Source organism: Hippopotamus amphibius, chromosome 8 (genome assembly GCF_030028045.1).
Source record: "Hippopotamus amphibius kiboko isolate mHipAmp2 chromosome 8, mHipAmp2.hap2, whole genome shotgun sequence".
Classification (NCBI taxonomy): Eukaryota; Metazoa; Chordata; class Mammalia; order Artiodactyla; family Hippopotamidae; genus Hippopotamus; species Hippopotamus amphibius.
The window spans coordinates 1,259,553-1,388,396 of NC_080193.1; the positions used below are offsets into that span (position 1 = coordinate 1,259,553).

Genomic DNA, 128,844 nt, shown 5'->3' on the forward strand with positions numbered 1-128,844 from the left:
CTGCTGGGTAAACAGCCAAAAGAAGTGAAAGCAGAAACTCAAACAGATACCTGCACACCCACATTCGCTGCACTATATATATATATATATGGGGTTTTTTTTCTTTTCTTTTCTTTTTAATTTTTGGGTGTGCCACAATTACGGGATCGAACCAGGGCCACGGCAGTGACGGCTCGGAGTCCTAACGACCGCACCACCAAAGAAGCCCCTCGCCGCAGCACTATTCACAATTGCCAAAGGGTGGAAAAACCCAAACGCCCATCTATGGATGGTAGATAAAATGTTCACACAAATGACAAGTATTTAGAGCATGAGAATATCTTTATGACTTCCAGGCAAGAACAGAATTTTTAGGACACAAGGCACAATTCTTAAATTGTGCACAGAAGTTCATAAACGAATTCACCCCTCAAAGACTAAAGAACACGTGCAATCAGTAAGAAAACAATTGTTTAAAGGGCAGAGCAAAACCGCACGTACGTGTGCACAGCAGAAACACACAATTTCACTACCAGAGAAAGTAAATAATAAAAGTCGAGAAGTATTTGCATCCGACGAAGCGAAACTCGAGGTCCATCTCCACTGAGCAGAACATTTGGCAGGAATGAAAAGACGATGCCCGCGGAGAGCGCCGTGGTGCGCGCGCACGCCCCACTCCGCCCGCGGCCCCGCACCCAGAGGCCCACCCGGGACGAGGGGCGCCGCGGGGACTGAGCACCCACCGCGCCGACGCGGGGCGCGGGCCTCTGCGGGGACCCGCCGGCGGGGAGAGCGGGTTTCCTAGCGATTCCGACCCCTCCCGGGCGGGCGGCGGGGCTGGAGGAACCGAGGGTCCGGCAGCCGCTGGGGACCCAGCTCGGCCCGGGGGAGCGCGGCGGCCGCTGGGCCCGAGGACACACCGCAGCCCCGCCCCGGTGCCTCCCCGCCTCCCGCCGCCGCCCCTGCCCCGTCCCCCCACCCCCCGCCGCCCCCGCCCCCACCCCCCCGCGTCTCCCCGCCCCCACCCCCCGGCGCGGCGCGCAGAAACCACGCGGGAGACAGGGGTGCGGGCGGCCGCGGCCGGCGTGATGCGCTAGGCGGGCAGCAGGCCGCGCGCGCGCAGCTGCAGCAGCGGGGCCAGCGTGTAGCGCAGGCGGCGGAGCGCGGCGCCCGAGCCGGGGCGCGCGAGCCCGCGCCGGAGGGCCGAGGGGTTCCGCAGCGCCAGGAAGAGCAGCGGCAGCGCCACGACGCCCAGCGGGAGCAGCAGCAGCAGCGTCCGCGGCGCGCCCAGCGCCCACAGCCTGCGGGCCGACCAGGCACCGGCAGCCGGGCGCTGGCGGGGCGCCCCGGGACCCCGGCCCCCGGCCCCGCGCCCGCCCCCGGCTCACCTGCGGCCGGCCGCTCCCGCGCCGCCCAACAGCCGCTGCTCCTGGCGGGGAGAGGGAGCGACCTACAGCCCCGCGCGCGGAGGGGCCGGGGCCCGGGGGTGCGCGCGCCTCCAATGCGGGCGGGGCCCTTGGGTGGGCGGCCCCGCGGGCGCGGGGTCCCCCCGGGGGCGGGTCCCCGGGGGAGGGGCTCCCCGGCTCTCGGCTCCAGCCCGCCCGCGCCCGCGCCCGCGCTCACACAGTCCGCCCTGGCCACCTCCTCCATGAGCGAGCCGGCGCGGTCCTGCCCCCGGCGAGGCTGTGAGTCGCACCTGCGGGGACAGCGCCTGGGCATGGTCCCTGCGTCCGGCCCCACAGTCGCCCCCACACCCGACAGCCCGAACCCCCTTACGGCTCCGGGCCGCCCCGCGAGGCGTCCAGCGCGGCCGCCGCCTCCATCACCTTCCCCTGCAGCTCCTGGAGCGGGTGGGAGTGAGGCCTCACCCCCGTGAAGACCGCGGGGGGCGGGGGCAGGCCCCGTAGCCCCGGGGCGGGGGCGCGCGGGGGCCCCCGGCGAGGCGGAGGCACCTGCAAGACTCCGCTCTGCTCCTGGAAGCTGGCCCAGGCCTCCTCCATCCGCCGTGCGCTCTGGCGAGAGAGCAGCTCCGATGGGGCGCGGGGGGGACCCTGGCCTCGCCCCCCGCCCTGGAGCCTGCCCCGGCCCCCCCCCCCAACCCCAAGCCCACCCTGCCCCCGAGAGCCGCCTGCGCCCGCACCTGCCGCAGGGCCTCCGCCTGCATGGCGTGCTGCGCCTCCACCAGCTCCACTTGTGTCTTCGCGAGGGTCCGGGGAAGGTCAGGGGCCGCGCACGCCCCGCCGCCCCGGACCCGCCCCGGACCCGCCCAGGAGCTCAGGACCCGCCCTGGAGCCCCCGCCGGCCCAGGGCCCCAAGGCCCCGCCCTCAGGTCGTTCAAGCTCCGCCCACGCCAGCGCGACGGCCGCCGGGGCCCCGCCCAGGCACCTGCAACGCCGCCAGCTGGGTCTCGAGTTGCTGCTCCGCGCGCTGCTGACTCAGGCGCTCTCCTCCGTAGTAGAAGAGCTGGGGGTGGGGCTCGTGAGAACGGGGGCGGGGCCTCTGGAGGCGGGGTCTATCCTGGGAGGCGGGAACTAGGGCTAGGGGAGGCGGGCGACGGAGGCCGCCTCCTGAAGGTACCTGGCTTGACAGCTCCTCCCACTGCTCCTGCAGCTGACGGTTCTGTCGCTCCTGGACAGGATCGAGGGGGCGGTCCGGGCCTCTCCGAGGTCCCCGCCCCCGCCGCAGGCCACGCCCCACTAAGAGATCCCGCCCCCTCCACGGGCCCCGCCAATCCAGAGATCCGCCCTGTCAAAGGCCCGCCCCGCTTCAGGCCCCGCCCGACCCAGAGTCCCGCCCCAGCCAGGGCTCCGCCCCACCAAAGGCCCCGCCCCACCAGGTCTCCGCCCCTCCCAAGGCCCCGCCCCAGCCAGGGCCCCGCCCCACCAGGTCCCGCCTGCGCTGCTCCGCCGCTGCCAGCAGCCCGCGCTCCCGGTCCGCGCGCTCCCGTGCCGCCTCGCGCGCCTCCCCGCGCAGGGCGCGCGCCGCCCGGCTCCGCCGCCGCTGCAGGCTGCAGAGGGGACGCTGAGGCCGCCGCCCGCCGGTCCGGCCCCGAGGCCCGCGGCGAGGGGAGGAGCCGCCCGCACCTGCGCTCGCGCTCGCTCAGGTCCCGCAGGCGCGCGCCGAGGCTCTCGCTCTCGGCCTCCAGCCCGCGCACCAGCTCCTCCAGCTCCTGCTTCCGCAGGCGCCCGTCGCGGTTGTCCTTCTGCAGCTGCAGCAGCAGCTCCCGCGCCTCGGCCATGGCTCGGCTCTGCCCGCCGCCGCCGGGCCCGCGTCACAATGGGCGGCGCGCGGGCCGGTTCGGAACCGCTGCGCACGGGCCGCCGTCGGACCGCGCAGGCCCGCGGGGCTCGCACCCGAAGCGCGAGGAGGCGAGGCCGGCGTGTTACGCGCGGCCCTGCGGACGGAGCAGCCTCCTGTGGGAGAGAGAGCAGGCTCCGTAAACGGGTTCCTGTCGTTGGACCCAGTGATCGCACTACTGGGAACGGATTCCAGGAAGAAAACAAATTCTTAAACCACAACGCGTTAAGCGGTTCGTTGAAGCGGTAGGCACAGTCATCACAAAGAGGCCACCACTGTAATTATGAAAATGATGTATTTTATGTGGCATGCATAGAGATATGATATCTAGTGGGGAAAAAAGAACATGATTTTACCGTGCATGCTAAAATAACTAAGACTGGAAGGTACACGGGTGAGATCTTTAAAGGAAACAGGAGAAAGACAAGCTGTTTCACTAGTGAAATTGCAGGTAAAGTTGTCCTTTTAAAGTCTACTTTTATTGGGCCAATTTCGATTATGAAGCTGGATGCAGAAGTCCTAAATGAGTTATCAGCTGACCAAATCCAAAGGGGTACATTAAAAAAGGTACATGAAACCAAGCAAACTTTAGTCCAGGGATTCGCAAGATCAGAAAATCAAGGTCATTCACCACTTGGACAAAAGAGGGAGAAGACCAGCTCCGGTAAAGCATTTCAGTAGGAGCAGAACTCGGGATAGAGTTCCACATCTGTGGACAACTTAAAGAGGGAGCGAAAGGAACTCTAGCCGGATGAAGGCTGCTTAGTAAACACAGTGGGGGGGCAGCATTAGCAGCCTTCCCTTCCAGGCTCTAAGGGACAAGAATGGCCCTCCTGCTCAGGTCTAGCAGTGCTGCAGGACCCGCAGTGAAGCAAGAAAAAGGAACAGGAGAGTCTGGGGAGCAAGCAGATGCAGGTGGCTGCCTGCCGTAAGCTGTCCCCGCCTGGGACCCTCCTGCACTGTCGGTGGGAATGTAAAAGTGCAGCCTCTGTGGAGAGCAGTGTGGACGTTCCTCAGAAAACCAGAGTCGCCGTGGGACCCAGCAACCCCACTCCTGGGCACATATCCCCACGGAACTCTAATTCGAAAAGACACCTGCACCCCAGTGTTCACAGCAGCACTGTTCACGACAGCCAGGACATGGAGTCAGCCTAAATGTCCACTGACAGAGGAGTGGATAAAGATGTGATGTGTCTGTCTGTCTGTCTGTGTATATACACATGTAGAGAATACAACTCAGCCATAAAAGAGAATGAAATAATGCCATTTGCAGCAACGTGGATGGACCTAGAGATGATCATACTATGTGAAATGTCAGAAAGAGAAAGACAAATACCATATAATATCACATATGTGGAATCTAAAATATGAAATGGAAATAGATTCACAGACATAGAGAATAGATTTGTGGTTGCCGAGGGCGGGGAGGAGGGAGGGATTGGGAGTTTGGGATTAGCAGATGCAAACTATTACATATAGGATGGATAAACAAGGTCCTACTGTACAGTGCATGGAACTAAATTCAATACCTGTGATGAACCACAATGGAAAAGAATATGAAAAAGAATGTCTATACGGAAAACTGAATCACTTGGCTCTAACAGCTCTGCACCTCAGCTTCTCCACCTGCAAGGTGGGGCTGTTACCAGACTCCCTCGTAGGGCTGGGGGTCCATGATTCACACGGCTGAAGCTCTGAGCCCCGCACGGACGCCAGCTCCAGTGCTGGACATCCAGCCTAGGATGGTGGCACCGAGCTCCTGAAAGTCTGGTCCAGACGGAAATGTGGACCCTGCGAAGCACCATCGCATAGATGCTTTTTGTACCGATCACACATGAAACACTGTGAATGTACTGGGCTCAAGACACATTAGAATCTGGCCCACTCATTTCTCTTTCTGGTTTCCTGTGGCTCCTGGGGCACGAGCTGCCGACCACTCCAGCCCTGTGGGTCAGCACTGCACCCCGGGGCCCTTCCACGACCCTGCAGCGTCCCCGCGACCCCACCGCACCTGCTCTGTAGGCGTCCTGATCCCAGTTTACATGGGGAAGCTCAGTGACAACAGCTGGCCAGGCGGTGGAGGCGTCCAGCGTCCAGCCCTCACGTCAGTGACACTGGCCGCCCCCTGGGTCGCTACTCTGCAGCCTCGGTGGGTGAGCTAAGGGCTGCTTTGACCCCTCCCCACCCCTGGTCTTTAGGAGGAAAATCTCTGCAGGGAAAGCCCAAGGCTGAGGAAGCCTCCGGAGAAACCCAAGCCACTTCCCTGGTGGTGGGGGCGACAGGAGCCATGGAAACAGACCCTCCCAGCCGTGGCGCCCCTGCCCTTTGCTCCGACCGGACCCGCAGAAGCACCTGCCTATCTTCCCACCCAGCTCGCTGGCCCCGCTCTGCCCCTCCCCCAGGACTCAGGTTCAAGGTCCTCTTCTCCAGGGCTCCCTCCCCACCCCGGGCCCCCACCCAGGGGCACAGCCCAGGTAGGGGGGCGGAGCAGGCCCCCAGCCCCGTCTTCAGGGCTGAATGCAATGGTTGCACACTCAGTGCACAGTTGGGTGAGGACATGTGCGTGGTACCAGGAGCTCGAGAAACGTCTATCCAATCAAAGAAAGAACAGTTATAGAATCCACGCCTGTTGTGCACAGCCCCTTGATTTGTATTTGAAACTTGTATTTTTTGCCCGATAAGAGAAAAAAGGGTAATTCCCTGGCGGTGCAGTGGTTAGGACTCCGCGCTTTCACTGCTGAGGGCGCGGGTTCTATCCCCGGTTGGGGAGCTGAGATCCTGCAAGCCTAGCAGCACGGCCAAAAGAAAAAGAAAAAAGGAAAGAGAAAAAAGATGTATGTAAACCACAAAGGATCAAATAATAGCACAACGGCACAGAGTCCCCCCCACGTGGGCCCACCTGCCATCCCCCACGCCAGCCACAGTGAAGCCACTGCAGCTCCGTGGCTTCAGCCACCTCAGACCACGTGCTCGGACGCCTCTGCACTTTGCACGTGCTGTTCCCCACCCACGGGGCAGCCCTGCCTGAGCGCCTGGTGTGTGACCAGCTCCTCGCAGCCCTTCACCAGCCTGTTTAATGGTTAGACGTTGAGTTACTGCAACTACGGGTCAGGTGACAAGCTGCCCCTCCTGCACCCCTGCCTCCTACCAAGGGCTGCAGGCCGGGCAGCAGTGGCCCCCCACGCCGCTCCTGAAGGCTGAAGGCTGCGAGCCCGTCCAGTGGGAAGGCGGTGTGGGAACAGGAAGCAGTGCTCTCAGGGCTCGTGCTGAAAGCCACGGGCATGAACGCTGCCCACGTCCTGAGGCACCTCAGGGCCCAGGGCTCACTGCCTGTAGCATCGCAAAGTGGGCGGGCTCTGGGGACCTCCCCAACTGCCCTCCTGGGGGCACACCTTAGTGAGGAACTCGTGACTCCAGCAGGTGCCCACTGAGGGCAGAGGCGGCCTGCACCACAAGGCAGAGGAGGGGGTGATGATGGTGCCAACAGGGACGGAGGGCCACATGGGACCCCCCGCGGCCACACATGGCAGGCCTGTGTGCCCCATGTGGGCTGAAGCGTGTCCCCCAGAATCCCTACTTTGAAAGCCTACTCCAGCACCCCAGAATGTGACTGTGTTTGGAGATGGGTCTTTAGGGTGGACCCGAACTCGGTCTGACCAGGGTCCCTGTAAGGGAAAATCTGGCCACAGACACACAGAGGGACGAACAGGCGGGGACACAGGGAGGTGAGGGCATCTCCGCACCGCGCAGAGGCCTCCGGGGAGACCCCCGGGCCAACATCTGGGCCTCCCATTTCCAGCCCCCGGAACCGTGGAGTCAATGCCACGCTCTGCCCCCAGCCTGGGTCCTTTGCTACGTGGGCCGGACCCCCACTTCCTGCCTTCCTCCCCCTGCGAGGGCCCGTGGGTGGCCCCAGAGGGCAGCACACGGGTGGGAGGGTCACCCGGCCCCTCAACAAGGGGTCAAGGCCAGCCTGTTGACTGGCATTTTTCAGCTGCGGTGTAACTGACACGTAACGTTAGTTTCAGGAGCTCACAGATGACCATGTTTATGGACACTGGGAAATGATCAGGGCCGTAAGTCCAGGCAACGTCCTAAACCACACAGTGACCAGGGGAAAATCTACTCTCCGCCACATTCCCAGGTGCCCCGCAAGGCAGGGGGGCCCTCGGGATCAGCGGGGACGACCCTGCGGTGGGGAGATCTTTAGTGCACGCCCGCCCCCAACTGCGGAGGAGCCGTCCAAAAGCTGCTTCTCCATTTGCTGAGCTCAGAAAAGGTCCTTCCAGAAGGTCTACGGAGACACTCAGCTCCAGGGCTGCCTCCTCCTGCGTGAAGGTGGGAGCAGCCCTGGGTTCACTCTCCCGGTCTCTCCTCTCTTCCCTCCCTTCTTCTCCTTGTTTGGACACCAGGGCGCCCAGAGCAGCTCTTCTCCTGCCTGGCTCCTCTTCTGGCTCAAACCTTCTCCACGGCACAGGATCGAGAAACACCCTGCCCTACTCAGATGTTTTCAGAAAGAGGCACATTTTAAACAAGACCTTTATGAAAGGAAACAGTGGTGCCTACCACGCAGCCGTCTCCAGCCACAGAACGACTCCCTCAGGCTGCGAAGGAGGAACCCCTCACCGGCCATCTCCTCCAGTGATGCTCGGGTTCTGGTGCTAAGAGGTGGGAGGCCTCACCTTGGCACCTCCGTCAAAAGCACCAGCTGCTCTGCGCACGGGGCAGCGGTGTCTCACTCCCTCCACCCCACCTGAAGGTGACTGTGATGAGACCCACACACCTTAGGGGCGGCTGCACAGGTTCCAAGCAGCTTTTCAGAGTCTCATTCTTAAAAGTAAACTGCCAGGGCTTCCTAGGTGGCGCAGTGGTTAAGAATCCGCCTGCCAATGCAGAGGTCACGGGTTCGATCCTAGCTCCAGGAAGATCCCACATGCCACGGAGCAACTAAAGCCCGTGTGCCAAAAAATTTAAAAAAAAAAATTAAAAAAAAAAAAAGTGAACTGCCAAGGCCGCCCGACATTTGTGGAAAGCCTTTAAAATGATAGGACTGGATAATAACAAACCAAAAGTGGATCTGAAAGGGAACTCCACACAATGCAAGGAAGAGAAGAAAGTATCAAGAAATGACAGTTTCCTTAGGAAGAGATTACATCCAGGAAAAAGAGAACAAAATGTAACAATCAAGGAACAAACAGTAGAAAGAACATTAAAAATAATTGCTTGGGACTTCCCAGGTGGTACAGTGGTTAAGAACCTGCCTGCCAATGCAGGTGGACGTGGGTTTGATCCCTCGTCCAGGAAGATCCCACATGCCGTGCAGAAACTAAGCCTGTGTGCCACAACTACTGAGCCTGCGCTCTAGAGCCCACGAGCCACAACTACTGAGCCCATATGCCACAAGTACTGAAGCTTGCACACCTAGAGCCCGTGCTCTGCAACAAGACCCCCCCTCACCACTAGAGAAAGCCTGCATGCAGCAACACCCCATGCAGCCAAAAAATGAATACAATTTTAAAAAAGGAAAGAAAAAAGATAATTGCTCATGCAACATTATAAATCAATTATACTTCAACTGAAAAAAAACAAACTGCTGAGATGCTTTTAAAAATCAGTAAGAGTTTACTGAAGGGAATGAATGTAGAGTAGAACAAACCCATCATCTGCCCAGTGAATGGAAAACCATCTCAATGGAGAGATGACCCCAAAAGCTTCCAGGGAGGAAATCAGGTCACACATGGGGGACTGGGCTTGGAAGGGAGAAGCCAATGGAGTAACCCCTTTGAAATTCAGCAGGAAAATGATACCCAATCCACAATTCTATACCCAGCCGAAATACCAATTCCACATCATTTAAAAGCATTTTCGACATTTTAAGTCTCAAAAAACCTACTTCCCATGTGTTCTTCCATCAGGATAGTACTGGAGCAAATATGCTACGGAAACAGGCATGTCACCCCAGAAAAGAACACACAGGAGCCAGAAAACAGGATGTCTGCTGCAGGACAAAGAGGCAGGACTCCAGCCCAACCTGTGCAGAACAGCAGGCTCCGGAATGTGTCTGATTCTGTGGAGAACTGTACCGGGAGGCATTTCACAGAGTCAGAGGGTGGGGAAAGAGGCTCAGATCAAACCGAGAAGCTGAAAAAACAGGATCATTATCAAATCTCAAGAAAAATAACGAGGTCCAATATCCGCGCTGGCCCAGCAATAAACAAACGGACACCGGGACAGCCAGTGCGGCTTGGCCGACCGCACACTGCACCAGGGTTTGTAAGTGAAGCCCTGTCTGGCTGCCTTTGCTCTGTGACTGCAGAGGTGAGTCACCACAGAGGCTGAATCGCCCACCACGTACTATCTGGCGACTTTACAGAAAAAGCTTGCCGAGCCCTAGATCACACAAAATGCCTGACAACTATCCGGGGGCAGGAAGGATGGGGGAGGGGCCGAGATGAACTGGACCGTCACCCACTGTGAGGCCAGACTCTGGCTGCCTGCACAATGTGGAGGTGGGCTTGGAAGGACGAGAAACCACCTTTTGTTTTAAGCCTTTTTAAGAGCCATTTGATTATTCAGACTATGTTTGAGTATTGCTTTGATATACCAAAAAAAAAAAAAAGAGAGAGAATTTTAAAACAATTGCACAGAACTTACTGAGATTTAGAGCAGGAGCACCCACGCTCCTCTAGGGGCTTGCCTGCTGCAGCCCTGCAGCCGCCTGGACACCTGCAGTGCGTGGAGTCCGAGGCTGAGCTGGCTGACCACCCTCCCAGGCCCAGCCCGCCCCTCCTCCTGGGTCTTCGCTCAGCCTGTGATCCCACCAGGGTTCAGGAGGGACAGTCCTCCAGGGAGTGGGGTCTCCTGTCCCGGCCCACGGAGACTAGGATTACCCCCGTTCCCTGCTCCCCCACCGCACCCCAAGACCAGGCAGCAGGAGGGAGCGGTGGGTAGGAAAGAGCACCCCCTGCCCTGGCCCGATCCTGCTGCTGCAATGCGTGGTCCCGGGCCCGGGGCCCGGGCCAGCCCTCCTCCTCTCACCCAGACCGCCAGGTCCATGCGCCACCCACACACGCCCTGCTCCCCAAACCGCCTCAGCCAGCTGGGGCCAGTGCTGCCCGAGAGGGTGCTGGCCCTACTGCCCAGCTCCGGACGCACACATGCCACCAACGGAGGGCCCGGGCTCCGCAGAAAGCCACCCCAGCTCCCGCCCTCCCAGGTCTTGGAAGCGCTGGACGGAGAAAGGAAAGCAGTGTGTCATTCAGCAAGAGAAGAGCCAGAGAACAGAGGCCTCACAGGAGTTTTTAATCAAGCTTTTAATGAAAAGATCATAAAATAACAGCTTCTCATCACTGTACATTAAGACTGCACGCTTCTGAATGGAGAGATTGGTGAACTGCTTTACTATGACACTGAGGGCTGCGTACCTGCAGCCCTGACCTGAATTTATCCAGACTCTCGAGGGACGTGAACTCAGTGGGATGACGGACGGCGGCGGTGGCCGGTACAGGAGTGCGATCGCGGGCCCCCCCCTTCCTGGGAAGGGCGCGTAGCAGGACGTGACCCCTCTTCCAGTTCCCGTTAAAGAAAACAGCTAAACCCCATCCCTCCCCCTCCCCCTCGAGGTATTTGTGAATGGGCCAGTGCCCAACCTGGGGTCCCCCGATGGGGGCGGGGGAAAGCAAGTGATGGGTGGGGGGCAGAGAGGCTCCCCTCAGCACCTGGCCCCACGGGGCCCCGCCAAGTGGAGGGGGGGGAGCCCTGGGGATCCTCCCTGCCCCGCGTGAGGTCTGTTATGCAGCATATTTGAGGTCAATAAATTACAGCAATAAATAGCAAGGTGAGGTAGGGGGGGCTCCCGGTAGAAAACTGACGCGGGCGGACAAGCCGGGGGTCCCGGGCAGCCTCAGTTCCCACAGCGCACACCCACCCCCGATCTGGAATGTCAGGCTGAGGCTCTGGCCAGGCCCCGCTCCGCTCCCCCTTTCTGGCTTGGGGTCGCGGGGCCAGTGACGCCCAGCCTGGCTCTGAGGAAGAGTGAGGGCCTTGGTCCCTGCAGGGCAGGGCAGGCCCGGGACCCCTGGTCTGTTCTGAGGCCTGGGGCCTCTGCTTTCGGCCCCCAAGCCGAGGGGACGGGGTGGATGTGGCCCTCTCTGCCCTGCGCCCCGCCCTCCCGGCTGCCCAGGCGTCACCCCCCGCTCAGGATGGCAGGGCGGGTGGCTGGGGCCCACCCACCCAGCCGGCGCGCCCTGATCGCACTCCTGCACGCGGCCAGCCCAGTGAATACTGACGGGCGGGGAGAAGGGCGGGGATGGCCCAGCGCCCGAGTGGCAACAAACGGTAAACCCCCCCCCCACCCCCGCCACCGGCTGCGCGAGGTTCTGAAAGTCCGACTGGGTCCAGACTGTTCGCTTCACAGGCTGAGGTGTATGGCTATGCTGCGAGTCTCTGAGATTCATATTTGCTTAAAGGTTCATCTTTTCTTCTTTACCGCTTTTGCAATCCTGGAGGAGCCCCGGCCGTGGGCACGGTCTGGCGGGCACGTGCGGTGGTGCAGCCCGGCCCGCCGCTCGCCCGCCCCAAGTCTGAGAAATAAATACATTCATCACTGCACGAACATATTGATACAAAAACAACACTGTTCAGAGTGTTTGCACCGTCTGTGTAGGTAAGGACCGGCCCAATGAGCCCCTCCCCCGGCCGGGGTGGAGGTGGGCGTCCCCACGGGGCGGGGACCCGCTGGCGTCGACGGAGCTGTGCAAAGGTCCTGGCTTTTTGGCTTGAAAGGGACCCTCACATCAACCCACCCGAGGGGCACGGGCAGAGCAGCGGGACGGGGGCGCACCTCCACCCCGGGGCCCGAGCCCAGACTCGGGTCCTGTGGCCAGAGCTGACGGCCACCCCTGCTGTGCCAGCTGGCCAGGGCCGCCACCGTCTGGCCAGGAGGCCTGGGGGTGGGTCCGCACGGGCCCAAGCTCTTTGGTGCCAGCTGGGCTGGGAGAGGCCCGGGCTGGGAGGAGGGCTCGGGGCCTCCACGCCCGCCCCGGCCCCACGGTGCCCCTCTGCCTGTGAGCCATTCCAGGGTCGACTCAGAAGGGGCTCCAGCAGAAGGTGGGGGTTCACTGGGGTGGCCTTACAGCTGCTGAGGTCTGAAACTGTAAAAGTTTATGTAAACAATGAGATAAATATATTAGTATCTTTTTTCTGAGCCCGTTGAGGTTCCATATGCATTCAAAATGTGCTTTGGTTTAAAAAATAGGTTTCGTGAATTTGGGTGTGAGCTTTTTTTTTTTTTCCTTTTTTTTTTTTGTCTTTTGTTTATCCTCTTTCCTACATGACATCTGCTATTTTCTGTTTCCTGTTTCTCCGAAACATTCAGGAATTAAGTGACTAAAGCAGAGAACTGTAAGCCGCCCTTGGCCTCCAAGGGCCTCATCTCCCGGTGAGGCTCTAACACACGCCCACGCACACACTCACGAGCACAGCACGCACTCCACGAGAAACCAAGGGAAAAGGAAAACAGAACCGAGTGTCGTGTTCACCCCGCCCGCCCCACAAACCCCTAAAGTCTTAAATAGGAAACTAGTGTTTGCTTTCTTGTTAAAATACAGAGAAGGCTCGATACAATACTCAGGTGGGTACAATACTACGTCGCACGAAGGTCGAGAGTGAAGGGCCCTGCGCCCCGTCCCTGAAGCTCTGCCGTGAACCACCTGCTTCCCTGGGGGCCACGCCCGGGGCCGTGTGTGCAGCTCCCGCTACAGACTTTTGTCGTGTGGCTTAAGTGCTGACAGGGTGGGGGTCGGAAGAGCAGAGGCGCTGGAGGCCCCGCCCGCCTTGCTGGAACACGAGCCCCCAGAGGGGAGAGGGGCGGCCAGGGGCTCCGCAGGGCCCCACGCGGCCCGCGCCTGCACTCCCAACACCCACAACTTGTGTCCCTGAACTCAGGCTCTGGTTTCAGCTGGAGGGTCTCTGGAGGGGTGGAGGGTGGGGATAGGGGATGACTCCGAAATTTTTTGGTCTGAACTTAAAGTAGAAAGAAAAAAGAAGAAATAAAAGCACGAAAAAAAACGAAGATAAAGCCGCTGGCCCAGCCCTGTGGCTGCAGTCGGCTGAAGACAGTGGGGCCAGAGTGGGACCGACCTCACGACCTTGGCCTGGCCTCGTGAGCGAGGTTCCAGGCCCGTCAAGGTGTCTAAGGCTGAGCCCACGGGAGGCAGCCAGCCTCTCCCCTGCATCACCCAGAGATGCCAAAGCAGGGCCAGTCCCCACCCTGCCGGGGGGCGGGGAGGTGATACACACATCCCTCCACATGGGTCAGGCGGGGGCCCTGCTCTCCCGAGCGCAACCTCTCGCAAGCCCAGGAGACGGGATGGGGGCGGCTCACTTCCGCCCCGTCCTGGCCTGGCCAGGAGCCGCCAGGACCTTGCCCCACGGCGTGGCTCCCGTCCCCTGGCACCTGGTCCCGTGCCGGGAGCTCCTGGGGACTGGGACACTCAGAACTCCACCGGGCCACATCACAGGCAGCACGGGCTCCCTGCCGCCCGGCAGCACGCTCAGAACACCCTCAGGGTGGCCGGCTGGCCACGTGCACACGGAGGAAGTGCAGGCGCCCCTTCGGAGAGGGGGCGCGGGCGGGGGGCGCAGGAGGGCGACAGAGGAAAACACACGTCTCATGGCCACAACTGCCATCACCAGCCAACGTCCTGTTCTCGCAAATTCAAGAGGTAGCAAAAGGTCAGAAGTCTCTCCACCTTGATGGGCAAGGAAGGAAGGAAACGCGACATGAGTCCACACACACCGCGCACACCACACACACAGAGAAAATGGAAACGCGTACCGCCACCTGGCACCGCGGCCAGCCTCCCCCCGCCCCCCAGCGACCCCAGACCTTCCAGTTCCAACATTCACATACACGTTACACGGGGTTTTCTCTTAGTAAAAAACAAGTACCTCTAAACAAAGAATATTCCTCGGAAACTATGGGAAAAGCACTCTCTCTCCTGAGGCAGCCGAGGCAGGGCTCGGGGCCCAGGGAAGCCTTTGGCCAAGAAGGGCTTCTGGGGCCTGGAGGGTGGGCACCCAGCCCACAGCCGGGAGGGGCGGCTGCCCCGGTACATTCAGTCTGCAGACCCAGGCTCAGCCCCGAGGGGCCGGAAGGAACATAAACTCTTGTTGGTTTTGGTTTAAAAAACAAAATTCAAAAAGAAAAAAGGAACAGATCAGTAGGAATAACAGCCACACAGGCCCAGAGGGCTCTTTAGTTGTGGAGAGGTAGGCGGCGGGGGCCCGACTGTCCCAGCGCCAGCGAGCGGTGACCCCTGGCTCGAGGAGGGAGGGCGCAGTCCCCTCCCTCCGGCACCGCTACCCACAGAGCCGGGCGGGCAGCCCAGGTCGTGGTCGGCCCGCTCACCCCCAGCTCGGAGGGGGGCCCCCACGGCCCCTGCCCTGACCCGGCCTGCGGAACCCCAGGGACCCGCTCCCGCAGACCCCGCCGCGGCCTCGCGGGGGACCCGGGCCGGACGGGCCCAGGGGGCGGACGGCGCAGCGGCCGCACGCGCGCAGGCCGGGCGCCAGCCGGCCGCCCCCCCTCCCCTGGGTACAGAGGGCGATTACAGCGGGGCGCCCGGCCGGCGAGGTCTTTGGCTTCAGGGGGGGGAGGTGTGCATGCGCAGGTGGCTGATGAGATTGCGCTGCTGCGTGAACTTGCCGCCGCACAGCTGGCACTCGTAGGGCTTCTCGCCCGAGTGCACGCGCATGTGCTCGGTGAGGCGGTACTGGCGCGTGAAGCGCATGCCGCACTCGTCGCAGGCGAAGGGCTTGAGGCCCAGGTGGCTGCGCATGTGGCGCGTCATGGTGCCGCGCTGCGTGAACATCTTGCCGCAGATGTTGCAGGGGAAGGGCCGGGTCAGCCAGTGCGTCTTCTCGTGCTGCCGCAGCGTGGCCGGGTCCTTGTAGGTCTTCTCGCAGACCGAGCACTTGAAGGGCCGGGGCTCGGCCGCGTAGGCCGCGCTGGGCGCCGACAGGTCCTCGGCCTCCTCCTCGGCGCCCCCGCTGCCCGTCTCGTAGGCGCCCTCCTCCTTGATGAAGAGCTCCTCCTCCGTGTGCGTCTCCACGTGCGCGTTGAGCTGCTCGGAGCTGGGGAAGCCCTTGGCGCAGGGGATGCACACGTACAGGTTGTCCCCGTAGGACACCGTCTCGTAGCCCTCCTGCCGGTACACATAGTGGGCGCCGGCGTGGCCGCTGCCGCCCTCGCTGCCGCTCTGCCCGCTGTCCTCGCTCCCGTCCTTGCCGTTCTCCTCCTCCTCCGGGCAGGGGTGCGGGGGCTCCCCGTAGGGCCCCCCCGCCGCCGCGCTGCCGGCCAGGATGCCATTGGGAACCCTGTCCCCGAGCCCTTCGGCCTCCTCCCCCGCCGGGCAGGGGCCCTTGGGCGCTGCCGCCCTCCGCTCAAAGGGGGAGGCGGCCAAGGGCTCCTTCTTGGCCCACTCCTTCTTGCGCGCCGCGTGCCGGAGGCTCTTCCGGGGGGGCTGCCCACCCGGCCCCTCCAGCAGGCCCAGGGCGTCGTCCTCGGCCGCCTCCAGATCCATGGGCTCACTGGGGGCGCCCCCCAGCTCGGCATAAGAGGCACTGTTGGCGACGGGAGGGGCAGAGGCCGAGAGGGGCGAGCCTTGCTGACTGTCGCTCAGCTGGGCCGGGTCGTCGGGGGTGAGGGGGGGCCCGGGGGTGGCAGGGGGCAGCGGGGGGCTCTTCTTGGACAAGTCCAGGCCCAGCTCCTGCTCACAGCCCCCGCCGCTCCCGTTGGTGCTGCAGCTGCCCAGGCCGGCCTCCCCGCCGGGGGGACAGACGGGCCGGCCCAGGCCGTGCGCACTCTCCGGGCCGGGGCCGCCCAGGAAGAGCTCGTCGTCAGAGCCTTTGGCCTGGGGCAGCTCCTGTGGGGGGTGGGCCCCCTTGCGCCCTTCCACGAGCCCCGGATACCGGGCCTGGATGACCGAGGCCGTGGACAGCCGCTGGCTGCGGGGGGGCCGCCCCAGGCCAGCCCCGCCCCGCCCGGAGCCGAAGGGCTTGCCAGCTCTCTTGAGTTTGCGCCGGCAAAGGGCTGCCAACTCGGGCAGCTGGAGGTAGCTGGCGGCGGTGAGGAGCGTGCTGAAGTTGGGCTCGGCCGGCTGGGCACTGGGCAGCAGCTTGCCCGTGTAGATGAAGTCTAGGATCTGCTGGAACACCGTGGAGCTGACCATGTCCGTGTCCAGGTTGATGAGGTTGTCGTGCAGGACCAGGGACTTGAAGTAGATGCTGCTGGCGGCCAGCACGTTCTTGTGGGCGCGGAAGATGGAGTTCTCCACCATGATGATGACATCACACAGGAAGCCCTTGGTCCGCTGCTGGTTCAGCTGCAGCAGGAGCTGCTTCGAGTGGCTGGGCAGCTCCATGTCGGGCCCCATGTCCCCGCGCCCTGCCCACACGCACCACCTGCAGGCAAGAACAGGCACGTGTGCGCATCAGCGTGGGACCCTCCTGGGGCCTGGCACCTGGGCCGCAACCTCACGCCACCCAGGCTGCTCGCAAAGGGGAGCGGCGTCAGCCCACGTGCAGACTTGAAAACGCAAAGGACCATGAAGGGCACATGGCGCCAGGCAGACAACCCGGGATTTGATCTTGGCTCCACAGCCCAAGGTACCATCTCCGCACTAAAGGAAGCCAACCACATGCCCGGCAGGGGGTCTTAAAGATGCTGGGTGAAAAAAAAAAAAAAAAAAGACGCTGGGTGGGCGGACGTCACACGTGGGCTTGCAGCTTCCCAGCTTCCAGGACAAGCCAGAAATCCAGATTTTCAGGTAAAATCAATCCACGTAAAATGAAAGTTCTTTTTCCTCAAATACCACATGGGCCAGACTGAACATGCAGCCTCGACCTCTGCTCTAGGCTGGGTCCCTCTCCATCAACCCTAGAGGCTTCCCAAACTCTGAGGTTTACCAGTGTCACATGACACTGCAGCCCAGCCGCCATCCCAACCCCACAAGGCCTTGCCCCCTGCAGGCAACGAGCACCCCCGCCCCTGGCCTGGGCCCCCGGGTGCCAAGAAGGAAAGGCAGCCTGGCCAAGCCCTGGCACCACTGGGCCCCAGGGCCTTTCTGGGCAGGGCAGGCAGTGCTGTCCGAGCCTGGGAAGCCCACCAGACGGGCACAGGTGCTAACTGACGTCCCTGAGGAATAAACATGCAGGGAACGCCTCTCGTGGCAGTGCGCACAGGGCTCTCTGGGAGCAGCGTGCCCCAACGACGCGCCCACCCCACTGGGCAGCAGGGCCGCAGCACAAGGCCGTGGCTCCCTACCCCTCCAGCCACTCGGGGGCTCGTGCCCGCCCATGGGTGCTCCGGGCCATAAGGCCGGCAAGGGGTCTCCGCATCCTTCCACTCAGGGCGCAGCCTCGGAGGAGAACGGACTGCTCTGAACTCCCCCCGCCTGGAATCCACTCCTTCCAGGGGCCCAACCCTGCCTCCCTCAGCGCAGAGCCTGGAGGGGTCGCGCCCACCTGCCTTCCTCCCCTCGGCCTTTACCTGCCCTTGTTTGGAAAGACAGAGGAAAACCCCCCTAAGATTCTGTGTACCCCAAGGAAGGCTTCGCGTGCCCAGTGACCATGCGGGCCAGCACTCAGGGCCTGACAGCAGGAGGCAGCAGGCACCTCAGGCCAGCTCAGCCTTGTCAGGCTGCTCAGAGGCTGAGCCCAGGTCCCGCGGGAAGCAGCCCTCCGCCACTCCCTGCCCCCGAGCCAGCCAGGCAGGGACAAAGAGCCCAAGGCGCGGCTCCACACTGAGCAGGATGCCTGGCGAGGGGACTGGCCGAGGGCAGGAGGTCCTGTCCTCCGAGAGCCCGTGAGCCCACAGCAGCCCTCCTCCCCATGCCCAGCCTCCCCTCCAGGCTGCCAGCACTGCCGCACACAAAGGACTGCAGGCTGCCCAGAGTCCCCAGGACCCAGGAGGAGCAGTCGGCCTCCCTCTGCTGCCTCCCCGCCCCCCCCCCGTTTCCCCTCCCCGACCTACCGGAGTGCCAGGGGCCCAGAAACCATGTGAGCAGCAGCCAGCGGGGGTGGCCTCCTCGAGCGCGTGGCCTCCCTGGGGGTGCATCAATGCCTGGTCACCTGGCAGGGGAAGAGGCGCACGGTCACCCACCCAGGCATCAGCACGGGGAGGGGGAAGGTGCCTGAGGGCCCCGGAGCCCTCGCTCCCAGGAAGGTCTGGGGGTCTCTCTGGCTGGGACGCCCAGACAGCTGGGCAAGATACAGGGGCCACGGTGCCCGCCACCAGGCAGGTCGGCTGCACCCTCCCACGACCCACCCCCACAGGGCATTTAGGGTACTCCAAGGGCCACCTAGGTCTGGGGGAGCTGGGGGCAGGCACACAGTTCCTGGAGGGCGGGCGGGCGTGGTGGCAGGAGGCCTGGGCAAGGCCCTTTCCAGGCTGGCCACATTTACATAACAAAAGGTCAAAATTGGAGGCACTGGTGCAACGGGGCTATTTATAAGAACCAGTCTCAACCGCTTCTGGCTCTGGCCCCTTCCCTTCCCTTCCCTGCGGGTCTGCTCTCGCCCCCTCCCTGCCCCCTCCCTGCCCGGAGCACCCAGCCCCCGCCCCCTGCCCAGCCCAGCCTGACCACATGGCCTTCACAGGCTCACCCTTTCAATACCAGCCCGCCAAGGCCGCTGGCAGCTGCCGCCAGATGCGGGTGGGCTCCCCCTGCCCCACCCCCCACCGAGCCTCGGGTCCTGCGGGAGGGGGTCCTGAGGCTCCGGCTCCCGGCCCCCCTCTCGGGCAGGCCTGGGCGCCCGTGGAATGGAGCCAGGGTTGGGGGAGGAGGCCTGCAGCAGCCCGGAGCCCCTCCCTGACTGCCCTTCCCCCGTCCCCAGGGCCAGGGAGGCTCCGCAGGTCCCTCAGGAATGTGACCAGACCCGGGGTGCAGGGCGGCCGGGGGAGGCCTGGCTCCAGCCTGCCAGCTGTCTCTCGCCAGGAGCACAGCTCCCACCGCGCAGGGGCTGCGGGGGGCAGGCCCGGCCGGCCCAGAGGAGGAGAACCAGCTCTGTAGGTCCAGCTGCCTGAGGGCAGCCACGTCTCCGAGGGCGGCGGCCCACTGGGCTCTGCTGCCAGGAGAGGCCAGAGACGGCACCAAGCCCAGCCTGGGAACGGGGGCGAAGACCATCGCGGCGGCAGTGAGAGCGCCCGCCCGGAGAGGCCACACCACACAGCCCCACAGACCCCAGGACAGCCAGCGCCCGACCCGGGCCCAACGCCCAGCCAGTGGCCTCCGCCTCGGCCCGGGCCAGAGCCCGCAACGGGGGCTTCCTCCCCCTCGGCGGACATCAGGCCACCCAGCCCGCGCACGGCAGCCTGGGCGCAGCTGCGCCTGACCAAGGGACCGCGCCGGAGCCCGACCCGCCCGCGGGGAGGCCCAGCAGGACGGAGCAGCGCAGACTTCGCCGTGCCCCCTCCACTGGGGGGTGGGGGGAACACACGTCCAGCAGGAAGCCGCCCCGCCTGCCCCCCGCCCCAGGCGCGGCCGACCGAAAGGCCGGGACCCCTAGAAAGCGTGGCTCCTTCCCTCCCGGAGGCGGCTCAACAGCAGGTGTGGGAGCAGCAGGCGCCCACCTGGAGGGCCCACGGCAGCGGGGCGAGGAAGCAGACATAGGGCCGCGGGGCTGGCTAGGCAAGCTGACAGCGCGTGGGCCTGGCGCCCAGCCCTGGCGGGAGCCCACCACGGACGGAATGCAGCCGCTGCCAGGCACCGGTCCCTGGCAGCGTGCCTGTCAGCCCTGAGGATCCCACGCCCAGCGCAGCCCTGCTGCCCACCCGGGCAGCGGTGCCAGGAAGCTGGGGCCTGGGGCAGCGGCCCAGGTCAATCAGGTGGGCGCGTGGGTGCCCACAGCTGGGCTGACCCTGACCCGGCAAGGAGGGGGGGAGGGGGCAGTTCTGCTCCCTTGTCAACAGAGGGCCCTGGGTCACCTTCCCAGGTCTCTGTCCACAGCACGGCCAGCACCCACCTCCCCAACAGGGCTGCTACACGGTGACCTGGCTGAGGTCTTATTTCCTCTCCTCCCCTCCAGGCTCTGGCCTTACAAAAGCCAGGGAGGAAGGCCTGCCTGGGCCCCGCCCCACACACACTGAGGGCAGGCCCAGGCCTCCGCAGCACGTGCTCAAGGAGCTGGGGACGCACGCAGGACAAGGCCCCGCCCGCCTCAGGCTCAGGGCTTGGGGGAGGCTTCTCCTCCTGACATGCACAGAGGGCATGAGGCCGTGAGAGGAGACCTCCGGATGAAAATGGCCCTTGTTTAAGCAGGAAGCCAAGGAAAATGGCTCCAACCCCAATCTCGACAGGAGCCGCCGCAACTCAGCCTGGGCACCTACCCAGCCTGGACCCTCAGGCTGCTCCGTCCTTCAGCCTCCAGGTGAAACCCCCTGGGGAACAGGCGGGCAGCTGCCTCCCAGGGAGGAGGACATTCCACGCCCAGCTCCAGCCCATGAGGGGGGCCGAGCTCAGGGAGTGGTTTCACCCTTGGGCAGTGCCCCCAAGAGGCTGTGGGTCCTTCTCCGCAATGTCCTACCTCCCCAGACAGGAAGAAGCCCCCACAGACACGCCGTGCACCCCAGCTGAAATGACCCTTCCCGCCCACACCCAGCCGGGATGCAGCGTCCTGGAGGGAAGCGTGAAGCTAGGGAAAGGGGGCCCCCCCACCCTTCATTTCGCAGGCCTGGCGGCCCAGGTCCCCGGGAACCCTCACTTCTCCTCCCGCCCCGGTGCACGCCTTCCGCAGGAGGCCCAGAGCTATGCTGGCTGCCTCCAGGAAAGCTCCCTCCCAGCCAAGCCCAGAACACTCCACGGGAGGCTGTTCTTGCCCCTCAACAACCTCCTGGCCAAGGAACGCGAGCCAGAAGCCACAGAGCAACACAGGGATCTTCCAGCTGAGTGTGGGGGCTGCCCAGCGCCCAGCCAGGGCTCCACTGCCAGCGGGAGGCCCCGAGGACACCAGGCACCACCACTCCCCCAGGGGCTTAAGCACATCTGTGTCACTGAGGACTCCAGACTCACGCTCCCCACTGCCCGCCAAGCCTGGGCCCAGCAGAGCCCCGCTGTGGCCACCCGGTGCTCCAGGCGTGGCCTCCACAGGTGCGGCACTGCCCCTCCCTGCAGGCCCGGCCCCTCCCAGGCTGCAGAAGCGCAGCTGGAGGGCAGTGCGAGGAGGCCTGGAAGGTCCCAGCACCCAAGATCCAGAAGAGCCTACGGCCCAGCCCCCAACCCACCCAGCAGCCCACAAGGCCGTCCATCCCGCCCCCAGCCCAGAGGCGTCCTCGCCCCTCGCCAGCCTGAGAGGGCATCCTGTCTGTGGGGAAGGCACAGGGCGCTCTCTCCACCTCCAGCGTCAGATAAGACCACAGGTTCTGGGGGGTTAAGCAACTTGCCCAAGGTCACAGGAGCAAACAGGCGTCGGGGGCCTGACTCCAGACTTTCCTACCCTGGGGACAGACACCTGCACCTCCTTCTCCCAGGGGCAGGGCGGGGAAGCCAGGAGGAGGGCAACGGCCTGCAGCGCCCCCTCCTCTCCTCCTCCCACAGCCCACCCGCCCCCCACAGCAGGCCTCCGGCGCCACACCGCCGGGGGTCAGGCCCGCTCTGGGCACCCAGGCTGTGCCCTCCGTGACCCCCCTGGCCTGCCCCTGCAGGCACGGGCTGGTGGTGGGTGGGACCTGCTGCTCTGGGCCAGCAGCCGGGTAATCTGGCCCAGACCTGGACGCCGGCCAGCGGTGCCTGGCTGGCCTCCCAGACCATCCTCCTGGAAAGCAGCGGGCTCCACGCGTGCCAGGCGCCCCGCCCTCCTTCACTCGAGACTTCTACGAAATGAACCCTCGGCGCCGTCCGCGTGCTGGTGATGGGGTGATGGGGCCCGAGCAGCGCGGGAGGTGCGGCCACCCACCCCAGCCCGACCTCCTCGCGTCTGCCCCCAAATGCCCGGAGCCCTACCTTCCACACGTGCACTCCCACCCGAGAGGCACCACGCGGGGAGGCCTGGCGGGGCCACGGCCACACACCCCACCCCCCACCCAGCCGACAACCCGCCCATCACTCCAACTCCCCGCACGGCCCGGGGACCTGCTGCTGGATTTCTCCTGCTGGCACAGCTGGCACAGCTGGCTGGCCCCAAGGAGGGTGCCGGGCGGGGTCGCCTCCTCACTGAGCCAGCGAGATGGGGGTGAAGTGGGAGAAGCAGGTGAGCGCTGCCCGGAGCACAATCACTAGCATGAGAATCTCCGGAGTCTGACACACACACTCCCCCACAGGCCTGAGCCCTCAGTAAGGCGCTCGTGGGCAGCAGGAGAGCTGGAGCCCAGAGGCGGGGGCCTGGGGGAGGCATCACCATCACACAAGGAGCGAGGGGACCCCCAGGAGCTCCTGCCGCCAGGGACCCTTGTCCTGCTGGGTGTCAGCACGGGCCAGGGACCCGCGGCAGCATCACCCAGGTTTCTGGGACGCAGACAGTCTGGCCTCACGCCAGACCCAAGAATCAGACGCGCGCTGGACTGCAGGTTACAAGCTCTCTACTCCCCAGCACGCCCGATGCTCGGCAGGCAGCAGGTGCTCGGGGACGGGGGTCAGGAGGAAGGAGGCGGCCCCAAAAGGGAAGACACGTGTCCCACATAAACAAGCCCTGGGAGCGACGCATAAAAATGGCGGCCCCAGGACACACACAAGCGAGGCAGCGCTCAGTCAGTTACCGCGGGTGTCCTGGAGGCAAGACACGGGCCGCAGGCAGCAGGCAGAGCGCAGGGATCCTGGGCCGCCTGCTGGAAGGGACGGTCCCCATCCCCCACCTGCAGCTGCCAGCCCGTGGCTCCTCCAGGACAGAGACTCTGACATCACACCTTCAACTCCCACCCTAGAAGCACACACTCTCTTACGCTAAGGACTCTTAAAGATTTAAAAAACAATATAAATAAAAACTCTACCAGCTTCTATCATCCCTTCATACCAGAAGACACTTCATGACTGAAAAGCAAGAACCACCACCTCAGGGTAGAGGAGTCCTTCCCCGAGAAAGGGCAGCTGACCGGCCCACCCACGCGGCCATCAGCGTGGCCGAGACCCCCGGCGGCTGGCACCCAGGCCCCGCGCCCTACCCAAGATGGCCTGACCCCGGCATCAGAGAAACAACACCCAAACCAGATATCAGACGGCAACGACGGGGCTCAACTAGCTGACCGAAGACTGAAAGAGGACGTCCCGGGCAGAACAGAGAACAGTCAGACTTTAAAGACCGAGCCGGAAGGCACGCAAGCCCTGGGCCCCGGAGCGCCCCCAGCCGCGGGCAGGCCCCAGCGCTCAGGCTGAGCCCCGCACGCGTGCCTTGCACGGGTCAGAAGAGCTGACTGCCAACGTGTCCCATGGCCTGGCTGTCTGCACGGGGAGTCTCCAGGAGCGGCTGAGCAAAGCATCAGGCCCCGAAAGGGGCGACACGGCAGCTCTGGTCACGGTGGCAACGGGCGGGTGAGGGGAGGGATCGGGGAGTGGACAGGACTCGGCGGACACATGAGGGGCTTCCATGCTGGGCTTGCCTCTCTCGGGCTGGACGCTGGATGCGTGTCTACCTGGAAGCGTCCGTGGCACTGTCACTCACAACTGGGCACGCTTCTTAGGTACGACGTCCTTGGCTCTGACAGGTGCACAGAAACCTTTCGGAGGGGCAGCAGGGCCTGTCCCAGGCCTGATGAGCAGGCTGACCAAACCCCCAACGAGTCACAACAACCCCCAGACAAGGCGGCACAGACAGGACGAGGGAGCCCTACAGCCCAGCCAGGACCCACAGGACGGCCACCAGGAAACCTCCTACGGACAGATCACCGTCTGTCACCCCACGGCAGCGGCAGCTGACGGCATCTTCACCATCCTAGCATCCAGCGGACACTTCCAAGGCCGAGGGAAGGCGCTCTTCAGAGCCTGACGGGCAGGCCCAGGGGAGGAGCGGACATCCCGAGTACAGCCGGCAAGGCAGCAACAGGGGCCACAGGCCTTCCAGCTGGACGAGGCCCTCGGGACCGGGGGTCAAAGCGGGCTGCCAAGCAAAAGGGTCCCTGTGTGGAGGACCAACCCCACCCCAGGGCCTCAGAACAAGGGCTCGAGGAGCTAAACCAAAGGTCAAGGATCAGGTTTAGTCCAAAATGGAGGGAAAAAAATCAAGCAGACACATCTTGGGCACCTGCCCGTTTTTAAAAAGCCATTTTTAAGGATAAAACTAGGAAACTGCTAGGCAAAACACTACAACCTGTAGCTCTGTGCCTGAAATGGCCTGCAGGATGCACTTACAGAGAAGAGATCTCACCTGTCCACCAGGTAACATGACAGGCCCGAAAGAGGACACGCTAAGCTCAGAAAGGGAGTCAGACAAAGGGGCCCCCAGGACTCGAAGGAAAAGTGCTCACAGAGCTTCTTCAAATGGTGTCTCGGGGGCGCTGGAAGGGCTATTTGGCATTAAGGAACTGGGTTTAGAGACTGAAAAAATAAACAGGCGCTTCTCTGCCTGAAGAAGCAGAGCTGGGGGAGGGGTGAAAGCTGGGCGACTGAGGCGGCAGCAAAAACAGAACTCCTGACACCGCCCCGTGATGACAAGTGGGGACAGGCCACCTCGAAGCAGGCCACGGGGGACCAGGTCGCAGGAACCACAGCGAGGCCCAGCGCGCGGGCGAGTCTCAAAAGCACAATCAGTGCCCAGATCCGTGTCCACAGGGCGAACCCACAGCCCGAGGGCGTGGATGACTGCAGGGAACTGCCACAGGCGCAGCGGGGAACCTGAGACTCGGGAGAGCGGTGACCGCAGCAGGGCGCCAGGGGCAGCCCCAGGTGTGTGCACACGCAACTCACACCTTGCGGTTCACGCTCCACAGAACCCACAACACAGCCTCAGGTCCACGAGCGGCCAGCACACCTGGTGTGGGAACCGCTCTCTAGGGAACATCCAAGTCCAGCACGCGCCCCACCCCCGCAGCCCTGAGCCATCAACCCCGCCCTATCTCCTCAAAGCCCATCCCATCAAGTCACTCCCCTGCTTCCTGCTCTCAGCGGACTCCCAGGGCCTGGATAAAGTCCACACCTGGGCCGGCCCATGGAGGGCTTCCAGAGGGCCAGGTGGCCCCTCCGCATGGCCCCCACGAGTCACACCTGAGTGCCCCTTCCTCCAGGAAGCCACCCTGCACTTCTCCCCCACCCAACATTAGGACTAGCTGCCCACCTGCCACCCAACAGGCTCCCGAGGTCAGGGACCCTGCGCCCCACTAGCCCCGCCGCCACAAAGCAGCCCCCACGCAGGTTCACTAGGGGAGCAAGCACCAGAGGGGAAGGCAGGGCTGAGGGGACTGGGCAGGGTGGCGGGGGGAGGCGATACAGGAGGAGGCCGCCCGCCAGCCCGCCCCACGGGGAAGCTGTGTCCACGTTCTTGAAAACTAGGAAGGGCCCCCAAAGAACTCTTAGGTGGCTTGCATGCTACTGTTCTATTTACTGTATCAGAAAAACTGATACCTTAAAAATATATCTAATTGACTTAAAATTACCAACAATAAACCCATTTTGTGTCAACATAAGTGAAATTTTTATGGGGGAAAAAACTCTTCCAAAAGAAAAGAAAATCAGCGAGAAGGGTGGCACCGTTTCACATTTTGGCAAAAGTCTGTAACGCCTGACTGAGCAGACATCTGCCCCGCGTTCAGCCTGAGAGGATGCAGGGCTCTGACTGAAGTCCGTGCAGAAACCCGACCTCACACAGACAGAAGGGAGGGTATTTCACCCTTCCCAGATAACAGTGGCTATTCTTCCCGGATATTACACTTCAACTCAACAAGTGGCAGTTTCTTAAAAGTTGCAATTGTAGAATCTGAAATCACGTCGGTGACGAACTCGTAGCTGGTTGCACAAAACTCTGGCAGCCCACCCTGCGCCCACACCCTCCCAGGGTTTCACCACATCGAGCACTGCTCATTCGGAAAATGTTAGTTCACGAGTCAATCAGATCTTCCCGATGCTGTCAGGCCTCACTATACAACCCCAACCCCTGAGTGTTTCCATCACCAGCGCCCGCATCAGAAGAGGCCCGAAGTCAGGCTCCGGTGAAGCGCACTGGTTCCCCAAACTCCCTGTCCTCCGCCGGCTCTACAGCTGGCCACGGACACTGTCAGCTGTGCTCCTTCAGGTGGCAAGACGCACTGTGCTCATCTGAGAAAAGGTCTGACCGATTCTCCAAGTCTGAACAATCACCTTGCCTGTCAGCCCCCCTCTCAAGTAAAACTAATGCTCTATGAGAAAAGGCAGCTTGCGGACACAGCGCCGCTCCTGGAACCATGTCCTGCTTCCCTCTGAGCCACGAGAGCACCCCACGTCCCCCCAGCCCGCCACAGAGAACACTGCACACATGGTCCCCAGGTCAAGACTCACCACGGGGTCGCCTGCACGACCCCCCGGCAGTGCGTGAGGGCCAGCGGGCCTGGCCTGAGCACACAGGGCCGCAGCCCGCAGGGTGCACTGCACGCAGGCCGCCCCCCGTGGCTTCCCACCGATGGTGCCAGCGTCACCGCGGGACAAAGGCCAGTAACGTCCCAGGGTTTTGAAAGGAGTCCTGGGGACGCCCAGGTCTGCAAACCACTCTGACAATGACTGATGGCCATTACCTCAAATATTTCTACCAATCCATGTTACAGGCAGGGAGAACGAGGCAGGGAGAGGACCACACGGAGGAAGGGGCTTAACACCAGAGTTCTCTTCCCCCCAAATCACAGTTATTCACCACATGCTGAAATCCCAGGCAAAGGGCCACACCTGAGAGAAATTTCAAAGAAATGAAAGGAAATGCCACTTCAGATAGCCTCCGAAAATACCGTCCGAGGCAGGGCCCGCAAAAGCCATCGCGGGGCCTCCAAGGCCTGCTGACTACAGAGCCGCAGTGCTGCGGGCAGGCGGGCACCTGCTGGCTGCGGACCCAGGTGCTCGCCGCGGAGGTGGGCAGAGCGGAGGCAGGGAGGGGTGCCGGGAAGCCGGCGTGTGCCGCCTGCCCACAGCGCCAGCTCAGCCCTGCTGCCCTTATCAGCCTCAACACGCGTGGAATGTGGGACTTTGGAAACCATCCCCTCCCTGCCAGCACCCCTCTGGGGCTCAGGTTCACCTACCACAGCCACGGGGCGACCCGAGCCCAGTGCCCAGCACCGCCCCCCACCCCCCACAGCCTCGTGGCAGCGGCGGGCAGGGAAAGGTACCTACCTGCTGGTGGTGGCCCAAGGCCCCTCCCCTCGCAGCCCAGCAGGATCGCCCAGACCCCTCCAGGGCCCCTCTGCCAGGAGACAACGCCACACGCCCACAAGGAGGCCCCCACCGGTGCCCCCCAAACTGACAGAACACTAAGAGGTGGACCCGAGCCTGGTTCTGAGCTCCGGGCCACCGAGCCCTGCCCCCGAGGCCCTCCTGGAGGCAGCAAGCACAGGCCCAAGCCACGAGGGGCAAAAGGGAAGCACCGTGACCAGAAGGGGTCCTCCCCAGCCGTGGTTCCCCTACTCCTAGACCTTTTTCCATGCGCCCCAGCAGTGGGACCCCAGACCAAGTGCGTAACCTGTCTGCGCCGCTCGCACAGCAGGGACCACAAAGGTGTGCCCCACCAGGCCCAGCGCAGGCTCGGCGCCCATGGCGGGGGGGGGGGGGGGGGGGGCAGCCTCACGCCGCTACCTCCCCAGCATCCACGGGAGCTCTGTGGGAACCATCCTCCTCCCAGTCTGCAAGCAGAGCTGCCAGAGCCCCTGCAGGCAAAAAACCATCAGCCTTTCCTACCAAAGGGAAGGGCCCTGGGGTCCCGGGGCGAAGGAGCCACACAGCTGAGGCAGGAATCCACCCCCAGCACCACTCACTCTCAAGGCAGAACCCACAGGTCCACCTACCAAGAGGTGCACAGGCCAAAAACAGTGGACAGAGGACACCCTGACTGCCCAGCCCAGACCACTCAGTCCTGCTCCTGCCTGGCCCCAGGCCAGGCTGCTCTTCTTGCTCCAAAGGACCAGGACCGCACCTCCCACCAGGACACCAGCCAGGCCCATTCCAGACCTCACCACGCCCAAGGGCCTTGCGCTCACCTCACCTCCTGCAGTAAGCTGCCCAGAGCAGGCGGGGGCTGTCTTGCGTCCTGGCTGCCCTCAGACGGGACTGAGCCCCAGGACAGCTCCCTGTCCCGTCCCAGCAGAGGAGGCTGCGCCGGGCTGGTCGACCTTGCCTGAAGCTCTGCCTCCAGTGCCCCTCCCGGCCCTCACCCCACCTCCTGGCCCTTGCTACTGCTTCCTCACACACCTTATCCAGGCAGTGACCTCGGGGACCCACCTCTCTCAGATACCTTGAGGTCAACGAGAAAAAGAAGGGGCAGGCCACAGGTCCCAGGGGTCCCCGGCTGCAGCCACAGTGGGCTGGTGAGGGAGCCACGAGGCACTGCACGGTCGCTGTGCTTGGGTACACAGAGGCCAGCCAGGGTCCAGGAAGGCAACCAAGAGACCAGGCAGGCAGTCTCTGAAGGTCAAGCAAGACCAAGAGTCCTGGGGTCAAGGGCAGCAGGTGGTTCCTGGGTGAATTTCTAGGAGACACCCTCCTAGCACACACCAGCCTAGGGTCCCCCCAGTGCCACCCAGGGAAGAGGGGCCATGACAAGGACGAGGCCCCTCTGCACCTGATGTTTCTCCAAGACTCTGGTACCTAACAGGGAAGCCGCCGGCTCGCTCTGGAAGCCTAACCCCGCTGGGCAGCCTGGGATCGCTGCCTACGCGCACCACTCCCTACATCGTATCGTGGATAAAGACGTATCCCCCGCTAAGCCAGCAGGCTGCACGCTGGATCTATCTCCGCAGCATCAGGAAGCATCAATGCCCGGCCCACCACAGCTGCAGGTGACCCTGCCGTGCAGGGCTGAGAACCAGGCGCCGTCAGGCACGCCTGCACCAGGCAGCGTGGGGAACACACACACTGGGGCTCACCACGGGGACCGTTCCTGTGTCCACCTGGGGCAGGCACCCAGGCCCCAGCCATCAACCCTCCCTCCCTTCTCATTCCCTCTGTGGACAAGAATTCACCAAGAGGATACGAACAGCCTTCAAAGCAGCACCGGCAAGGGAACTGCAAAGGCCACGGGACAGTCCTGCCCCTCAAAAGGCCTCCAGCCAGGCGGACGAAGAGGCCAAGGGGCTGCACACCCAGTGTGGGGGAGGGAGCAGCCCCTCCTCCCACCCACGTGTACGTGGGGGAACGAGAGAGCAGCCCCTCCCCACACTCGCCCAAGAAACAACCCCCCAGAGATGCTGCTGGGGAACATGCCCGAGGCCAAGGCAGCAGCCCTGACCACCAGGGGCCAGAGCCAGCGGCCCCTCCAGCTCCACAAGAGGCCAACTCCCCCCTGGAACTCCCCCCCCTCCCCCCCCCCCCCCCCCCCCCGCCCTAAACCAGCCAAGCCCGAGACTTGCCTTGCCTTAGGGGCCCTTGGAATTCCCACGGAATGGAAGGGGAGAGCCTTGGGCGCCCCAGGAGGCCAGCCCCTGCCCTGCCGTACCCCTCCCTCTTCACCCACACCCACGTGCTCAGAGGCGGTGGACCCCCGACAGGAAACAGGCACCCACCCTGCCACACGCGCAGCAGCAGGGGGCCCTCAGCAGAAGGCCACGCTCCCCTGCCCCTCTACCCACCCACGCGAGGCAGGCAGAGGAGGGGCTCTGGGCCAGGGAGTCTCAGGGTCCCTCCCCCCAGCCGTCTGGCCACACCCTCCCAGGCTGCGCTCCCTCAGCAAAGCCCCTGGCCCGGGCCCGCCCCTCCAGGACTGCGCCCGGGCCTGGAGTCGGCTCCGGGTGTTCCCTTCCCCATCGCGGGCTGGGGGCCCACTCGCAACCCCCAGCCCGCCCCCACCAGCTTTTCAGGCTCGGCCACTCCCAGCTCACACAGGCTGCGGGGCCCAGAGCCCTCCCCCAGCCCAGGTCCCTAACCCTTAGGGCGAGGCCCCTCCCAACAGGAAGCACCGCCCGCTGCCAGGCAGAGTCAAACCGGCCCAGCTGGCTGGAAGCCCCTAACCGGGAGCCAGGACGGGAGCTCCCACCTCTCCAGACAGAACACCAAAGGCACCTGCCCTCCAGCCCCCGGACATCGGGTAAACGCCAAGTCTGCGAGGCGCTGCACCCCGACTGAGCCCAGAAAACGCCACTGCTTCTACCTCCCGGCTGGAGGCTGACTACAGGGTGGCAAGTCTGAGCACCCGCACGACTTCGCCTGGCCACACGGGCTGGGCACTGCGTTTGTTCTCAAAAGATTCCACTGAGCAAATAAAATGCCTGTGACAGAGCCTCGCAGGTGCCTGGCAGCAGCGGGCGCTCCTGCGCCAGCGTCTCGTAGCCCAGCACCTGCAGGGCCACACTCCTGTCGCCGCTCTCCTGGCTGTCTCCCCCGCCACTGCATTCCCAAAACCGCACGCGTGCTCCCCACGGAAACCTCTCTCCTGCAGCCGGCCCGCCCTCCACCCTCCCACCCTGCAGGGGCCCGAGGCGCCCCCCCGCAGCACGGTGCGGCCCTATCCCCCCCGAGCATCTGTTTGCCAGTCTGTCTTCCCCAGGCCGAGTTCTGGAAGGCAGCGATTCGAGAATGTAAACTCTAGCTCTGTTCCCATTTTAGAAACGGGGACACTAAGGCTCGAAGAGTCAATCCCTGTCCAAGGCCACACGGAGAGTAAACAGGGCTAAGGCCAGTACCCCTCGGGCTGCCCCCAGGAGTCCCTTCCTCAGTCGGGCTCTGAAGGCCAGGACGGGTGGAATCAGACTTGCGGTTTCTTTTCTGCAGAAGCAGCCGGGAACAAGAGCCCCCACCCTCTAGGGCTCCGTCTGGGGGGGCACTGGCCCTCAGCCCCAGTGGGCAAGGTAGGCAGGCCGTGGGTGGGGCTGACTGCTAGAGGCCAACAGGCCAAGCAAAAAGGGCAGGGCGGCAGGTCCCCTGGGTAAACTGAACTTTATTCCTTCCTCACTCCTGGACCCTCCAGAACTGCCCTGCCAGCCCTTCCCCAGGGCAAGCTGCTGATTCAGAGGCACTGCCCCCACCCCCACCCCCAGAGGCGACCCTGGCAGACAATAAGGACTCCGGGAAGGCAACAGGCCTGTCAGCTCAATAATGCAAAACCCTGTTGCTCAGAGTCCACGACAGCTGACTTCGAGTGGATCGGAGGCTGTGCTTATTAACAAAATGAGAAATCTGATCTATGGAAAGAAAACACTATGTGAGGATTAATCCAGGAGTGCAGCTTGTGGAGAAGGCTGGGCCGCTGGCCAAGACCAGGCAGAGAGGACGGGAGGGTGCCTACCTGTCCCCCGTAGGTACCTCGCTGCAGGACAGGGCACATCACCTCCACCCCACCTGCACCGCCTCCTCTCCTTCCAGCAACGGCAGCAGTCATTTCGGTTCTGCTTTAATTAAAGGCCTGGCTCCCTCAGGCTGCTTCTTCCTCTACACAGAGCCAGCAACCAGAGGGAGAATTTTCTTTTCAGGAATCGCTTCTAAAAGCCAAGTGACGAATCTACAAGTCCCAACAACTGGCAGGCAAACACTGCAGGGAGCAATCCTGGGCACACACCAGCCCTCAAATCCAATGGCCACAGAGGAGCTGCACCACGGGCACTCAGCAACACCCCAAACCTCGCCCGCAGGGAGCCAGGCGCCAAAGGAAAGCAGACCAACCCGGGATTGCTGACCCCAGGCCCAGCAGGCAGGCGGGAAGTCCCTCCCAGCCTGCCCGGACGACTGCCTGCCCACGGGACCTAGATTCTCCTCATAAGCACGACCACACAGGACACCCTTCACTCGCAGGCAAGGCAACCTGCTCCAGGGCCAAAGGAGCCCGTTCAGCCCCCAACTATCAGCCTCCCACAGCCCCCCTGCCACCCTGGTGCTCAGAGCCCACTCCACCAGCAATCTCACCACACAGCTTTGTCTCTGGAGGCCAGCCTGAGGCCGGCCCATCTGCTTTTTTTTTTTTTTTTTTTTTTTTTTCCAGACCACTCCAGCAACCCTGCTCTGCTGAGCGTAAGCCCGCTCCTTGAGCCAGGGCTACAGACCGGTCACATGGCCTGGGCTCCTGAAAATGTCTGCTGAAAGGCCTGGGGAGTCCAGACACTGGCAGATGGGAACGGAGGGAAAGAAGTAAAGCCAGGAGCCAGGAAGCAATAAATGCTAGCTCTAGAGAGGTCCTGGCTTTGGGTGACCCAGCTCCATCCCTCCAGCCTGGGTCCCTGGAGAACACCCCCAAGTTCAGCCTAGAAGCTCTGGAGGCCCCGCCGCCGCTACCTGCCAGCTCCCTCCCCCCCCCCCACACACACACAAGAGGCACAGACATCCCCACATCAGTCAACAACCTACAGCCGCGGGATTCCTATGGGCAAGGCTCCGCCCCTCCCCCCACCACATGTCAGAGGGGTGGCCTCCCCGGGTTACACTCCTCCTGCAAGGGGGGGCGGGGGGGGGGGCCGGGAACCTAGTTTTCCAGATGCGCTTGGCAACTCCTACTAGAGAAGACGCCGGAGGTGGAGGCGACGGGAGAAACACGCGTACAGAACTTCAAAACCGTTCCGGCCCACCCGGATCCACACCGGGCTCCCTTCCCCAGGCAGTCCCACGCGGCTCTGGGTGGGGCCGCCGGGGGCGTTATCTGGCCGCATTCCCTCCCCTCCGCCAGCCCCCACCCCCCGGGGAGAGGCATCCCCGCCTCCCCCCCCACCCCAGCTAAGCCTGTGTGACTACGAACCACCCCGGCCGATACACGGAGAGTGACAAGCCGGGGCCCTCCGCCCCCTCCCCCTGCCAGCCGGCCCCCTCCCCCAAGCCCATCTCTCTTCCTGCCAGGCGGCCGCCTGCCGCAGGGCTCGGGGGGCAGGGCGGCGAGCCCACCCGCCGCAGGGCCCGGGCCCGGGGGAGCGGCCGCGCCGGCCCCGCCCGCCCCGCCGAGGGGGCGGCGGCCGTGGACGCGGCGCGCGCGCGCGCGCGGGGCCGCCCGCATCCCGGGCGCCCGCCTGTCAGGCAGCGCCGCTCCGCGCCCGCTCGGACCGGACCGCGGCTGAGGAGGCACAAAGAGCCGGCGCCCGCCGCCCGCCGCCCGCACAGCCGCGCGCGGGGGCTTTGTGCCGGGGCCCCGCCGCCCGCCGCCCGCCGGGCCACGCAGCGCGCCGGGCCGCCCGGGGGCCTCTCCCACGCGCCTCTCCCACGCGCGCCGCAGCCCCACGTCGCCGGGCGCGCGCCCGCCCACGCCCCTCTCCCGGGGACGCGCCCGCCGCCCCCGCCCGCCCGCCCGCGCCCGCGCCCCTCACCTCGTGTGCGTCGGCGGCGGCGCTCGCCCGCCGGCCGGCCGGCCCTCCTGCGGCCTCGTCCTCGGCGCCGCCCGCGCCCGCCCCGTCCGCCCGCCCGCCGCCGGCCCGGCTCGGCTCCCCGCCCCGCGCGCCCGAGCACCGCTCACAGCCGCCCGCCCGGCGCCATCTTGGAAGCTTGTGACGTCGGCGCCGCCCCGCTCACCCCTGACCCACATCTGAATGGGCGAGCGGCGGGGCGGGGCGGGGCCGAGGGCGGGGCCGGCGCGGGGAGGGGGCGGGGCCGGCGCGGGGCGGGGCCCGGGCGGCCGCGCCGCGGCGCCCTGGGGGAGGGGCGCGCGGGAGGAGCCGGGACCCCGACCCCGGCGCGCGGCGGCGCGACCCCGGGTGCGGGGGTGGGGCGGCGACCTCGGCCCCGGAACGGCCCGGACGCTCCCCCCGGGAGGGGGCTCGGCCCCCACACGCGGAGCCTGTCCCCCTTGAGCCTGACCCTGACCGCCGGCAGCCCAGCTCCGTGCCCCCTGCAGCCGCGAGCTGCAGACGGCGTGGTCCGGTCCGGTCCGGTCCGGTCCGGGGGCTGGGCGTCCGGGCCCGGGAAGGACTCCCCCCCCGGGCCGGCCCCGCGCCGCCCCGCCGGCCCTACCTGCTCCGAGGGCGCGGAGGGTGCCCCTCCCGAGCTCAGCCAGCCCCTTCCGGTGGCCGCAGCCCCTCGCAGGCCCCCGGGGTCAAGCGATGCGCCCAGGCCGGCCGGCCGGACGCAGGCTGTTCGGAGGCGCTGGAGCCCCGAGGGCCGCGACGCTGCTCCAGGGGTCACTTGATGGACCTCTCCCCACTTTGGACACCAAATAATAGGACGCGCCAGCTGAAGTCGGAGAGGGACCCAGATTTACCGGCCAAGACTGGAACCAAGACTGCCCGCCTTCGTCCAAACAAACGTGTTCCTTTAATGCAACCCTGGCAGGAGGGCTCTGAGACTTAACAGAATTCTAACTTAACCTGGAAGAGTAAATAGCCCCAAACAGCTATCATTTCCCGCCTTGGGAACAAAAAAAGGAACGAGGGTGGACTTGCCCTAACATATTAAATCAAACTGTGAAACTACTGCACTTCACAGAACTTCTACTGTTTCTGGGCAATCAGACCCAGAAACAGAAAGCCTGCAAACAGATCCCAGAAATGGTAAGAACATGATGAAAAAGGAAGTATCAAACATCAATGAAGAAGCAAAGAAACATCCCCAAAATAGAGCTAAGTGGAGGACTATTTGAAGACACTACTGAAAAGCTGTTAACGCCCTGCTAACCAAAGACACACAAATGAAAACTTGTTTGTTTGCTCCTTTAACAAATTAGAAATCCGTTTCAAACAATGACCTTCAAACACAGTCGGGGGTCTAGTGGGTAATCACTCTCCTGTACTTCTTCTTGGAAGCATACAAATTATTTGGCATGAATTTGGCAGTAACAGCCAAAAATAAAAATCTTTTAAAATGATCACACCCCCTTGGACCAGTAAGTCCTCTTCCGGGATTTTGTTGTAAGGAAATTACCCGCATTTGTAGACTGCATGCTTGGTCCTCAGTTTCTCTAACTAGACTGTAAGCGTGGATTTGGAACCCAGTGCCAGGAGCACACCTGAGACTTACAGGAACTCACTGGTCACTTGTTTCATTTGCATTTGAAAATCAGCATGTGGTGAGCAACACTTAGTATCTTGTAATAACCTATAATGGAAGAGAATGTAAGCAAAGAATATGTATAACTGAATCACTTTGCTGTACCCCGAAACTAACACATTATAAATCAATTATATTTCGAAAAAATATTTTTAAGTTAATGTATGATCATATGTTTAAAGTGTCATTTGTAGTAATGACAAAATCATACACAAAGTAAATGACAATAAGGAATTGGTTAAATCATCCACATGATGGAATGGTAAACAGGCAGTACAAATGGTACTTATAAATACCGTTTTACAATCTAGAAGCATGCAAATGATATGAAGCAAAAAAAAAAGAAAACAGCAAACTACAAAATTGTATGTACCTGATGCATGAAAAATATTGATCCATGGAAAAGCAAATGAAGAAAATACATCAAAATATTTACAGAGGTTCTTCCTAGGGTTTGGGATTATTTTTAATACACAGATATATTTTAGTGTGTGTTTTATTATAAAAGTAATATCTCTAATTGGAACAGTTCTAGCTATACTGAAATACATGTTTTAAAAGTTACTGATTCTCCTCCCCCCATCTGTGCTCTGAAGTAACTTTAACAGCTGTGCATCTACACGTGCTTCTCTGATGTCATGTGTCTCTTCACATGTTACCAAAAAAGATCTTACTTTTTTGAAACTATAAAACAATATATTATATAAACTGTAAGTCACTATAGAACCTACACTACATTTGCCCTTTGTCCCCTAAGACTCATCTCAGACATCTCTCTAGTGCATGTCCATGTTCATTCTTTAATAACTAACAAAGACTCCGGAGTATGGAGTTTCCAGAAACACTTCCCGTAAGCACAGCTATTCAGGTTATTTACAGTTTGGAACTTTTTTTTTTTTATTTTCTAAGTCCTTAGATATATATCTTTTCATACTCCTGCCTTTACTTGTGTAGAATAGTTTGTAGAGGTGGAACCTATGGGTTAAGTGATATGGGTGTTCTCAATTTGAATAGATCCTGCCAGGTATACTTACCCAAAATAGTGTAGCAATTCAGATCCTGCGGGTGAGATTTTATTTTTCCTGCTTCTTTAACGTTCCAAAACATTCCAAATTTTGCATACTTACTATATATTCTTTTTAAAGTCAGAGGGAAAAAAGTCTGGGGTGAGGGGAAGATTTCTAAATTGCAGTGAGTTAGACTCTCACCATCTCTGTCCTGGTTACTGGACAGCCTTGCATGGTGTCCCCACCTCCAGGGTCCACGCCCAAGCCCATTTCCTGCCAAGCACTTTATAAAATCCAAGCATGGTTACTCTCCTGCTTCTAGTGCAGTATTATTACATAGACACTTAAACTTAAAAACTTGGGGGGAAGTTTTGATATATTACGTGAAAATAGCAGATTTCAAAATTTTGTTTTCATTAAGAGCAACTCTGTAAAACTATATTTGGGTGGAAAGTAACGTGGAAATATAAAAACCACACAGTGGCAGTGATGGGAGAACCAGTGAGAATGAGGTGTGTTTTTTTTTTGTCACAATTCCCTCTGGATTCTGTGTGTCTAGTACAGGACCTAACCTTTCTGATCATCTTCCCCCATCAGTCATCTGCGAGTAATAGTGGCACCTGCCCCTGGGGCTCCTGGGAGGATTCAATGAGATGAGGCTGGGCAGGTAGAGTCGAGTCAGGCTCTGGCAAGTCCTGGGTAAGTAACTGCGATGCTATGACATGTAGGATGGCTCAAGCAAGGCAGGAGAGCTGATCTGCTACCTTTTTTTTTTTTTTGAATTGAAGTGTAGGTGATGTACAGTGTTATTTAGTTTCAGGTGTACAGCAAAGTGATTCAGTTTATATATATGTGTGTGTGTATGTTCTTTTTCAGATTCTTTTCCCACATAGGTTATTACAAAATATCGAGTATATTTCCCTCTGCTATACAGTAGGTCCTTGTTGTTTATCTATTTTCTATATAGTAGTGTGTATATGTTACTCCCGAATTCCTGATTTATCCCCCCTCATGTGCTACTTCTACCATCATCTCATCTCAGTAAAAACAGAAAAAGAAAAAAAGAAAACACAAGATATCCCAAAAGGGTACATTGCTGCTTCTTAACATGACAGCAAGATTTAACAAATAAAAAATACAGGATGCCCAATTAAAATTAGCATTTGAGATAAACGACTAATACTATTACAGTATAAGTACATCCCATATAGTATCACATCTCATCTTCCCCCCACCCCCCGTCCCCTCACCCTGCCCCAAACCACATCAGAAAACTCTTTTCCTTGTACATGCTGTGACGTCTCCTCCCACCTCTGGCATTGGCTCCTGCTGCCTGGGCCACCCTCTTCCTCCTCCCCACCTCTGCCTGGAGAACTCCTGCCCAGCTCGGACGTCACCTCCTTCAGGAGAGGCCTCCTCCCCGACCCCAAGCTGTTCACCCGGATCCTGTCCTGCTGCTGCTGGACAGGCGCCTTGAGGGCAGGAAGACGGCCTTGTTCCTTCTTATAGACACAGTACCCGGCTCATGCCTGATGTCAAACGGGTGCTCATTGAAAAGTCAAAGGAATGAATGAGTTTCCTCCCGACCCCCTTTCCCTCCTGCAGCAATGCAAACCCACCTGCTGCTTCCCAAGCCACGTGGGCTTCATTCCTTCCTTGTCACAAGGGTTGCATGGAGGGTGGTACGCACAGGGGACAGAGTGGCACTGCAGAAACTTGGCATTCAGGTCGCCCAGTGGGGAAGCAGAATTTCTCTTCCCAGAGCAGCAGCCCCACCTGAATTCGAGCTGCCGACATTGGTTCCTCACTCTAGGGGCAGGCAAAGCATTTCTCACACCTGCGCTTGCGACTCTTCATTACCACCTAGGAGAGGGGTGTGTCACTACCCCATTTTACAGGCGAGAAAACTGAGGCTCAAAGAGGTTAAAGTCGCCTGCCCAAGGTTACACCACAAGCTTGGCCCAGAGCCCCCGACAGGCAAGAGCTTGGTGCCGCCTCTTGAAACAGCGCAGCATCTGAACAAAGGTCCCCAACACACATGTCCTCTCCACGGAAGGCCCTGCCTTGTGGCGGCGCCCCTCCCTCACTAGCCCTCTCCCCTCACTTTGTTATGCCACAACCCCAGGCAGAGCCTGGACCCCTGAGCCCCAAAGAGCCCACAAGCCCCAACTAGCATTCAAGCCACAGTTGCTGACACTGAGGAGGAGGTGGGCACAGGCTGGTGAACAGCACGCAGGGGACCCGGCAGACCAAGGTCAAGGGGAGAGAGGTGAGAATACTCGTTGTGGGGGCTGGACTGGGCTGGGAGAGGTGTAAGCTGGTTATCGAGGTCCCGCCCAGGCTGGGGGGCGCCGAGCGGTGCCCTCTGCCTGGCATGCCACCCTCAGCATCATCTCCAGCGCCTCTCCAGGCCCAGCCGTTCTTCACGCTTTATCTTTCCTCCTGTCCGCCTCTCAGTCCCAGCACCATCTGAGACGGCCTTAGTGGCGCACGCGCCCCCTCGCACTCTCGGGAACTTGAGTCCCACGGGAACCAGGGTCACCCGCGGCTCACCGCAGCACCCGGTGCCAGGACTGTGATCAGTTAACGATTTGGCGCACGTGGGAATTCATAGGTGCGACCCAAAGGCCAAACTCTGGTGGGAGGCAGGGTGAGGCCAGGCTGGGGAGCAGCAGGTACAAACTCCTGAAGGGAGAGAAGGCTTTTTTTTTTTTGAGCAGGCTTTTTGAGATGCAGCCCGAGGAGGTTGGCAGGGCAGCTGCCAAGCACGGGGACCATGGGGCCTGATGAGAGTTGAGAGGTGGGGAACGTCGGTCCGTCTGGGCCAGCATCTGGGGTCTTGAACAAATTTGTGCAGGAGGCATGTGGAGGAGCCCAGGCCTCCCTGGGGCGGGGGAGGGGGGAGTGGACAGCCCCCAAGCCCAGCTGAAGGCGCAGCACTGTCCCTAGGCAGACAGGCCAGGAGGGGTGAAAGGTTTACGGTTAAGTTGGCAGAGAGAGTCTGCTAACTGGGAGAAGCAAGATCCAGGAGCGTGTAGAGGATGTAATCCCACTTCTGGGTTTTAGAATGTATACAAGTGTTTCCACTCCTACATACCGTTGTAAATTCCCAAAGAAAGCCAGGGCAGGAGACCCATGGGAGGAGCTGGTGTGGGGGAGGGGGAGGGAGGGAGTCTTCACGTCTAACTCAAGGTGCTCCTGTATTGCTGGAATCGTTACCTCACTTCTATCTATTATTTTTGTTATTTTTTAGAACACAGGGAATTCCCTGGTGGCCCAATGGTTAACACTCTGCGTTTCCATTGCAGGGGGCATGGATTGGATCCCTGGTTGGGGAGCTAAGATCCCACATGCCATGCGATGTGGCCAAACAACATTTTTAAAAAAGAAAGAAACATAATCAGGAAGTAAAGAAACAAAAATCTCAGTGAAGCCTCCCTTTCTTGGAAAGCTTTGCCTGCCCCCGACCTGCTTGCAGACTCCTCCAGGCCTGGGCCTCCGGCTCCTGATCACCCCCCCACACGTGTTCTTCGGTTTCCGGGTTGCCTCCACCATTAGACTGGCAGGGTCTGATGGGGGGGTCTGTCTGCAGGACGCCACGGCCCCTGCACCTGGCCCGGGTAAATAGACGGATGAAGGAGGGGGCCCAGTCGTCACTCTGTATCGGGGAGGGTGTCGACCAAGGCCGGCAGGTCTGTTTCTGGGGGAAGCCTGTGGAGAGGCAATCGGACCCGGATCCAAATCTTGGTGGTGCCTCTGACCAGCCAGCTGCCCGAGCACAGCCCTCCATCAGCTCGAGTCGTCCCGCCTGTGAGATGGAACAAGCCAGTGTCTATTCACTTGGCTTGGGTGAGCAGGCAGATACCCAGCGGAGCCTGCAGATGCGGAGTGGGCAGAGGTGGGCAGAAGGGGGAGGGGGCAGGAGTGGAGAAGGCAGGCCCCTGCTGAACCCCAGCTGAGCGGCAGGGTCCCGGGGGCCCTGCCCCGTCCCCAGAGGGAGGGGAGTGGGCCAAGGCTGCACTGGGTGGGGAGCGCTTGGAATTTCCAAATTCCAGCTTTGCAGTTTTCTTTGGGGACCCTCCTCCCTCACCAGGGCCTAGAGGGGCTTCCTGTGCGGTGGGGGAGGGGCCAGGTCCCCCGTGGCCTGGACCCCAGGAAGGCCCTGGGCTGGGGCAGCAGCCTCTGGTCACAGTCACAAGGGAGGCTGGGCCCAGCGGCCCTTATCTTGCCTGACCTTGTGGGGCTGACCACTCCCTCCTTCTGGAAAATGTGGCCCCCCGCCCTCTCGGAGGCCTCTTCCTCCTGAAATCCCGATGATCCTGGGGTGGGGCCTCAGCGCCCAATTCTACCCCTTGGCCCACCCCCCCGGGGTGCCTTCACGGGCCCCAGCCCGCGCCACCTGCCAGACACCTGCCCCTGGAGCCCCCGGGGCATCTCTGACTCAGCAGAGTCTGTGCCTGCCCCCCCGGCCCTCCCCGGAGTCCCGCACACCAAGGGCCCCGTTGCCCAGGCCCCACTGCTGGCCACTCCCAGGCACTCCCGCCCTCCCCCACCAGCTCTACCAATTTGAATTCCTGACCATCCTTCCCTCTGGCCTCCTCCCTAGACCCAGGCCCTGCCCCCAGGCTGGGGGAAGGAATCCTCCCGAGAGATAAGGGCAGGGGGCAAAGGGACACACCTGGGCCCGGCCCCCCCCACCCCCCCCCACCCCCCGCTGCTCTGCCACCAGCTTGCTGGATGACCTCCCCTCTCTGATCCCGCGTTTCTCCATCTGTAGAAAGGGGAAATAATGACACCCCCTGGATAGGGTGGCCTCGAGCATACGTGAGCTGAGGCACATGGTGAGGGCTCCAGAAAGGTCAGTTCTCATTGGGAAGTGCGGTCACCGGGAGCCCCAGGCCAACCCTTTCTGCAGGCGGCGTCGGGTTTGATGTCCGCTCCGCGCCAGGTCGCCAGGTCGGATGCCTGCATGGAGGGCGCGAGGAGGAGTAAGACCTGGTCCGATAGGGGAGGCGGCAGAGTTAATGAGTAATTCCAGGCCATGGGGACTGTGCCTGCGGGCTGTCCGTGCGCCTGGGAGGGGCAGCCGGATCTAATGGGGGCGGGTGGGATGGGGAGGCTGACCCAAGACACGGTGGAGGGCACATTTGAAGGACATCTGGAGTGAGCTGGCTGCAGGCGCCAGGCAGCTGGAACGCCCATTTTAGGAAAAAGGAAACTGAGCAGGAGGGTCCAGGGCTCCAGGTGGCACCCCCTGACCAAAGCACCCTGAACAAGAGATGGTGGCCCACAGGGTCCCTCAGGCTGAGGTCAGTGTCCTGGATGTCCTGAATGGCGGGCACAGCCCGTCGGGAGGTCAGTTACCAGTGGATCGAAAGGGAATTTCCCCGAGGGCCCAGAGCACAACGGGGCACAAAACCCGCAGCAGGCGTCAGGGGCCAGGGCTTCCGAGAGAAGGGGGGCCTCCAAGTTCGGGGCACCCCAGAACAGGCCCGTGGCAGACCCCACCAGCCGCCGGGACTGGGGCAGGCCGGCTGGCCCTGCGGGACTGGCTGGGGTGTCCCTGGTGTCACCACGGCCCCGGGAACCCTCTGTGCCCAGGGTCTGGAGCCAGCCTTGCCTGGCGGTGTGCTTGGTTTCACAAGACCTGAGCTGGCCCAGCGGGTTCTGCCTTAGGTGGAACCCCTGACCTCTGCCCGCCCCAACCCTGCCTCAAAACCCGACCTCCAGAGGGTGAGGCAGGGAGACGGGGTGTGACCAAAAGGTGGGATGAGTGTCACGTGGGCCTCGGAGGTGTCTGTGAGCTTTCGATGTTGTGCCCTCCGTGCTGTGTTGCGCTCATGAAGGCAGATGACACAGAAGGGCTCTGAGACTGTCCAGTTAACATGATGTTTTGAAGATGTGCACTGGCGGAGGGTGGGGGGGGGGAGGTCCCCGAGAGGCAGAGAAGGACGGATGGGCTGCTCCCAGGGGCCCCAGCAGGACAGGGGGCCCCCCGGCAGGTGCGCCTCGGGCAGGGCTGGAGGAGCCCCGCGAGCATCTTCAGGCTGGTTCGTGGGCGCAGCTCTCGCCTCCTCGTTGGTGAAGGGGTGACCCAGGCCAATGCTGTGGGGAGCGAGAGCGGGACACAAGGTCCCGGACAAGAGATGACCGGGGGGAGGGCTGGCGAGGTGCTGAGCCCTGGCCAGAGGCCCCCAGGCAGAAGTAGCTGGCGCCAGGACAGGTCAGTGACCCTCGCTCCAGAACTCTCCGGCCACTGCACATTTGCCTGCTCCATAGCTCCCTCTGCCCTCTGGCCAGCTGGGCTTCCATCGCCCATCCCCTCCTGGGCAGGCCCGGACAGGCTTTGGGCCTCCAGGTCGTCTGGTCAGCCGGGGAAGGGCCCGGGCCCGGCATCCGCTCCTCTCCAGGTGCTCCCCTTGCTGCATCTGCGTGCCTCTCCCTGCCCCTGCTCAAACCCTTCAGGTCCTCAGCACCCCAGGGAGAAAAGAGCTGGGCCCAGGACCATCTGCCCTGCCACCGGCCCCCCCCCGCCCCCACCCCCTGTGCCCTCATCAGCTTTCTTGGTCTTCCTTTGGGTGCTGGCTCTGGGCCACGTGCTCTGTACGTATGACCTGCTCAAACCAACCCTCCTGCCCCAGCCCTGCTGCAGATGAGGGAACTGAGGCTCCGGGAGGCCTCCCCGCTGCCCGCTGGTAGGCTAGGGCTCGGACGCAGGTGGCTGCGCGGTGGCCCTGCCTGCTCCAGCCTGCCAGGCCCTGCGTGTCTCGTTCACTGACTCTTCCTGTGGCCTCGGGGACTGGCCAGTCGCCCCAAGGATGGAGGAAGGATGGCCCCTGTGGGTGCATGCGGACGCGCCAGGGTGCTCTGGGAGAGGGCAGGCAGAGAACAGGGCTGGGCGGGGCCTGAGCCCCAGGCCTGCGGGGTCAGAGAGACTTTCCCTGCACACCCTGATGCAGGTGCGCAGTCCCCAGGGCGGAGCCCTCCGCATGTGCGGGCTGCCCCCTGGTGGTGGCGGAGGAAGCTCCCGGGGACCGACTTGGAAGCCCTTCCAGGAGGGGGGGGGGCGGCCCTCGCCAGCCCCTCCCCCCACCCCACCTGTGCCACTGCCCCCTGAGTTTCCCCAAATGTGCAGGATCACTCACATTCTCACGAGTCAGGGCCTCCGCTGTTCCCGCTGCCCAGGACACCCCCCTCCTCACCTCCCCAGCACCCACGATCAAAATGAGAGCCTTCCTCTGCTGCCCGGGGCCCATGCCTGAGTCTCTCCCAGGGGGTGGGGAGCCCCAGGACGTGATGTAAACCCCTGGAGCCCTGCGCAGGAGCCACACACAGAAGACTGTAAAAAAAAATGCTAGTTCCTGCCTTCAGCACACATTTACTGAGGCCCTACTATGTGCCAGGCAATGAACACACCAAAGAGGTCCCTGCCTCTGTGGGGCTTACATTCCAGAGGGGGCGGGGTGGCTGTAGGGCTGGAACACGGATGGTAGGAAAAACGTAGGTGAGGGACTTCCCTGGTGGAACAGTGCTTGAGAGCCCGCCTCCCAGTGCAGGGAACGTGGGTCCGGTCCAGGAAGATCCCACATGCCACAGAGCAACGAAGCCCGTGCGCCACAACTACTGAAGCCCGCACGCCTAGAGCCCGTGCTCCTCAACAAGAGAAGCCACCGCACTGAGAAGCCCGGGTACCACAACGAAGAGTAGCCCCGGCTCGCCACAACTAGAGAGAGCCCATGCACAGCAAAGAAGACCCAATGCAGCCAATAAAAACAAACAAAACAAAACACCGTAGGTGATATGCCAGGTGTGGGTAAAAGCAACAGAGAAAAACAGAGCAGGGTGGGGGTGGAGGGAGGCGTGGCGGGGCCAGCTCCTGGCCATGGCCAATGGTCGGAGGAGGAGGTTAAGTAAAAGCTGACGGGACAGTGAGGCTGGCATAACTCTCCTTAGGTTACGTTTGTGGCTCCCACAGGATGCCGGCTACTGTACTTCATCTGGGAAGTGCTGCATGAAGGTGCTCTTGTCTTGCTGAATTGCCGTTGCTCTGCCAGTATGTGGGGACCTTACTTGTGCCCCCCCTCAGATTGCGGGGAGCCCACGGAGCCCCCACCCCCGACCGGAGCCCGGGCACCAGGAGGGGCTGGGCAGTCCTCTCTTGCAAAAGCAGCATTCTTGTTCCTCGTGGGCCTCCAGTCTCATCCTGGGTAGTGAGCTCGCAAAGATCTGATGATGTGCAAGATTGTAAAAGCTGAGAGATGCTTGCACACCCGTGTTCACTGCAGCATGGCTCACCAGGGCCCGGAAAAGTGGAGGCAACCCCAATGGATGGATGAATGGAAAAAGAAAATGTGGCCCATCCGTACGATGGAATATGATTCAGCCTTAAAAAGGAATGAAACTGGGCTTCCCTGGTGGTGCAGTGGTTAAGAATCCACCTGCCAATCTAGGGGACGTGGGTTTGATCCCTGGTGCAGGAAGATCCCACATGCTGTGGAGCAACTAAGCCTGTGTGCCACAACTACTGAGCCTGTGCTTTAGAGCCCATTAGCCACAGCTACTGAGCCCGTGTGCTGCAACTACTGAAGACCACACGCCTAGAGCCCGTGCTCTGCAACAAGAGAAGCCACAGCAATGAGGAGCCTGCACACCACCACGAAGTAGCGCCCACTCACCACAACTAGAGAAACCCCGTGTGCAGCAATGAAGACCCAAGACAGAGAATAATTAATTAATTAAAAAAAAACAAAGGAACTAAACCGTGACACCTGCTACAACGTGGATGAAACTCGAGGACGTTATGCTTAGTGAAATAAGCCAGACACCAAAATACAAATATACTGTACAAATCTACTTACACGACGTCCCCAGAGCAGTCACATTGGCACAGGCAGAAGGGAGATTAGAGGTTGAGGGAGGGGGTGGGGAGCTGTTGTGTAACGGGTGTAGAGTTTCAGTTTTGCAAGATGAAAAGACATTCTGGAGGTGGGTTGCACAACACCGTGAGCGTCCTTAGCCCTACGGAACTGTACACTTAACAATGGTTGAGATGGCAAATTTGATGGTATGTATATTTTATCCCAATTAAAAAAAAAAATTGTGAGCTGGCCTGGGTTTCCCCCAGCGCAGCCAAGGAGCCTGTGTGCCCGCCTCCTCACTGCAGAGCCGGGCGGCTGTATGGGAGAGGGGATGCTCGCGGCCCTCGGTGGACAGTTTCCTCCCAGGCCGAGGCCTGAAGCTTCTGCTCACACGTGGGGAGGGTGTGCACCCACCACACGGCCCCCACGCTGGCTCCTGTGTTCTCTGTCCCTTCCTGTTCCCACCTCAGCCCCTGGGGACAGCACGGTGGAGCCCAAGAGACCCCATTCCCCGACTCCCCAGAAAACCTGCCCGTGGCTCCAGTCCTTCCGGGTGGGATGCTTCCAGTCGGTCTCTCCTCCCCCGGGGAAGGTGATGACCTTCCTCTGACAGCAGTGGGGATGTGGGGAAAAGTGGGGCATCACACAGAAGCAGAGAAGAATAAAGACCACCTTTGGTCCCCACCCTCCAGGTGGGGAAGGTCCCTGGAGGACCACGGGAGGAAGCAGCTCTGCAGCCCTGTGACCTGAGACAAGGGGACCCTCTGAGTCTTGGAGGCTCTTCTGTAAACGGGGTGAATGTGGACACGTCCTCCCAGGGAGGCACCTCAGAAGTGAGAAGCGCTGGGGAAAGGTGCAGAGGGGGCCCCCCAGCTGGGAGGCACGGACCCCACCCTCCACAAAGGGCTGACCCAGGGAAACAGTCCACCTGCAGCGACACCCTTTGGGGCCCTGCTTCTCAGCCCTGGCCCTTCGCTGGACCCTCTGAGGCCCTGCCCGCTGATGCTCAGCTGAGCCCCCGCAAAGGGTACGCCCTGCCCCACCCCCGCCAGGGAAACACGTCTGCAGCCCTCACGGGCCCCTGGACAGACAGAGGGGGAGGAGAGGCGGGCTTGTTCCTTGGTTGTGCTGTCACTTTTAAAACATTATTTTTCTTTTCTCTATGAACATTTTAATGAGGAGTTGAACATAAGATAGGAAAATAACATTCTGATCTTTTTTTTTTTTTAAAGAGGCAGCCTTTTCTTGAGATGTTTATACAAGGCAACAGGTGAGTAAGGCTAAGCTCCTAAAGAACGTACTGGAGACAGAGCAGACAAAGGCACTTCTCCAAATACCTGCTGGGCACCAGCCTGCCAGCCTCTCGGGAGCTGCTTGTTCTGCTTGCTGCTGGAAGCAGCTCCGTTCAGACTTAGGCCCCACTGCCCTCGCGGCCAGGAGGCCTGGGACGGCCGAGGGTTCCGAGCAGCGGTGCGTGCAGCAGGCGCTGCCCGTGAAGCGAGGAGGGTCTGGTGGTGGTCCGCGTGTGGGGTGCGGGCGGCCAGAGGCCACCACCCCGGCGGGGAGGTGCGCTCACGCTCCCTGGAGGGACACGTGGTCCAGCAGGTGGGCGGGGACCAGGCCTCTGTGGCCCGCCGACTCCCCGTAGTAGAACCCCTTGTCATCCACAGGCCCATAGACGGTGACCACATCCCCCGCCCTCAGTGACAGCTTGCCCTTCGCCGGGGCCCCTGCCGGCCCGTCCCTGGGGTCATAGTCCAGGGCCGCCACCATGGTCTGTGGAGTCCACAGTGAGGGCCTGCTGGGGCTCCCCTGGGGCAGAGGGAAGGAGCCCTGGGGGCCGCTGAGCCCCCCGAAGTCATCGAGGTGGGCCGCAGAGGGCAAGGGCCCTTGCCCTGGCAGATGCCACCTCTCGCCAGTCCACTCCATGCCTGCGTCCACGTCAGCCACCAGGCGCCCAGGGATGCTGCCCACTTGCCCATGGTGGTCGCCACGATAGAAGCCTTGGGGGCCCTGGGAGCCCCACACACTCAGCAACTGCCCTTTCCGGAAGGCCAGCTCCTCCTCTGCAGCCTCGGGGGTGGCAGACATCCCCAGGGGGTCGTCGTCAGAGAGGGCCGCCAAGAGCTTGGCCGGAGGGCCCACCCTCACTGCCAGCGGTGGGGGGCCACCCCCCGACCTCCTGATGACCTTGCTGGATGGAGCGGGCCGTGGCGCCGAGCCAGGCTCTCGGAGCTGGCCCTCACTCGTGGCCCCCGGAGCCTGACCTCGCCCGCCCCGTCTCCTGGGCTTCTTCCTCTGCTCTCGCCCCTCTGTGCCCCACGGACCCAAGCGCCCTACCTTCTCCTGCAGAATGTCACAGAAGTCAGATACATAGCATTGGCGGCTGCTCAGCTGGGGAGGGGTGAACAACGGGACGTCTTGCGTTTGTCTGAGGGCCTTGTCAAGGGCAGCCTTCTCCTGCCACAGCTCCTTCCCAGGTCCACGCTCAGGGGACGGACGGATGACCCCTGCAGCAGGGCTTTGGCTGGTGCCCACGTGCTGGTAGTGGTTCTCTTCTCCTCCAGACTGGCCCTGGCGCAGAGGTGGCCCGTGGCTCCGGGGACACTTCTGAAAGAGCTGGTCCTTTCTGGAGAACCCCCAGGCCTCTGCGGGCCCCTGGACTTGGCTGCCTGACCGTGCATGTGGACGTTCTCCATCTGAACTGAGTTTGGGCACTGGGGACCGCCTCCTTGGGGATTCTTCGGGGACTGCTTCTAGAAACTTGGCCTGGGGCTCCCCGCAGCTTCCAGGGGCATGGGGGCTGGCCTTGGCCCTCAGGGGAGCCAGCGCCAGGCTCTGAGGGCAGATGGGGAAGGTCCCTCTGCTGGTGGATGGGTCCCTGCAGATGTGGCTAAAGGGAGACGTCTCTGGCAGCTGGAGACAGGTGACACAGTCATGAGGGATCTGAGCTGGCACGGAATCCAGGGACTCCCCGCAGAGTGACATGGTCCTCACCGAGATCTTCTGGCACATCGGGGGCAGCGGGAGCTGGGAAAATTCCAACAGGGTGCTCCCGGCAGTGGCATCCGCCACCTCTGCCACCTTGAGCCCATCGGCATACACAGCGTACCCAGTGACCTGGACTCCGTTGGAGGACCCAGCTGAGTCGATGGTGACAGGGAGCCAGCTGACAGCCAGGAGGCCTGGGGAGGTGTGGGGCTCCACCAGCACGTCCAGCGGAGGATCGGGTGGTCCCGCCAAGGGCGTGTCGAAGGTGATGGTGGAGGACATCGTTTCCCAGCGCACCTGCAGCAAGTCCCAGGGCAGGCGCACCTCCACCCGTGCCTGGTACCTTGTGTCAGGACGCAGGTGGCAGAAGGTGTAGCAGCTCACGCCTGCTGGGGTCAGGGCATGTTCCAGGTCATCCAGGTACACCACGTGGGGGTGGCTGCTGCCAACCCAGGTGATCTCGGCCGACGTGGCCGCAACGCTCTTCAGGCGAAGTTGTGTGGGGGCTGCACAAAGGACCCCGCTGGTTCCCAGAAGAGGTCTGGAGAAGCCCCGCTCGTCCATGCTCTGCTGAGAGCCCAGCCAGCCGGCGCCCGCCCTGGCGTCTGAGAGCTCTGTTACCACTCCTGTCTTGGAGCCCGCCCTCACCATTGGGTGTGGCCCCCTGTCCACTGCTCCCTGGGCTTCCCCAGGTACTAAGCAGTGACCAGTGTCCTCCTTGGAAGCTTTGCCCTGCCCAGCTGGGAGTCGAATGGGGCCAAGGTCAGGGGGTGCGTGGGGCAGGCAGCCCAGGACGTCGCTATCCGGAACCTGCTCCACCAGGTTGGACGGCACCAGCCCCTGCCGGCCATCCTCAAGCTCCCCTTCGTAGAAGCCGTCCTCATCCATGTCCCCAAAGACATACACGTAACCCCCAGCTGTGAGTGGCAGCTCCCTCTCTGCGTGCTCGTTGGGCCCCTCAAGTGGGTTGTAGCTATATCGAGCCAGGAAGATTTTGAGCTTGGGGGTGGCAGGGGCCTCTGAGGCCCCCACTTCCAGGGTCGAGGACACGCTATCGGGCTCCAGATCCTCCACCTTGCTGGCTGTGTCCACGTCCTGAACAGGGCAGGTGGGCACGGTTGCCCACATGGACTCCTCCTCAGAGGAGGAGTTCGACTGGGAGCTGGTTTCCTTGGCCTGGGGCCTGGAGTCCAGAGGTCGGCTGCTTGAGACACTGTCTGGCACTTGGGGGGCGCTGGCTGGCTCCCCGAGGGCAGCTGGATTCTCCAGCAGGGAGCCTTCCTTCCTCTCCTGTTTGTCTCTTCTGGGCTGAGACGATGCTTGGTCCTCGGGCCCTGGCTGCAACTTGGTTTTTCCACTACCTCTCACTTGGGACTCCCCGGCTGGCGGGGCCTCCCAGGGTTCCTGGGGAGGGTGGCCAGGCTGACACTGCAGGGCCCGCATCTCCTCCCGGGCCGCCTGGAGCTCACACAGGGCCTTCTGCAGGTCGTGCCGCAGCTGTTGCTGCCTGTCCTGCCCTCGCGCCGCCTGCTGCAGCAGCTGCCCCGCCAGCAAGCCGGCGGCGTCGCGCTCTTGGCACGCGCGGCCCAGCTGCCCGCGCACGTTGTCGTTCTCGGCCGCCACGTCCCGCGTCCAGTCGGCCTGGGCCTGAAGCCGCGCGTTCTCCTCGGCCAGCCAGGCGCCCCCGCGGAGCGCCGCCTGCAGCTGCGCCTCGGCCTGCTCGCCGCGCCGCCGCGCCGCCGCCGCCTGCGCGCCCAGCTCCTCGCCCTCTCGCCGCCGCGCGCTCAGCTCGCGCTCCAGCGCCCGCACCTGGCGCCGCGCCTCCCCGCAGGGCGCGCTCTGGCCGCCCGCCTCCGCGCGGGCGCCGCCGGTGGCCTGCTGCAGCGTCAGTTGCCTCTGCAGGCGCAGCACCTCGCGCTGGGACTCGCGCTGCATCCGGTCCAGGTCGCTGACGGTGAGCCACTGGGCGCAGGCGGCGCCCCCCCCAGGGAGCGGGGCGCTGCCAAGGCCCGAGGCGACGCGCGTCTGCAGCAGGTGGCACTCCTGCCGCAGCGCTTCGATCTGCTTGTCTTTGGCTAGCAGCGCGCTCGCCTGCTCGGACAAGTCCCGCATGCGCTGGCGGGCGAAGGCCTGGCACAGCTCCAGGCCCGCGCGGCTCTCGCCGGGCACCGGCGCGCTCACAGCCCGCAGGCTGGTCTCCTGCAGCTCGCGAGCCCGGTCCTCCAGGCGCTGCGCGAGGCCGGTCAGCTCCGCGTGCTTCCCCTTGAGCCGCTTCACCTTCTCGTTCGCCTCGTCGGCGAAGCCTGCGCGCCGCAGCCGCAGGTTCTCTTTGCGCAGGCCGGAGCAGCGGCGCGCAGGCACCTGCAGCGCCTCGGACAGCTCCGAGTTCTGCTTCAGCAGCTCGCGGTAGCCCGGGACCGGCTGCAGGGGGGTCAGGGCTTCGCAAGGCTGGCTACTGGACTCTTCCCCTGCTCGCAGGTCGCTAGTCTTCCTGCGCTCCGATGGCGGCGGCGGCGGCGGCGGCGGCGGGGGGCTCGCGGATCCCGGGAATCCCGGGATGGAGGCGTCCGTCGAGGAGGATTCGGGGGCCTTGGGGCGACTCGGGGTGCTGTCGAGCGATCGGGAACGCGCTGGTGCCAAGGAATGGAGGGAGCTGGCGCGCGTGGGGAGCAGGCTGTTCGGGGAGTTGGAGCACGCGACGGGCACCCGGTCGAGGGAGCGGGAGCGCGCGCGGGCGCCCGCGTTCGGGCTGTCGAGGGGTTCGAGTCGACGGGCGGACTTGGCAGAGGTCTCGGGGGGCGGCTCTTCCGAAGGATGCGCGGCCTGCGGGTCGAGGGCGCCTGACAAAGCGGGCTGCCAGCGGAAGTGCTCCAGGATGTACTTGAGGAAGAGCTGGCGCTCCACGTCGCGCGCCTCGTGCAGGTGGCGGATGCGCGAGGCCTGCTCGCCGTGCGTCTCCCAGCGGAGCTGCGCCAGCACTTCCTGCAGGCGACAGTGGCACTGCGCGGCGCCGTCCTCGCGCGCCCCTGAGCGGCCGCAGTAGCCGCGGTTCACCAGCTCCTCGGCCAGCTGGCGCTGCAGCTCCCGGGCCTGGCGCACCACGGCGTCGCGCTCGCGGTGCAGCAGCTGCTGCAGCTGCCGCATCTCGGCCTCCTTCCAGCGCAGCAGCTGCCGGATCTCGGCCTCGCGCTCCCGCAGCACCTCCTCCTGCAGCTGCCGCAGCTCGCGGCTGCGCTGCGCCTCCCACTTGGAGCGCAGGTGGTCAACCAGCTGCTGCCGCTCCCGCTCGGCCTCCTCCCGCAGCTGCCGCGCACGGGCCGCGAAGCGCCGCCGCTCCTCCCGCCCGCGCGCCCTCTCCGCCTCCAGCTCTGCCCGCAGTTTCTCCAGCTCCCGCCTCTGCTCCTCCAGCGCCGCCGCCGCCGCCGCGCCCGGGGTAGCCGGCTTCTTGGATGTCACGCGGCCGCCGCCCGAAGGGCTGGGCGAGTCCTTGGTCATGGTGGTCGCGGCCGGGCCGGACGCCTGACCTCGCCTGGCCCTGGCCGCCCCTCGCCAACGGCCGCCGCCCCGGCCACTGCCAACTGCCCCTCGCGCCCCTTCCGGCTCCCCTGAGGGTCTCCGCGCGACCCTTCCGCCTCTGGGCGCGTTCCCCCACCCCCTGCGGTGGAAGCACTAGCGCGCGCTCCTCTCTCGCTGCCTATTCGGCGCCGGGCTCTCGGCACCTGGGCTGGACACAGCCTATGTCCTTCCTGAGATGCCCACGGATCTCTCTGGCCCCAGGCCTCTCCCTGATCCTGTTACCGTGTCCCTCACAACCCACTCCAGCCCTCTTCCGCACTCTGGGCCAAGGAACCAGTGGGGAGCCTGAGCTGCTTTTCTGGGCCTGGAGAAGGGGGCTCAGTGTGTGGGTCAAGATGACAAATGGGGTGCGGGCAGACCCTGCCTGGCCCTGCCGTGGATTCAGGCGGTGTGGTGACTGGAATCACAAGAGGATATGCCCAAACTCTGGGGGGTGCCCTGGGCTCACCTAGGGGAGGGTGTGTCTGACTCCTGCACCCCCACTCTGCCTCCCCTTCCAAGGAGCCCTTCTGAGGACTTGCATGCATTACCTGTTTAAACCTCCCGTGCCCATTTTACAGAGAAGCCTTGAGCCCATGGCCTGGGCATGGTGTCAGCCGAGATAGGGGAAAAGGGCTCCTTTGAGGACCATAGCCCTGAAATGTGATTTCCTGGTTCGTTTTCACAATCACTCCGAAAGGATGCTCGGAGAGATGAGGGCCTCCCTCACATGGCCCCAAACTAGCAACATCAGGATTCAAGCCTGCAAAATTCTGCCTCCAGATTCCATTGGCACTCTGATGCCCTCTGGCCAACCTCAGGGTCACAGCTAGAAGGACCCCTCCCCAGTCTTTCTCTCAGCCGGGAGCCTCACATTTCACATCTGCAGAAGGAGAGTGAGTGTTCAAGTGGAACCAGCGGTGGGGGCGGCCAGTTGGAGAGGCAAGAAGGGAGGTGAAGGATGGGGCCACCTTGAGGGCCCAGCCTGCCCTTTGGTGTGGTCCAGGAGTGCCAGCGGGCTGCCTGCTTTCCCAAAAGTAAAGCCAAAGGCCCTCATCAGCCCTGCTGGGTTCCCACACCATCTCCCTGGACACAGAACTTTCCATGGCTCTCCAAGGGGCAGCATGTCAGATGGTTAGGGTTGGTGGTCACTTGGAGTCAAATAGTCCTTCAGCTTTTTGAGCCACTCCCATGTTCTCATCTGTAAAATGGGCTAATAATGCAGTTTCCTCCCTTGCTGTGTGACCTCCCAGAGTTCCCTGCTGCCTCTGAGCATTCATTTCCTCTGTAAGGTTTCAAGGAGGGGAGAGTACACATTATGCAGAGCAAGGCTCCCTGGCAGCTCACTGATTTTAATCCTAGTCCCTCTTTCACAGCCAGGGAAACTGAGGTCTACAAGGCAGGGATTTGGCTGAGGCTGGGCAGGGCCCCCATGGTGGAGGCAGCTCAGGTACTCCCTGAGCTCCCTGGGACTCCCTCCAGATGCCTCATGGCAGGTGGGAAGCCTCAGAGACCTGGACGTCCATACAGGGTCTGCCACTTTTTGGCTGAGGGACCATTGCTGGTGACTTCACCTCCCCCAGCCTCTACACAATGGGTGCCTCCCGGGATTGCAGGCACACCAGGACTCTGTTGGCCGAGGGCTGGGTGTATAGTAGGAGCTGCACCAAGGTCTGTGTACGTTCCTGTCTCCCCACCCAGGGCTTGGCCTGGACCTTCACAAGCTTCTTCCAGGAGTCTGAAGAATTCCCCTGACTCAGAGACCTCTGGGCCTTTGCGTGAGTTGTTCTTCCTGCTGTGATGCCAACCTAGCCCGACACAAAAATAACAGGTGCCGTGCTCCATGCTCATTCATGCTCACCAGACATTATTTTTTGTTTGTCTGGCTGCGCCGTGTGGCTTGTGGGATCTTATTTCCTGATGAGGGATTGAACGCAGGCCCTCAGCAGTGAGAGCATGGAGTCCTAACCACTGGCCCGCCAGGGAAGTCCCTGCCACACGTTATTTAAACCACCCATTTGACAGGGGAGAAGTGTCAAGCCCCAGTGGATTAAGGGTTCTGCTCCAGGTGAGAGGCTGGTTAGTGGGTCCCACACAACTCCTGGTTTCGTCTGCTCACTTACTACGAACCTTGTGTTATCCTTTGGCTTCTGCTTAATAATTCCTCCTCCAGGAAGCCTTCCCTGACTCTCCAGGCCGGGCTTGGGGGACCCAGGTCTCTGCAGTTCTGATCACATCACCTGGTGCTTCTCTTTTTGGAGCAGGGAATGTGTCTGATACACATGTGGGTCCTTGCCCAGAGCGGGCTCAGAGGAGGGGTAAGTGAAAGTCCCTCCCTAGAAGGGAGGGAGAGGGACTCCCGGCCAGACAGGCAGGGCACAAAGGGCACATCCTCACCTGGCCACCGGGCCTGTCCGCCTCCCCCATTCAGGGGCGAGCTGCAGCAAGGGTGTGGACCCCAGGCTCTGGGCTGCTCACTGGGGCCTCGGGCAGAGGTATCAGGCTGGACCGGGAGTGAGGCTCAGGTCTCAGCAGAGGTGTTGGTGGGATTGGAAGCTGTGGGACACACACACACACGTGCACACACACACGCACACACGGCGTCTCTTGGCGTGGCCCCCCGTGTGGTTGGGAGCTCAGGAGCCCTACTGAAACCTTGCTCTTCCCTGCCCTTCCTGCCCTGGTGCCACGTGGCTCCTGGGAGATGCGGCTGGACATCTGGTACCCGGCCACTTGCATCCAGTCTTTAATGCTGTGGTCCCATTAGCGGCCCCTCTGCTTCTCAGGGTATGGTGCCAGCCTGGCCCGAAGGCTGCTCTGACGGTGGCTCTACTGCTCTGATGGTGTCTGTTCAGCCACAAGCCACCCCCAGGATCCTCAGAGTGAATTCCCCTCCCCCTCACAGCTTCTCTTCTCTGACCGATCTTCCTGGGTTGCTCCTGGTGCAGGACAGACAGACGGCCCTCTCACTTACACCGTCCTTTCCCAGGTAGGCGGGCAGACAACCCTGACCCCATCTCGCACGTGGGAAAACTGAGGCTCAGAGAAGCACTTGCTGTGTTTATTCAGCACATGGCCCTGTGGGCTCCATCCTTCTTGCTATACTCATGTTTTCCTTTTTCTTTTTTTCCTTTTCTCTGTTTTTTGTTTTTGTTTGGATTTTTGTTTTCTTTTCTTTTGGAGGGGGGCTGCACTGTGAGATTGTGGGATCTCAGTTCCCTGACCAGGGATTGAACCCAGGCGCTCGGCAGTGAAAGCATGGAATCCTAACCACAAGGCCACCAGGGAACTCCCAATCCTCAAGTTTTTCAAACGGGGTTCCCTTGAGCCCTGATGTGCCACGGAAGATGCCATCGGGCAGTGGTGAGTGCTAAGAGCACAGGGAATTTTGGCTCCAGGTGTTCTCTGTGAGAGGAGAGGTGGATGGGGGAGGGGTAGGAGAGATACAGGACGGTCCAGGTGGTCGTGGAACCACGGGGACCCTTGGCACAGCTCTGTTTGACAGAGGCTGAGGTCCTGAGGCTCCACGGGAGTGGGTGGCAGCTGTGGCAAAGCTGGATGGTTGCCTCAGGGTGCTGGGCAGGGATCCACAGCCTGGACATCCGGCCACAGCCCCGAGCAGGGCCGACGACAGTCAGGACAGGAGGGCAGGCTGCCTCCAAGGAGGAGAACCCCCGCCTGAGTCCCCAGGAGCCCGACAGCGCCATCCAGCGGCTGCCTGCACTGGTACCACCCGGGCCCGTCAGGGATTCCAGAGTGCAGTCGAGTGGGTGAGCAAAGCCGGGCTGCCCTGGGGCCCTGCTCCTGCCATCCCACACTCGTCACGTCGCGCAGTGATTGTCCAGTGACCTGCCTGCCGCCCCACGGACTCTGAACTCGGGAGCCTGACTGCTTTCTCTGGGGCTCAGCTTTCTTGCCTAACATGTGAAAAGCCTGTGTTATATGGATAATCTTCCAACTGGGTTCCTGCGGGTCCCGGGGTTCCTGGAAAATACTGTAGGGGTGGGAAGGACATGCCAGAGCTGAAGGGGAGACACTGCCCTTACAGGACACAGCCTCTCATTTGTGTCATTTGTCAGATTCTAAGGAGGATTTTGGTTTAACAGTAGGTTTTTTTGGAGGTGTTTTTTTTTTTTCTTTTGATGTGGACCATTTTTTAAAATCTCTATTGAATTTGTTACAATATTGCTTCCGTTTTATGTTTTGGTTTCTTGGCCCCAAGGCATGTGGGATCTTAGCTCCCTGACCAGGGATTGAACCCACACCCCTTGCATTGGAAGGTGAAGTCTTAACTGCTGGACCACCAGGGAAGTCCCTAACTGCTGGACCACCAGGGAAGTCCCTCATGGTGGCTTTTGTCTGTTTGTTTTTATTAATTTATTTATATTTATTTACTTATTTATTTTTTGGCTGCATTGGATCGTCGTTGCTGTGTGCAGGTTTCCTCTAGTTGTGGAGAGTGGGAGCCACTCTTTGTCATGGTGTGTGGGCTCTCATTGCGGTGGCTTCTCTTCTAGAGCACGGGCTCTAGGTGCATGGGCTCTACGTGGCACGTGGGCTCAGTAGTTGCGGCGTACGGGCTTAGTTGCTCAGCGGCATGTGGTATCTTCCCAGACCAGGGCTTGAACCTGTGTCCCCTGCATTGGCAGGTGAATGCTCAACCACTGCGCCACCAGGGAAGCCCCCCAATGGTGTTTTGAAGAGGTGTGCTGGGACTTTCCTGGCGGTCCAGTGGTTAGACCTCAGCGATGCTTCCAGTGCAGGGGGCATGGGTTCCATCCCTGGTCAGGGAACTAAAATCACACAAGCTGCATGGCGTGGCCAAAAAAAAAAAAAAAGGTGTGCTGCTGGCAACAAGCTTGAGAACCTCTGGGCTAGACACCCTCCTGTCTATCACGGGCACGGACACCACTGCTCTGACACCCTGTGGTGCTACCGGTCCTGAGAGGGGACACGCGCCCCCCCATGCCTGGCTCCACCCCACACCCCCAACGCTGTGCTCCCGTCTGTGACCTCTGGGCCCTGTGGTCGTGGGTCTGGGGTCCTGGGATGCTGCTTCTCACCCCTCCTCTGCCACTCACGCCCTGCACTTCGAGGAGCGTGTGGCCCTGGGCTCCATCCTGAAAGTCCCCTCTGTGGCCACAGCAGCCCCAGCCTTCCAGCACACTTCTCTTATTTGTGGGTCAGCAGGGTGTTTTCTGTCTGTACTCTCAGGTCTCTTCAGCATCTGAAACAGCGCCTGGTACACGGTCCGAGCTCAGTGAACACGCGACTGAAGGAGAGGGAGGCAGGCCGCCCAGACGTGGCCTCTGTCCTCGCGGAGTTTACCGCCCGAGGGCAGACACAGGCATTAAACACAAACGTGGCAGAGGAACACAGTGAACGCACTTGGAGTGTGGGCCAGTGCTGGGGGCGGGGGGTGCTCACGGGGAGAAGGACCCCCCCCCCGGGCCGAGGCAGGAGAGTGAGGGCCGCCCAGCGCCGAGACTGGATAACAGGCAGAGAGACCCGCAGGGCCCTTGGCCCCTCGTGGTCTGTCGTGGGCCTCCTGTACCCGAGGAGGCACTGCGGCTCAAGGGGGGAGGGTCCCTCAGCCGCAGCCCACCCAGGGCTTCCTGCTCCGGAGCGCGTGGGAGGCCTGGCGCCCCGGGCGCCACCTCTTCCTGGATGGATGCGTTCTCCGCCTCCACTCCTGGGCCCTGCGGCCTGCTCTGGCTGGTCCACAGCCGTGCAGGTGGGCAGGGCAGCGTGGGCCAGCTTCCAGCTCTCTGGCTGGGCGCCGCCCCCCCACCCCCCAGCCTGCCGGGCTGGCCTCTGGCCCGGCAGCCCTGGCCCTGGGACCCACACGTGTACCCCTGCGAGTGGCCAGCCACCGCCACCCTCCACCCCCACCCCCACCCCGCACAGGACAGGCCTTGTCCCTGAGGACTCCCCACAGCCGGGGAGGCTGGCGCTATCCTTTCCAGGGGAGGAAACGGCCCGGGCCTGTGCAACCCCAGCCTGGGCTCTGAACTGGTGCCGACAGAGCCTGCCTGCGGGCTCCGGCCGCCCGGGGGCCATTGGAATCCCCCAGCTGCTGCCTCCCGAGGACCCCGTGGGGCTGCCGGCAGCATCCGGACTTGCAGCTGCTTGCCATTGCCAGGACAGACCCGTCCTCTGTCTTCCGCATCTGCATTCCCCTTCACTCTGGGCTATTCAAACCACCTTCCTTCTTCCGCAGCCTGAAGCCCGAGGCCTTGTCCGTCCCCCACTGACACCGGCGGCAAGACCTTTCGTCCAGTCACTTGGCCATTGCTCTTGGTCCGAGGACAGTCTTTCCTTCATCAAATGTTGGCTGAGCACCCAGTGTGGTCCGGGCAGAGAGTGAGGGGCAGGCACCGTGTTAATTTCTTCATTCATGAAGCACAGAGATCCTCCAATGAGGTCTGTAAAGGGAGACAGGAAGGAAGGATGGAAGGAGGGAGGGAGAGTGGGTGGGGGGAGAGCAGGGAAGGAGGACAAGAGGGAGCCCTTTGAGTTGGCTGAGTCTCCCAGACCTTGCCTTACCCCTCACCGTCCGGGAGCAGGCTGGACCTTCTGATAGCCTGGGTGCTGAGAGAAGCTTGACTGACCCTTTGAGGCTGTTTCCTCCTCTGTCAACGGGGCTGCAAGAGTTCTGAGCTTGGAGGGAGTTTGGGGGCGTCAGAGGAAGGCTTGTGCGTTTGCACCGGCGGGACCCAGCACACTGCAGGCTGTCCAGTTCCCCAAGCAGGGAGGTGCGTTGCGTGCTGAGACCCGAAGGCACTTGCAGAGGGACAAGGTGGTGTTAGGGGAGGGAAGGACAAAGGCATCTTGGGTAGGGAGGGCAGTGCAGCCAGTGGCCAGGGCACTGGCTGTGGGCAGAGAGAAATGCAGGATGAGAGGCTTTGGGCCAGCAGAAGGAGGTCAAGGCAGAGCCTCACTGCAGGGACCACACTAGGGTCTACCCCTGGAGCCCCCTTCCCTGCTGGGAGAGGCAGGGCAAGCTGCTTCTCTCAGAGCCTCAGCTTCCTCCCTGTGAGACAGAACATCTGAGCACACGGCTCTGTGGTGCCAATGAGCTCGCTGGCGGGTGTCCACGTCCAGCCCAGGGCCCAGCACCCCATCAGCCCCATGGAGTGTGAGTTCCATTGCCAAGCCCCTGCCTTGGCTGAGGCACTCTCTTCTCCCTGCAACACCTCCTCCCGTCCTGGGTGCCTCCCCTGTCCTCTGAAGGGGCCGTCTGAGCCTGTGTGCCTCACAGTGATGAGCCCCTGAAGGCTGGGGCTGGTATCTTCCTCCCTGAACCTGGAGGTGACCAGGGCCTGTGCTGATGGAAGAAGGAGCAGCAGGTGGCGAGTCTGAGCAAAAGGGCCTGGATCCCAGAAGGAGGAGGGAGAGGAGGAAGAGGTCACTCTTTTTTTTTTTTTTTCCCTGGCTTATGGGATCTTAGTTCCCCGACCAGGGATTGAACCCAGGTCCTTGGCAGTGAAAGCGCAGAGTCCTAACCACTGGACCGCCAGGGAATTCCTAGAAGAGGTCACTCTTGATGGGAGGCTCAGGGAGGTGGCACAGAAAGGTCAGGTCTGGATGAACAGGGTGGCTGAGTGGAGGGAGCTGGTGTGACCAGAAGCCAGGCCTACTATGGGGAGCGATGAAGGTTTAAGAGCAGGAGAAGGGCCCCCAAGTCCAGGTGGCTTTCGTACTAGACTGTGTGGTTGTCTAACTATGGCCCTCTGCTGCCCGGGGCCTCAGTCCCCCACTTGCAAAGGAGCCATCTTGCCGTGGGGGTGGGGATACAGGAGACGCCACCGCAAAGGGCAGGTCTTGGCACCCTTCCCAGTCCCATCGTCTATTCCCCGGTTGGCGTGGCGAGGTGAACGGTGTGTACTGTGCTTCCTCAGCTGGCCTGGAATTTCTTCAGGGCAGGGTCCTCTCCTCTCATTGGCAGTTCCCAATAGAACTGTAGTCTTTCATTCACTTGGGCCCATTCATTACTGGGTCCCGTGCACAGGAGGACCACGCAGTCAGTTCCTAGACCAGACTCGCAGCTCCACCGCGGCTCTAGGGAGGTAACTGATGGAGTCCCTCATACATATGCCAAAAGTTTTTTGTTGTTGTTGTTTGTTTTGTTTTTTGTTTCTGGCTGCACCACGCAGCATGTGGGATCTTAGTTCCCCGACCAGGGATTGAACCCAGGCCCCTGGCAGTGGAAGCCTGGGGGCTTAACCACTGGACCGCCAGGGAAGTCCCACATTTGCCAAATGTTTCGGAGCTCCCACGGCGGGCCAGCCCCTGGAAGAAGAGAAAGGGCAGACAGGGTCCTCGTTGCATGAGGCTTCTCATCTAGTTTCTCCCCCAGTCCCTCCCGGTGTGAAGCCTGGGGTCTCAGCACGCTGGGTGGGAGGCTGGCTCTGCTCCAAGATATCCATCTCCAGTGCCCCTTTCCTCTGTCTTCTCGTGGGAAACCGACTGCTTGAAGAATGGAGAAAACCTCCTTCACCAGGCCTGAATGACCTGAAGCTGCACCTCCGCTCTGCCTGCGCTGCCGCCGAGGTCCAAGCCACCATCACCTCTTTGCCTGGATGGCCACAACCGGCTCGCACGCAGCCCTGCACCCCTTCCTACCCGCTGCCCACCTCCTCCTCCATTCTCCAACCAGAGTCCTCTCCTTGCACCCACGCATCTGACCATGGGCTTGCCCTTGCGTCCTCGGGGCTGCGCCTTCCCGCCTTTCGGGTCCCAGCAGCGGCTGTGCAGTCAGCAGCCCCGCCTGGAAGAGACTCGGGCTCCTCTCCTCGCAGGCTGCTGGACCTCGGGCACAGCCCTGGCCTCCACGACGCTTCTGTTTCCCGCGGAATTGGGCTGTTCGTGGTGTAAGTGTGTGATTACTGTTTCCTCAGTGAGGCTCGCCGGTGCCCACCGCCCCCCCGCCTCCCCACGAAGGAGGTTCGCGCAGGCACTGCCCCATCACCTCGGCGCTCAGCAGCGCCTAAAATACTCCCGGGCGCTCACGCACCTCCGGCGGCCGGGCTCACTGCGCACCTACTGTGTGCCGGGCCCTGTCTGCAAGCGGCCGCCGCCCCGGGCGCCGCGCGCGCCCCGCGAGGGCAGGGCCCCCGCGCCCCCCCGGCCGCCGGGCCGCCAGCCCCGCGCACAGTAGGCGCCTCGCCGCCCGCGCCGCCCCTCCCCCTCCAGGAAGTGCGGGGGCTCCGGCGCCGGCCGCGCGATGCATTCTGGGCCGGCAGCAGCACCAGAGCCAAGATGGCGGCCAGCAGGAGGCTGATGAAGGTAAAGGCCGTTCTCCGGCGCCGGCGGCGGCGGGCGGGCGGCCGGGGGGCGGCGGTGGCCGGGGCCCGCGACCGCCCGGGCCCCTCGGGGCGCCGCCGCCGCCCCCCGCCCCGCGTGGCGCCGCCGCCCCGGGCCGCGCGCTGAGGGAGCTCACGGGGCCGCTAGGCCGCAGCCCGGGCGGGAGCGCCAGGCCGCGCCGCCCCCCCGGCCCCTCGCCGCCCGCCCGCCCGGCCCGGCCCGGCCCGCGGGCTCCCTCCGCGCGGCGGCGGCTCCGGGGCCGGGGCTGCGGCGGGGGCGGCGGGAGGCCCCCCGGGAGCGCCGAGCCCGCGCCCGGAGCCGCCCCGCCCTGGGCCGCGGAGCGCCGGGCCGGGAGCCGGCGGGCGGGCGGGACGGCCTGGCGCCCGGGCTGCGCGGCCGCCGCCGCTGCAGGGTCGCCCGGCGGCGGGGGGCGGGGGGCCGCGGCGCGCGCCTCCTGCTCCTCCGCGCGCTGGGCGCTGCCGGAGCGAAGCGCCGTTTTGGGGGGCGGCGGGGGTGGGGGGGAGTCAGAATCGGCCAGAGTTCATCAGCGCAAGTCGTGCTCGCCGTGCTCGCCGGCTCCCGGGTGAGGAAGCGCAGAGGCCGCCCGGGGCCTAGTCCTTTCCCCGGCGTTGCCGGCGGCCCCCGGAGCCGACCTCGCCCGGGTTTGCGGGGCGGCCGCGCTGCCGGGGGTGCTGCCGGGGGTGCTGCCGGGCTGCACCGGGCCGGAAGCCGAAAGGGCCCAGAAGCTGGCTTCCTGAGGGGAGGTGAAGGGCCGGGGTTCCTCCTGGGCAGAGCAGTGCTCCGGAGGGCCAGACGTTGAACTTGGAGTCTCAGCCTCTGGGCCCTCCCTCTCTGGGAACGTTTCCTTTCTTTTGTTCACGAAGGGCTAGAGACGACATTGAACTTCATAAAGACTGGATTGGAAGTGGGCACAAAAGAACAGTCAGCAGAGTTCAGACTTCTCTGTCAGTGACGCCACCGTCCACAGCGTCGTCCGGACGGGAGGACTGTTACTCGTTTCTTCCCCTGCTCTACTCTCCAAAGGCAGTCATCCTCGATGCTTTTCGGATTTTGGTTTCTTGAGTTCACGCAGCCTTCTCTAATGGTACTGAGGGTTCTTGAATCCATACCCTCACCTCTCAGGTGCCTTTCTGAGTCCTCTCCTCCTCTGACTCCCCTTCTTGGCCACTGCGGTTCTTTTTCTAAACAAACATTTAGTGCTTTAGCTTTCCTGTCCTAACCTCTGGGATGTTATTGTGCCGGAAGTGAATCCTGACTTCCTGGCACGCAGGACCCTTAGGCTGCTGGAAAGTAACCCGTTCAGCCACACCTCCTGCTCCTGGTGCCCACCGCGCACGCAGGTCGTCACCCTAGCTGCCTGCTTCCTTTGCTTTGGCTTTGTGTGTTTCTGTCCTGCACGGTCATGACGGTCCTGATCGTGCGTGAGCCTCCCTGTGAAGGAGACCCTGTTGTTCCCATTTTGTAGGTGAGAAGGTGGAATGCAGGGAGAATCACTGGCCGGCCCCAGTTTTCTAGCTAGGGAGAGAGTGAGCTGTGATCTGACTAGTCTGTCTGACCCCAAAGTCCCCTGCCCTTAGGTGTCCTTTGCACACGCTGTTTGCTCTCCCTGAGAAAGGCTGTCTTCCCCTCCTCGCCTTTCATCCCTTCCAGGGAAGTAAGTCCTGGGTTCCACTCCAAGGCCAGCTACTCTGAGGCCTCGCCTCCATCCCCCAAACAGAATGAGTTGTTTCCTGCTTTGTGTGACAATGGCACTTGTCACAATTAGATTTGTGTTAGACTTGTCTTTGCTACCGGGGTCTGAGTTCCTCAAGGGCAGATATCTTGACCTAATTCATCCTGGTATCCCTTAGTCTAGGCCAGTTGACCCAGTTTGGGGCTTCCAGGCTCCCAGGGGTCTGAGAGGGGAGTTACTGTGGTTTTTCAGTTATGTGTTTCAAAAAAATTAGAGCTTAGGAAAAAACATGTAACATTAATTGAGTACTTGTTAAGTGCTAGATCATTTACATACGTTTTTTCTTATCTTTTCAATAACTCTTAAAGTTAGTGTGTTGTCATCTATTTTACCAGTGAGAAGGTCATGAGGCTTAGCCGTCTGTCCTGGGGAGAGATGAGATGCTGTATCTCCGTGGCTCCAAATCCCAAGTTCCGAGCCCCTTGTCACCCGGCCTCCTTTCTTATCCCAAGCATGCACAGAAGAGGATGTTGGTTCCTGACTCTTGGATGGAGATTCTTTCAGTTCAGTAGGGGATGCTCGTTACAAGATGGAAATCGTTGGCTCTGAGAGTCGTTGTTTAGGCCTGGTTAGTTTAAAAAAAAACTTACTGAATCAGGTTAATCAATACATGGGGTGGGTAATAAAAAGGATTTTCAGTGGTGAAAGTAAACATGTTGAATTAGCAAATGGATTAAGTCTTAAAGAATTTCAGATTTCCTCAAAAACCATTTTCTGAGACATTGGAGTCAAAGATTTCTTTGTAACGATGGACTGTCTGCAGATAGTGTAAAAACATTATTAAAAGTAGAGTGATTTGCATAAATCAGGCTGAGAAGTTATTTTAGGCAAAATGAGTATGATAAAGTCTTTAAAAAGCAATTGCCAAAAGGATTAGGCTTTTTCAGAACACTTTTTAGGAATTACAATGTTAATAAAGCATTAAATACATTTCAATTTGTAAGCAGCTAATTCAGCATTGATGGCAACCACCAGATTGTAACCATTGCCTCTGTCAGGGGGGAAATAGCTACAAAAGTGAAACTTGTGGGTGTGGCTGAGGGAAATTGATTGCAGTCCCTTCATTTCTTTTTAGCCTCTCAGCTGCACACATCTCCCGGAAGGGCCCTCCAGCTAGGTATCTTCCCAGAAGGGCTTGTATCAGAGGGGAAATTTGTGGATTTAAAAGAGGGGTGACATTTTATTAGTTATTTTGGTGTAGCTGTTGAGATAAGGAATCGAGATTTGTAGCAACGTTTTAATGCTATTTAAATAGTGTTCACTCAGAACTCCATATTGGTGTACTTTCAGCCCATAATCACATGTGAATGAGTAGGAGGAGCTGCTAAATAACAGTTCATTCCGTGGAATTCATTGTACTAAGCAGTGACCTGGTTTGCTCTTGAGTGCAGGGGTAGTGCTCGCGGAGGCTGGGTAACAGCACAGGGAGCATTGAGTGTGTCCAGTGGGTGTGCTGTGCGTGAAGGGAGTTTCACAGATGGTGTCACGCCAGTGTCCGTGTTCTGAATCTGCTGGGTTTCGGGGACTCGAGGAGAGCACTGTATTTTTTACCCTAAATTCATGCATCCCAGTGAGTTGGGACTATCTTAGTGTCCCTTAAAGATATTCTTTGTAAATGTTTCTCTATTAAGAGATAATTGGGACAGGTCCCGGGAAAGAGTATGCTCATTATTGCAATGTTGGAGCCTTTTCTTGAGGTGTACACTAGAACAGAAACACTTGTCTCCGGGTACTTAGACCTTTTCGCATCTTGTTACAACTCTAAATTAAGAGGCTGTTGATTTAGCTTTTTATTATACCAGGTCACTTGAAAGTATTCTTACTCTTGGAAAGTGTCACTAAATGTTCAGGAGATACTTCTTGTTGCTTTGATGCAACAGTAAATTGGGGGGCTTCCTAGGTGGTGCAGTGGTTAAGAATCCACCTTCCAATGCAGGGGACACGGGTTCGATCCCTGCTTCAGGAAGATCTCACGTGCTGCAGAACAGCTAAGCCTGTGTGCTACAGCTATTGAGGCTGCGCTTTAGAGCCCGTGAGCCACAGCTATTGAGCCCATGTGCTGCAACGACTGAAGCCCACACACCTAGAGCCCATGCTCCGCAACAAGAGAAGCCACGGCAATGAGGAGCCCGCGCACCACAACAAAGAGTAGCCCCCACTCACTGCAACTAAAGAAAGCCCGCGCACAGCAAAAAAGACCCAATACAGCCAATTAAATAAATAAATTAAAAAACAAAAAACAAACCAGTAAATTGGGAAGTAAAGCTTAGCGAACCACAAAGCCGCCCCTCCTGGCCAGAACTCTGCATCATGGGCCCCCCGCTGAGAGTTTCCTTTGAATGGCATGTGGACCTGCAGGCCTCCAAGTCTGAGCCCCGCCTGTGCCCCCACGTGTCTTGGCTCCCTTAGTTAACGGGCCACTTGTCTCTTGCGTCGCCAGGGAAGAACCCGGGGAGCCTGCCTCGCCCCTTCCTCCCACATCAGACCCCTTGCCAGAGTCTGCTGAACTGGGCCTCCGTCCCCCCTCCCCCGCCTGTCTTTGTGCCCCTGCGCCGCCATGCCCTTGTGTGGGCTGCCCCGTTGGTGGTGACCCCTGCCCGGGGCCGCTCGGTGGCTTCTCTGTGCTCCTCCCGTCAGCTCCTCGCTGCCTGCCATCCCCGCGCAGCAGCGCATCGGGGAGGAGTGCTCCCACCCAGGCGCAGGAGCCCGGTTCAGCAGCGCGGGACTTGTCTCCCTCAGTGTGCGCTGTCCAGGGTTGGGCTTCCGGGGCCACCCTGGCTCGTCGCTCTTCACCGGGACCACTCCTTGTCCTCGAAGACTCAGCTGGGGGGGTCCTCCTCTGGACTGGAGGAAGGAGAACGGCCCAGCCTAGGACAGAGATCCCGGGCTGCCCATGTGTGCTGGATGCCTGCCAGCTGAGGAGTGGGGAGCAGAGAGGGGATCCCCTCTGGCAGGAGGAGGAGGCTAAACTTGGTGTGGGCCTTCGTTTGGAGCTGGGCTCTGGTAGCTGCCAGGCAGCCGATGAGGGTGAGGCGCTTTCGTCCTCCAGAACGTATGTGGGAACCCCTGGCCATGTGCTTCTGAGCTTGCTTGGTCCCCTTCTTGGATTGTGGGGAGGCCACCCCTGTAGCGCTTTCCAGAAGCACTGGACAGGCTCCAGGATGAGCCTGCCCGCCCTCCCTCACTCGGCTCCACACGGGTGGGTTTCAGGACAGGTGGCAGAGACACCCTGTGCCTTTCACTTGAGGATCCGATGGAGCCCCAGGTGTGGCGTCCAGAGGTGGCCGCTCGCTGGTGAGGGCTTTGCCTGTGCTGTGTCCTGTCCAGCCTCGTCCTGTCTGTTCTCGAGGGCCTGGATGAGCCTAACCCTTGCCCACTTAAAAGGGGGAGGGAAAGTTCTTTCGTTCAGGGCAGAGCTATTGAGAGGAGAATCCTGCAGGCAGTTAAGAGCTCAGGTTCTGGAGCTGAGTGAACCCCGGCGAGTTGCTTAACCTCTCTGTGCATTAGTGATGTCATCTGTGTGAAGACTGAGTTACTACATATCGAGCACTCAGAGGAGTGCTTGGTGTGTGCTGAGTGGGTGTCAGCACGGGAGCCAGGAGAGCAGCTTGGCGGGAGGGAGGGTTTGGAGGAAATGGTGCTGCCCCTGGGGGTCATGGGTTGGGGCAGGGAGGACAGGACGCCCCCTCCCCGCACACCCTCTTGCCTCTTGAAGTCACCTGTTCCTTAGGGTTAGTGAGCGGTTTTCTGAGACAGCTGTGAGAATGTGTCTTTATTTAAAGGTGTTTACTTTTTCCAGCAAAATTACACCCCTCTTGAGTTCAAAATCGGACTCTGAGAATCTCACCCGTGTGTTTTCTCTTCCTGCGCTGAGTGCGTGGGCCTGTGAGGCCGCTGAGCCAGAGAGGCTGCGCCCTTGGTCTCCTCCTCCAGCTCCCCCGGGCCCTGGCTTCAGTGTCTAGCATCCAGAGCTGCGGGGCCCCGACGGGGGACAGGTGACAGGCGGGAGGCCGAGGCCCAGTCACCACCCACAGGCAGGGCCAGCCAGGTGCTCCCTGCTCTCAGGGTTTCTCTCCTGCTTTTCACAAGGCTGCCTTGGGCTTTTAAAGAAGGGACGGGACAGGGAGTAGAGCTTAGGTGGTGGTGGGGTCTGTGCTCTTTTGAACAGTCGCGGGCCTGTGTTGGCTGCAGTTTTCCGTACTCCGTTATCTTGCCAGGTGTCATTTCTGCTTACTAGCAAGCTTGGTAGGGGGTGAAACGTGCCAGACAGCCCCGGGTTTGGCAGGCACCTGTGCAGCCAAAGCACGGACTGGTATCAGGTCCAGTGCTTCTGCCACTACTGCTCCGTGTCTGAGCCAGCTGGGCAGTGGCTGTAGCTCCAAAGTTGGGTGGCCCCTGAGCCCTTCCCGAGGTGGTTTGTAAATGTCCCCCCTTCCCCATGCCAGGTGTTGGGAAGGTCAGCACAGGGAAGCCACCTCACAGACGGATCTGCTGCGTGGTTCACACAACTGCCCCCGCCCCGGGCCCCCCCCCCCCCCCCCCCGCCCAGTCCCGGGGCGCTGAGCTCCAGAGCGTGGATGCAGGTGAGAGTGCCAGGGCCACCCCCGTTCAGGTGGAGGTGCACGCACATCCTGGAGCGAGGCCACTGTGTGGAGCAGGGCCGGAGTGTGCGGGCAGCACTGAGTGTCTCCTGCAGCCATGTCCTGGTGGCGTGACCGTGCGTGGGTGGCCCGCTGCTCAGAGCATCGCGCCGTGCTCGCGTTCTTGGGGACCTGCTTCAGATCTTGATCTCCACCGTGGGCTCGACCGTGTCCTCGCCCTGAGCCTCGCTGTCCTGAGTTCTCCAAAGGGACAGTGCAGCTTCCGCACGGAGTCAGGACCCTTGCTGAGTGTGGCCCTCGGGGCAGTAACTGAGTGTGACGTAGCCGGCCTGCCACTGGCTCGCTGGGGGGACCTGAGTGGCATTGCCACCAGTTGCTTTGTGCAGGCTTGGAAAGCGCCTTGCAAATTGTTAATGTCCCACTAGTGGTGTGGCTGGTGTCTGACAAGGTGCTGTACTTCCCCTCCAGAGCAGGGCTCATCCACCGCCTTTCGTTTTGCCTGGACAGGAGGAGCCCGGCGATGTTCCTGGCACAGCAGAAGCACTCGCCCGGCGACTCGCCGTGAAGGGAGCGCTCAGGCTCAGGTGCTGTGTGTTCATGCTTGTGTCGCCCTGAGTCTGGAAATGCTGTTCCCGGGCTGCCAGCCCCCTAGGATCCCGAGCAGGGGATGGGAGCCCCCGCCGCCGCGGCCGCAGCCCTGTGGCTGGACGTCCACGGAACAGCAGCTCCTCCGGCTCGGGCTCTCGCCCTGGCCCTGCCCTGTCCGAGGTCTGTCTGTGACTGGGCCGCTCTCAGCCGCTCTCAGCCGCTCTCAGCCTCTCTCCAGCCTTCCCTCCTGCCGGATAAAGCGGACGGGCCCGCCTGGCCCTCCCCAAGGGTGTCGTGAGGCTCTGGCTCCCGCTCCTCGAGTGGCAGTGTCGGGCGTGCGCCTCCTGCACGGAGGCCTGCGTCCTCCCTGGCATCCCTCCTTTTCTGCTCTTTGTTGGGATTCGGAAGGCGATGATGCCCTGTGCAGGGGAGTGAGAAGCACCGTGGGCAGACCCCCATCTTATGTTTCTTTGTCTTTGTCTTTTTAGTTGGGTCAGGTCGTTTTTGAAAGCTGCGCGCTAACAACTGTGAACGTCTTCCTTTCTCATTTAAGGCCCGTGCGCTCTGGTCATGGGCTGTCAGCACCAGTGCTGCGTCGTGTCTACGCCCTGTCACGCAGAGCAGAGTGTGTGTGTGGCGGTGCCCCGACGGTGCTAGATTTTAAGAGGCGTGGTGAGACACAGATGTGGCAGGGAATGAAACGAACCCTAGTTGAGTACCTCCTAGGGGTGACAGCTTCAGCACCGTCCAGTGTTTCTTGTCGTTCTCAGCAGGGGCCTGTGGGGTAAGTTTCCTACCGTCTTCAGATGAGACGAGACTCAGAGCTTCAGGTGGTGTGAAGGGCGGGGCCGGGGTCGAGCCAGGGCCTGTCTGACGCGGAGTCGTCTGCTCTTCCTGGCCCACAGATGACTTGTTGAAGCAACCACTTTCCAAGTCAAAACATTGTTTCTGTGTATTATACATAAAATACATGGAAGAGAATGGCTGGGGATTGGCGCATGGGAAGGTTCAGAGTAGAGAACAGCAGGATACGCAGTGTAAGTGGCCGGCGGCGCGCGGCCTTTAAGGAAGAGTTCAGAACGCTTTCCAGGTTTGGGCTGGCGCAGACTTGCTGCCGTCAGAGGGCCTCCTCACCCTGCTTCTGTGTGCCCGGCCCGGCTGAGGTCCTTTGCCCTGCTCGGAGCCTGTCTCCAGCTGTGGGGGTGACGCTGAGCTAGTCAGGGCCTCCGTCCCTTCTCGGCTGAAGGGCTGGGGGTGGTTCTCAAGCAGGGGTGCCCCTCACTGTCGTCTGGGGCCCCTGCCCGGGCGCCCGGTGCTCTCTGGAGGTTCTCGGGCTGCGCGTCCAGGGGAGGCGGTTGTTCCCCCTCTGCCGGGACCGTAGCCTGGCTGAGCCCCGCGAGTGAGCAGCCCCTGCAGCCCAGCTCGGTGCCGCCGCGTCCCGGAGCACCTGGGTTCCCTCCTTCCACAGCTCTGCCTGCGTCTCCCTCCTGCCCCCACCCCGCAGGTCCTGGAGCAGCGCCGCGCGCCTCGCCCAGCTTCAACAGCTGGGGAGCCCACCTTCAGCTTTACTTTCAGTGGCTCTTTAGGGGCGCAACGTGCTTTTTTCCATGTAGCAAATAGGAAGTTATAGCACGATATTAAATAGGCTTTTTAAACCTGTACCAGTGTCCCCTGCCCTGAGGCTTGCTGTCTGCAGCGTTGATTTGGCCTCTGAAGCAGCCGTGACTGACTTGCTTTTTCCCCCGTCCGTGTGTCTGGGTTTCGTTTTTCTTTTTCTGCTGTTGAGGTACGGTTGGTTTGCAGTGTTGTGTTAGTTTGTGTCAGGCGTACAGTGATGCACATATATACACGTATGTACGCGCACACACACACACGCAGATTCTCTTTCCGACTCTCTTCCCTTGTAGGTTTTTATCAGATATTGCATATAGTTCCCTGGGCTGTGCGGTGGGTCCTTGCTGGTTCTCTGTCTCACACACAGCATGTCTGGGTTTCTTAAAGAGGACCCTGGCTTCATGCTGATGAGGAACCACTGGCTCCTGAGGGGTTCCCAGGCCGTGTCACTTCCCCAGGGGATTGCCAGCCGTCGGGATCAGGGGCCCACGAAGACCTCCCAAGAAGCAAAGAAACAGACTTCGTTACACCCCTTCCTGGAGCCTGGATGTGTACGCTGCACTGCGAGAGGAGTGCTGGCCGTGTGTCACCGAGTCCTGCTCCCCGCCGCCTCGCAGGGGCCAGCGAGGCTCTGTCGGCGGCAGTCGCTCGTGCTGCACGCCACGCTTTGGCCTGGAGCATGGGCGACGGGCTGGGCGGCACACTGGGGGACAGGCCGGGGTCCCCCTCCGGGCTTTGAGGAGCGCAGCTCCTCTCTCCCTCCCAACTCTGCCTGCCTGGGCAGCGCGCTCCCCACCGGGCAGGGATGCTCGAGTGGCGGGTTCTGCTCCTCCTCTCCTCTTGGCCGGCCTGTCAGCATCCCGCTGTCCGCCCGGAGCAGCTGCCCCGACGGCCCCTTGCGGCGCTGACGCAGACCTCCGTGGGTGTGTCTTGTCAGCCCCCGTGGTTCTCCGCTGTGGTCTTGCCGCCTCCGTTCTGCAGCTGGGCCCCCGTCTCTCCCAGCACCTGTCAGACGTGGCCTGCTTGCCATCCTTCATCCTCAGTCGCGGCTGCGGTCGCGCGGGAGGGAGTGTCGGGCCTGTAGGTGAACCTGTCTCTTCTCTGAGTGCCTCGAGTCGGCCTCCAGCTTGCTCTGGGTGTGGAGGTGAGACTGGCACTTCGGGCTGAACAGTTCTTGTCTGAGGGACTGTCTTGTGCAGCTCAGGGCTTTCAGTGTCCCAGCCCCCAACAGTGTCCATGGTTCTCAGCAGCTGGGGCGTTGGCAGGCTGGGCGGGGCGGCGTCACAGGCCTGGCATCTAGGCGGCAGGGCTGGTGCAGGGTCCCGGGATGCTGGTGCCGCCCTGTTGAGAAACTCCCAGGGGCTGCCCGGCATTCCCTGGAGGTGCTGGGGCTGGCCGGCCCGCCGGCTGGTTTGTCGTGGTTTCTCTCGCTTCTGCCTCGTACCCACCTGTCGGCTAGAATCACGTGGAGGCACCTGTCTCGTCGTCTTTGCTGCGCGTAACTTGACCGCCAGGTGACCTGAGTTTATCTGGTAGCCATCCTCTGGGTTTCCTGAGCCTCCCAGCTCTGCTGTCACAGCATCGCCCATCTTCTCCTGCTGGGGGGTGGGGGGTGGGGAGTGCTGTCCTTCTTACACCCTGGGGCTCCCGTCTTTGTTCCTGTGTCTCGATACCGGCGCGTGATAGGTGCCCGCCCTGCACTCCTGCCCACGTGCCTAATTGTTCTCCCTGTTTCTTGAACAAGGTTCAGTTTTTCACTGCCATGTTACAGTGGCACATTTTTTAAATTTCCTGTGAAACTTACCTTGTTGTGTTTCTTACCTGTACCTTATGTTGTTAGTGTGTGGATTTCTGAAGTTGTAAAGTATATTTACAGGTTACTTTAAAGTTTATTTTGTCCTATGCATATTGAATCTATTCTGTCATTTCGTCTTTTTTTACTCACTTCTTTTTTTTTTTTTTTTTTTTGGCCGTGGTGTGCGGACATGGGATGCAGGATATTCCCAACCAGGGATCAGACCCGCTCTCCCTGCAGTGGAAGTGCAGAGTCTTAACCACTGGGCCACCAGGGAAGTCCCTGTTTCTTCTTTTTTGACTAATTTTACAATTCTGTCTGGAATTTTTTTCCATTTGTATTTGGTTTAAGCATTTTTTTAGCTTGGTAGAACAGCCCTCACGGGACGTGCTCTTCTGTTTCCAGCCGAGAACCTTACTCTGTGGTCTCCGAGGCCACAGCACGTAGAGAGCCCTGCTCATCACCGAGCCCCTTGCCTCCGCAGTCCCCTGAGAGCCACTCCATCACTGACCCACTCACTCAGCAGCTGTTTGCGTGTGGCTGGGCTTCCTGACCCCGGCCGTGCGCCTGCTCTTTTGGAGATTAGGTTCTGTTTGGGGGGTGGACCCGTGTGGGTGTGAGATGTGTTTCTCCCCCTTTTGGAGTCTGCCAGGCTTCGTGACCCCAGGCGAGCTTTCCCGTGGGTCCTGGGCATTGGCAGGAGGACCAGCTGGCAGCTGGCAGGTTGAGTGGTCTCTCAGGTTCCACGCGTCCCCTCCGGTGGGCTCAGGAAGAGGGATCAGGCCACCCCTTCCCCCACTGCTGGGGCCATGGCCACTAGCATCTTCCTCGTGGAAGCTGTGCATTGCTTAGAAATGGAACTCATCTTTTCACTGTGCCGCTTGTTAAAGAACCCCCGTTCCTCTCCACCCCACACCTGCTGGAGCAGAGTTTTTGGGCCTGGGGCCCAGGCTGACGGTTGTGGTGGGCAGCTAGGGCGGCCAGCAGCAGTGTGTCCCACCTGCCTCCCCTGCGTGGTCACTTGACACTGTCCTCATCCTGACCCAGGCCGGGCACACCGCGTGGCCTCCAGCTGAGAACCTGTAACACCTGCTCGGCGCCCCCTCTCTCAGGACTCTCCTCCTTCCTTACCTCGTGTCCCCCAGGGTGCCCAGGGCGCTGGCCGCGTGGCGGTAACGTGGGGTGCAGCGGCCGGGGGAGGGTGGCGCTGGTTCAGAGTCTCTGTGCCGTTGTGCCCCGCAGCACCAAACATGGGGCGGGGGGCTTCCCAGTTCTAGAGGGCTGAGTGGGCCGGACCAGCGAGGAGGAAGCCAGGGCCATGGGACACTGTCCTGCGGGCCCCATGGAGGAGGCAGGACTGGGTGGGGTGGTGCTGTGGCGTTGCAGAGACAGGCACCCGGGAGACGCGGAGGAGCTGTTGTGTCATGGACGAGAGCCGGATCGGGGCATGGCAGGGGCGCCGCGCTCCAGGCTCCAAGGATGGAGGCGCACTGGGGACGTGGGCGGGCGGGCAGGTGTGCAGTGGGCGGCTTGGGCTGTCTTGCATGTTGGACAGTCAGCCGAGTTGTCGGGGAAGTGGTGGGGAACGTCAGGCCAGTGCAGAGTTGACAAACAAGTGACAGGCAGCTGTAGGCTAGAGACAGACAGGGCCCTGACGTCGCCCGCGGGCTGTCCTTTCCGGATGCAGGGGCGCGTGTCTGGGAACAGCCTCTGTGTATCTGCACGGCGTTCTCTTCCTCGTCTGCAGCTCTGGGGCTCACTGCCCCTCTTCTGCAGCAGAGGAAACCAAGGCTAGTAGAGGTTTCCTTCCCGCCCCCCGAGCCCAGCCTGGGTCGTCGTGCCCCGGCTGCGGGCCCCACGGAGGGAGAGCCCTCCTGCAGCCGCAGTCCTGGCTCTGGGTGGAAACCCTGGGCTTGTGTGCTCCCCCAGCTCCGTTCGCCTTGCAGAGCTGTGAGGAGTCAGGTCTGCAGCACCTGGCCGGTACCCCTGCCGCGTGGGGACAGCCCACGGGGGAGGGGGTGTCCGCCGGGGCGGTGGGTTCACCGAGGCGGGGGCTCGTCTTGGTCTGGGATTCCGGTCGAGGGGCCCCCGTGGCTCCAGGCCTTCAGGCAGGCCGGGGCGGTCCCACCACACGGCACGGCGGCCTGGGTGCCGGCACTAGGCTTGCTCTGAGGGAGTCAGGAGGGATGTGGCGCGTGGTGCTTTCCCCTGTTTGACTCGCATTTATGCTTTGTCAATCAACAGGAGCTTGAAGAAATCCGCAAATGTGGGATGAAAAACTTCCGTAACATCCAGGTTGATGAAGCTAATTTATTGACTTGGCAAGGGCTTATTGTTCCTGTGAGTATTGAACACCTCCGCCTCCTCCCAGGGGACCCCTCCCGGCCCACGTGCGCAGCCGCGGCTCGCCCTGCTCCCAGGCAGCGCGGACGCGTGGCGGCCAGCAGGAGCCCGGGCAGCTGCCCCAGGGGCTCCCACCTGGGCTCTGGCCTCCTGCCGTCCTGGGGGTCCCGAGCCTTCCAGGCCTGCGGGTTCGGCCCGGGAAGGATGTGCGTCTGTGCTCCTGCTCTTGCCCGGCCGCCTCGGTCCAGGCCGGCCGCCTTCTTCCACCTCTCCTGCCAGGTGGCGGTGTTTCCATCCACGTCTTCTCTTTGCTTCCTGCCTGGGCTTGCATCTGTGCCTCTAATCCTCTGCACACCTGTGTCCCGGGCTTTATTCCTGGAACCCTCCGGTCTGTGCCTCCTGTTGGTCTCAAGTCCCTTTACCAGGTGGCCCCCCGGCGTCTCTCTGGGCCTCCTGTCCCCGGCTCTGCCCCCATACCCCGCTCCCTGTCACCCAGACTCCTTGGGGCACTCGAGCGCCTCTTCAGCCGACTTCCTGCGGCCTCCCTGCCCTCTGGGTTCAGGGTCTGCTCTTTCTGCAGCCCTTCACCTCCCCCTCCAGAGGCGTGGCCCGCGCTGACGCCGGCGGTGACCCCGGTTTCCCAGCCCTCCTGGGGCCGCTCCCCGGCAGCACCCGGCCGGCGTGCTCAGCCCCGGCCCCAGGGCCCTTGCTCCCGTCCTGCCGCCTCCTCTCAGCTCTTAGCCACGGCGCTCGTCCAGCCTCTCGCCCAGCCTCTCGCCTTTCTCTCGCTCCATTTTGTCTCTTGGGGACCCTGCTGCTTCCAGCGTCAGGTCACTGGGTTCTTGCTGGACGTGGAGTGGTGCGTCTCGGCCTCTGTTCCTGCCCGCTCACCAGAGGCAGCCTCACCTGGACGTCATGTGCCTTCCGTGTCCCCGGCGCGTGACCGGGATCCTCTGCACCAGTGCCCCCTTTCCTTCCTGTTCTTCCCACCCCCACCTCCTTCTTCCATCCCCCTTGCCCTGTGCCTGCCTCCCCCCCCCCCCCCACCCGCCGGTGCGTAAACTGTCTCCTTACGAGCAGGTGGGTGGCTTTGCCAGAGCCGAGCAGGGAGCACGCTAACCAGAGGTGCTTCCTTCTTGATGCTGGTTGTAGGTCGTGCTTTTTAAAAAGTTCCTGGAACTTGAACAGCAAATACTGGGTTTGTAGTGTTATAAACTTGGCCGTGTCCAGTCTGGTTCTGCCCCAGCCCTTGCCCACTCTGGGGACCTGTTAGGTGCAGAGTGGAAGGATGGCCAAAACCCTCTGACCCCAGGCTCTTTCCTAATTGAGGTTTTGTTTTCCACTGATAACATAGGTGAACTGTTAACACGTGGGTCTTTTGAAAACTGATAAGAAAGAATGGGGCAGTTTTCAGCGGTCAGGCTGGGCTGCCTACCGCGGGAGCTGGCGGCCGGCTCCCAGGGCTGGTGGAGCGGGCAGCGTTTCATTGAGCCCTGGGTGGAGATGGCTGGTAGACCTCAGGGGACGGGGCCGAGGCTCCAGGCAGCGTCCGGGCCAGAGCCCCGCCTTGCCCCTGGGGAAGCTGTGCCCAGAGGCGGCCGTGCCGGGACTGCCCGCACCCCGCTCACGCTGCCTGCTCCTCGCGCTTCCTCCTGCCGCCACAGCCCGGGCCCCTGCGTTGGCGTGAGGAGAGCTTCAAGGACTGCTCCGTCCAGGGTCCCCACTAGTACCCCACACCTGGGCCTCGGCTCTCCCTGCTCTGTAGGGGCTGGGTCAGCACGGGGTCTTCTCCCCACCTCGCTTGGGGTCCGTCCAGCTGGGGTGAAAGCGGGGCCAGGGGGAGGAAGACGTGGCCCCCGGGAAGTGGGCCCTTACGGCCGGGCGCTTGCGGGTCCTCGGGAAGCCACCTGGCAGGTCCTCCCTGGCTGCAGTTCCAAGAGAGGGCGGGCCCAGACCCCGGGGGGAGGGGCCACCTCCTCGCTGCCATTGCAGCTCGGGTTGGCTCGGGTTGATTCCTTTAAATACTTGTGTTTATATAAAGTGTTTTCATTTAAAATGCAGATGTAAAGTCTAAGGAAGAAAACACCCCATAATCCTATGATGAAGAAGTTCAGTTCAGTGAGTTTTTGGCACCTGCCCTTCAGGAACGGCACCTGGTGGTGAACCTTGTGGAGGCTTCTCACCCAGGGGGCGGCGTGTCCACCCCTAACCTGGTGCTCACGCCCCCTTTAATGGGCGCGTCGCTCGTGTCATAATGATGTCGTAGCTTCATTTTTTGGTCATTGCCTGGAAACTCTTCGTGAGCATAGTTTTAGTAACTGTCCAGGAGCCCTGTTGTGTAAGTTACAGGCGTGCACTGCAGTCATCCTTGCTTGTTTTAGATCCTGATCCTAAGCTACAGTGTCCTGTGTCCTGTGTTCCGTTAGGGTCAGCTGTATGACATGTGATGTCTGTGGACCCCCAGGCTGTGGGGTCCCGCTGCCTGAGGGGAGAGCCCCAGCCCTGTCCGACTGGCAGATGGTGATCTGGGCCAGCTACACAGTTAGTCCCAGCGTCCTCCCTGTAAAGGATCGCTCTCCTAGCTGCTGTAAAAGCTCAGCAAGCACGTGTGGTACGTGCTCAGTCTCCCTCGGGACTCTGGAACGCCGTTTGCCCATATGTAAAGCGGGTCCGTGAAACAACACGCGGAAAGAGATTCTTGTCAGTGTGGCAGGTGGAGACGTTCGCAGCTTGGTTTGTGTCTTTGTCCCGTTTGGACTGCTATATAACAAAATGCTAGACAGCTTAGCTTACAAGCAGCGGAAACTTAGTTCTCACAGTCATGGAGGCTGCAGGTCTGAGATCAGGTGCCTGTCGGGTGGGGCCCCTTCTCCCTAGCCACAGGCTGTTCCTCACATGTCAGAAGGGGCCCCAGTGCCATTCGCGAGGGCTCTGCCCTGGTGGTCTGATCCCCTCCCAGAGGCCCCACCTCCCCACACCATCACCTGGAGGGGTAGGTTTTTGACGTAGGAATCTGGGGGGATACAAACATTCAGACCACGTGATTTGCATGTAGAATTGTGCTATTGCAGATGAAGATTTCTTTCACTTACTTAATTGACTGTATCTTCACAGTCTGGTATGTAATAGGGTTTTAGTATGTTTCTCTTTGTTGAATTGTAGGAATTCTGTGTATTAATCCTGTGTGTCTGGGACAAATACTTTTCAGCTTAGTGTTTTCTTTTAAATTTTGTTTATTCAGAATTCCTAATTTTAAAGTTTCTCTTCTAAAAAATTTAAAAATTTCGCTTCATCAATTTTTTTATTGTGATAAAATATATATAACAAAATTTGCCATTTCAGTCCTTTTTAAGAGTTAAGTGTACAATTCAGTGACATTGAGTCAAAACTGCAAAAAAAAAAATTAGTCAAAATGTTTTCAAGCCATCATCACTCTATTTCCAAAACGTATCACTTAACACAGAAAGTCTGTAGCCATGAAGTAATAACTCTCCACTCTCCTGCCCCCCAACCCTTGGTACCCCCTAATCTACTCCTGAAGTCAGTGAACTTGCTTATTGTAGATATTTCATGTAAATGATTCATATAAAATTTGTCCTTTTTATCCGGCTTATTCCACTTAGCGTAATGTTTTCAAGGTTCACATACATTGTCCCATGTGTCATAACATCATTCTCATGGATGAACAATCTCCTGCTGTGTGTGCACGCCCCGCCCCGCCCTGCCCCGCCCCGCTTTTCTTTCTTTTTTTGGGCAGCGCCTTGTGGTCTGTATGATCTTAGTTTCCTGACCAGGGATCGAACCCGGGCCCCCTGCCTTGGGCGTGCACAGTCTTACCTACTGGACCGCCATCTGCTGACAGGCACTAGGGTCATTTACACCTTTGGCGGTTGTGGGTGACCCTGTGTGAGCGTTGCTGTGCAGGTATCAGCCTGAGTCCCCGTCTTCAGTTCTTCGGGGTATATTTGTAGAATTGGAATTGCCGGGTCGTATGATAACTCTGTGTTTATCTCTTTGAGGAACTGTCAGGCTGAGCTCCATGGTGGCTGTACCATCTTACATTCCCACCAACAGTGCACAAAGATTCTAGTGTTTCTACATCCTCACCAGCAATTATTTTCCTTTTTTTTTTTTTTGAAGTTATAACCATTCTAGTAGATGGTATCTCATGGTGGGTTTTTTTGTTTTTTAAATTAAATTAATTTTTTAAATTTATATTTTGCTGCCTTGGGTCTTCGTTGCTGTGAGCGGGTTTTCTCTAGTTGTGGGGAGCTAGGGCTACTCTTTGTTAAGGTGCGTGGGCTTCTCATTGTGGTGGCTTCTCTTTTTTTTTTTTTTTTAAATTTTATTTTTTAATTATTTTTTGGGGGTACACCAGGTTCAATCATCTGTTTTTATACACATATCCCCGTATTCCCTCCCTTCCTTGACTCCCCCCCCCCCCCCCCGCCCCAGTCCTCTAAGGCATCTTCCATCCTCGAGTTGAACTCCCTTTGTTATACAACAACTTCCCACTGACTATTTTACAGTTGGTAGTATATATATGCCTGTGCTACTCTCTCGCTTCGTCTCAGTTTCCCCTTCACCCCCCGCCCCCTCCCATACCCCGAGTTCTCCAGTCCATTCTCTGTAATGGTGGCTTTTCTTTTTGCGGAGCATGGGCCCTAGAGCCTGTGGGCTTCAGTAGTTGTGGCTTGAGGGCTCTAGAGCACAGGCTCAGTAGTTGTGGTGCACGGGCTTAGTAGCTCCACAGCATGTGGGATCTTCCCGGACCAGGGCTCGAACCCGTGTCCCCTGCATTGGCAGGCAGATTCTTAACCACTGCGCCACCAGGGAAGTCCTCTCACAGTGGTTTTGATTTGCATTTTCCTCATGATTAAGGTTGTTGAGCGTCATTTCATATTCTTATTGGCCATTTGTATGTCTTTGGAGAAATGTCCAAAGTTCTTTTGCCCTTTTTTTCTTCAAGACTTTTTTTTTTTTTTTTAAGAGCAGTTTTAGGTTTGCAACACAATTAAGAGGAGGGTACAGATACTTCAGGTATATACCTCCCCCCCAGTCTCCCCCATTATCAACATCCCCCTCCAGAGTGGGGGCGTTTGTCGTAACTGATGAACCTGCGTTTGCACACCATGATCACCTGCAGGGCACAGTTTACATCAGGAGTCACTCTTGGTGGTGTACGTTCTGTGAGTCTGAACAATGTATAATGACGTGTACCCACCATTAGGGTGCCCTGCAGAGCTGTTTCACTGCCTTAGATCCTCTGCTCAGCCTTTTCAGTCCTCCCCCCACCCCCACCCCGCCCGCAACTCCTGGCAACTACTGATTTTTTAAAAAAATTTGTTTTAACTGTCTTCATAGTTTGGACATTCAAGACTGTCGTATAGTTGGAATTATACAGCAGCTTTTCAGATTGGCTTCTTTCATTTAGTAATGTGCAATTAAGATTTCTCCATGTTTTGATAGCTCATTTCTTTTTAGCAACAAATAATATTCTACTGTCTCTGCACAGTTTACATATCATTCACCTCCTGAGGGACATTTTGATTGCTTCCAGACTTTGGCAATTCCGAATAAAGCTGCTCTGCACAGTTTGAGTTGGCATGTTTGTCTCTTTGTCTTTGAGTTGTAGGAGTTCTTTATATGTTCTACATACTAAACCCTTATCAGATATATAATTTGCAAATATTTTCTCCCATTCATTTGGTCGTCTTTTTACTCTCTTGATTGTGTCCTTTGATGCAAAAAGTTTTTAATATTCATGAAGTCCATTTTATCTACTTTTTATTTTTTTGCCTGTGCTTTTAGTGTCATATTTAAGAAACCATTGCCAAATCCAAGGTCATGCAGGTTTTGCCCTATGTTTTCTTCTGAGAATTTTTATAGTCTTAACACTTAAACTTAGGTCTTTGATCCATTTTGAGTTTTTTTAAAATGGTGTAGGGAAAAGGTCCAGCTTCATTCTTTTGCATGTGGGTGTCCAGTTTTCTCAGGACCATTTGTCAAAAAGACTGCTTTTTCCCATTGAATGATTTTGGCATCATCAAAAATTAATAGGGCTAGATAACTAAATAAGGACCTACTGTATAGCTCTACTCAGTACTCTGTAATGACCTATATGGGGAATGAATCTAAAAGAAAAGTTGATATATGTATGTGTATAACTGATTCACTTTGCTGTACAGCAGAAACTAACACAACGTTGTAAATCAACTGTACTCCAATAAAAGATTTTAAAAAAATAATACAACATATATGTGAGGATTTAATTCTGGACTCTCAATTCTGTTCTGTTGGTCTGAATGTCTATACTTATGCCAGTATCACACTGTTTTGATTACTGTAGCTTCATTGTAAGTTTTTAAAATCAAGAATTGTGAATTCTCCGACTTTGATCTTTTTCAAGATTGTTTTGACTGTTCAGGGCCCCTGTGTAATTGAGCAGGAACCTATGGGGCCGTCCCAGGACAGACCCCTCCCCCATATCCTCTGCTTTAGCTCCTTTCTGAAGTACCTAGGTAATTGTATTTGATGCACATTTCGTGAGTTGTTTTACAAATGCTAAAATCGCCATCAAATGGAAGCTGTTAACTACTTGGTGACCGTGAGCAGGTAGCCCCCAGACCTGCTGGCGCCTGAGAATTGATCACGTTAACCCTTGACACCACCTTGTTACCTCACCATCAACCACTCAGAGAATTGTGCACGAGCTGATCACATACCCTGGGACTTCCCTCCCTCTCCTGGCCTGAATCCCATTAAGGAGCTCGGGTGTTTTGAGCTCGAGCTGCCCTGGACTCCTTACTGCACTTCCCTCCACCACGACCTGGTGTCAGTAGATTGGCTTTACTGAGCGTGGGCAAACAGGCCCAAGTTTGGTTCAGTAACACTTTGAGATCTCATATGAATTTTAGGATAGGTTTTTCCATTTGAAAAAAAAAATTGAGGTTTTGATAGAGATTATATTGAATCTTTAGATCACTTTTGATAGTATTAATCATCTTTATGGTAGTAAGTCTTGCAGCCCATGAACCCAGGACATCTTTTCATTTATTTAGGTTTTCTATAACGTCTTCCAGCAATGATTTGTAATTTTCAGTGTACAGGTTTTATGCCTGTATATTTTTAAGCGCAGGATGAAAAACAAAACAAAACAAAATCATAGGCTGGGTCACTTAAAACAGCAGAATTCAATTTTCTCACAGTTCTGGAGGCCAGAAGTCCCAGATCAAGGTCTGGCAGGGTTGGTTTCTGGTGAGGACTCTTCCGTGGCTTCTTGTGTTCTCCTGGCCTTTTCTCAGTGCACAAGGGTGCTCTCTTCTTTTATTTTTGGGGGGCCATGTCACACAGCCTGCAGGATCTTAGTTCCCGGACCAGGGATTGAACCTGTGCCCTTGGCACTGAAACTGTGGATCGTAACCACTGGACCACCAGCCAAGTCCCGGGAGCTCCCGTCTTTAAGGATACGAATCCTGTCAGATCAGGACTGCACCCTATGACATCACTTAACCTTGATTACTTCTGGACTCTAGCCACACTGGGGGTTAGCGCTTCAATATAAGAATTTGGAGGGGACACAGACATTCAGTGTACAATGGCCACCTTGGTTAAATTCATTCCTAGATGTTTCATTCTTCTCAGTGTTACTGTAAATGGAATTGTTTCCTTAATTTCCTTTTTGGATTTGTTCTTCACTGTTAGTGTACAGAAATGCAACTGACATTGGCATGTTGATTTTGTGTCCAGGAAATTTGCTGAATTCATTTTTTTCTAACGGTTTGTGTATGTTTTCTACGTGTAAGATGAGGTCATCTCTGCACAGAGGTAGTTCTATTTCTCCCTTTCCAGTTTGGACGCCTGTTATTTCTGTTTCTTGCCTGATTGCCTTGGCTAGAACTGCCAAACACTGTACTGAAAAATAGTGGCAAAAGTGGGCATCCTTGGGAATTCCCTGGCATTCCAGTGGTTAGGACTCAGCAGTTTCACTGCCAGGGCCTGGGTTTGATCCCTGATTGGGGGGCTAAGATCCTGCAAGCTATGCAGCATGGTGAAAAAATAAAAAAAGTTGGCATCCTTGTCCTGTTACTAATTTTAGGAGAAAAGCTTTCAGACTTTCATCATTAAGTATGATGTTAGCTGTAGGTTTTTCATATGTGGCTTTTTTTCATGTTGAAATTTCTTTCTATTCCTAGTTTATTGAATGTTTTCATCATGAAAGTGTGTTAGATTTTGTCAAATGTTTTTCTGCATCAAGATGATCTTTTTTCCTCTTGGATTCCATTAACATGGTGTATTGATTGATTTTTGTGTGTTGAACTATCCTTGCATACCTGGGATAAATCCTACTTGGTCATGGGACGTCCCTGGTGGTCCAGTGGTTAAGAATCTGCCTTCCAATGCAGGGGGTGTGGGTTTGATCCCTGGTTGGGGAACTAAGATCCCACATGCGGCAGGGCAGCTAAGCCTGCAGGCTCTGGAGCCCTCGCGCCACAACGAGGGAAGCCTTCCTTTCAGCACCTTGACTGTGTCCTCCCACTGCCTTCTGGCCTCCATGGTTTCTGGTGAGAAATCAATTGTTTGCTGCTTTCAAGGTTCTTTGTCCTTTGATGATTTGACTATCTATCTTGGTGTCTCTTTGAGTTGATCCTGCTTGTAGTTCATTGAGCTTTCTTTCATGGAATTTGGAAAGTTTGGGGTCATTATTTCTTTAAATATTCTTTCTGCCCCTTTTCTCCTTCTTACCCTCCTGTGGCCCCACGGTGTGTGTGTGTTGGCGTGCTTGGTGGTGTCCCGTGTGTCCCTGGGCTCTGCCCACGTTCCTCAGTATTCTGCCCCGTAGACCGAATCACTTCAACGGCCCTGACTCCAGGTGTGTGGAGCCCTTCTTTTGCTTGCTGAAATCTACTCTTGGATTGCTCTAGTGAGTTTTTAATTTCAGTGATTGTACTGTTCTCCAGAATTTTTGTTGAGTTCCTTTTTATAATTTCTATCTCTTCATTGGTGTTCTCATTTTGTTCAGACATTATTTTCCTGGTTTTGTTTAGTTTTTTGCCCATGTGTTTTTTGTTTTCTGTTTTTTTACCTCTTTGAGCATTTTTTTTGTTTTTCGTCTGGCCGTGCAGCTTGTGGGATCTTAGTTCCCCAACCAGGGGTCGAACCCGGGCCCTCAGCAGTGAAAGCCCCGAGTCCCAACCACTGGACCGCCAGGGAATTCCCTCTTTGAGCATTTTTAAGACAGTTGATTTTAATTCTTTGTCTGGTAGGTCCAGTGTCTGGGCTTCCTCAGAGAGAGTTTTTGTCAGTTTGTTAAAACTAAATGGGCCATACTTCTCTGTTTCTTAGTATGCTCTGTGATTTTTGTTGTTGTTGTTGAAAATTGGACATTTGGGGACATCCCTGGTGGACCAGTAGTTAAGAATCCGCCTTCCAGTGCAGGGTATGCAGGTTCGATCCCTGATCAGAGAACTAAGGTACCACATGCTGCGGGGCAGCTGAGCCTGTGGGCTCTGGAGCCCTCATGCCACAACTAGAGAGAAGCCCGCGCGCCGCACCTAAGACCTGATGCACCCGACACAGCCAAACAAAGTAAATAAATATTAAAAAAAAAAAAGAAAGAAAATTGGACATTTGAATATTATGATGTGGGAATCAGACCCCCCCCCCCCCCGGCCCCCCGCCCGGGTTCGCTGGTTTTGATTGTTGAAGGCCTTGCGTGTGCTCCACTAGAGTTTTGACTGAAATTTCCTTGAATGCCAGGAGCTTAAAAAAAGAGTTGTGTCAGTCTTTGCAGGTTGGCCGTGTGCTGGATTCTTCCTGCACGTGTGTCCGGGCCAGCTACACTTGTGCCTCCTCCTTCACTTCCTGCTTTCCTCGAACCTGTGGTTAGCTGGTGGTGAAAGCCTCAGGTGCTCTCAGTTCTCTTCAGAGCGTGTGTCCTGTCCGAGGCATGTGTGTGACTTTCTCAGCTTCCCAGTGTGCCTGGGCTTCTGAATGCCCTGATTTCCCTGGGCTTCTCTCTGGCTTTTCCTCCTTGGCTTTATGCCATCTGTTGTGTCTCAACTGCCATCTTTGCTGTAGGCAACTGTGCGGTTTTCGTGGCCGTAGAGTCTTTCTTTTCTTTTCTTTTTTTAAAATATTTATTTATTTATTTGGCTGCACCCAGTCTTAGGCTGTGGCGTGCAGGATCTGGTTCCCTGGCCAGGGATCGAACCCGGGCCTCTGCACTGGGAGTCTTACCCACTGGACCACCAGGGAAGTCCCCCTACAGTCTCTCTGAGCAGATCCTGTGCTTTCCCACCCGCTGTGGGTTCTGAGCGAGGCAAAGCAGATGAGCACCTTGCGTCAGCCCTCCGGGTAGCCCTGGACAGGTTACAGCAGACAGACGGTGGTTTGTGAAGAAGGTCTGCTCTGCTCCTCTGGAACCGAGGCCCAGGGCCCCACATGGTGGTCAGAGGCGGCCATCGTTAGCCCATCTTCAAGACGTCTGGTCACCCAGCCGGGTGGGGCCGGGCTAAGGGCAGGTAAAATCAACACAGTGAGCGTATTTTAGATGCCTTTTTCTTGATTCTGCATTCATTTGGTTGCTGTAAACCTTTGGCTGTTTTCCAGAGTTCTGACAAAGTTGGTTCTGGCGGTTTCCGCAGTGTTTTTTTGTTTCTCTGGAGGAATGGGAGTTTGGAGCTGTCTGCTTTGCTGTTTTGCTGATGTCACTCGTAATTTTTTCTCTTTTCATCAGGAATGAGTGGATTTCATTGAAGGCCGTATTACTGTCAGTTAGGTTTTATGGTGTGGGGTTCAGAGTGGCCCGTTAGTTCAACCCTTCTTGCTTTCTGGAGTAACTCCTCCTTCATTACATGGACGGTATTAAATATTCTCGTGTATTAAATTCCCTAGTCTTTAGTGTGTTTGCATCTGTGGTCATATGTGAGCTTGGATTGTGATTTCTGTGTTTAGTGGATTTTGATAGATGGTTATACTGACTTCATGTATCAAGAAGTAGAAATTTCATTCTTTTTTTCTGTGTTCTGATTTGCTAATGTTTGCCTTCATGGTCATTTCTGCTTTTATGTTATGTCTTCAGTTTTGCTTGGTGTTTGTTTGCTCTTTGTTCTTTTCTAACGTCGTGATTCTAGTGCTTACTTCTTTGGCAGGGGGTGCTCATGCCTGCTTGAGTTCCTTTCTTACCCGTGTTATTGTCACCTTGAACTCATGGGGGTGCAGCTGCTGGCTTTACCCTTTATTGAGAAGGTAAGACGTGCACACACGACAGTGTGTCAGCAGCGGCAGTGTCTGTCTCTGTCTCTGCCTCTGTCCCTCGTGTGTGAAAGGAGCTGGTAACGGCCTGCCTCTCCTCGGCGTGTCGTCAGACTGCCTGGATTTCTCTGCCTTTGGGCTTCAGAAACACAAACCTGTGCGTCAGCTTTGTACCCCTGAGGCCTTGTCTCTCCAACGCTGTGTCAGTAATGGTTCTGAAGATGAAATGGAGCTTGCTGGAGAGGGCTCGTCCCGCCCTGGAGGTCACCCCGCGAGCCTGTTTGCAGAGGACACGGTCTCTGCCGTCACAGTGTCTCTGGCCTGCGCGCTGGCCCCAGGGCTCTCGCGCCCGGTTCTGCTGGGCCCTGGCAGTGTTTGGGGGACGGGCCTCAGGTGCGTCAGTGAGGTCCCACGGCAAAAGCTGGAACTGCCTTTGCCGCTGCGCGGGCCCTTCCGTCTCACGGGCCCCCGCTCCCCACCTGGGCTCGGGCACCAGCCTCTGTCGAGGGCCTTTGCTCCTCTGTCCTGGGGCTTCAGGTCCGCCTACTGACTGCGCTGGTCTGGACCTGGGCTGCTCAAAGCCAACTGATAAAGACCTGCTTGTTCACTTTTAGAGAGAGGCCTCTTCCGCTCATGAAGCCGTGTGAGTCCCTCCACCCGCCCGCCCTCCTGCCTCTGCGTCTCCCTGACACTCTCCGTCCCCTGGTCTCCTCACTGCCCCCGCCAGGCACCATCCACACCGCCTGCGAGTAAGGAGACCCCCACTTCACGTGGCTTTGAAAAGGGAAAGTTGCTGCCCCTGGCAGCGCCCGAGGCGGGGACACTGGGATGGCCATCCAGCGGCTTGGTGAGGAGAGCGCGGCCCTGTGCGGGCCCTGCGGCTTCCTGGAAGGAAGAGACCGTCACCTCTTTTCTCTCTCTCTCCTTGAACTTATTTTGAGATAACTGTAGATTTTCATGCAATTGTAGGAAGTGACACAGAGATTCCCCAGTAGCCGTCACCGGTTGTGTAACTGTAGCGCCGTGTCGTAACCAGGAAGCGGAGCCTGATCAGGCCACCAGCCCCATTCAGACTCCTCCAGGTGTGGGGGGTGTGTGTGTGTGTAGTTTGGTGTGACCAAGAACAAAGACACTCATCCCAGGAGCCCCCCACAGACCCCTCACCCCTCATTATCCGGAGCCAGGACATGCGGCTGCCCCCGGCCTGTCAGTGATGGACGGTGTCCTCCAGCAGGAGTATGCTGCAAGCCGCAGCCATGTTTTTAAATTTTACAGAACTCCCATTAAAAATGAAAATGAGGGAATTCCCTGACAGTCCAGTGGTTAGGACTCTGCGCTTTCAATGCCAAGGGCCTGAGGAGGGTGTGGGTTCAATCCCTGGTCAGGGAACTAAGATCCCAGAAGCCGTGCGGTGCGGCCAAAAAAATGAAAGAAAATGAAACAGGTGAAATTCACTTCGGTAAGTATTTCATCTAACACAATATATTTATTTTTCTACGTTATCAGTATAATTATTAATGAAATAGTTTACATTCTTTTTTTGCACAAAGTCTCTAAAATCCAGGTGGCATTTTATGCATATAGCACATCTCGATTTGGAAGAGTCCTGTTTCAAGTACAAAGTAGGCACCAGGGCAGGTGGCTGCCATGCTGGACAGGATGGGGTGGACCAGTCAGGATACCCCCGGTTCACAGTGAGGGAGCGGCGCGGATGGAGGCGGAACGGGGGTTATGCCAGGTTGGGGGGGCATTGGCCGGACAGGCCCCTGGGGTCTGCTGGGGCCCAGCCCCCCTCTCTTCGGGGCTCCTCACAGGGAAACGTAGAGCACTGCAGCCTGCATTTTGGTGTGTGCAGCTGGGTTATTTGTGTCGGCTTGTCTCCGTTTCTTGTTCGCTGGGTGCCAGCAGCCACCTTTGTCACTGCGACGCCTGCGGGCATGTCTCAACCTCTCCAGGAGGGACAGCCCTGTCCTCCGTCGAGAACCCTGTTCCTGACTTAGCTTTGATTTCCTTTTTAACAGTTTCACTGAGCTTCACAGACCACGCGTGTCCCCCGTTTAGTGTCCAGTTCGGTGGCTGTCCGTGTTCTCGCGGAGCTGCGCCTCCGTCGCCGCGGTTTTTCTCTCTCCCCAAAGCTCCTGTGGTTAGCGTCAGCCCCCGCCCCCGGGCCCAGGCAGCCTCCGGCCTGCTTTGTAGATGCAGCTGTCCTGGGTGTGTCGTGTAAACGGAATCGTACAATACGCGACCTCTTGTGTCTGGCGTCATTCTTACCATAATATTTTCAAGGTTTATCCATGTTGTAGCACTTATTTGTACTTCATTGCTTGTTATTGCCAAATAATATTCTGTTGTAATGGATATATCATAGTTTATGTATCCATCCACCATGAGAGCGATCTGGAAATGAATTCCTGCCTCCTAGATGGCTGTGTGGCTCTCCTGCCTCCCGCTTCATTGGCCGCCGTGCCCTGCAGTGGGCGCCTCGGGTGTTGTTTCTTTCTCTTCTGTAGAACGAGCTCCAGGCTGGTCTGGGTTCTGGGGTCCTTGTGTTGCAGGTACGTGAAACCGTTGTTGTGGGCGAGGACGCTCTTGGCCACGTTCAGAAGAATAACATGGCCACCGGTGTTGATGGTCTTAAAGCCGCGTGGAGGGTCTGGCAACTTAGCCGCCCACTCAGCAGATGCTTGAGGTTGCTTGTGAGGTTACCTTGGGCCCCGCTCTCAGGTGTCTCCCGGACTCAAGGAGAAGAAGCTTCTCCCGTCTTTGAAGACATGACCGGGAACCTTGTGGCTTCCCAGAGTGGGTGCTGCTGCCACCTCCCCGCAGCCCCCGCAGCCTTGCCGCCCTGCTCTCCTGCGGCAGCTGCCTGCGCTGGTCAGCCACGGGACGGCCGGGGGTGCTGGGTGCTTGCTTTTTAGTGAGGAAGCGCTTGGCCCCAGACACTCTTTTCACAAGTGCAGCACGTTCGCGCTCTGGTATGACTCTTCATACCTTTAAAAAAGAGAGATATTTACAAAAGACATTATTTGAGAAAGGGCTGTTAACCCCACGTATACAAAGAACTCTTAAAGCTGAATAATAAGAAAACAAAGAACCTGATTTTAACATGGGCTGAAACTCTGAGCAGACTTCTTACCAAAGAAGACATAGAGATAGCAAGTAAGCGTACGGAAAGGTAGCCAACACCATGAGATTTGCGCATTAAAACCGTGGGATACAACTACACGCCTGTCGGAGCAGTGGAAGTCCAGAACGCCGACACCACCAGATGCCGGGAGGTTGTGCGCAGCAGTGCTGCGGGGAGTGCAGAACGGTGCAGCCACTTTGGAAGACAGTTTGGTGATTTCCTACAAAACTAAGCATCTCTTACCTACGATCCGGGAGTCGTGGTCCTCAGTGTTTACCCAAAGGAGATGAAAACTCACATCCACATGGAAACCTGCACATGGATGTGTACAGCAGCTTTACTCGTAATTGCCAAAGGCAACCAAGCTGTCCTTCAGGAAGTGAATGGATAAACTGCACATCCAGACAGTGGAGTCATATTCAGCGCCAAAAACAAGTGATCAGGGGACTTCCCTGGCGGTGCAGTGGTTAAGAATCCGCCTGCCAATGCAGGGGACATGGGTTCCATTCCTGCTCCAGGAAGATCCCACACACCGGGGAGCAGCTAAGCCTGTGCACCACAACTACTGAACCCAAGCGCCACAGCTACTGGAGCCCGTGTGCTTAGAGCCCGTGTTCCTCAACCAGAGAGGCCACCACAGTGAGAAGCCCACACACCGCAACGAGGAGTAGCCCCCGCTCATCGCAACTAGAGAGAGCCCTTGTGCAGCAATGAAGACCCAACGCAGCCAATAAATAAATAAAATGAAAAATAATAAAAAACCAACAACAACAAGAAACAAGTGATCTGACAAGCCAGGGAGGAAGCGTAAACGCATGTGACTAAGTGAAGGAAGCCAGTCTGAAAAGGCTGCATACTGTAGGATTCCAACCATAGGGGATGATACCATGTGAAACCCACAGTGTCCAGCTCCCAGGGTGAGCCCTGCTGTGTGGACTGTGGAGGCGGAGTGTCCGTGTCAGTCCATCACCTGTAATGTGTGTATCGCTCTGGTGGGGGAGGCTGGGTGTGTGTGGAGGAATTCTGTACTTTCCTCTCGGTTTTGCTGTGAACCTAAAACTACTCAAATAAATAAATAAATAAGGTCTATTTAAAAAAAAAAAAGAGGGTAAAGAGGCCATATGGGACCCTCTCGCTGTTCAGCGGATGCCTTGCTCTAGAGCTGCTGCCTGATTGTCGCTCCCCTGGAGGTGATGCGCTTAGAAGCTCGTGAAACAAACTAATTTTCCCAGCAAACAGCATCCCTGTCTCAGCTGCAGGTTCACGCCACCGTGTTTTCTTTCCCTCCAGGACAACCCTCCCTATGACAAGGGGGCCTTCAGAATCGAAATCAACTTTCCCGCAGAGTACCCATTCAAACCACCGAAGATCACATTTAAAACGAAGATCTATCACCCGAACATTGACGAAAAGGGGCAGGTCTGTCTGCCGGTAATTAGTGCTGAAAACTGGAAGCCAGCAACCAAAACCGACCAAGGTAAGGCGTCTCCTCGTGTCTTCTGGGGACGCTGCTGTGGGGAGGTCCCTTTCGATGCACTGACCCCCATGTCGTCCCTCCCCCCCCCCCCCCCCCGCCCTGTGTCCCCGAAAGGCCGCTGCTGTCCCATGGGCATGGCGCGTCTCAGCTAAGCTTCAGCCCGCACAGGTATTCCTGTGTTCGGGCCCGGGGGGGACCCATGCAGACAGACCCACCCAGCTCAGCACTCGCTTTTCGTGCAGGGAGGGCTGTGGAGGGCTCCTGAGGCCTGGGCTGCCTGGAGGGCAGTTAGCACGTGGACTCAGACTGGAAGGGGAAGGGAGGGTGTTGAGGGCCTGCGGCTGAGAGCCGGAGCCCCGTGGTGGGCCGCAGGATGGCGGGGCTGGCTGGGGCGTTGCGGGAGGGCACCACCAGACTTGAGGGCAGTGTGTCCAGGTGAAAGCATGTGGTTGGCCTCAGCAGGCCTGGAACTCCCTGTGTGATCCTGGGCACCCTCATTTTTCCGGGAAGAATGCTTGATTCAGTATTGCGGTCACCCCTTCTTGTCCCCGGAACGTGACTAAACTGTTACAGACTGTGTCTAGTTTTTACTCTTAATTCTAGAACTTCCCTTTGCAATCCTAACCTCATATTTTTGGTGGCTTTCTTATAAGTAACTCCCTGAACCACTTACAGTCTTTTTAGATTAAGGAGAATGGATGAGGCTGGAATTTGAGAGGCTGCGGGTGTTTTTGTTTTTTTTCTGGTGACTGATATAAACAGTTATTTTCCAGTGGAACCCCTGGAAGATGGATTTAAAAGCCTTTCACAGGGGAAGACTGACTGGAACCTATCACCATGCAAGGGACCCACCCGCCAGGCCCCCACAGCTGAACAGCAGAAAGGAGCGGGGGCCGAGCATGGAGTCACAGTGGAGGGTCTCGTGGGGCTCGGTGCTGGGCGGTGCACGAGCCGATGTCTGTAAGAGGTTGACAGAGTTGTTCTTAAGGGCACAGGCCTGGTTTTTCTGTACACACTCTGAGCTCTGTGTAGGAGGCGGCCGGACCACCTCCCTCACCTGAGAACTGGGCGCGGGTACCTGAGCTTTTGCCCCCTTCATGGGGCAGGCTGTCCAAGAGGGCTGGGGCAGCACTGGTCCTGTTTTCAGCTTCAGGTCTCAGTGTGCAGCCAGCATGCTCTGCTTTCCCAGGTTGTGGGTGCTTTTTTTGACTAGTCAGATAACCTAAGAGAGGTTTTTCATTCTTTTGTATTGGTTGACTTAGGTTTTAAAGCTATTTAAAGCTATTTATTTACTGCGTTGGGTCTTTGTTCCTGCACGTGGGCTTTCTCTAGTTGTGGTGAGCAGGGGCTACTCTTCGTTGTGGTGCGGGGGCTCCTCATTGCCGTGGCTGCTCTTGTTGCAGAGCACAGGCTCTAGGCGTGTGGGCTTCAGTAGTTGCGGCACACGGGCTCAATAGTTGTGGCTCACAGGCTCTAAAGCGCAGGGTCAATAGTTGTGGCACATGGGCTTCGTTGCTCCGTGGCATGTGGGATCTTCCTGGGGCAGGGATGGAACCCATGTCCCCTGCATTGGCAGCCGGATTCTTTACCACTGCGCCACCTAGGAAGCCCCTAAAGCTAAAACTTTTATCTTCAACAGGGTGGTGTTCTGCCTGCAGCGATGGGCAGCATTGCTATTTTGTTGTGGGAGACAGGGTTTCTCTCTGGAAGATCATTGTGTAGATTTGTGCAGCATGGCCTTAAGCGCGTCCTCACACACTGCAGGAATGTTGTCCCTGGCACTTGACACCCTGTCCCCCATGTCTCTGTTACCTTCTACTGTATTACAAACCACCTCAAAACTTAGTGGCTTAAAGTAGCTACAGTTTGTTGTTTCTCGTTGTGTAGGTTGGCTGGGCTCTGCTGGGTGCTTCTGTAGCTGGTCATTCCCGGGTCACTCGTGGTCCACTGTGATTCAGCATTCACAGCACCTCTGTAGCAGATGTGGCTAACTCCTGCAGCAGCACACGGAGTGTCCAGAACAGGCGGACCTGTAGTCAGAAAGGAGGCTGCTGTTTGTCAGGGGCTGGGGGAGGGGACTAGGGAGCGATTACTAAGGGGAGTGGGTGTTCTCTGGGGGGTGATGAGAACGTTCTGGAGTTAAAGAGCGGTGGTGCCACACGATCTTGTGAATACACTAAAAACAACTGAATTGTAGGCTTCTCAGTTTATTTTTTAGTATGTGGATTATATCTCAGTTTTTAAAAAGAAAGAAGCATTAAAAATTGAGCAAAAATAGGAGAAAAGCTGAGAAACAAGGCAAACCTGTGTCATGCAGAAAGGTGGCAGGAGCCGGCCGTCGTAACAACCCCCAGAAGGGACGTGAGATGGAGCTCCCTCGGCAGCGTGTCTGGTCCGCTGCCCGTCTAGCAGCAGAGCAAGGGCCTCGTCTGCTGGTCCGTGAGACTCACCACATGAAACACAGTCAGTATGGAAGCCTGTGTGATACTGACCTCTCTACATAGCAAACAGCACAGCAACACAATTATATAAACAGAAAAGCCAGGTTCATCAATTGAGTGCTCAGTCCGCCCACACCCAGTGTTGTCCCGTAGCAAAGCACGTAGGTTACACTTAGGAAGACGCAAATACAGTAAACAGGAAGAGCTTGATACTCACTTTCTAGCACGATCCATGGAAGACACTGCATTGCACGCGGGAGGGCATGGGTCACGTTCTACTGCGTGAGAGCAGAGCACGCTGGCTGGGTCTCCATGAAAAGGGGAAGTGACAGACATGGTTTACATCCTCCATCACAAACTGTCAGAAAGAACAGAAACAAGGAGATCTTACAGGCTTTAGTAAGCGAAAGAGGTGAGTTTTGGTGCTGTTTTTAAGCCGCTGCATTTTGGAGGGGAAAGGTGCTTCAGAGTAGCGTGTGCGTCAGGGACGCGATGAAGCCAGCTTGGTCATTTGTGGGCGTGATGCGCGTGCCACGTGCGTGAACGTGACGGAGGGGCCGTGGTTGCGGCATGGAGCAAGCCAGCGCAGCTGGGCTTTCCTGCACTTTACCCCCCGAGCAGCAGAGACGGGGGAGGTGCTCATGAGGACTACTAAGCAGACCTTACTTAAAGCAAGTTCTCAGAAAAGGATTCGACAGACTGCAGACTTGTAAAGTGAATTATCTTTTGAAAAGCAGGTCTTAATGGTTAACAAACGGCTTGATGCCTCCTACGTTAAGTATTAAGATGGTCGTGGTGAGAAGCGGACGTGCCTGAGTCTCCATAGTGGAAGAAAACTTGGAAGCTCATCCGTGTCAACTCTGCTGTTTATGCTGTAAGGCACATGTGGCTCAGGTGTCCCCAAAGTCAAGAACAAGAAAGGAGAACGCAGCAGCCGCCTGGCTGAGCGTGGGCTGGGGTGTCTCGGAGACGCAGAGAAAGCGCCCCTCCGCAGCGTCTTGCTCCAGCGGCTGCTTCCTCCGGCCGGGGCAGGGGGCAGCCGCTGCGGGTGCCTGCCTTCGGTTCCTGGCGAGTGAGGGTGCTTTTCCGTGAGAGTTACTAACGGTTACTTTCCTTTAAACAATGTTTCTGTTGTGACTTAAAGAAATATATTTAGTAAATAATCCCTTAGGCTTCATGTGGATTTGTGGCAAACAGGAGAAATAGGAACAAATAGCTTTTTTAGCCCATTCCTTGTGGTGCTGGGGCGAAGAGCGTGGGTCCCAGTAAAGGTGTCTGGCATCAGCGGTCCCGAGGACGGAGGCCTTTTTGCTAGGATGGTGGAGGTGCCTGGTCCTGGTGGGGGTCGGGCTGTGTGAGGGGATGTGTTTGAGAAGCCTGGTGGCTGCGTGTGCCCCGCTTCTGAGGAGGCCTGGGCTCCTGGGCCTTCCTTACTTCCCCTCCTCCCCCCACTCCCTCCTTCCCCCGCGCCCCCTGCAGGGCTTGCTGTTCAGCACACCTGGGCCCCCCTGCCCTTTGGGGGAGCCTTGTGGAAGCCACCCCGAGCCACCCAGGTGACTTCTGCCTCTGCAGGGGACGGGGCAGTGCTGCTGAGGGCTGCTGCCTCCCTGGGGTGAGACAGGGCGGTCGAGGGACCCTTTCTTGGCTGTTGAGGAGCTGCTGGGGGTCTTCCAGGGTGGGCTCGTTATCCATTTACATGGTGCAGGTCTGTCTCTCACCCGGAACCGACTGTCGTGCTGGGCACACTGCCCAGTCCCTGCCCTGGAGAAGCGTCACCTGCGTGAGAGTGGGGGTGGGAGTGACTGGGGGCTGAGACCTCCCCCGTACGTCCGTACAGGAAGGCTTCCTGGAGGAGGAGGAGGCGGCGGCGGCGTCACCCTGTGGGGTTCGTTATCCCTGTAGCCCTGGCTGTGGATCCTCCGTCACTGTCTTCTCATCACAGGGGAGCGGTGGGCTGAGTGCGGCTGGTTAGAGCTTTGGATGACTGGGAGGCTGCTCTGTCTGAGAAGCACGTAGATGTTTACTTGGAGCTGCGTTTCTAGCCGCGCCCCTTCCAAGGGCCTTCTAACCAGCGGTGCCTTGTCCTTTTCTTGGCAGTCATCCAGTCCCTCATAGCACTGGTGAACGACCCCCAGCCCGAGCACCCGCTTCGGGCTGACCTAGCTGAAGAATACTCTAAGGACCGTAAAAAATTCTGTAAGAACGCTGAAGAGTTTACAAAGAAATATGGGGAAAAGCGACCTGTGGACTAAAATCTGCCGCGATCGATTCCAGCGAGTGTGAGCAGAGACCCCAGCAGTGTATTCAGACACCCTGCAAAGCAGGACTCTGTGGAAGATTGACCGTGCCACTGCCTGGCGTCTGCGTGGGGCAGTTACTAACTTTCTACAGTTTTCTTAATCAAAAGTGGTCTAGGTAACCTGTAAAGAAAGGATTAAAAATTTAAGATGTTCTAGTTCTGCTTTCTTTGTTTTAAAAATCACTGCTTCGATCTACTTTAAAAGAATGGTGTTTCCTTTCCTGTCCAAATTTATCCAGAATCTTCAATTTACATTTTAGCCCATAGGTTAAAATAAAAGGTTGTGGTTCCCCTCTCCCCCTGCCCTTGCAACTCCCACTTTCTTGGATTTAGTTTGTTTTTCATCACTCACGTCCCCAGACCCAGGCCCCGCCTCCCACCGGGAGGGGCAGTGCTGGCCTCTGAGGCGCGTGGCCTGGGGTGGGCGTCCATTAAGATTCTCTCGACTCTGATTTGTGACATCCTTTTAAAAAATTTTAAAAACCACCAACCACCTCCACTCCCACCCCAACCCCCAGCCGCACCCCAAGAAAAGCCGTGGAAAGGGAGGCCCAGCTCTTCTGTAACACTCTGGCTGATGTTACCCCAGTAACGCTGACCAGACAGGTGGATCCTGCTATCCACGTCGTGATCAACTCCAGCCGGGCCGGCCTGCTTCGGGAGACCCCCCCGGCACCCGGTCTGCGGCAGCCCCTGGAGGCCTGCCAGCCTGAGGACGGTGCGCCTGTGGGAGGACTTTCTCACCAGAGAGGCTTCAGAGGCTCCAGGTTGCCACTCCTCCCTGCAGCCGTTCTAGAAGATGTCCAGGTCCCTGCAGACAGTGCTCAAAAGCCAGAGTGTCTACTTGAAATTCCACGCTCACCTGTCACCGACGTGTCCACCCGACGTGGCTCGGAGCTCGCTCTCCGCGTCCTCAATGCAGCAGCCCCACTGCGGCCCTTCCTCAGCACGTTTGACCCTCCGGCAGACTCCGCTGTCACCGGCACCAGCCTGGGGTCGCCAGCACCCCACTGGCCCTTCCTCTGGAGCATCCGGGCGGCCCGGCCCAGGAACAGGACGGCCTCCCTCTCCCTCTGGACTCACGGCCTTTGCGGAGTCAGGCTCCACGTGAAGCTCACCCAGTAATATCCTTTACGTGTTTTATATTGTTTTGACTGCCTTTTTTTGTAGAAATAAAAATTGACCTTAGAATTTATCATCGGATGAACTTGTAAGGATTTGAATGTTAATGTCTTTTCAAAAGCAAGTGGGACTGTCCCTGAAATAGTAGAGTCCTTGTCACTGACACCCAGAGGAAGCCAGTGGTCCGAGCACTGGGTGTCACCACGTCCACTTCTGCCACTGGTGGCTTCCCTTCTGGGCGCTCTGGGGGCTAGATCCTGTGGAGAAGAGGACTTAAACTTGGCTTTCTGTTTTACTTTTAGTTCTGTAACTTGAGATCTTTCCGGGCTTGCAGACCTGAGGCGGCGCGGCTTTACCTGTGCAGAGGTGGGGCGGTGGTGGGTGAGGCCCGCGGCGGGTGGTGCACGCAGCTTCTCTAGGCCCGGGCATGCAGGAGGCAGGTTCTGGAGCCTCCCGTGCGCCTGGGCTGGCAAGGGCGCCGGCCAGCATGTCCACGTCTGTCTCTTCATCAGCAGAAAGGCGATGGTGGACTTTATTTCCCTCACACGCAGATTTGTAATAAAATGCCAAATTCTGTCAGAAGCTGCCCAGATAAGCCACCATTTGTTCTCATCGCTTCTCTGAATCCAGAAATATTGCCATTTATGGAAACTCTCCCACTGCTTCCTGTTTCCACCAGCGTAGCTCCGCCCACCTGCCCCCTCCCTCTCTGCCTGCCACCTGGAGGACATCCACCGTGGTCGAAGCCGGCGACCCCACTGGGACGCGCATCCTCTGGCCTTGCAGCCGGGGTTCCCCCATCAGCAGGGGCCTGGCCTCCGAGAGCAGGGAGGCGGGCGCTCCCCCAGCCACCGGGCAGGCGTGGAGCGTGCCAGCAGGCAGCCTTGCTGCGCCGGGGCCAGGCAGCCAGCGCCCTAGGGCAGGGGAGGGCTGTGAGCACCATACCTCCCAGGGGCCCCGGGGATGCCTCCCGCCCGGCCCCCCGCCCCTCCCCCCTTGGCGGGGACTAAGGCTTCCTGAGATGCTGCCATCCGCTCTGCTGCCCTTAATAAAAATGCTCTCGGACACTGTCTGGTCGTGTGGGTCTCTTCCTTCCTGGGGGTGGGCAGTGCCAGTGCCCTGGAGTCTTGGGCAGGTTCTGCTGGCTCCTTTCTCCCCACACCCGGCCTCCAGGAGAGGCCCGCAGACGTGTTGCAGCCACACGGAGGGGAGCAGAAAGGGCTGCAGAGACACCCTGGGTGGCTGGGGTGGGGCCCCAGGAGGGTGCTGTCGAAGGAGGTCAGGGAGCTGGGGAGGGTGTGCCGAGGGGGGAGCTGGGCCACTTCCTTGAAGGGTTCCAGCCCACACCCGCCTCTGGGTCTCAGCACCGGGCCGGCCAAGGCTCTGACACTTGTTTATTGTCAGCTGAGTCCCCTGCTTGGCGTCTGATACCGGCTGAGACCCCGACAGCTAGGTCTGCAGGTCCAAGAGGGGACTTCCCCGGGCATCATCTCAGCAGGAAGCCAGGAGGCTGGGGGCCTGCCTTGATCATCAGTGGGAACTCGCTCATCATGGCGCCGTCCCGACTCTCAGGACAGCCCCATGGGCGCCGCCACCCCGCTTTCCCAGAGGAGGAGGGTGCCTCTGCCGAGGGCCCCTGGCCTGTGCTTTTCCAGCCTGGCTGCTGTGCCCTCGCCTCCTGCCAACGGCTCCCTTTGAGTCCAGACACAGACACAGCCCTTCCCCAACGCCTGTGAGACCCTCTCAACTCCAACTCCATTCTCCCGCCTTCCTCACTCTGTTCATCTTTGAGTTCGAAATACACGTTGACTTCATGACTGCAGCCTGGCTTCTGGCGCCCTCCCCCCTGGGGCTCCCCTGGCCAGGGCCCTGGACACCCCGGTGCGAAGTCCACAAGGGCAGCCTCAGCCCCGCTCTCACCTCCTCCTTTGGCAGCATGTCGTGCCACACCCCGCAGGGACGCACCCGAGCCTCCGTCCTCTCGCTCGTCTGCACTGGCTCCTCCTCGCCTGCTTCCCTCGCACAGCACGAGCAGAGCTGACGGCTGGACCTCGCGCGGCACGGTGTGCTGGCAGCCTGGTCCCCCGGGGCGCTGTCCCCCGTGGTGACATTGGCCACCCGGCTTGGTTCCCCGTGCTCTGCTCTGCTGTGTTCCCACCTCCCTCTCCAGCCCGGTCACACGACTGTCCCCATGTGTGTACCAGACCACGAGCTCCTTACAGGCTGTGTCCCAGCTCCCTGCGCCTGAAGAGTGGTGGGTAACAGTAAACCCCTAGCCTGGGCCACCCCTGGCACAGCAGGTTTGACGTGAAAAATGTCCCATCTACCCAGTGGGACGCTGGTGAGCAGCCTGGAGACGGGCCCCTGCCTTCCTGTGCCCTTCCCTCCACCCTTCAGGGCGTGCGGCCTAGGGCTGGTCTGGGCCCTCATCTCTGCTCCTCCTCCTCTGGCTCCCTGGGTGACACTGGCCACTCCCAGTTTCCCCCAGCATCTGTGCAGACCCCCAAGTCTCTCCCGTCACCCACACCTCTCTCCTGGGCCCCAGAGCCACACAGCCAGCTGCCGCCTCAGAACAGCAGACCTGCCTCGAGGGAGGGGCTTCTGTGCTGGCCAGTTCCAGCCAGCAGTCTGCGCAAAAGCAGCCAGACCCCCGTGGGCCCAGACAACGCGGCCAAGGCCAGACCAGTTCATAGCCCTGGACGAAACGGGCAGGAAGGGCCTGCGACTGCAAGAGTCAAGGTCAAAGGAAGGGTAGGGGTAGAGGATGGAGCAGAAGGAGGGGGCTGAAACCACCAGTCAAGGGGATGGGGTCCTACCCTCACCCCTTCAGAAAGTACAGAGAGCTCTTTTGGCCCTGGTTCCATGCTTGGCACAGACAAAGGCCCAGTACACGTCGAGTAAATGAACAGGCAGCTTCACAGCTGTGCTCCGCTGTCCCCATCTCTAGGTCTGCAAAATGGGGACACCGGTGCGTGCACACAGGCACTGTGGCGTGCGATTCCATGAGGCAAGAAGGGCCACGTGAGGCTCCACCTGCTCCTGGCATTGCTGTGATCAGGCCACAGGAGCCCCGGTCACAGGGCACCCGCACATCACCAGGGATCCCGTGTACCCAGAAGACGTCCCTCCTGGAAAAGCGTGAACACACTCCTGCAAGCTTGCAGTACCTCTGCAGACCCATCCCCTAGGATGGCAAAGGGCTGCTTCCTGAGAACAGGTGATGTCTTTTGACGTCAGAATCAAGGGTATGATATGCCTCCCAAAAAGTAGCCTGGTGAGACATTCTTCTGACCCCCTCACCCCCCCCCACCCCCGCCCCCTGCCAAAGAAAAAAGAATGAAGAGAGCCCAAGCACAAGCAGTGCTGGTGGTGGAGGCGCTGCAGATGTTTTCTGGAACAGGGACCTCGGTGGGCCCCAAAGGAGTTTCATGTCCTTCTGGTGTCTGGGAAGGTTTCCCAGGCACAGTGTATGAACACCCAAGTTTACAGGACACATGTTACTTTATTAAAATACAGCCATCGCTGCCCCGTGTGCCCAAACAAGGAAGACGCTTACACGGTACTGACACACACCCCCTACCCCCAATGCTTGGCAGGCCCCAGGCCCAGAGGTCACGGCCGCCACCCGCAGCCAGAGGGCTTGCATAAGCTCTACCACCATTCTGGGCCATGAGGACCTGGGCACAAAGCTGGCAGCATCCAGCCCAGGAAGTCACAGCTTGCTCTGCAACCTGGTTCCCTTCCTGTGCGTCAAGGGGCGTTAATGCTTGGCTGTCTGCCTGGGTCACGGTGGGGAGGGCTCCAGAAAGGTTTCCAGAGCTGGTTCGCTGGGGGCCCCCTCTCCGGGCCTCTTGGAGTCTAGCTCGTGGAGGGCACAAAGCTGCACACCGTCCTGGGCCAGCTGAGCCCGCAGCGCCGGCGCCAGGAGGACGCGCAGCTCGTGCAGGCGCTCCCAGGAGCAGGAAAAGGCATCAGGGCCCTCACCGCAGCCCCCAGCCGGAGGCACACTAGGGTAGCCAGGGTGTGCCATCAGCTCGGCTGTCACCAGACGGCCCGTGGGTATACCCTCCAGGGCCCGAGCCAGCGCCCCTGACACACGATGCACAGACATGTGCCGGCCACAGGTGCTCAGGCCCACGAAGACATCGGTCCACCTGTAGATGCCAGGGCATCAGCGGCGGGACCGAGGGCCACGATGGGCAGGGGTAGGCCAGGGGAAGGACGGGTCTGGGGCGGGGAGAACACCGGTCGAGGATGAGAAACGCGCTGGGACCTGAGCCCGGCAGGGGGCCGGGGGCCTTACCGCAGGCCGTGGTGGGCGAAGGGGCCTATGGCGGCGTGGGCATCTTGCTCCACGGAGCAGGCGAAGGCGCGCGCTGGGGCCTCCAGCCACGTGCAGCCTGCCACCCCGCGCTCCAGGGGCAGCCTAGTGAAGCGCACCCCGCAGACCTGCAGCGCCTCCGCGAACACCCGGCACACTCCTGCGAAGGGGGCGGAGTCAGGCAGAGGCACGTTCCCCCCCCCGCCACACCCCCCCCCCCCCGGCCTGGGAGCACCAACTCACGCACCTGGAAGCACGTGCACGTGCTGGTGCCCGTCCACGTGAGTAGGCTCCCTGCCCAGTAATTCCCGGAACCGGCTCAGCTGGGCCTCCATCTCTTCTCGCACCTGGAGAAAGAAGGTGATGGCACCTTGCACGTCCGGGAGCAGCTACCCAGGAGGACCCCGTCCAGGTGGTCCCCTGTAATCAATCCTTCGTTTGAACCAGGGAGGCACCGAGCGCCCAATTCTGCCCCCAAAGATTTCACGGTACCCTCGGGGCGGAGTCTTGGGGGAGTCACCGCGAGCATCCTTCCTGAAGCCGCACCGCCGCACCTCCGCACCTGGGGCAAGACGACGTCTCCAGCCGCCACCGCCTCCCGGAAGCCCATCTTGCCGAGGAAGAAGCCTTCGGGGCCGAGCAGCGAGGAGGCGCCGCGCCGGGCGGGGCCCACGGGGCGGCCCTCGGATAGGTTGGCGTGGAGGCCCGTGGGGATTCGGTGCCTGCGGGCCGAGCGCGAGCTGGAGCACCGGCGGCGCGGGGCGGCGGCCCCCAGCCCCGCCCGGACCCTGCTGGGGGCCGCCGCTCACCTGCGGGCCAGCTCAGCCGCGCTCTCGGCGGCCGCGCCGTTGACCAGCAGGGACACGCTGGTCACAGCCCCCTCCAGGAAGGCTTCTACGATGCCCTCGTCGCGCCGCGGGCAGTAACCGAAGTCGTCAGCCGTGACCACCAGCCGCACCCGGGGCCTGGCCATGGCCCCTCCACGCGCGGCTCCGGGCCGATGCGCGCGGGCCGGCCGGTCCAGGCCCCGCCCCGCCCCAGACGCGGCCCGAGGCCCCGCCCCGACGCCCGCGCCCGGCGCGCCCGCGCTTGGCCTTTGTTCCCGCCACCTGCTGGTCTCAGGGGTCCCTGCAACCGCCAGCCACCCAAAGCGCCCCGCCCCAGCTGGGCCGCGCGGCCCGGCTTAGGGCATCGCGCAACTTGCAGTGGCTGCAGATATGAAAAACGGAAAAATCAAACCTGAAGAGAAAAGAAGATCTCTTACCCTCCCCCCAGGTCACCACCGTTCACTTTCCGGGTAGTGCCTCGCAGTCCTTTCTCTAAGCAAATAAACACACCCACGTTTTCTGCTCCTCCACCCCAAGCTTTCTTGTGTTGTTTCGGGAAGTCGATGACGACATCCGTGTTATCTCATTCTTGTAGTGTTTCGCTTTTTTTATAGTGACTATGAACCTTTTCATGTTTTTATTAGCTATTTGTATTTCTTCTATTTCAAATTGCCTGTTTGTGTTTTGCTGATTTTCTAAGATGAGGCTTTTTCTTGATTTATAAAAGCTCTGAGCAATAAGAACATGAGAGGAAACTTGGATACCGATGGCTCCGAGAAAGCATCCGTCCCAGCTTCCGTCTCTAGAGCTCTGTGCCAGGCTACAGCTTTTCCATTCATGGCCTCCTTCTTTCCTCTGTGATCCAGAAGAGCTTTCCTTACCGATGACTTTACAAATAGTCACCGTTGTTGACAGCCGGGGTTTTCAGCGTGATGTGGCTGTCTTGATTTTCCCAGTGGAAAGTGCAGTATTTGTGTCCAGCCTGTGAGGCTGGTCATGTCATTCCTGTTTTACAGATGAGGAAACTGAGGCTCAGAGGGGTAGTGTCTTGCCCTACCTGACTCTGTGGGGAGCAGTGGAGCTGGGACCGACCTGTGGAGCTCTGGCCTGCGTCTAGTCTGCTCTGGTCCTCTACGCCCTGCTTGCCCCCAGGTCAGGGGCAGAGAGGGCAGAGCCCAGCTGGAGAATAACAGATAATACCCACCTCGGGGGTGGGGGGGGGTTGTGAGAATTCGAGGCCTCAAAGAGCCCTTCACCAAGGTCTTGGCATAAGGACTATTGTGTTCAATAGTGATGATTCAACTGTGGGACCTCAACCAACCGGCATTCTCCATTGGGAAGCTGGTAAGGCCAGAAGCCTTGAGGGTCCGCGATTGGAAAGAGGAGATTCACATGTACTGAGCACCTACTGGTATTAGAAAGATCATAGATTAGGGGTGAGCTCTGCAGTTCCTCTCTCCCAGGAGCGCTGTCGGACAATCAACAACACGGTGTGGCAGAGCCTGGGATGGGGTGATACCCCAGAGGGGGATGGGCCCTCTGGGAAGGCTTCTCCGAGGAGGAGGTGGGGGTGGGGGTTGCATTAGATGGAGCCTCAGGGCAGAGAGGGAGAGGAGGGAGAAGAGGTAAAGATAAAGAGGGTCTTAGGGTGAGGGTGTGTTGTAGGAAGACTTGATGTACTCTCCAAAGCCATGTGGAAGGACGCTCAGCTCCACTTACAGAGAAGGAGCAGACGGTTAGAGAGGCTGGGTCCCAGCGGCAGGACAGCGCAGCGAGGAGCGGAAGCTAGTCTGTGGCTTAGAGCCGGGCCTCCTTCCACTGAGCAGGGTTGCCAGACGCTGGGGAGGCCACTCTGGGCGAGGAGAGGACCCTGGAAAGGCGCAGTCCGCGAGCAGGAGCCCAGGACAGCTCATGGACAAGACAGGAGCCGAGGAAGGTGCTCGTGTCGCCGGGGGAGGCCAGGGCTTGGTCCCTTAGGCTCCCCTCCGGGCCGGACCCCGCGGGTCAGCAGCTGCCGCAGCCTCAGCCTCGGGCTCCCTCGGCGGATGTGGGCGGGGCAAAGCCGGGGAGGTGGGGGAGGAGCCGCGCGGGCCCCGCCCCAACTATTGTGCCGCGGGAGCCGGCGAGCGAGCGGCGCGGCCCGGCGCGAGCCAATCAGGACGCGGCATGCAAACCAGCAGGCCCGGGGGAGGACGCGAGCGGCGCGGACGCGGGGCAGCGAGCGCGGATCGCACCGCAGCGCGCGCCGAGCGGGCGCGGACCTGGTGAGCGGGTCGCCGGGGCCGGGAGGACGGAGGGCGCACGCAGGGGCGCAGAGATGGGCGGAGACTGGATGCGCACGCCCTCGGGGGCCCCACCCCCGACGACTCTGGACGCGGGATGTGCTGAGGCGCCCAGGGGGTCCGAGCGGAGGACCGGCCGGACGTGTGAAGGACGTGGGGTGCGGGGAGCCAGGACCCGCGGCCCACGGACGGACGGAGACGCAGACCCACGGAGGGCTGGGGGGACCCTCACACCATCTCCCTGCCCTGCGCAGAGAGGAATCTGCGGCTGCATCGCGGAACCGACGAGAGAGGAGGAGGGCGGCGGGCCCGGCCACCTGCACCATGACCAGCTGCCGCCACCATTCCGGATACTTGGCGGACGACGAGGCCGGCCACAGCACCTACGTGGGCCGGGTAAGGTTACCCAGGAGGGCCCAACTCTGAGCCCGCAGCACGTCCCCCACCCGTGCCGGCGCCCCAGATCACAGCCGCCCTTCCTCATACCCTACTGATGACCTCTCTGGGCCTCTGTTGCCTTGACCCCTCCTCGAACTCCCTGCTGGACCCTAGTCTCCTGGGTCTTGGTCTTATTCCCTGTGTCCCTCTGACCTCCAGCGGCCTGGGAGGGTGGGGGGCGGGGCGTGGTGGACTAGGACCTCAGAGTGGGAGCATAGAGTCTGCTCAGGGCCTGCAGCTCCAAGGGCAGAAGCAACCCACAGGGCGCAGAGGGCTCGGGACCACAGGTGGTCTGTGCAGCCCAGCAGTGGGGATGGGGCTCAGAGGGGCTTTATGATTCAAAATCTGACCTGGGTGAGGGCAGAAGCGGACTTTCAGACCCCCCAGCCAGGTCTTATGTATGTGAAATGTACATGTCAGGGAAGCTTCAGGGCAACCCTGGACAGATCCCCACTTTGCAAGAGAGGAAACTGGGCCTCAAGAGGGACCTTCGTGCCCAGTCACATGACCTGAAGCTGGTAGGGCCAGGGTCCAAATCCCGGGCTGCCTGGCTCCAAAACCCAGTTCCTGGGACTTCCCTGGCAGTCCAGTGGTTAAGGCTCCGAGCTTCCACTGCAGGGGGCACGGGTTCGACCCCTGGTCAGGGAACTAAGATCCTGTATGCCCCGTGGCACGGCCAAAAACACAACACAACAAAACAAAACGGCCAGTTCCTTCCACGGCCCACTCCCCACCCAGTTTCTGGTGCCCTGGGAGGACCCCAGGGACCCTCCCCCACGTGGGGCATCCCTACCCGCTGTGACATGCCTGTCTGCTCAGGTGCAGCCACCTAAGAAGTCACTGTTCCCGGAAATGAAGCAAGCCTCCAAGTGGGGCCACACGCCACACCCCCCGTCGTCGCACGGCCCCTCAGGCAGTTCAGGGCTCCGCAGCCACCGCCGAAACCCCAAGGGCCCTCGACCCTTTAGGAGCTTCCTGGATTTCCTTGTCGAGCGTCAGGTGCTGGACAGCCTGCAGACAGTGGTGGAGGAGGCAACTGAACGCATGGCCACCGTGAAGACAGAGGCCGGGGTGCCGCTGGTGGAGGTGCAGGACCCGATGGAGGTGCCGAGGGGCGGGCGGCGGGCGCAGGCCAGGCCCAGCCTCAGGGCTGTGCACCGGCACCGCGCCCGGCCCAGCCTCTGCGTAGGGCGCCCCGACAATTACCCGTCCTGCTCCAGCTCCATGTCCGACTCACACAGCAGCTTCATGGCCGGCTGGTGGGGCTCCCACGGCCACGAGAGGGACCCGCGTGCCCGCGGCTTGGGCCCATTGCCACCCATGAAGGACAGACTCCTGCTGGAGAGGAGCCTCCAACGGCTGCTGCAGCTGGAGAACAGAGGGGTGAGGGCTGGGGCTGCGGCCCGGGTGGCGTGGGGGTGGACGCCAGCCCAGAGCCCAGGGCCAGGCCTGGCTTGGTGCCCCAGACGCCTCTGAGAGTCCCCCTCTCTCCGCAGAAAGGCCTGGGGCGGTCCTGCCGTGGGGACTCCCTGCCGTGGGACTCCCTGGGCAGCCAGACCAGCAGCCAGTGGGCCCTAGAGCAGCCCCTGTCCTGGTTCTCAGGCCTGCTGGGCTCGCGCTCGGGCATGGCCGAAGCATCGGAGCCGGGGCCCGCAGAGCGCGAGCTCGTCTTCCTCAAGCGAGAGCTGACCGAGGAGATGAAGTCCTTGCTGAGCCGGCCGGGGTCCTTTGACCCGCCCGGCTATTCTGCGCTCCGAGAGCCCCGTCGGACCCTGGATTTCCTGGCCGAGCACCACCTCTTCCCCGCCCTGCAGAGCGTGGTCAGCCAGGCCGTGCACAAGCTCTGTGGTGCGTGCCGCCGTGACGGCTGCCCTCTCTTCCCGACAGCATGGGAGCCCGCCCCAGAGTCCAGCTCCAAGCCGGCCACACCCACGGATGGGGGGGAGCCCTGTGACTCGCTGCCCACCACGCTCTCAGGCCCCAGGCTGGAGCACAGGAAGCGCAGCAAGCACAGGGGACGCGGCGAGGCCACGGAAGGCGGCTCCCCCGTGTCCAGCACCCACGTGGCCACCACGTTCCGGCTTGAGGTGACACCCACAGAGGAGCCCAAGGTCCCTTCACCCCACCCCAGGCAGCAGGGGCTCGACCAGGACCCCAAAGTACAGAGACCAGCCAAGCCCGCTTCCGGGCCCTCGAGCTCCAGCCAGAGGGCCCAGCCCTGGCGGGGCCTGCACCTCACCCTGCCCGCCCCCGGGATCTCGGTGGAAGTGCCCTCCCGCCTGACGCCCACCACCACCCCGGTCTCAGCTCCGCTGGCCTCCCCACGCCCGTCCTCCTCCCATCACCTCCCCGGGTTCTCACCCCGCACCTCCACGGGAAGGGGCTTCTCCCCATCTCCTGCTGCGCCGTATCCGGAGGTGCCCTCCTCAAGGTTGGGGTCAGGGGTCTCAGGGACGGGTTTGCAGTGGAGGGGCTCCTAGCGGCCACTGTCACTAGCCGGTGCCCAGGTCTAGGTCTCTTGCCCTGCCCTTGTGGAAACCAGCTGATTGGGGGGTGAGCAGATGAGGGGACTGGGAATCCCGGCCTAGCTGCTGCCCGTCTCGTCAAGGGTGAATAAAGTCTCTTTTTTATTCCGGGTATTTTTTTAACGTTTGCATGTGAATCTCAGAGGCCCTCCCACGTGAGGAGGGTCCTGTCCCTCATGGACGTGGCCTGAGCCCACAGGAGGGCCTTGTGTGTGAGGTGCAGCTCCCTCCGGTCAAACCGCGCTGGACAGGGCTCTCCAGTGTGTCTGCATCGCCGAAGGGGGGTTGCTCGGGAAGGCCGAGGAGAGGACTTGGTGGCTTCACCCTGACGGCTCCCTGACGCGGCCCCCAACCCTGCTTTCACCCATTGAGGCCCAGGCGTGCTTCCCTTCTCCGAACCCTGGCCTGAGCAGGGGTTGTGTAGGCTCCCTTTTGGCTGACACCATGACCGAGGTCACTGGCCTTGCCCTGGGCCCGGTGTAACCACGGTGTGGAAAGTGGGAGGTGGGCCGGCACGCAGGACCCCTGCTTAGCTCTCCAGCTGGCCAGCAGAGCAGATGTGGCAAGGCCACACCCCACGTGCACTGAGTGTGGCGCTGTGCTAGGGATGCGGAGGGTGCTGCGGCGGGGAGGGCACCCAGGGTGGCACGCAGGAATGGGTGACGTGTCTCCCTTTCCCTTCCGGCTGCGCAGAGCCCCAGTTACAAGTTCACCAAGAAGAAGACGCTGCCCTCCATCCTGTCCAAGTCCACCACCGTGTCCCACCTCTCCGACCCCTGGCACGAGGAGCTCGTTGACTACCTGAAGGACCGGGCCGTGTCCTTGCTCGTCTACAAGTACAGGTTTGAGAAGGGCCTCACCAGGCAGCTGGGCTTCATCTCCTTCCCCGTCGCCGAGGCGCTCATGGACCTCTCCCTGGGCTTCAAGACAGTGAAGGGCTCTCGCATCCTCCTGTCCTCCACCGTCGACTGGAGCTGCCTGCTGCGCAGGCTGGAGGAGGCCAAGGTCAGCCAGCGGTCACCCCGGCGGGTGTCCCGGCACACCTCCCAGCACAGCAGCCCCCGGCGCAGCATGGGGACCCCCACCACGCCGTCAGAGCTGGCTGCCGGGACCCACAGGGTCCGGGACAAGCTCACGGGGTCCCGCCGCAACATGAAGTCCCCGGGGCCCCGGCTGCTTTCCCCGCAGAAGCGCCTGGCAGCCTCAGAGCGGGGCTCCGCCAGGCCCCTGGAGCCCGAGCTGTTCCTGTCCCCCGCCAACACCGGTGTGGCCTCCCATCAGTCTGAGCAGACAGTGGACGTGCAGGGCCAGCAGAACATCAGGGAGGAGGAGGAGGACAAGGAGGCGGATGGAGAGGAGGAGGAGGAGGAGGACCAGGAAGAGGAGGAAGAGGACGACTTTGGAGACGAGGACGAAGCCCAGATCTCCCTGGAGCCTTGAGGGGAGGCGGCGGTCAGCTCCCCGGCAGCAGGCTCAGGTGTGGGCCACGGTGACCCCCCGTAAGGCACCTGAACCGCACTGAGCGCTCGATGCCCCGGCTCCTCCCGCCCCGGCGGCCGCCGTGCTCGCAGCCACCCAACCCTGAGCAGAGGTCAGGTCGGCTGGTGCCCACGCGGACCTGTGCTGAGCCTCTCGGAGGAACCAAGGGGAGAAATAAAGCTTGTGTTGCTGGGGCATGGTGTTCCTGTCGGGGATCCCAGCTGTCCTTCCGAGCGCCGGCCCCCAAGGAGCCTCTCCAGGGCGCCGGCCAGGCCTCCGTGGCAGCTGCTGGTCCCCTGAGCCCCGTGGCCCCCCAGGCTCCGCTGCTGGCTCTTCCCCACTCCAGTCTGCACCTTCCTGGCTCCTCAAGCCTCTTAGGACTCCTGGTCCCCACCCCCAGGGCCCCTGTGCATCACACTCTGGCTCCCGAGGGCCCCTCCTCTGCCAGGTGCTCCCACCCCTCCTGGTGCCCCCACCGCTGCCTGCCTTCCTAAGTGTCTTTCTTGGCTCACGCTTCTGAATCTGGAAGGTCACGTGGGGGCTGCTGGTCGGTCACGCTACGGATCGGCTGCTCCAGGCTGGCCGTGTGACTACCCCTCACACAGGGTAGTGAGCTCTCTCTCTCTCGAAGGGTCTGTGGGCTCAGCAGGTGCTGTGGTCCGAGGGTCTCATGTCCAAGGTTCGCCTGGAGCTTCTGGCCGTCCCATGCCCCCAGCTCGGCACCCTCCTCTGTTCCACCTTCCTCGGGCAGCCTGTTTGTTCCTGTTGAGACATCTTCAGCCAGGGAGCTGCCCCGCCCCCACCCCCACCCTGTCCCCGCGGCAGAGGGAACACCGGGAGATGCTCCACTCTGCCTTGCCACGCAGGCTGCCATTTCGGGGAGCCTGGTGGTCTCACGCCTCCCCCGGAGCCCGCCGGATGCGTGGAGGCCAGGCCTGCTTAGCCCGGCCTGCCCGTGCTTAGCGGCCCACGGGTGAGGACACAGCAACGGAGAGCTGCCTCTGCAGCCAGGCAGGGAGGACCCTGCGACGTGGGGAGGAGGACCTGCCCCTGCCAGTCAGAGAGGCCAGGGTCCTCAGCTGGGGGGTGAGGGGCCCATGTTTCCACAGAGCTCTTGTGACAAGGATCTTCCAGGGCACATGTTCGGTGCCAGCGCCCATGCCCCGAGGCCACCCCCTGCAGCCGCCACTGCCATGAGGGCCACAGCAGCCGCTTTTGTACTTTAGTGCCTTATCGCTTGGCCACAGTGGATTGGCCCTGCTGGTGCATCCAATAGCCACCGGCTTCCAGGTCCTGCTGCTCAGTCCTCAAGGGAGAAGAGCACTTGTCCCCACCCCAGCCTCAGAGGCACACGTCTAGGGACAGTCCCAGGGTGGCGCAGCCCCTTTGGGCACCACTGGCATATGACGCTGGAGACAGCTCCCCTTGGCTCCTGTTTCAGGCATCTGTTGCTGTGTAACTAACCATGACTTAAGTGGCTTCAAACAAAATCTCATTTGTAATGATTTGGGGCGGGGGGTTCCACAGGCTCAGCTGGCAGCGGTGTAGCCAGAGTGGCTGGGGTGGGGGTAGAACATTCCTCGTGGCCCCTCCCCCTCCATCTCTCTCCCCGTCGCCCCTGGCCATTCAGGGGTCTGTCTGGCCTGCACGTCCTTAGAGCATAAGCCAGGGGCTGGCTTTCTAGAGGGAGGAAGCAAGTGCTCTGGCAGCCTGCGCCCAGAAGTCCCCAAACAGCCCTTGTGCAGCATTCTCGTGGTCAAAGCCAATTGCAATGCCTGGGAGGGCAGGGTGGGGCGGGGGGGACTCCAGGACTTGGGAGAGGAGCAGCTTGCCCTCTCCAGGGTGGGAGGAATTGTTAGCGGATATATCTGGAGACCAGCTACCACCCCTCCACCCTGGTGGGTGGCTGCATCTTGAGCAGTGCCTGGAACCAAGTTGAGTCACTCATGTCCCCTCTTAAGAATCTGAACCTGGAGACAAGCTGTGGCCTACAGGTGGAGGGCTCACAGCACCTGTCCATGGGGTGAGCTGGGGACGTGGTATGCAGGGGGAGGCAGGAAAAAGGAACAGCTAGGAGAAGCCACGACGGTCTGGAGACTCAAGGGAGAGCCGTGTCGTCTTCCCCGACTCCAGCCCTGGGGGCCTGCTGCTCTTGGAACGCTTTCTCTGCCTGTCAGGGAGATTACGCACTGTGTCCTCACCGTTGTTTGGGCCACTGCAATGGGAGGCCATTGGCAGCTTTCAGCAGGCACCCAGCAGGATCCGATGCCATGCCTTTTAAGACAGAAGTCACTTTCCTGGGTGGAGAATGTCTTGGAGGGGCCCGAGTAGCAGCGTGGTAGATATCTGGAGGGGAGGTGGGGTGGCTTGGATTAGGGTGGTGACGGGGAACACAGGAGACATGCCTTCTGATCTGTTTTGGAGTCAGAGCCATCAAGATGTGTTGGGGGGTAGATGTGAGGAGTGTGGTAAAGAGAGGAACCAAAGAGGAATCCCAGGTTTGGGGCTTGACCAGCGTGTGAAGGGAGGTGCCATTCCTGGGAGACTTAGAAGCCTGGGGGAGGAGCAGTGTGAGCGAGACCGGGAGTCCCGCCTTGGGCATATTAATATTTGTTTATGAAGCATTTTAAAGATAACTTTAATTTTTATTTTTGGCTGCACTGGATCTTCGTTGCTGCACACAGGCTTTCTCTAGTTGCAGTGAGCAGTGGCTACTGTTTGTTGTGGTGCGCGGGCTTCTGTTGTTGCAGAGCAAGGGGTCTAGGGCAACAGGCTTCAGTAGTTGTGGCTTGTGGGCTCTAGAGCACAAGCTCAGTAGTTGTGGCGCATGGGCTTGGTTGCTCCACGGCATGTGGGATCTTCCTGGACCAGGGCTTGAACCCGTGTGCCCTGCATTGGCAGGCGGATTCTTAACCACTGCGCCACCAGGGAAGTCCTTGGGCATATTGTTGGAGATGCTTGTTGGTGTGTCCAAGAAGAGACATCCAGATTGTACTCTAGCCCAGCTGCTCTGGGTTGGAGGCCCCTCAAGGGCAGGGTCTATCAAATCCAGGGCAGACTGTAAGCATTTTAGACACCCTAAGCTCTGAAAAGATCCAGACACCTTGTCCCATATGGAATTCAAAGTAAAGACAATAATAAACATGAAAACCGGACTGCCCTGGTGGTCCGGTGGTTGGAACTCTGAGCTTCCACTGCCAGCAGCGCGAGTTCAATCCCTGGTGGGGGACTGAAGATCCCATAAGCCCCAGGGCGGGGCTGGGGGGAGGACATGAAAACCAAAAAATAACCTACTGCTACTCTGGATTTTCTGACTGCAAAATTCCGGATGATTTAGTTAAACATGAATTCTTCTTCTTGCTTTGCTGGTGCCCCAAGTGCACAGGCGGTCAGCCTATTGGGTAATGTAGCCCAGAGCTGGTTCCTGGGCTGGGCTGAACTGAAGGGCCTGGAGTGGTCAAGGTAGGAATGTTCCCTGAATGAATAAATAAATAGTGGTGTAAGTTTCCACCCTTGAAGACTGAGCCGACAGCCCTCTGAGAAGGCAGTGAGTCCCAAGCCTGGGACACACAGTCACCCAGGCTTGGTTCCCAGTCACTTGATGCCAGGGCTCCGGGTTCCCAAGATGGCTTGGGGGCTCTCTGGTGCCGCTACCCTCTACATCACAGCTCCCTGCTGCCCTCTGCTGCCCAGTGGCCTATGGACCATGAGATTCTGCCCTGGAAGGGGTCCGTGAGTGGCCCAGGGAATTCAGAAACCCCAGGGTCCAGGGACTGAAGTGACCCAATGTCAGAGAGGGGGTAATGACCGAGCGACTGGGGGATTAGTTAATCCCGGGGTCCAGGGACTGAAGGACCAGATGACGGAGTATCTGAGATGCGTCCACTTGTGACCACACAATCTAGTGGTCGAGCAACCTCAAGACCCTGCAGCTGCGAACCCAGGGTCCAAGGGAGAGACCACGATGGAGCGCACGGGGGTCTAGGATCAAGGGGCTGCGTGCACAGGCGAACCGAGTGCCGCGGGGCCTGGCGGGTGCTGGAGGGGCGCGCTCCGGTGCAGCCGCCCGCAGCCGGCTCCCGGGCCGCTAGGCGCAGCCCCCGGCCTCCCCTTGATGCTCATTGGTGAGTCCTCAGAAGCGTGGACCAACCAAAACCCTCCTCGTGTCTCCAGCCCCTCCCAGCCGCCGCTCTGGAAAGCTGGGGGCGGGGTCTCCTCCACGAGGATCCAATGGCAGTGCAGGCCGAGGGCCGTGCCGGCCGCCGATTGGCTACCGGGGCGGGCTCTGTCAGAGCCGGATTGGCCGGCGGTGGAGACGGAAGCGACCGGGAGTCGAGTTGCGGGAGCCCGGCCGCGGCGATGTGGAGCGCGGGCCGCGGCCGAGCTGCCGGTGCGGCGCTGCTGGGGCTGCTGCTGGCGCTCTCGGTGCCGGGCGGCTGTGCCGTCAGGACCGGCGAGGGGCTCGTGACCTGCGGGTCGGTGCTGAAGCTGTTCAACACTCAGCACGGGGTGCGGCTGCACTCGCACGACGTCAAATACGGATCCGGTGCGCTGGCCGGGGTTGGGGGTCTGACGGCGGGGTTGGCGCGGGGTTGTACGGGCCAGGGGGCTGAGGCTCATCAGGGACTGGACTAGCTGGGGGCCGAGGGGCACGGGCCGCCGGTTCGAGGGGGTCGTCGGGGTGCCGTTCGGAGCTGCTGGCCAAGGCACCAGGAGTGTGACCGGAGGCGGGCGGGGTCTGGGGAAGCTGCTGGGTCCCAGGGTTGAGGCTGTCCGGGGAAGTGGATGGTGTCCGGGCCGAGGGTCGGAGTTCCCGCGTTGACGGCGACCCCGGGGGTGGGGTGTCTCCCCCCCCCAGGCAGCGGCCAGCAGTCGGTGACCGGCGTGGAGGCGCCCGACGACGCCAACAGCTACTGGCGGATCCGCGGCGGCTCGGAGGGCGGGTGTCCGCGGGGGTCCCCGGTGCGCTGCGGGCAGGCGGTGCGGCTGACGCACGTGCTCACCGGCAAGAACCTGCACACGCACCACTTCCCGTCGCCTCTGTCCAACAACCAGGTGAGCCCCCGGCGCCTGAGCCCTGCTTCCTGTGTGAAACAGGAATTGCAAGTCAGAAGCGTTTGCTGAGCGCCCTCTCTGGAGACACAGGTGACGATGCCAGGGTCCTGCCCCCTGGAACCCGCAACCCAGCGGGGCGCAGACAGGAAGGGCCGTCTGGCTGGATAGCTCCCCTCCCGGGGGCGAGTTGGACACAGGACGGGGATCCGCATGGCCGTTGGGGTGGGGAATAGGAGGCCGGGGGAGGAGGAACTCAGGCAGGGCCTAGAAGGATGAGTAGGGTTCCTCCAGGCCACAGAGAGGAGAAAGACGGCTTTCCAGGCCTGGAGGTGAGCTTGTGTGTGCAGTTCATTGAAACTGGGTGGGAGGTGGGGCTGAAACAGAGGGTGCTTTGTGGGGCGCAGGGGGGGCAGTATCAGAAGTAAAGGATGAGATAGGAGGATGGACTCCATGCCAAGTCCACCCTTGACTGTCAGCCTGAGCGGTGGGCTTTTGCTGAGTGAGGGTCAGAGGGTTTAGGACAGGAGGAACCCGGAGGAGGAGGGAGAAGGAGGTCTTGGCTCTGTGGGGGCCAGTGGTCACCGCCGAGGCAGGTGAGGTGGGGTGTGCATGTGTTTGAAGAGCCTGTGTTGGGGGGGCCCTTCTGGGTGCTGGGGGTGGGGTGGTGAGGTCCCCGTTTACAGGGAAGGACCTGGGTGTGTGCAGCTGCCAGGCAGGTGCCCACGGGGGACTCAGTGTGCCCGTTGTCGTGACCACTGTCCTCCCACCCACCCCGCCCCCACAGGAGGTGAGCGCCTTTGGGGAGGACGGCGAGGGTGACGACCTGGACCTGTGGACGGTGCGCTGCTCGGGGCAGCACTGGCAGCGGGACGCCGCCGTGCGCTTCCAGCACGTGGGCACCTCCGTGTTCCTGTCGGTCACTGGCGAGCAGTACGGGAGCCCCATCCGGGGGCAGCTCGAGGTGCACGGCATGCCCAGCGCCAATATCCACAATAAGTGGAAGGCCATGGAAGGCATTTTCATCAAGCCCACCGTGGAGGCCTCTGCGGGCCACGATGAACTCTGAGTGCCGTGGACCCGCCGGCAGAGGGCAGCAGGGTGGGTTGTCTGCAGGGCCCTTCTTGGGGAGACTTTGGGTTTGTCGGGGTTCTCAAGTGCCTTTATGATTAAAGAATGCTGGTCTATGGTTGCATTTTGCTGTGAGCCTGGGGGTGACCAGGAGCTGCCGGCTGGCCTGGTGCAGCATCTCCTCCTCAGGGCAAAGCCTCTGTCTCCAGCACAGCTGGCAGCTGAGCCTGTCCAAATCTCTCTGATGCCCTTCTGTGCACTCCCGACACTGCCCAGGGCTATCACAGCCCCCTCTCCGCCCTCAGATGGTCCGACAGCCCCAGTGACCCCAGTTCCCCATCCCCTGAGCTTCTCCTTCCTGGTAAGGGATGGGGCCGCAGCAGAGTAGCAGGAGCCTCGCTCCCTACCAGCTGGGATGGGCACAGAGTCTCCAGCACCCCCATCCCTTGAGATGCACTCCCTCCTCCTGGCACGCCTCCCCTGGCAGTTGCGACAGTCTGGACACTTGCCTTTGACCAAGCACTGGGCCAGGACTCTGCCCATCTGCTGGAAATTCGCACGGCAGTATCCCTCTCTCTTGGTGCAGAGGGGACCCCAGCCAACCCAGACGTGCGGCATCTCAGGTCTCACGACAACTTCCCAAAGTCTAGAGGCCCTAACATACTTCAAACAGAGAACTGCCACCTGCACACATCTGAGAAGGCTTCCTGGAAGAAGAGGCACAATTTGAGCTGGCAAAGTCTTGCAACTTAAAGAAAGGAGCAATAAATAGGCGGATGAGGACGATAATGGCAGTTTTGCTGGTTCATGGGTGACCTCTAGAGGTTGTGGCGGAGATTACAGTCCGAGGGGCTTGGGAAGCTGCTAGGGGTAGAGGTGGCCACTTTCCTGCAGGAGAATAAAAGAGCCCAAGGAGAGGCTGGAGGTGGCCACTGGTTGGAAGGGCCTTGGAGGAGGGTGGGCAGAGTACCTTACTTCTGAGAAATCAATTGATCTTAGGGAGTGGGAGAAAAGTCTAGACAATTGTGAGACCTGAGGGGAGGAGGGTCAGGATTAGGCCTTTACTCCCCTGCCCCCCACCATGGGCTCCTGCTCTGAGCATCATCTACAGCCCCCACGTCTCTCCCATCACTCACCTGACCCGAGACAGGAGTGTAAGCAGGTGGTTGTGAGGTGATCCCAGAAAACACTGGGGCAGAGGAGTGCGGCTGAGAGGAGCAGGTGAAGGTTGCATCACAGAGCAAGTTACCCCTGCTGGTAGCTAGATCATCCGGCGGGGAGCGCTGGGCCCCCGTGTAGAAGACGCATCAAAGTCATCCCAACGCAGGGCAAGAAAGCCGGGGCTGCTTATCCAACCAGCATATCTTCTCCCGTTGGCTCTGGGCTGCTGGACAGGTGGGGGGGGGTCACTGCAGCACGTCCCGCTTGCCCAGTATCGTACCGCCAGAATGAAGCCCTCAGGCAGAGCCGCAGGTGCCAGCAGGGAGCATCCTCTTGTTTGAGGTGAGTGCCAAGGGGGTGTGGGCGGGGCGCCAGCAGTTTAATCGAAGGGGCACTGCGCTGGTCCATCCCTGGCCCCGCTGGGCTGTGAGAGCCCACTTCTGCGTCTGTTAGCTCCCTACCACCACACACACAAAAGTGAGGCGCGTTAATTAACAGCAGACTCCAACAGTGCACAGCGTGTGGGAATCCTGGGGAAATCAAGGCCAAAGCTGTGGGAGCAGGTGAGACGGCTGCAGGCAGAATGCAGGACAAGACCAAATATTAACACCGCAGCAGCGGCAGCCGAGCCCTCGTTTATTGAGAACTAAGTGCCCGGCACTGCGCCGATGTACACAGCATCTCCTTTGCTCCTCGCAACAACCCTAGGAAGCACAGCACATTCCATTACTGTCTTAATTTTGCAGAGGCGGCAACCGAGGTTGCTGAAGATTCAAACCCAGCTCTGCCTGCCTCCAAAGCATTTACTCTCAGCCACTGGACTGAGAGAATAAAAGAGGAGGGGGCCCAGATGCGCAGTAGCCTAAGCACCACCCCCTCCAACACACACCCTGCAGCTCTGTGAGGGCCGGGCGGGCCGTGCGCATCCTTCCGGGCCATCAGCGCCGGGGAAGCATTGAATGAACACTTATCCACACTCACGCAGGGACGCAAGCGACGCCCCCTTCCCCTTGCCTCCCACAGACCCACAAGGCTCCAGGGACTCCAAGAGCGGGTCCCGCAGCCAGGCCCATCCGGTGGCTTCAGACAAATCTCATTTGGGTCAAGTCGGGCGATGCGGTGGGGGTTGGATGGGCAGGGGGCTCCCCCAGCCGGGAAGCCCACCGCAGCCGAGCACGCCCTCCGGGAGGCACAGGGAGCAATTGCAGTTTGCAAAACGGCGCAGCCTGCGGCGCGGCCGCTGCACGCTCGACCCCGGGTCGGGACATTTTCCTCCGGTCGTGGCCCCCTCCCCAGCGGGCTTGGCTGCGCGGCCAGCGGCACCCCCCCCGCCCCGGGGCTTCCAAGCGCGCTCGCCCGCACGGCGAGACAACCCGCGGAGACGCGAGCTGCGAAAAGGCGGGCAAAGTTCCCTTTGATAAGTTATGAATGGGGAGACAGTGCTTGTGGCACTCATTGTGAAAACCGCGGAGCCGCAGCCCCGGCCCGCGCCCGGCCAATCCCGGCCCGCAGGCTATTTTGAAATCGCGCCGGCCTCAGCCAATGGGCGAGCGGGAGGCGAAGCCCCGGCCGGCGCCGGCCAATGAGCGCGGCGCTATGCTAAGGAGCCGGGGGCCGGGCCGCCGCCTGTCAGCGGGTTAAAGATGGAGCCGGCGGCGAGCGCGCGCCACGAGGTGCGGGGTGGTCCTGGGGGGCGGCGCTGGCGGGCGGCCGCCCGGACCTCCCCGCGCAGCCTCCCGAGGCCTGTCCCGGCCCGGGGCGGAAGGGGCCTCCCGCCGCGTGAGTAGCCGGGTCCGAGGTGGGGGCGCGGGCAGGGCGGCCCTCCCCGGCGGGCGGTGTGGAGGCGCGCAGCCCAGACCCCGGGCGCCCGCTCCGGGCAGCGGGCCCCAGAGGGGCGGGAAGCCCCCCGTTCCTCTCGTCCGCTCCGGGCCGCCGGGCGGGGCATCTCTGGGGACAGAATGCGGAGCCCAAGTTGGGGGCCAGGAGCCAGGGGCCAGGGATGGGGGCCCGAGCCGGCAGGGGCGCGCCGGCCCGGAGTGGGGCCACCCTTCTCCTCCCGGAGCCGCGGGCCGGGGAGGGGCGCAGGGGCGGCGGGCTATATCCCCCCCACCCGCCCCGGGCGCAGCGGGTTTCGGACCGCGGTGGAGCGCGGGCCCCTCTCCCTTTGTGTGTGCGCCCTCTCCCCGGTCCGCTCCCGCTCAGGTTCTGGAGCGGCCCTCAGTCTGGGGTCGCAACCCCACGGCAATCTGGAGGGTGCTGGGGAAGGTCCGACCCCCCTGGGGTCCTGAGGACGCCGAGGACAGGCAGCACCGCTGAAATCCCCTCCCCGTCCTGCTGTCTAGGGATGGGCCCCTAGCCCCACCCACCCACCCACGGTTGAGCTTCCCGCTCTGAGTGTATTGGGGGCGGTGGGGGTCCCCCGCTGCTGGCCGCAGGTGCTCTGACGAGGTTGCACTACTGTGCTTTGAGGAGCAGTGCAATGATATTGTCAAAGCATCTGGGACCAGCCTTGGGGACCCCTTCCCCCACAATGCCACTTCCCCTCCCCAGGCGGGGCCCCTGGACCTGCAGGCCCTCCCCTCCCCCCTGCCCAGCTCCAGCTCTCTTCTCCATGGAAACTTGAGATCCTGGCCGGGCCTGGGCCTCTGGGGTCAGAGGGCACCCTTTCCCCAGGCAGAGGCCCCGCCCCAGTGGGCCTGCCTTCCAGGTCTCAGATCCGCACTGACCACTGGGAGAGGCGCTGGCGGGCCTGCCTGACACTCTTTCCCTGTTGCACTACTGTAGGCCACTGGGAAGCAGTGCAATGATGAAAGGGCATCGGTCAGGCCCAGCCCCCCACCCGCAGCGCCTGGGGGGCGGGAGTCTTGCTGCCTCACTCCACTAGCCAGCAGTACGGTGTAGGTGCGGAGCTGGGCCCGACGCTCCGTCGGAGGATCAGGCGAGGGCAGTGCTGGGGGGTCCTCTCCCAATCTGCCCATCTGGGTCGTGCCTGGACAGGGGAAGGGACAGAGGCCCCCAACTCAGAAAAGCTGTGGTTTGAAGAGGATCTTTGCAGCCAGCTCCCAGGTAAGCCTGGGGGCTTGAGGTTTGGTCAGGACTCTGGGGAGAAAGAGGGCCACTGCTTTACACAGAGGGTCCGCCTGGGCCTGGCTTGACCAACCTGGACTACGTGGAGGTGCCCTGGGCCCAGCCCTCCTGGAAAGCCTGGGGAGGGCCAGGCTCTGGAGAGAATGTTCTCCTGGGTTCTCCACTCTCTGGGGTGGACAGTGGACTTGGGATATGAAGCCTGCAGTTAATGCCCTCCCGCCGTGCCCACTTGTTCTCTTACAGGGGTGTGTGCTGCCCTCGGCCTGCAGCAGGGACTGGGAAGCGCCCAGCACGCCCAGCCTCCCAGCTGGGATCGGGGGCGATTGGAGCCGAACTGCCAAGGAGCCTGGCCCCAGGTGTGCTTGCAGGGCCACCTCCAGCATCAGGACCAGACAGAAAAGATATTCTGTGTCCAGTGACAGCCACTCAAGCCTGTCTCTTTGAGAGGAGACCCAGGTCTCCAGATGAGCATTTGGGAGTACCTCTCACCGATGGCTGAGCACAGAGGGACTCTGGCTTCACCCCCACCCTGGGGTAGAAACCCTGGCATCCCGGGGAGGATGGGGGGAAATGACACATGCTTCTCTGTCCCGTAGGTGTGACCCTTTGGGGTTCCTCCATCCCAAGGTCACCTGACTCAGGCCCATGGCTGCAGGTGGCCACCCCTTGCTCCCGTGCAGATTCTCTACCTATTAGCCAAAGACCCTCATGCAGCTAGCTGTCTCCTGCCCTTGCTGAGAGAGGCCTGTGAACTCCGGACTCTGCTCAAATGCCCCCTCCTACGGGAAGCCTTCCCTGGGCTCCAAGGCATCCAATGTTCCTTCACCAGAGCCTGTTAGATCACATTTTTCTCCGTGGCTGAAGCCCTCTGTAGACGGGGAGCCCTTAAGGCAGGGAACATGTAGTCTTTTCTTTCTCGGCAGTGCCTGGCACAATACACTTAAAAAATCCAAATAAACATTGAAAGTGTGAAGTATTATAAGTGTAACATGATGGGGGTGTCAGTCAGGGCTCTGCCTGACCTCTCTGAGGATGCCTGTCCTGTTTTTAAAAAGGCACACACTATGTGTTTTAAAGCCAAGTCTGATCTTGTAAGTCACATGGGGGCAGGCGGCAGGATGGAGATTTGGATGCAGGTGTATCTGTTTGCCTGCACCCCTAGGCAAGGTGCACAGGCCAGACCTTCTCCCGCCTTGGTTGTGTCCACCTCTATCTTGTGATCTCAAAGCAAGAGGAAGTGAATGCCACCTCCTGTGCTGGGGAGAGCTGAGGGCTGGTGGTTTGGTGGGAGGAGGTGAAAAATCGCAGGGCTGATGGGAGGGGGTGAGGAGGAGACCAGAACAAAGCAGTTCAGGGTGCACCCCACCCCTGTCAGCAGCTGGGGTGGATGGTGGTGCCCGCCACTGACCAAGTAGGAGAGGGAAAAGAGAAACAGGTTTCGCGGTGGGAGGGAAGAAGCTGTGTGCCAATATGGATGTGCCGAGCGTGAGATGCCCAGGAAACGTCCCTGGGGGACACTTAGATGTAGCTCAAGGGACTTGGGTTTAGTTATGTCAACAGGTCTGGGTTGGGCCTAAGAAGTGGGTAAGGTGTCTAAGAAGTTATGGTTAAGAGAGGACGGGGGCTTCCCTGGTAGCACAGTGGTTGAGAGCCTGCCTGCCAATGCAGGGGAGAAGGGTTCAATCCCTGGTCTAGGAGGAACCCACGTGCTGCGGAGCAGCTGGGCCCGGGGGCCACAACTACTGAGCCTGAGCTCTGGAGCCCAGGAGCCACAACTAATGATGAGCCCACGCTCCGCAACTACTGGAGCCCAAGCTCCGCAGCAAGAGAGGCCACCACGATGAGAAGCTCACGCACGGCAGAGAAGAGTAGCCCTGGCTCTCCGCGCTACGGGGAGCCCGTGTGCAGCAAGGAAGACCCAACACAGCCAATAAATTAAAAAAAGAGAGAGATCGGACCCTCATGAGGGGAGGGGAGACGATAGAAGCTGGAGAGGAAGTCAGGAGAGAAGAGGTGAAAAGTCCGGGGCTAGAGGATTGGGGGGCAGAGAGAAGTCCCCGGGGCCTTGTCTATAGGCCGTGAGGGGGAGGGGAGCAGCTGGGATGCGCGGGCCTGGAGGCCGGCCGGGGGCGAGGGCCCTAAGCAAGTTGTGAGCGCTGGTGTGGCCACGGGCGCGACCCCGCGGGGCGGGCCTCGGCCTGCTTGCGGCGGCGTCCGCGCCGTCAAGGTGTGAGGGCGCATGCGCAGAGCGGCGGGCATTGTCACGTGCGGCCGTCCGGCGCGGATAGGCCCACGCGCTCCCGCGGCTCCCGGAGCCGTCCAGGCGGCGGCGCGGCGGCTGGGGGACAGCGGTGCGTCCCCAGGCCTGGCCCGACTGGGACCCAAGCCCAGGCCCTCGGGGGCCGCCCTCTCCTCTCCCTGGCCCAGGCGGGTGGGGTGGGCGCGCCCGGACCCCGGGGGCCCCGTCTGGATGGTGGCCCGAGCTCCGGCCCTCGGGGGTCTCCCTTCTCCCCGCCTGGGGCGGGTGGGGTGGGCGCGCCCGGACCCCGGGGTCCCCGCCCCGACGGCCGCTCCGCCCCCAGGCAGCCGAGCCGCCGAAGCCCTCGAGCATGGAGGTCCTGGACGAGTTCGACAGCGAGTTCCCCCAGAGCGTGACCTTCTGCCAGCCCATCTCCTTGGAGGAGTTCGAGAGGCAGGCAGCGACCTACACGGAGCGCGCGCTGCGCCGCCTCTTCCGCAGCCTCGACCGCAACCCGGCGCTGGCCGAGAGGGTGGTGCGCAAGGGCAAGCTGGCCGAGCGCGAGCGGCGCGGGCTCCTCTCCTTCCTCTGGGTGCGGGGAGCCGGCGTCGGGCCGCTGAGCTGCTGGGTGGGGTCTCCCCGAAGGCCGCGGCCGGGGGAGCGCCGCGGCCAGGCGGCTCACGCGTCCGGCTTCCTCCGCCCTGCCTCTCCCGTTGCCGTCGCAGGCCAAGGTCTCCAGTGCCGTCCAGGGGGAGCTGAACTGTTGCAACAGCATGGGCGCCCCGGAGATGCAGCAGCGCCTGGAGCAGCTGAAGAGGCGCATCCACCGCGTGCACCTCTACGCCCAGGGTGAGGCTGCCCCCGCGCTGGGCTCCAGCGGCCTGGCCGGCCTGATTCGCACCTCCCCGGTGGTCCGCAGAAGCCTTTCTGCCCTTGGTCTGTCGATCAGGACCCCGCGAGACCCGCGCGTTGTTTGGGTGGGAGGCAAATTCGTGTCCACGTTGGGACGCGCAAGAGTGAAATGAGAGGCGGCCGCATTAGTGGCCACACAGGAATGGGAAACGAGGATTCTGGCCCGGATGCCCTCACTTTTCCCTGATTCCATGGATAAAGAACTGTGTTGTCCTTTACGGTACCCAGTCGATGGGTTTGCATCTGTTGGCTGGGTCCGCGGGTGTGTTTGCTTTGTCCCTGCTGCCTGGATTTCTCCGACAGTTGTTCTAAAGCCTTGATGAGGTTTAGATTCGGTCCTTGGGTGTGTCCGGTGTTCAGGGCTGTACGGTGGTGGTGGGCTCCTTGGTCCCGCATCACATGGAGGGGGGGCCCCAGCAAGTCTAGGGAGCGGGGAGTGGCAGGCCATTTCATCCGGCAGCCGGACCACAGCATGTGTAGCAGTTACCGCAGCCTCCCGCCGCATCGATGTGGAGTTATTTATCCCTGTTTTACAGAAGAGGAAGTGGAGGCCCTGGGAGGTTGTGCCGTGTGTGTAGGCCACACAAGAGGGATGGAGCTGGATTGGGACTCAGGGCAGGGTTGCTCCAGGTGCAGCGGCTTATCCGCCAGCCAGCGCTCCCTGGCAGTGCTTATCTCGTTGCAGATGGGCTGTCGGGGGGCTGCAGGAGGAGCATGTTAACTCCTCCTTTGTTGGTGGGCTCTAGCCTTGAGCAATAGAAAGACCCAGACTCATCTCAACAGGGGGGCAGGAGGGGCGCAGGCCCCAGGTCCCTCCCCGAGTCTGCCTCCGCAAGACTTCTTCCCCGTGGGCCCTTTGCACACGCCCAGGATGCCCTGGCTCGCTGTCTGGGGCCTAGACTTCCTTCCGGGGTGCTGGCTGACTCGGTGGCTTTGTGCCATGCTTAGGAGGGTGGGTGGCAGGCCATCCTGCTCTGGTCAAGCCAGCCTTCCTTGGCAGTGACACTCTATCACTTCCTGTGAAATTTTGCCCTGGAAGGCGTGGCTCCTGCCTGTGCCCCGTGCAGTTCGAGTGTCCTGTTCCACTCGTGGTAGAGACAAAAGTATCCTTTCCCCGTGGGACGGTTGTGGGGACGGTGCGGTGGCGCGCGGTGGCGCCCGTCGCCCGTGGTGCCCTTTGTGGGCCCGCCGCCCCTCCTTGTTGGAGGGCCTGTGTTTGTCCCCCACCCCAACCTGTTGAGGCCTCGGGGCAGGCGCTCACTGACACCTTCTGTCCCAGATGCCAGGAAGAAGAGAAGGAAGCCAAAATCGAGAAAACCAGAACCCATCCTCTCGTGGGACCGGTCGCGCTCCCCGGGCCTGCCACCAACCCCGCTGCCACCGCCACCACCTGCCACCACCGTGGCCTCCATGGGGGCCCCATCACCCGCTGTCTACACTATGCCCAGGGTCTTTGGCCCCTTCCCTCCGCTGCCCAGCACGTCGGTCAGTGGCCCTGGGAGAAGCACCCCAGCGATTCCCGGGTCCATGGCAGTGGCTCCCAGAACGCCCTCTGCAGGCAACAGTAGATAAAGCAGTTGAAAGGGGGCTGCTCTGCTTGCAGAGTCAGGTTGGGGGAGGCACGGGGCTCCACCAGCCTGGCCTCAGTGTCCTTGGCCACATCCTGGGGCTCCCAGGGGAGGCCTGACGCCGCCTCTCCCCGTGGGTGTCATTCTCCAGGCCACCCTCTGAGTGTCTCTGCATGCCCTTCCTACTCGCCTGCCCCTCCTGACCTCCTCTGTGGGCTCCCAGACCCCATCCTGTGCCCTGTGCCCCTAACGCCAAGCTCCGGGTGGCACCGAGGACGAGCCTGACATGTTTGCTGATTGTCTGAAAGGCACAGCGTTCTCAGAGTTCTTGGAGAAGGTGTTTCTCTCCATGACAAGGAGGACGTGTCATAAAGTTTCCTTTGTTTCCTGCAGATGGAGAAATTGGGAGTTTCGAGGTCTGAAGTGAAATTAAACTGGACTGGCCTGTCATCGAACCCAAAGAGGTGGGAGGATTTATTCTGGGCTCGAGGCAAATGAGACGGAGGGTTTGGGGGAGCCTGCTGTGTGCCAGCTGGGCTGGGGTTCCCTCCCCTCCCGCAATCGAGTGGTCCTTCCCCTCCTGGTCTTGGGGAGGAGTCGGGGCTCAGAGGTCTGCCTGTGTACGGAGCCCCCCCCGGCCCCCGAAGCTGGGGAGGCGCCCCTGGAGGAGCCCAGAGCTGCGTGTGTCCTGCCCCACCCTGTCCTGCAGCCGCGTGGTCGACCTGACCCCCTTGGTCCTCAACCCTGGAGGCTTCCACTTCTCCTACTTGGCCGGGAGCAACACGCACAAGCTCCGCTGCCCTGGCTTCCCCTGGTAAGTGTGCCTCTGAGCCTTCTGGGGCTGAAAGGATGCTCAGTGTGAGGGTCCCTCCCACTTCCAGGAAGGACCCTGCTGTCATCAGGGGTGCTGGAAAGTCGCTTCCCCTTCCTGGTGTTTGTAATGGTGGGAAATGGGAAACACAGCCCCGAGGCCAGCAGAAAGGCAAAGATTCCATCAGCTGTGGGCACCCCCGTGATTTATCTACGTGTGTGTTTTGCAAAGCAGGGATTTACTGAATATGTTTTTTTTTCCTTTATCACCTGTTTTTGTCAGGTACTTCCCATGTCATTGAGTATTTAGATTGGCTGCTTCATTGCCTCAGATGACTTTTTTTTGAATAGTTTTACTGAGATTTTGAATAGTTTCACACGACATAGAACTCAACCATTTAAAATATACAATTCTTGGGAATTACCTGGTTGTCCAGTGGTTAGAGCTCCGCACTTCCACTGCAGGGGGCACAGGTTTGATCCCTGGTTGGGGGACTAAGATCCCAGAAGCCACATGGTGTGGCCAAAAAAAAAAACAAAAAACAAGTGTAAACACACACACACACACACACACACACACACAGTTCTGTGTTCTTTAGTGTGGCCACAGTTATGAAAGCATCACCACAGTCAATCTTTGCACACTTTCGTCACCCTGGAAACCCATATTCCCTTTTCCAGCACTTCCTGTCTCTACCTTCGCTTGTTGTGGACACGTGCTGTAAATGGAATCATAAGATACGTGGTCTTTTGTATCTGGCGGCTTTCACTTGTGTAATGTTTTTACGGTTCATCCATGTTGTCGCAGGAATCGTTCTTTTTAAAATTTTCCAGTAGATTTTACTTTTTAGAGTAGCTTAGGGTTTACAGTAAAAGTGAGCTGCAAGTACAGAGGGTTCCACATCCCTCTGCCCTCCCCCAGTGCACAGCCTTCCCACCGCCGATCGGCACCCTGAGAGAGCGGCGCCTTTGATACAAACTGTGAACGTCCATCGTTCACGTCAGGGGTCACTCCTGGTGCTGTACATCCTGTGGTTTTAGACACACGTGTAACGACACATGTCCACTATAGCGTCATACAGAATCTTCTCCCCGCCCTAAAAGTCCTCTGCGCTCTGCCTAGTCATCCCTTCCTCTCCCCCAGTCCTAGGCAACCACTGACCTAGTTTCTGTCACTATAGGTCTGCCAGTTCTGGACATTATATGTAAATGAAACCATACCATAAATTGGTCTTTTGTGACTGGCTTCTCTCAGCACAACATTGGCAAAGTTCACCCATGTTGTAGCACGTGTCAGTACTGCATTTCTTTTTTTTTTTTAATATTTATTTATTTGGCTGTGCTGGGTCTTTGTTGTGGCATGCGGAATCTCTGGTTGTGGCACAGGCTTCTTAGCTGCGGTGTGTGTGTGGGATCTCGTTCCCCGACTGGAGATCGAATCCAGGCCCCCTGCATTGGGAGCACGGAGTCTAACCCACTGGACCACCAGGGAAGTTGCTCTTCTTTTTTTTTTTTTCCAAATTTGTTTATTTATTGGCTACATTGGGTCTATGTTTTTAATTAATTTTATTGGCTGCGTTGGGTCTTCGTTGCTACACATGGGCTTTCTCTAGCTGTGGGGAGCCGGGGCTACACTACATTGTGGTGCATGGGCTCCTTATTGCCGTGGCTTCTCTTGTTGTGGAGCACAGGCTCTAGGCACATGGGCTTCAGTAGTTGTGGCATGAGGGTTCAGTAGTTGTGGCTTGCAGGCTCTAGAGTGCAGGTTCACTAGTTGTGTCACACGGACTTAGTTGCTCTGCAGCATGTGGAATCTTCCCAGACCAGGGCTCAAACTCGTGTTGCCTGCACTGACAGGTGATTTCTTAACCACTGCGCCACCAAAAAGTTCTTGCATTGGGTCTTCGTTGCTGCGTGTGGGCTTTCTCCAGCTGCAGCGAGCAGAGGCCACTCTTCATTGTGGTGTGCAGACCTCTCATTTCAGTGGCTTCTCTTGTTGTGGAGCATGGGCTCCAGGCATGTGGGCTTCAGTAGTTGTGGCTGGTGGGCTCAATAGTTGTGGCTCATGGGCTGTAAAGCACAGTCTCAATAGTTGTGGCTCACAGGCTGTAAAGCAGTCTCAGTAGTTGTGGCACATGGGCTCAATAGTTGTGGCTCACGGACTCTAGAGCGCAGGCTCAGTAGTTGTGGCACATGGGCTTAGTTGCTCTATAGCACGTGGGATCTTCCTGGGGCAGGGATTGAACCCGTGTCCCCTGCATTGGCAGGTGGATTCTTAACTTCCCTGTGCCACCAGGGAAGTCCCCCTTCTTTTTTTAATTTCTAAGAGTGAACTTTTTGTTTTTTGTTTTTTGGGGGTTTTTTGGCCATGCCATGTGGCTTGTGCGATCTCAGTTCCTTGACCAGAGATTGAACCCCGGCCGCAGCTGTGAAGCCTGGAATCCTAGCCACTAGGCCACTAGGGAACTCCCAAGACTTTAAAGTAGTTTTAGGTTCACAAAAAAAGTGAGAGGAAGGTAGATTTGTCACATATCCCCTGCTCACCTGCAGCCTTCCTCATTATCAACACCCCCAACTGAGTGGTGCATCTGTTATAACTGACAAACCTACACTGACATGTCATTTAGACCCAAAGTCTAGAGTTTCCGTGAGGGTTCACTCTTGGTGGTGGACATTCTGCGGGTTGACTTTCTTTTTATGGTTGACTAGTACTCCCTTGTATGGATATACCATATTTTTTTGGTCCATTCTTCCGTCGACGGACATTTGAGTTGTTTCCAGTTTTGGCTCCTGTGAGTAATGCTGTTGTGAACATTTGTGTGTACGATTTTGTGAAGACGCAGTTTTCAGTTTTAGGGGAGGCACTTTTCGCTAGGCCACGGGGCAACTGTGTATTTCATATTTGGCGGAAGTGCCAGAGACACAAGTCCCCCACCGGACATATGATTTGCAAACATTTCCTCCCACCCTGTGGATTGTCTTTCACTTTCTCCATCGTCTCCTTTATTTTTGTATATTTTTAAACTTTTTTGGCCGCACTGCGCGGCACGAGGGATCTTAGTTCCCCGACCAGGGATCAAACCCGCACCTCCTGCGTTGGAAGCACGGAGCCCCTCCTTGGTGGTCTCCTTGAAAGCACAAAAATTAAGGCGTAGTCCTATGAAAATCTGTCAGAACATGTCAGGAGCCGTGGAGGTTCTCACATTCTTCAGCCTAGTATTTTGCATCCTGGAACCTGGCCCCAAGGGAGGGTTGAGGTAAAGAAACAAGCGACTGTGTCTAAAAACGTTCACGGCAGCGTCAGTTAAAAACACAAGACTGGAAACAGCTCACGCGTGCGTTCACGTGAGTATGGAGTACTGTGCAGAAATCTATGACATGTGAGTGTGTAGACCCAGGAACTGTGTCTAAGAGGCTGTCACACGGGAAGGAGGTGGGGTGGAGGCGCAGGAAGGTGACAGAGCAGTGGTGGCTGGCGATGAGGCGACACAGCCAAGCTTTGCAGTAAAGCATTGAGCACCATCAGGGCCTCGAGAACAGCGGGGCCACAGTGGGGCAGGTCGCCACAGGGCGTTTCTCTGGAGGGATCTTCTAGTTCTCTCTAGGCACGGTTTAATACAATCATGGTTCAATCAGACAACGCCATGTTAAAATCTCGCCTCTGGCACTTAACATTAAGGCCCCGAGGAGCTGTGCACTTCTCGTCGGGCTGTTGAGTGCTAGCTTCCTTGGCTGCGTGACAGACGTCCAGCGAGTGTCGTGCCCTCGCTCAGCACGTGTCTGCGCCTGTGTTTGTGGTGGTAGTGGGGGAATAAGCGTGTTCTCTCCCACTTCCAGGAAGAAAACGGGGGAAGGTCAGCCTGCCCTTCTTGCACCTGATGCCTCTGGGGGATTTGTTTGTTTTTTGTTCTGGCTTGTGGGATCTTAGTTCCCCAATCAGGGATGGAACCTGGGCCCTCGGCAGTGAGAGTGTGGACTCCTAACCACGGGACCACCATCACATTCCCTGGCATCACTGTCTTTATGTGCTAAGTTGTCCCTGAATCTCAGATGAATTTCTAGAAGTGAAATTACAAGCGAAAGGGTAAGAACACTTTTGAAAAGCCCTACCTTTTCTAAGATTCTAAAGCAGGATCTATTTACTGTACACAGTTTGAAAACTACACAAAAAAGATACCCATCATTCTCACTCCCAAGGTTAGAAATAACCACTGTCAGCCGGTGTTCCTGTTTTGCAGGAGGTGTTTCCCTTGGACGCGCGGGTATGTGCACAGGTAGTAGTTTGTTACGTAATCAGGAGCTTCCTGTGGGCAGCTCTGCAGCCGGTTCTGCAACGTGTTGCTTCCGCTGTCGTTAAACATACCTAGAATTTCACAGGTAACCGAAGACGCAGAACACCCACCCCATCGTGCAGACGGAGCACCATTTACTCTTGCTTGTTGAAACATTTCATTCATGGGGACCATTTTTAGCCTCCTGTTAAGTACTGCTTTCTAAGTGAGCTGTGCTGTCTTGGTGCTATCACCAAAAACGGGTTATTTTAAACTGTTTTTTAAAAGTTTACAAAAGCACAACATACTCTGGAAAAAAGCTCACAATATAGACACGAATACGTACAATATAAAAGTCCTAATACATTGGCTAATTTTTAAATCAAGGCGGGATCATATTGCATGTACTTCTTAGCAATTTGTTTTTTCCATTACTGTACTATTGGGGTGTCTTTTCTTGCTGGGATGTACAGACCAACCTCATTCCTGAAACAGCTGCGGAACAGTCCACTGCATGGCCGTGCCATGGTTCCTTTAGCCGTGCCCTGATGGACATTGGCATGGTCTCCACGTTTACACAGTCCCAGACACTGCTGCAATGAACAGCCTTGAGCAAACATCCCCGGGAGAGATTTCCAGTGGCAGGAATGTTCTGAGGGCCGTCCCTCAGCCTGGGTTTTGCCTGGGTTCCTCTCACGGCCCTGGGTGCCCTGCCCCTCGGGGACCCGTGTCTTACGTGTCTCCCGCACAGGACCTCGGCCTGTGGTGGCTCTGCCAGCCCCGAGGAGGTGCCAGCCCTGTCTGTGAAGGCCTCCATCTTCACCCCACCTGTCCTGCTCAAGTTCCAGCCTGTGCCCAGACCCAAAGATGACTCAGAGAACGATCCTGGCAATGCAGAGTCCGTGCCCCACCAGAGGGACCCGTAACCTCTTATGTACAGACCACGGCCGGAGAATGAATAAAGTTCCCCTGGTGGTGCCTTCCTTGTGCCGCACTCCCCAGGGGCTGTGCAGCTCCAAGAGGTGGTCGGGTAGCACAAGCTGGAGGCTCTTCAGCCTGGGCCTGCACACAGTGGGCAGTCAGCTCAGCGGAGTCCCCGCGCGTGCACCTATCCTGGGAGCTTAGCCCAGTGCACTTTGAAAGCGCCACGCGTGCAGGGAGGGTGCTGCCTCTCCCTGCAGTGACTCTGTGGCCCCTTTCGGCCTCACTTGACCCCACTGAGTTGCAAGACTACCCCTGGCTCCCAAACACAAGCCTTATCTGGGTGCAGGTTTAGAAACAGGGACCTCTTCCCTCCTGGGAGAAAGATGCGCTGGTGTGTCAGTTTCCAGCTTGGCACGTCCCTAAAGA

The 128,844-nt window shown here is 59.7% G+C and overlaps 8 protein-coding genes across 9 annotated transcripts; 4 read left to right on the plus strand and 4 right to left on the minus strand.

The window, feature by feature from the left end:
• Positions 1-1,072: 1,072 nt before the first annotated feature.
• On the minus strand, positions 1,073-3,324 carry TMEM191C (transmembrane protein 191C). The gene is made up of 10 exons (XM_057746752.1): positions 3,063-3,324; positions 2,863-2,986; positions 2,557-2,607; positions 2,365-2,442; positions 2,120-2,176; positions 1,932-1,991; positions 1,756-1,820; positions 1,603-1,675; positions 1,368-1,408; positions 1,073-1,280 (listed from the first exon to the last, which is right to left on the minus strand). Exons 1-10 carry the CDS (start codon positions 3,215-3,217, stop codon positions 1,073-1,075), a joined length of 912 nt encoding a protein of 303 aa, XP_057602735.1. The 5' UTR covers positions 3,218-3,324.
• Positions 3,325-14,881: 11,557 nt separating this feature from the next.
• HIC2 (HIC ZBTB transcriptional repressor 2) lies at positions 14,882-33,749 on the minus strand. Its single transcript, XM_057747175.1, has 3 exons — positions 33,647-33,749; positions 18,311-18,408; positions 14,882-16,740 (listed from the first exon to the last, which is right to left on the minus strand). The coding sequence occupies exons 2-3, from the start codon at positions 18,334-18,336 to the stop codon at positions 14,922-14,924; spliced, it is 1,845 nt and encodes a 614-aa protein (XP_057603158.1). The 5' UTR covers positions 18,337-18,408; positions 33,647-33,749; the 3' UTR covers positions 14,882-14,921.
• A 12,845-nt stretch (positions 33,750-46,594) lies between these two features.
• Positions 46,595-51,669, minus strand: LOC130858832 (RIMS-binding protein 3A-like). The gene is given in 2 exon segments (XM_057745878.1): positions 46,595-46,698; positions 46,701-51,669. Coding segments are annotated over 2 exon segments (5,073 nt in total).
• A 9,255-nt stretch (positions 51,670-60,924) lies between these two features.
• On the plus strand, positions 60,925-94,843 carry UBE2L3 (ubiquitin conjugating enzyme E2 L3). 2 transcript variants are annotated; one of them, XM_057745880.1, is made up of 4 exons: positions 60,925-61,017; positions 73,631-73,726; positions 89,403-89,589; positions 94,128-94,843. In XM_057745880.1, exons 1-4 carry the CDS (start codon positions 60,991-60,993, stop codon positions 94,280-94,282), a joined length of 465 nt encoding a protein of 154 aa, XP_057601863.1. In that variant the 5' UTR covers positions 60,925-60,990; the 3' UTR covers positions 94,283-94,843. The 2 variants fall into 2 exon arrangements, with proteins under 2 accessions (XP_057601863.1, XP_057601864.1); XM_057745881.1 differs by lacking the exon at positions 73,631-73,726 and having other exon boundaries at positions 60,947-61,017; positions 94,128-94,485.
• Positions 94,844-98,940: 4,097 nt separating this feature from the next.
• YDJC (YdjC chitooligosaccharide deacetylase homolog) lies at positions 98,941-100,798 on the minus strand. The gene is made up of 5 exons (XM_057746106.1): positions 100,582-100,798; positions 100,335-100,494; positions 100,020-100,119; positions 99,755-99,932; positions 98,941-99,605 (listed from the first exon to the last, which is right to left on the minus strand). The coding sequence occupies exons 1-5, from the start codon at positions 100,743-100,745 to the stop codon at positions 99,236-99,238; spliced, it is 972 nt and encodes a 323-aa protein (XP_057602089.1). The 5' UTR covers positions 100,746-100,798; the 3' UTR covers positions 98,941-99,235.
• Positions 100,799-103,205: 2,407 nt separating this feature from the next.
• CCDC116 (coiled-coil domain containing 116) lies at positions 103,206-107,284 on the plus strand. The gene is made up of 4 exons (XM_057744841.1): positions 103,206-103,277; positions 104,139-104,702; positions 104,816-105,406; positions 106,538-107,284. The coding sequence occupies exons 1-4, from the start codon at positions 103,206-103,208 to the stop codon at positions 107,282-107,284; spliced, it is 1,974 nt and encodes a 657-aa protein (XP_057600824.1).
• Positions 107,285-111,619: 4,335 nt separating this feature from the next.
• SDF2L1 (stromal cell derived factor 2 like 1) lies at positions 111,620-113,570 on the plus strand. Its single transcript, XM_057745911.1, has 3 exons — positions 111,620-111,869; positions 112,182-112,378; positions 113,163-113,570. Exons 1-3 carry the CDS (start codon positions 111,683-111,685, stop codon positions 113,442-113,444), a joined length of 666 nt encoding a protein of 221 aa, XP_057601894.1. The 5' UTR covers positions 111,620-111,682; the 3' UTR covers positions 113,445-113,570.
• A 2,167-nt stretch (positions 113,571-115,737) lies between these two features.
• LOC130858436 (basic proline-rich protein-like) lies at positions 115,738-128,420 on the plus strand. Its single transcript, XM_057744843.1, has 7 exons — positions 115,738-116,005; positions 116,212-116,386; positions 120,281-120,491; positions 120,659-120,782; positions 122,125-122,330; positions 123,061-123,227; positions 128,246-128,420. Exons 1-7 carry the CDS (start codon positions 115,738-115,740, stop codon positions 128,418-128,420), a joined length of 1,326 nt encoding a protein of 441 aa, XP_057600826.1.
• Positions 128,421-128,844: the final 424 nt, after the last annotated feature.

Bases quoted from the DNA above. Each gene is read 5' to 3' on its own strand.
- TMEM191C (XM_057746752.1), bottom strand. From the start codon at position 3,217: ATGGCCGAGGCGCGGGAGCTGCTGCTGCAGCTGCAGAAGGACAACCGC. The intron at 2,987-3,062 runs GTGCGGGCGGCT...TCCCCTCTGCAG, and splicing joins CTGAGCGAGCGCGAGCGCAG to CCTGCAGCGGCGGCGGAGCC. The intron at 1,992-2,119 runs GTGCGGGCGCAG...CTCTCTCGCCAG, and splicing joins AGGCGGAGGCCCTGCGGCAG to AGCGCACGGCGGATGGAGGA.
- HIC2 (XM_057747175.1), bottom strand. From the start codon at position 18,336: ATGGTTTCTGGGCCCCTGGCACTCCG. The intron at 16,741-18,310 runs GTAGGTCGGGGA...TCTTGCCTGCAG, and splicing joins TCTGGGCCCCTGGCACTCCG to GTGGTGCGTGTGGGCAGGGC.
- UBE2L3 (XM_057745880.1), top strand. From the start codon at position 60,991: ATGGCGGCCAGCAGGAGGCTGATGAAG. The intron at 61,018-73,630 runs GTAAAGGCCGTT...GTCAATCAACAG, and splicing joins CCAGCAGGAGGCTGATGAAG to GAGCTTGAAGAAATCCGCAA. The intron at 89,590-94,127 runs GTAAGGCGTCTC...TTTTCTTGGCAG, and splicing joins AGCAACCAAAACCGACCAAG to TCATCCAGTCCCTCATAGCA.
- YDJC (XM_057746106.1), bottom strand. From the start codon at position 100,745: ATGGCCAGGCCCCGGGTGCGGCTGGTGGTCACGGCTGACGACTTCGGT. The intron at 100,120-100,334 runs GTGCGGAGGTGC...TTCTTTCTCCAG, and splicing joins GAGACGTCGTCTTGCCCCAG to GTGCGAGAAGAGATGGAGGC. The intron at 99,933-100,019 runs GTGCGTGAGTTG...CCCCCTTCGCAG, and splicing joins GCACGTGCACGTGCTTCCAG to GAGTGTGCCGGGTGTTCGCG.
- CCDC116 (XM_057744841.1), top strand. From the start codon at position 103,206: ATGACCAGCTGCCGCCACCATTCCGGATACTTGGCGGACGACGAGGCC. The intron at 104,703-104,815 runs GTGAGGGCTGGG...CTCTCTCCGCAG, and splicing joins TGCAGCTGGAGAACAGAGGG to AAAGGCCTGGGGCGGTCCTG. The intron at 105,407-106,537 runs GTGACACCCACA...CCGGCTGCGCAG, and splicing joins CCACCACGTTCCGGCTTGAG to AGCCCCAGTTACAAGTTCAC.
- SDF2L1 (XM_057745911.1), top strand. From the start codon at position 111,683: ATGTGGAGCGCGGGCCGCGGCCGAGCTGCCGGTGCGGCGCTGCTGGGG. The intron at 111,870-112,181 runs GTGCGCTGGCCG...TCCCCCCCCCAG, and splicing joins CGACGTCAAATACGGATCCG to GCAGCGGCCAGCAGTCGGTG. The intron at 112,379-113,162 runs GTGAGCCCCCGG...CCGCCCCCACAG, and splicing joins CGCCTCTGTCCAACAACCAG to GAGGTGAGCGCCTTTGGGGA.
- LOC130858436 (XM_057744843.1), top strand. From the start codon at position 115,738: ATGGGCAGGGGGCTCCCCCAGCCGGGAAGCCCACCGCAGCCGAGCACG. The intron at 116,006-116,211 runs GCGGGCAAAGTT...CGCTATGCTAAG, and splicing joins GAGACGCGAGCTGCGAAAAG to GAGCCGGGGGCCGGGCCGCC. The intron at 122,331-123,060 runs GTCAGTGGCCCT...CGGCCCCCGAAG, and splicing joins CTCCGCTGCCCAGCACGTCG to CTGGGGAGGCGCCCCTGGAG.